At 44.0% G+C, this 123,354-nt stretch overlaps 1 protein-coding gene across 2 annotated transcripts; it reads right to left on the bottom strand.

Moving 5' to 3' along the window:
- Window positions 1-28,559: 28,559 nt before the first annotated feature.
- On the bottom strand, window positions 28,560-122,951 carry PTPN11 (protein tyrosine phosphatase non-receptor type 11). Of its 2 annotated transcripts, none has more exons than XM_030821438.1 (16): window positions 122,724-122,951; window positions 96,997-97,119; window positions 92,817-93,011; window positions 89,948-90,140; window positions 88,630-88,746; window positions 87,227-87,340; window positions 64,853-64,949; window positions 60,170-60,249; window positions 59,885-60,043; window positions 56,129-56,260; window positions 51,735-51,901; window positions 49,859-49,926; window positions 49,188-49,339; window positions 36,174-36,286; window positions 33,643-33,744; window positions 28,560-32,624 (listed from the first exon to the last, which is right to left on the bottom strand). In XM_030821438.1, exons 1-15 carry the CDS (start codon window positions 122,735-122,737, stop codon window positions 33,675-33,677), a joined length of 1,794 nt encoding a protein of 597 aa, XP_030677298.1. In that variant the 5' UTR covers window positions 122,738-122,951; the 3' UTR covers window positions 28,560-32,624; window positions 33,643-33,674. The 2 variants fall into 2 exon arrangements, with proteins under 2 accessions (XP_030677298.1, XP_030677299.1); XM_030821439.1 differs by having other exon boundaries at window positions 51,735-51,889.
- Between the last annotated feature and the right edge of the window lie 403 nt (window positions 122,952-123,354).

Here is a 123,354-nt window from a genome sequence, read left to right as displayed (position 1 = left end):
TTAAAAACATCTCTCTGAGATGGCAAAACGCCAGGGAGATAACCCAGGTGTTTTTTTGTGTGTTTTTTTTTCCTTTGGAGCGTTGCATGACGGGAAGCCCCATTAACACTTGGGAAAGATGAAATGCAGCCGGAGAGATTAAAGAATCGCACTGCACTTTCTTCCAGAGACTGTGAGGACTCAGGTGTGTCCCCAGAGGGAGGTGGCAATTGCAGACAGTTTCACAGATGATGACAAAGTAAAACAAGCACACGATGAGGAAGCAAGCAGTCTGAGCTCCAGCCCCAGCTCTGCATTGACAAACATGCTGTGTGTCCTTGAGCAAGCCACTTGCCCTCTCTGAGCCTCAGTGAGAATGAGTTACAGTGAATAGAGTGAGTGAGGTCTACTTTACAGAAGCCAGGTATAATAGGGAGTGAAATCAGAAAGGTTTGTCTCCAGTAATGTCTGAGATTGTATTTTTTTTTTTTTTTTTTTTTGGTCACAGACACACTTTGCACATTAAGCCTGTAACAAGAGCATTATTTCTACAAAGAAAAATGCTCATGTCTTGTCCCAGCACTTTGGGAGGCCAAGGTGGGTGGATCACGAGGTCAGGAGTTCGAGACCAGCCTGGTCAACATGGTGAAACCCCAACTCTACTAAAAAAAATACAAAAATTAGCCAGGCCTGGTGACAGGTGCCTGTAATCCCAGCTACTCGGGAGGCTGAGGCAGGAGAATCGCTTGAAACCAGAAGGCAGAGGTTGCAGTGAGCCAAGATTGTGCCACTGTACTTCAGCCTGGGCGACAGAGCAAGACTCCGTTTCAAAAAGAAAAAAAGAAAAAAGAAAAAAAAGAAAAATGCTCATTTCTCATCGACTTTGAACACACAGCCCTCTCAATCCACCTTTTGTTCTTCCCCTTTCAAAGTGGCACTGGTTAAAAGAAATACTTCACTTTTCTCCTAACTCTACTGTAACAACAGGAATGTGCTGATACGTGACAACAAGTGGCACTCAACCACCATGTCACAGACACAGGAAGTGGTAAGGACTCTGGCGAAAGGAATGCTTGGGCCTCCTGGAAAGGGGGTGGCTGCCATTTGTTGGCAGGGAAGAATGCAGACCTGGTATTGCCAGGCAGTCCTGTTTATCAAGAGAAAGCGGAAATCTGGGCTGGGTGTGGTGACATGTGCCTGCAGTCCCAGGTACTTGGGAGGCTGAGACAGGAGAATTGCTTGAGCCCTAGAGGTCGAGGCTGAAGTGAGCTATGATCATGCCATTGCACTTCAGCCTGTACAACAAAGTGAGACCCTGTCTCGGAAGGAGGGAAGGAAGGACGGACAGACGGACGGACGGACGGAAAGAAGGAAGGAAGGAAGGAGAGAGGAAGGGAAGGAAGGAAGGAAGGAAGGAAGGAAGGAAGGAAGGAAGGAAGGAAGAAGGAAGGAGGGAAAGAAGGAAGGAAGGAGAAAAAGAAAGCTGAAATCTAATTTAAATGAAAAATCTCCTTTTCCTCTTCATGTTAACTATTTGCATATTTTTAAAATCCCGTCTGGGAGGAGAAAATGGGAAGTCACTGTATGATAAATATAGGACTTTCTTTTGGGGTGATGAAAATGTTTTGGAACTAAATAGGGGTTATGGTTGCACCACAATGTGAATGTACTAAATGCCATTGAATGGTACTCGTTAAAACTCTTAATTTTATGTTATGTGAATTTCACCTCAATTTAAAAGAAACAAAAACAAAAAAAATCCTGTCTGGGATCAAATAAGATGCATCTAGGCAGATGTGGTGGCTCACACGTGTAATTCCAGCACCTTGGGAGGCCGAAGTAGGAGGATTGCTGGAGCCCAGAAGTTTGAGACCAGCCTGGGCAACATAAGGAGACCGCATCTCTACAAAAAAATTTAAAATATTAGCCAGGCATGGTGGTGCGTATGTGTGGTCCCAGCAACTCCAGAGGCTGAGGTGGGAGAATTGCTTGAGCCTGGGGAATGGAGGCTGCAGCGAGCTATTATCATGCCACTACAGTCCAGCCTGGGTGACAGTGTAAGACCCTGTCCCAAAAAAAAAAAAAAAAAAAGATGCATCTATGGATCTAGGGGCCAGAGGCCACCTGAGAGTTGTTTAATGGGATCCTTGGACCAAGCCTACCAGCTCTGGCTCCATGAATGGAAGACAGCCTGGGCACTCCAGTACAGCATCCCATGGGAGACAGGTACATAAACAATGCCATTTGTGGTCCCTAAAAGTGGGGATATGAAGTGTGTTTCATTCCCCTGAAAGCCATGCCAGAGATAGCCAGGGCCACCCTCCCCGAGTTGTCCTGCTAATTCCAACCAGCGCTGGTGGCTTGGCCTCACCCAGCCTCTGCCTCCAGCACTTGGCATTTCTCGCGCCTGGATGCACCCGCACTGCAGAGCAGGGTGAAAAAGACCATCTCTGAACATAAGCTTTTTCCTGCAAACTGCTCTCCACAAGTCCTGTATCCTCGCCCATTCCTCCCTCCCACCCCATGTCTTCTGGTCTCTTAGGTTCTATTAAATCCTTTAAGATCCTTAAATCCTGGAAGATGCTCAACTCTTGCCGCACCATGCCCCAACCCACCACTGCACCCTCATGGCCTTTGTCTGGACTGTCACTTCTACCAGGACAGGCGTTTTGTCTGCTTTGTTTGCTGCTGAGCACCCCAGGGCCTACAATAATACCTAGCACAGAGATATTTACCTGGCTTGGTGAATATCTGCTGCTGAATGAATGCTGTTCCCTCTCTAAGACTCAGATCCAGGTCTTTGCCTGCCTGGTTCATGACGAGCCCTCTTGTCTTTCAGGCCTCAGGTCAATGTCACATCCTCAGAGAGGCCTTCCTTGACCACCCTATCTAACCACTGCCTACCCCCGCCCCTCCACCTCCATCACCAAGTCATTCTCTAGCCTGGAGATCAGCAAGCCAAATCCGGCCCACTGCTTGCTTTTTTGTTTTTGTTTTTGTTTTTTGAGACAGGGTCTTGCTCTGTTGCCCAGGCTGCAGTTCAGTGGCACCATCATAGCTCACTGTAGCCTCAGACTCTTGGGCTCAAGCAGTCCTCCCACCTCAGCCTCCCAAGTAGCCAGGATTATAGGCACACACCACCATGTCAGCTAATTTTTTTTTTCTTGGAGAGATGGGGTCTATGTGGCCCAAGTTGATCTCAAACTCAAGATCACTGGGCTCAAGTGATTCCTCTTGCCTTAGCTTCCCAAAGTGCTGAGATTACACTGTACCAGTCTGTTTTTGTAAATAAAGTTTTATTTGAACACAGCCATGCCCATCCATTTGCAGATCATCTGTGGCTGCTTTTGTGCTACAGTGACAGAGTTGAACAGTTGTGACAAAGATCCTAGGACTCATAAAACCAAAATATCTAACATCCAACCCTTTACAGAAAAAAAATGTGCTGACTCTCCTCGGTCCGTTATCCTTCTTTATTTTCATGGCATTTCTCACTGTTTGAAATTGTCATTTGTTAACTTGCTACTTGGGCTCTCTGCTCCCACTACAAGGCAAATTTCATGAGGGTGGGTTTTTTGTTCTGTTTTGTTTTTTGAGACTGAGTCTTGCTCTGTCACCCAGGCTGGAACGCAATGGCGCAATCTCGGCTCACTGCAACCTCCACCTCCCAGGTTCAAGCGATTCTTCTGCCTCAGCCCCCGAGTAGCTGGGATTACAGGCACCTGCCTCCACACCTGGCTAATTTTTGTATTTTTAGTAGAGACGAGGTTTCACCATGTTGGCCAGGCTGGTCACAAACTCCTGACCTTAGGTGATTCACCCACCTCGGCCACCCAAAGTGCTGGGATTACAGGTGTGAGCCTCCATGCCCAGCTAGAGGGTGGGAATTTTTGTGTGCCTTGTTCACTTGCTGTTACTCTGGGCCCAGAACAGTGCCTGACATATACATGCTGGTTACCCTCATTCCTGTCCGCTCCCCACTCGGAGCCATCCTCCACCCTGCCTGTGTCCTGGGCCAGGAGCTGACCCCCACGGACTTCTGCACACTGGTTCCAGGCAGGTCCAGCCTATAGAGGGCAGGTCCAGCAACTAGTACTCACAGAGGCCAGGAAGGCAAGAGGAGGAGGAGGCCCAGGTACTCCCTTCCCGCCCCCTTCCTGATCTGGGCTGTTTTATGGCAAAAACTGTGACAATGCATCTCCCTGACCACAGTGCCTGCCAGCAGCCCCTCCTCTAGAGCACTGTCTGTCACTGGGTTCCCCCAACACTCCCTTCACCCCACGGGTGGTAACTGCACCTCACCATGCTACCCCCCAGCTCAGTGCCTCAGTATACTCTTCAGTTCCCTTGACCTCACCCACCTCATGATTAACAGTCCTTTTATCAAATTCGCCTCAATTAATGCAATTAAACTGTGCCTTCTCTTTCCTGGTGGAACCCTCACTGACACAGCAGATGCTAAATAAATATGGGTGAAAAATAAATGAATAAGTAAACAAATAAATGTGTGGCTACAGAGGAGAAATGGAGGATTAGGGAAGGATTAAGGTTAAGTGTTAGGGACAGATAAGGGTTACAGTTAAGAAAAAGGTCAGGGATAAGGGTTAAGTTTATGGCAAAGCTTAGGACGAAGGGACAGGTAAGATTAGGATTAGGATATAGATAAGGGTTAGGATAAAGGTTAAAGTTAGGATAGGTGTTGGGATAGGGTTAGGGTAGGATTAAGGTAAAAACTAGAATTTGGATCTGTTTACAAAGCAGAGGGAGACAGGATGACACAGAAGTCCAGATGAAGGATGGACACAGTGGCTCACACCTGTAATCTCAACACTTTGGGAGGCCAAGGTAGGAGGATTGCTTGAGGCCAGGAGTTTGAGACCAGCTGGGCAACGTAGTGAGATACCCCCGCCCCCCATATCTACAAACAAGTTTTTAAAGATGAGCCAGATGTGGTGGTGCACGCCTATAGTCCCAGCTACACAGGAGGCTGAGGCAGGAGGATGACTTGAACCCAGGAGTCCCAGGGCACAGTGAGCCGAGATTGCACCCCTGCACTCCAGCCTGGGTGACAGAGCAAGAGCCCGTCTCCTGAAAAACAGAGAAAAAAAAAAAAAAAAGAAATCCAAGCGAGCTGTCCACAGCTGTCCCTGATGCAGCATTAAGACTCCTCCATCTGTCTCTGCTGCCTGTAGAATGGGAGGTGCCTGTCCGATGCAAAAAGCCCATTAATTACCCTGGCTGGAGGTTAGCTCCCACACCCACACTCACTCCACGGACAGTACATTTTAACCACCCGCCCAATGATTGCCCTTCATGAGGTGCGGGCATCACGACTAAAGGACATCAGACCCCAGCCTTGAACAAGGTCAGATGCAAGGAGTCCAGCTCTCCCCATCCCCTTAAAGGAAGGCACTGGGCTCTGTGGCTATGAAAGGAAGACATTTCTCCCTTTAGATAAGCGATTTTATCTCATTTTATTTTATCTTAGAGACAAGGTCTTGCTTTGTCACCCAGGCTGGAGTGCAGTGGCGTGATCATAGCTCACTGCAGCCTCAAACTTCTGGTCTCAAATGATCCTCCCACCACAGGTGTGAACCACCACACCCAGCCAGATAAGCAGTTTTTTGTTTTTTGTTTTTTTTTAACAACCCAGTACTGTTGTTTAGCATGTACTCAGGTGCTTCCATCTGGCTTCCTCCTGTGTCCAGTGCAGGCATGTTTGTAATGTATAGAATTCTAGATATCTTGGGCAGGCACAGTGGCTCACGTCTGTAATCCCAGCACTTTGGGAGGCTGAGGCAGGTGGACCACTTGAAGTCAGGAGTTCAAGACCAGCCTGGCCAACATGGCAAAACCGTCTCTACTAAAAATACAAAAATTAGCCGGGCATGGTGGTGCATGCCTGTAATCCCAGCTACACAGGAGGCTGAGGCAGGAGAATCGCTTGAACCCCAGAGGCTGGGGTTGCAGTGAGCCAAGATCACGCCACTGCACTCCAGTCTGGGTGACAGAGAGAGACTCCATTTCAAAAAAATAAAAAATAGGCCAGGCATGGTGGCTCATGCCTGTAATCCCAGCACTTTACGAGGCCGAGGCGGGCAGATCACCTGAGGTCAGGAGTTCAAGACTAGCCTGGCCAACATGGTGAAACCCTGTCTCTACTTAAAACACAAAATAATTAGCCAGGTGTGGTGGTGCATGCCTGTAATCCCAGCTACTCAGGAGACTGAGGCAGGAGAATCGCTTGAATCTGGGAGGCAGAGGTTGCAGTGAGCCGAGATTGCACCATTGCACTCCAGCCTGGAAAACAGAGTGAGACTCTGTGTCAAATTAATTAATTAATTAATTTAAAAAGTAGAATTCTAGATACCAGGAGTGTCCAGTGTTTCCCACGTTTCAGTTATTCAGAACTACAGTCACAATTTTCCCATTTCCCTATTACAGATACTTTATTTTCTATTAATTTTTTAATGGCCTCTCTCCCATACTCTCTGTGTGTGTGTGTGTGTGTGTGTGTGTGTGTGTGTGTGTAAGAATACATTTTAAAAGGAAACATTATGTCATGCATTAGCAAAGTAGAATAGTTTACAGCACAGGCTCTGGAAGCAGATTTCCTGAGTCCAAACCCCAGCTCTGGTACTTACTAGCTGTGTGACCTTAGGTAAGTGCTTTCACCTCTCTGATTTGGTTTTCTCATCTATAAAACGGTAGTAATTACAGTATCTTACCCCTTAAGAGGATTAAATGAGCTATATATGTAAAACCTTGAGAAAAGCACCTGGAATTAGTAGCATAAGTGATGGTAGTGGTTGTTGTTGCTGTTTTAATTGAAAAACCACTTAGCACTGGCTACATAGAAGTTAAGGGGAGGCTAGGTGCAGTGGCTCATGCCTGTGACCCCAACACTTTGTGAGGCCGAGAATGGCGGATGACCTGAGGTCAGGAGTTCAAGACCAGCCTGGCCAATATGGTGAAACCCCGTCTCTACTAAAAACTACAAAAACTAGCCGGGCATGGTGGCATGCGCCTGTAGTCCCAGCTACTCAGGAGCCTGAGGGAGGAGAATCGCTTGAACTCGGGCGGCAGAGGTTGCAGTGAGCTGAGATCTTGCCACTGTACTGCAGCCTGGGCAACAGAGTGAGATTCCATCTCCAAAAACAAAACAAAAAAAATTAGAAGGGGAAAACATAAATACAAAATTAAAAATGAGGTTATTACATTTTCTTTGTTATAAAGAGAGATTAGCAAACATCTGTCATGAAAGGCATTGTCGTAGTCAACTTCAACCGCTCTAGCAAACTACCATAGACTGAGTGGCTTAAACCACAGGTGTTTTCTGCTCACAGTTTTGGAGGCTGGGAAGTCCAAGATCATGACTGAGTTCTGGTGAGGATTCCCTTGCTGGCTTATAGACAGCAGCCTTCTTGCTGTCTCCTCAGTGGCAAGAAATGAAGCTCTGGTGATCTTATAAGGGCACTAATTCCATCATAAGGCCCCCTACCCTTATAACCCCATTAAACCTAATCACCTCCCAAAGGTCTCACCTCCTAATACTATGCCACTGGAGGGTTAAGGCTGCAATCTATGAATTTTGGGGGGTGTGGGGTGCACAAACATTCAGTCTGTGGTAATGAACCCTATTAGCACAAAGCTGAAGTTTTCAGAAAGACCGAAAGAGAACTGAGAAAAGGGAGAACTTTCTAACCAGCTGACTCAAGGGTATTTAAAGCTCTATCCTTGCATGATCTACAGTCATCCTTGGTACCACACACTGCATTTCACTGTGGTTTCCCCCTCTAATTACAGAGGTAAACCAAGGTCTAGAAGATAGAGAAAGCTTGACCAAAGGCACTATTTACACAGATGTCATTCTCAGTCTGCCTGGAGATCCTCTGCACGTCAGGACTCCCAGAGCCTATCCTAGGAGGAAAGACTGGATGTTTCAGTCTAGATCTCTGTTAAATGGGTTCATCTCCTTAGGCATCCAACATGAAAAGCCTCCCAAAAATGAAGGCTTTTATAAAATTGTATAAAAAGTTGAGAAGCAGTGAGTGGCCATTAAACAAAAGGATTTGCCAAAGACTAAAATATTTTCATCTTCTCCAAACTGCCTTTATGAAGAAAAAAAAAAACAACAGCCATAAAAGTGAAGGCTTTAGCAACCCTCCCAGGGGTGATGAATGCTGGTATATTAAAATCCATGTTGTGGTTAGCCTCAGGGAACTTGATTTTTTTTTTTTTGCCATTAAAAATTCCTGCAATGTTCTCCTTTGGTTTTTGAAATTAATTCAAATTTGCATTCCTGAAGAAAAAGGAAATAAAAACACAGGATAATTTTTTAAAATTGTTTGTAGAGACAAGGTCTTGCTATGTTTCCCAGGCTGGACTTGAACTCCTGGCTTTAAGCAATCCTCCCGCCTTGGCCTCCCAGAGTGCTAGGATTACAGGCATGGACACTTCACCTGGCCTAAAATAAATATTTTTTTTTCCAAGGGAGAGAGTCTCACTGTGTTGCCCAGGCTGGAGTGCAACCTCTGCCTCCTGGGTTCAAGCAATTCTCCTCCCTCAGCCTCTGGAGTAGCTGGAATTACAGGCACGTGCCACCATGCCCAGCTAATTTTTGTATTTTTAGTAGAGATTAGGTTTCACCATGTTGGCCAGGCTGGTCTCGAACTCCTGACCTCAGGTGATCCGCCCACCTTGACCTCGAGAAGTGCTGGGATCACAAGCACAAACCATCGCACCCGGCCTAATATAAAAAATTTTTAAATAAAAACACATGGCTGGGCATGGTGGCTGACACCTGTAATTCCAACACTTTGAGAGGCCAAGGCAGATGGATTGCATGAGTCTAGGAGTTCAAGACCAGCCTGGGCAACATGATAAAACCCTGTCTCAGCAAAAAATAAAACAATAAAAAATTAGCTGGCTGGGCGCAGTGGCTCACGGCTGTAATCCTAGCACTTTGGGAGGCCGAGGCAGGTGGATCACCTGAGGTCAGGAGTTCGAGACCAGCCTGGCCAACATGCAGAAACCCTGTCTCTACTAAAAATACAAAACTCAGCCAGGCATGGTGGCAGGCACCTGTCATCCCAGCTACTCGGGAGGCTGAGGCACAAGAATCGTTTGAACCCGGGAGGCAGAGGTTGCAGTGAGCCGAGATCGAGTCACTGCACTCCAGCCTCAGTGACAGAATGATACTCTGTCTCAAAAACAAAAACAACAAAAAAATTAGCTGAGCATGGTGGTGCACACCTGTAGTCCCAGCTACTTGGGAGGCTGAAGCGGGAGTAGCTCCTGAGCCCGGGAGGTAAAGGTTGAAGTGAGCCAAGAGTGCATCACTGCACTCCAGCCTGGGCAACAGAGCGAAACCCTGTCTCAATAAATAAATAAATAATAACACATAAAAACACTGGATTAGGGACAGTAAAATCAGGAGAGGGGATTTGCACCACGGGTGGGTGGAGCAAGGTTCTGGGTTTCTCAACTGAAAAAAACGGAATTGAAACAAAGTTCTCCAAGCATCTGCCACTTGCCACCTGCTCCACACACACAACCATGAGTCCAAACTGGTCAAATGACGTGCTCCTTCCTGCCACCCAGCCCTTCCCATATAATTCCTAGTTGAAGGTAGACCATTCTCCCAGTAACCCAGACTTAAGACCTCCAAGTTCCATAATTCCTTCATCATAAATATGCAAGTATCACAATAAATCTGGCTGACTCTCCTTTTGTTATTTCTTTTTGCTTTTATTTATACAATGTTAGTATCTTTGGTTGGCAGCACATGATGGTGCATGCCTACAGTTCCCACTACTCAGGAGACAAAGGCAGGCAGATCAATTGAGCCCAGGAGTTTGAGGCTGCAGTGAGCCATGATCATTCCACTGCCCTCAGCCAGGATGACAGATTGAGACCCTGTCTCTTAAAAACTTAAAATAAAATACCAATTACTTAAAGTGGCCAAGGTGTGGAGATTTGTTGTAAGGGGGTGTCAGTTCTGTCCTTGACCTGTTGAGAAAACAGTAAGGGTAAATAAAAGCCGGGCACAATTTAAAAGACAGCCTGGGCTGGGCGCAGTGGCTCACACCTATAATCCCAACACTTCGGGAGGATGAGATGGGCGGATCACCTGAGGCCAGTAGTTTCAGACAAGCCTGGCCAACATGGTGAAACCCTGTCTCTAATAAAAATACAAAACTTACCCGGGCATGGTGGCACATGCCTGTAATCCCAGTTGTTCGGGAGGCTGAGGCAGAAGAATCGCTTGAACCCAGGAGGCGGAGGCTACAGTGATCTGAGATTGCACCACTGCACTCCAGCCTGGGTGACAGAGCGAGACTCTGTCTCAATAAATAAATAAATAGGGCCGGGCGCGGTGGCTCACGCCTGTAATCCCAGCACTTTGGGAGGCTGAGGAGGATGGATCACGAGGTCAGGATACCCAGACCTTCCTGGCTAACAAGGTGAAACCCCGTCTCTACTAAAAATACCAAAAATTTAGCTGGGCATGGTGGTGGGCGCCTGTAGTCCCAGCTACTCGGGAGGCTAAGGCAGGAGAATGGCGTGAACCCGGGAGGCAAAGCTTGAAGAGAGCCGAGATCACGCCACTGCACTCCACTGCACTCCACTGCACTGCACGTCACTGCACTCCTGGGCAACAGAGCCAGACTCCGTCAAAAAAAAAAAAAATTGTTAGTATCTTCCAGATAAAGGTACTTCAAGCTTTGCCTCCTTAAATCCTTACTACATCCCATAATGAGCGTGTTTTATTTTGCTGCCTCCCAGTATGCACTCCCCCTCATCTGGTAACAGCAACCCTGTTTTCTTTAGGGGAATTCGCCTCCCCTATTTTTAGTCCATGAGGTGTAGGAAAGGCCAATCCACACCCTCTTCCTAGGGGTCGTCACAGGACCCAGTCCTGACCAATGAGTGCATTCCATCCTCCTGCCCATAGGAATTGGCTCAGGAGTAGACATGGGACCTGTGGTGATCCAATTCAAGCCAATCCCATAATCTGTATAAGAACTACCAGGAAAAAGGGGCTCTCTTTTCATAGGAGCTACGGAGAAGGTAGGATGTAAGCCTGGAGATATTGGCAGCCGTCTTGCCACCATGAGAAGAGAAATGGCCTCCACAAAGCCAAAATTGAGTCAAGAGATAAATTCCCTCCAACTTTATTGGAGCCTTGGGATCCAGTCATACCTGAAACTGGACCCCTCCCTAGTGAGCACACAACACAAACTGTTATCGTAGTGGGAGAATGAAAGAGGAGTGTCTCTGGCAGAAGAACTGTAAGCATATGCAAAGGCCCTGAGTTAGAAGCATTTTTGTAAAACAGAAAGAAAGGCATTGTGGCTGGGTTCAGAAAGCAGCGACAGGCAAGAGAGGAAGAAAATGAGATCTGAGAGAAAGGCAAGGGCCAGGCCATCCAGGGTAGGTCACAGTAAGGATTTAGATCTTTATTCTAAGGGCAATGGGAGAAGTTTCAAGGAGAGGGTTAATCATTTGATTTGAGTGGGGGGGTGTTGTTTTTTGGTTTTTTGGGGTTTTTTTTTTTTTAAGACACAGTCTTGCTCTGTCACCCAAGCTGGAGTGCAGTGGCACAATTTTGGCTCACTGCAACCTCCACCTCCCGGGTTCAAGCCATTCTCCTGCCTCAGCCTCCCAAATAGGCGGGACTACAGGTGCTCACCACCATGCCCAGCTAATTTTTGTATTTTTAGTAGAGACGGGGTTTCACCACGTTGTCCAGTCTGGTCTCGAACTCCTGACCTCAGATGATCCACCCGCCTCAGCCACCCAAAGTGTTGGGATTACAGGCGTGAGCCACCGTGCCCAACCTGATTCGAGTTTTTGCAAAGTTCACTGAGGCTGCTTCAAGGAGAGTGCACCGGGGTGAGGAGGCGAGCAGAGTGGATGTTGTGGGGGACCATTATCATCATCAGGTGAGAGATATAGTGGTCTGGAACAGCATGTGTCTGAGCTGCTGCCCTTGGAAAAACTGTAGAGAGGAGGAGAAGCTGGCCACGTCCTCTACTTTGGCAGCTACATGATGTGAAAACTAATGCAACTTCTCAAGAAAGATTTGCTGCACCCCGGCAGTCAGCCCGAATTACTGAATCATGGAGAGTTAACACAATCAATAAATCTACACTTGCTGGGCAAGAGCGCTGTTTTGCATACATACAGCCACGGAGCAAAAAGCCATCAGCTATTTCACTGGTTGCCTGCAGTCACCCTTAAGCTCGTAAGAACCTGGAAGCTGGGCCAACCGTGTCTGCCAGACAGAGCCTCTTACACCTGTTTTGTCTTTTCCTGCTTACACTCTTCAATGATTTCTTCACCTGAATGATATTTCTCCTGAGTTACAAAATGGCAGATGTTAATTATGAATGGAAAAGTTTCCTTTACAGGGGAGAAATCTGACAATATCACCTTAACCAGGTAATCAAGGTTAACATCATTGATAATGGGACAAATGACATTATGTGCCTGGTGATGGAATGCACTAAGAACACAACATCACCAATATCGTATTTTTACCAGAAATATTTAACTCCAGTGCAATCACCAGGAAGCAATCAAACAAATCAGCATTGAGAGACTCTACGAAACACCTGATCTGTGCTCTTCACGTAACCATGCCATGAAAGACAAAAAGAAGGAAGGGACTGTTCTGGATGCCAAGAGACTGAATAAAAATGACTAATAAATGCCATGCATGATCCTTAATTGGGTCCTGGGCTTTTTTAGCTGTAAAATACATTACTGGGAAAATTCATATACTGACTGTATCTCATATGATAGTATTGTATCAATGTTAAATTTTCTAAATATGAACAACATATTGTGGTTATGAAAAAGGATGTCTGTGTTCTTAGCAGATGCACATTGCAGTATGGAAGGGGTGAAATGCCATGATGTCTGCACTTCGTACCCAGGAAAAAATAATAACATAGAGATAGATAGGATAGATACAGAGATATAGATACAAAATAGATGATAGATACAGATAGATGAATACAGATAGATCAGATAGATAGATAGATAGAGATGATAGATACATAGATGATAGATAGATAGATAGATAGATAGATAGATAGATAGATAGATAGATAGATAGAACGGATAGTTGGATTGATAGCTAACGATGATAGGTGGTTGATAACATGTGGCACAATGTTAAAGATGGCCACATTAGGGTGACAGGCATGGGTGTTCATCGAATCAGTATATTATTTTTGCAGCTCTTCTGCAGGCTTCAAATTTTTCAAATTTAATACATTATGGGAGGCTGGGCGTGATGGCACACACCTATAGTTCCAGCTACTCAGGAGGCTGAAGCAAGAGCATTCATTGCTTGAGACTAAGAATTAGAGACTGCAGTATGCTATGATCACAATTATAGCCACTGCACTCCAACCTGGGCAACACTGCAAGACCTTGACTTAAAAAACAAAACAGAACAAAAAAAGAAAAATTTGTAATTTTGTTCAGCACGCTCAGGCACATGTGCAAACACACACACACACAGGGGTTGGTGTCCTTCTGTCATTATGGCAAAGAATCATCTTCCTCGTGAAGAACATTGGCATAGCCATGCATCCTGGTTTGCCTGAGACAGCCCCAGTGTACACCTGTAATCTGACATGATTATTAATATTGCACCCTAAAAAATGCTAGGTATGTCAGAGTTGTTGCCCAAAGTAGAAACATCACCTTCACCTTCTGAGATATCAGCGTACATTTACTCATTCATTCAACAAACTTGTTCTGACCACCTGGTGGTGAGTCAGAAACTGGGCATACCACACTGAGCAGGGTCAGCAAGGTTCCGGCCCTCAGAGAACTGATGGTCTAAAGCCAGGCTTGGCAAACCACAGCCCGGTCCACAGGCCATTTCCAGCCCCACTGCTTGTTTTCATATGACTTGTGAATTAGGAACAATTTTACATTTTTAAATAATTGGAAAAAATTAAAAGAAAAATTAGCTGGGCATGGTGGTGCATGCCTGTAGTCCCAGGTACTTAGGAAGTTAGGGTGGGAGGATCCCTTGAGCCCAGGAGGTCAAGGCTGCAGTGAGCTATGATCCTTCCACTGCACTCCAACCTGGGTGACAGAATGACACTCTGTCTCAAAAAAAAAAAAAAAAAAAAGGAAGGAAAAATGATATTTTGTGATCGTTTTCACGTGAAAATCAAATAAAATTTAAACTTCAATGTTCCTCAATAAAGTTTTATTGGAACACAGTCATGCTCATTCATTTATGAATCATCTCTGGCTGCTTTTGCACCACAGCAGCAGAGTTGAACAGTCTCGACAGAGAACATCGTACGGCTCACAAAAGCATCAAATATTTACTATCTGGACCTTTATAGGAAAAGTTTGCTAACCCTGGTCTAAAGTTGTGTTTTCAGTATAGTTCCTAAGGTTTCTGAAAGTGAAGTAAGATCATGCATCTTACTTCAGTAAGATGGTACATAGCACTTAATAAATGCTCAATCAACAGATGGCAGCTAATGGCCTTGTGTTAGTCCGTTCTCACACTGCTATAAAGACATAGCTTAGAGTGGGTGATTTACAAAGAAAAGAAGCTTAATTGACTCACATGGGTGGGGAGGCCTCAGGAAACTTACAATCATGGCAGAAGGTGAAGGAGAAGCAAGGCACATCTTACATGGCGGCAGGCAAGACAGCGAAGGGGGAGTGCCACACTTTTAAACCATAAGATCTCATGAGAACTCACTCACTATTGCAAGAACAGCAAGGGAGAAATCCACTCCCATGATCCAATCACCTCCTGCCAGGCCCCTCCTGTGACACATGGGGATTACAGTTTTAGATTATGAGATTTGGGTGGGACACAGAGCCAAATGATATCAGGCCTCAATTTACACATCTGTAAAATGAAGATAACCATAGCACCTACCCAGTATGGTTGTTTTATGGATTTAATAAGAGAATCCATGTCAGGCACCTTAGCACAGTGCCTATATTACAAGGGGACTTCAAAAAGTTCATAGATATTGAAGTAAAAGATAAAAATATAAAATATAAATTTTATTTCTCAACATAAGCTCCATCAAGATCATGACTTTTTTTTTTTTTTTTGACACATGGTGTTGCTCTGTCACCCAGGCTGGAGTGCAGTGCCATGATCATGGCTCACTGCAGCCTCAATCTCCTAGGTTCAAGCAATCCTCTCACTTATAGGCATGAGCCACTGCGCCCAGCAAAGATCATGACACTTTTGTAAGTCATGATACCAGCCATTTAGTCCATCCCTGAAAAACTGAGGGTCCTGGGAATTGAACCATGTCATTGCAGTCTTTTTTACATTATTAACTGAAGAAAAAGGGGCCCTTTGAAGATTTTTTAAGATTAAGAAACAAAAAGAAGTCAGAAGGTGCGAAATCAGAACTGTAAAGTGGACGCCTAGTAATTTCCCATCAAAACTCACAAAATCGTCCATGTTTGATGAGAGGAATGAGCAGCAGTTTTGTCGTAGTGGAGGAGGACTTTCTGGTGAAGGTTTCCCAGGTGTTTGTCTGGTTAAAGCTTTAGCTAGCTCTCTCAAAACACTCTCATAATCCGCAGATGTTATCATTCTTTGGCCCTCCAGAAAGTCAACAAGCAAAATGCCTGGAGCATCCCCGAAAACTGTTGCCATGACCTTGCTCTTGACCGGTCTGCTTTTGCTTTGACTGGACCACTTCTACCTCTTGGTATCCATGGCTTCGCTTGGGCTTAGTTTTCAGGATCATAATAGTAAATGTTTCATCTGCTGTTAACAATTCTTCAAATAAATGTTCAGGATCTGATCTCACTTGTTTAAATTTCCACTGAAAACTCTGCTTTTGTCTACAGCTGATCTGGGTGTAATAATTTTACACTGATTGAGTGGCATTGCTCAACTTTAATTTTTCACTCAGAATGGTGTAAGCAGAACCAATGGAGATGTCTCTGGTGCTGGCTATTGTTTCTGCTGTTAATCATCAGTCCTCTTCAGTTAGGGCACAAATAAGATTAATTTTCTCCTCGAAAATTGATGTGGATGATCTGCTACTATGCATCTCATTTTCGACATTGTCTTTTTATTTTTTATTTTATTTTTTTTTTTTGAGATGGAGTCTCACTCTGTCGCCCAGGCTGGAGTGCAATGGCTCAATCTTGACTCAGTGCAGCCTCCACCTCCTGGGCTCAAGCAATTCTCCCACCTCAGCCTCCCCAGTAGCTGGAATGTCAGGCGTGCACCACCATGCCTGGCTAGTCAATATTGTCTTGTCCCTTCTTAAAATGAGATATCCATTTGTAAACTGCTGATTTATCTAGGGTATTGTCCCCACAAACTTTTCATAAAGCATTAGTGATCTCACCATCCTTCCACCCGAGCTTCACCATAAACTTGATGTTTGTTCTTGCTTCAGTTTTAGCAGAATTCATGTTGCTCTGACAGGGGTTCTTTTCAAACTGATGTCTTATCCTTCTTAGTGCCTCAAACTAGATCCTGTTCAGACGTGTTGTAACAAGTTAGTATGAGTTTATTTTGGTGCAAAAAAACTTTGAGATCCATACACTGTTTGTTTGTTTGTTTGTTTGTTTGTTTGTTTGAGATGGAGTCTTGCTCTTTTGCTGAGGCTGGAGTACAATGGCACCATCTGGGCTCACTGCAACCTCCACCTCCTGGGTTCAAGTGATTCTTGTGCCTCAGCCTCCTGAGTAACTGGGACTACAGGCGCCCGCCACCACACCTGGCTAATTTTTGTATTTTTAGTAGAGATGTGGTTTCACCATGTTGGCCAGGCTGGTCTCGATCTCCTGATTTCAAGTGATCCATCTGCCTCAGTTACCCAAAGTGCTGGGATTACAGGCATGAGCCACCATGCCCAGTTGTATTTTTTTTTCTGCAAACATTGTATTATTTGCTTTTGCATGTTGCTGAACATGCAAAATAAATGGTCTCGTTCTGTTCATATGACTCTATGATTGGCTTGTCTCCCTCAACCCTTTGTATGATTTATCTGTGTTGATGTGATCCACTCCTTTCCACTGACGCATCAGACTTCAGTGCATGGAAAATAGCACAACTGACACCATAACCATTTCTCTTTAAAGGAACACTTGCAGGGGGTGGTCTTCTGTTGTGGGCTCCTACAAATAAACAACCATTCTCACCAGTACAGTGGCTGATGCCTGTAATCCCAGCACTCTGGGAGGCCAAGGCAGGTGGATCGCTTGAGCTCAGGAGTTCAAAACAAGCCTGGGCAACATAGCAAGACCTTCATCTCTACAAAAAATTCAAAAATTAGCCGGGCGTGGTGGTGCGTGCCTGTAGTTCCAGCTACTCAGGAGGCTGAGATAGGAGGATCGCTTGAGCCCAAGAGGCAGAGATTGCAGTAAGCCAAGATCCCACCACTGTACTCCAGCCTAAGCAACAGAGCGAGACCCTGCCTCAAAAACAGGCCATGTGTGGTGGCTCATGCCTATAATCTCAATACTTTGGGAGGCTGAGACGGGCAGATCACCTGAGGTCAGGAGTTTGAGACCAGCCTGGACAACATGGTGAAACCCTGTCTCTACTAAAAATACAAAAATTAGCCGAACGTGGTGGCAGGTGCCTGTAATCCCAGCTACTTGGGAGGCTGAGGCACGAGAATCACTTGAACCCAGGAGGCAGAGGTTGCAGTGAGCTGAGATCGTGCCACTGCAGTCCAGCCTAAGCGACAGAGCTAATCTCAGTCTCAAAAAAAAATAAATAAATAAAACAAAACAAAAAACCAACAATTGTTCTTATGATGTCTATTAGCTCATTTAATCCTCACAGTGGCACGGGCAATATGGTACAATTGTCAGCCACATTCTTCAGTGAGGAAACTGAGGCTCTAGAAGCTTAAGTTACCAAAATCACACAGGCATGACTCCTAACCAGCTCTTGACTCTCAGCCTTCCCCTACTCTCAACTCTTTAAAATCACCCTCTCCAAAATGGAAGCACTTCCCCCAATTATCCAAGGCAGAGGTGATTATCAACCTATCTCTCTTCCCAACATTAAAAGCCATTAGCAAATAATAACATGTTTGCTTCTCCTGTGTGTGTTTGAATTAAGTTTTCATTCCATACCAGGGAGAAAATCTAACTGAGGACTTCCAATACTAATAATAGACTGTAATAAAAAGTAAAAGGTTTTTGCTTAACAATTACCTCTTGGAAGAGCTATCTAAACCCTAATGCAATCTGAGAATATTGTGCACTGATCTCCCTGCTATGCGTTACCAACTGGTAAATTCATACTGAGAGGTGACAGCCTGCTGGCAGCCCTTACAGCCCTCGCTCGCTCGGCACCTCCTCTGCCTGGGCTCCCACTTTGGCGGCATTTGAGGAGCCCTTCAGCCGGCCGCTGCACTGTGGGAGCCCCTTTCTGGGCTGGCCAAGGCTGGAGCCGGCTCCCTCAGCTTGCAGGGAGGTGTGGAGGGAGAGGCGCAGGCAGGAACCGGGGCTGCGGGCGGTGCTTGCGGGCCAGCGCGAGTTCTGGGTGGGCGTGGGCTCAGCGGACCCCGCACTTGGAGCGGCCGGCTGGCCCCACCAGCCCCAGGCAGTGAGGGGCTTAGCACCTGGGCCAGCAGCTGCTGTGCTCATTTCTCGCCGGGCCTTAGCTGCCTTCGCGCGGGGCAGGGCTTGGGACCTGCAGCCCGCCATGCCTGAGCCTCCCCCCGGCTCCGTGGGCTCCTGTGCAGCCCAAGCCTCCCCAACGAGCGCCGCCTCCTGCTCCACGGTGCCCAGTCCCATCGACCACCCAAGGGCTGAGGAGTACGGGCGCACAGCACGGGACTGGCAGGCATCTCCACCTGCGGGCCCAGTGCAGGATCCACTGGGTGAAGCCAGCTGGGCTCCTGAGTCTGGTGGGGACGTGGAGAACCTTTGTGTCTAGCTCAGGGATTGTAAATACACCAATTGGCACTCCGTATCTAGCTCAAGGTTTGTAAACACACCAGTCAGCACTCTGTGTCTAGCTCAGGGTTTGTGAGTGAACCAATCCACACTCTGTATCTAGCTAATCTGGTGGGGACTTGGAGAACCTTTGTGTCTAGCTCAGGGATTGTAAACGCACCAATCAGCGCCCTGTCAAAACAGACCACTCGGCTCTACTAATCAGCAGGATGTGAGTGGGGCCAGATAAGAGAATAAAAGCAGGCTGCCCGAGCCAGCAGTGGCAACCTGCTCGGGTCCCCTTCCACACTGTGGAAGCTTTGTTCTTTAGCTCTTTGCAATAAATCTTGCTACTGCTCACTCTTTGGGTCCACACTGCCTTTATGAGGTGTAACACTCACCGCGAAGGTCTGCAGCTTCACTCCTGAAGCCAGTGAGACCACGAGCCCACCGGGAGGAACGAGCAACTCCAGACGCGCCGCCTTAAGAGCTGTAACACTCACCGCCAAGGTCTGCAGCTTCACTCCTGAGCCAGCGAGACCACGAACCCACCAGAAGGAAGAAACTCGGAACACATCCGAACGTCAGAAGGAAAAAACTCCGGACACGCTGCCTTTAAGAACTGTAACACTCACCGCGAGGGTCCGCAGCTTCATTCTTGAAGTCAGTGAGACCAAGAACCCACCAATTCCGGACACAATACGACCCCAGGAACAGGCTACGTCAAAGGCCTGAAAGACATTCCCTAGCCCCATAGGAGGAACACAGCTGTTTACTGAGCAACCACTATGCGCCAGGCCATCCATTAACATTAAACTTCTCAACAACCCTTCCCAACAAAGTAGGAAAAGTAGCTCCATTTTTCTAAAGAGGATGGGCGGACCGAAGGCCTTTACTGACAAGCCCAAGGTCGCACAGCTAGTAAATGGCAAAACCAGGAAAGTAACCCAAGCCTGTAAAGTTCCAAAACTCTGATTTTCCTCCTGAATCAACATGCCTAGAACAGAATGCTCCACCTGCACCTGCAGCCTAAAACGCAGACGTATTCATCGTCCTCAACCAAAACGCCTGTTTTAACTTACCCTAAGCAGAAACCTGATGGTTGATTGTTAACTCTAAAGACAGGAATTAGATGGTCCTAAATAAGGGCTTTAATGCATTTTCAAATGTGGAAAAGGTATTCAACACAATAAATCAATGCACAATAGGACCTCGCTAGAGAGTCATTTGTGTAGCTGAGGCACTGGAGTTTTTTCCGTCTATCACACAAACCATTGTTAGACATTTTCTAAAGCCTTCATACAAAGCAACACGGGAGAATCAACACTTTAGAAAGAAATAAATTAATTTTCCTATGAGAAAAAAAATAGTCATGAGAAAGCAACAATCAAACATGGATGAATGAAGATGAAAAAAAAACAACTACTTGTTTGTCAAGACCCAGACATCCGTCACCTCCTGAACAGATTTTAATTTTAGAGTTTGCTTCCTTTACATTTTTTTTTTCTTTTCTCTTCCTATGGTTAGATGGATGCAACATATGCTTAGGATTTCACAAATTCAGTTTTGGTAGGTGTAATGTCTAAGAATATCTGAAGCTATTTTCAAGACATTTTGTGATAATGCTTGTCTTGTTCTTTGAAATCTAGTCTTTGGATTTCTTCTTACTCCATAGCCTAGACTTCGTGGCTTCTCTTGTGATATCAAATGATTCTCGAGAGATGAGCTGACCCAAGCATGGGCATAATTTCCAACAGCCTTTATCTCCACATGGAAATCCTCCAGTGCAGTGGCGCATGGTGGCTCATATCTGTAATCCCAGCACTTTGGGAGACCAAAGTGGGAGGATCACTTGAGTCCATGAGTTCAAGACCAACATGGGCAACATAGTGAGATCATGTCTCTATAAAAAAAAAATTTAATTGGCTAGATGTGGTGATGTGCACCTGTGGTCCCAGCTACTCGGGAGGCTGAGGCAGGGGGATAGCCCGAGCCAGGAGTTCGAGGCTGTAGTGAGCTATGATTACACTGCTGCACTCCAGCCTGGGAGACAGAGCAAGGTCCTGTCTCTAAAATAAATCAATAGTCCTCCAGAGCAGCTTGTCTCAAACTGCAAATGCACCTATGAATCCCCTGGAGATCTCGTGGATAAAATGCAGATTCTGATCCAGTGGGGCTTGGGTGGGATCCGAGACTCTGCATTTCCAACAGTTCCAGGCCAGGCTGAGGCTGTTGATGCACAGGCCACACCTTAAGTGTTACTCTCCATTTGCCCCCCAACTCCATCCCAGATCCATTATTTGCCCTGCTCTGGGCCGGGGAGGCTAAGCCCTGCAGGCTGCAGCACCTGCACAGCTTGGCCACCTGGCCTGCAGATGGGCTGGAACAATGAGCGGCAGCCCTGGAGATCAAAGGGAGGCAGGAGAGAGAGGTCAGTGCATTTGGCGCTTCCCCACTCAGCCCTTCTGGGGCTGCAGCTCCAGCAGGGGAGTCCTTCTCCATGGCTCCAGGTCTTTCCAGATTCCAGGAATACTGTTCTTCCATCCCTGTATCCTTTTTTTTTTTTTTTTTTGAAATGTAGTCTTGCTGTATCGTCCAGGCTGGAGTGCAGTAGTGCTATCTCAGCTCACTACAACCTCCACCTCCCGGGTTCAAGCTATTCTCCTGCCTCAGCCTCCCAAGCAGCTAGGATTACAGGCACGTGCCACCATACTCGGCTAAAATTTCTGTATTTTTAGTAGAGGTGGGGTTACACCATGTTGGTCAAGGTGATCTGCCTGCTTCAGCCTCCCAAAGTGCTGGGATTACAGGCATGAGCCACCATGCCCAGCCTACCATCCTTCTATCCTTAAAGCCCAAGGGTACTGTGATAAGCAGAATAATGGGCCCCCAAAGATGTCTTCATCCTCATCCCTGGAACCTGTGAATATGTTACTTTACATGGCAAAAGGGACTTTGCAGATAGTATTAGATCAAGGATCTTGAGGTGGGAAGATTATTCTGGATCATCTGGTGGATCGGATATCATCATCAAGGTGTTAATAAGTGGGAGAAGAGGCAGGAATGTCCAAAATGAGAAATGTAACGTGAGAAAGCCTGGACTGGCCATCACCAGCTTTGAAGATGGACGGAGGCGTCACAAGCTAAGGAATGTGGGCAGCCTCGAGAAGCTGGAAAAGGCAAGAGAGCAGATTCTCCCCTAGAGCCCCCGGAAGGAAAGCATCCCTGCTAATGCAGGTGTAATGAGCTCCCTCCTGATGTAGGTCCCTGGTGTTCCACCCTCCCACGTTGCAACCCTGAACCCTGCTTACTTACACAAACAGTCCCTTCTTAAAATTCTCTTCAGTTCAACCCTTGTGAGTGAACTTCATTTTCTTCCCAGATCCTGGCAGATATATGGCACCTCAGATACAACTGTAAAATGTTCAAGACTGAACCCATCACCTTTTCCCCAAATCTGCTCTTCCTTTTAGCTGTCTAGTCCTCAAACGTGCCCAAGCTGATTCCTGCAGCAGGACATTTGCATGTACACATCCTCTTTCCTGAAATGCTCTCCCTCCAGATCCTCACGTGGCTGACTTCTCTAGAATGATGTCATTCACTCGTTTGTTCACTCACCCATTCATACCTACCCTGGGCCAGGCACTGTTCTAGGCACTGGGGATACTGCAATAAACAAGGCCAACTCCCAGTCCTCTTGGAGCTGGCATTCTCATGGAGAAGACAGACAACCCATCAACAAATAAAAAGAGCAGAATAGGCCAGGCGTGGTGGCTCAAGCCTGTAATCCCAGCACGTGGGGAGGCCAAAGCGGGTGGATGTCTTGAGGTCAGGAGTTCAAGACCAGCCCTGCCAACATGGCGAAATCCATCTTTACTAAAAATACAAAAATTAGCCGGGTGTGGTGGCGTGTGCCTGTGGTCTTAGCTACTCAGGAGGCTGAGGCATGAGAATCACTTGAACCCAGGAGGCGGAGGCTGCAGTGAGCTGAGATCCTGCCACTGCACTCCAGCCTGGGCTACAGAGTGACACTGTGTCTCACAAAAAAAAAAGTGTTTGATATATATTGTTGGGTGAATGACGGCATGGTGAGGTAGGAGGCATGGAAGAGGCCACAGAATCACGCAATGCTTCTCAATCAGGGGAAACACTAAGGGCCTCCGGGGGAATTTGGTAATGTGTGGGACGTGTGTGGTTGTCACAGTAACTATGAACACTATTGACATTTACTGGGTGGAGGCCCAGGAAGCAAAGAAATCCTAAAATATACCAGAGAGTCTGATGCAGTAAAGTTCTGCCCACTCCAAAAGGCCAGTAAAGAATTTGGCTTTTATTCTGAATGTGATGGGAGGCCACTGGGGAACAGGAGGGCAGCGGAATCCCATGTGCATGTTTAACAGACTGCTCTGTGGGGAGAATGGCAGAAGTGGGGTCTGAGTGGAGATGGGGAGGCCACATAAGATCTTAGCAGATCAGAGCTGGGTGCGGTGGCTCACACCTGTAATCCCAGCGATGCAGGAGGCCAAGGCAGGAAGGTCACTTGAGGCCAGGAGTTTGAGACCAGCCTGGCCAACATTGTAAAACCCCAACTCTGCTAAAAATATTAAAAAATTAGCCGGTCATGGTGGCGCATAGCTGTAATCTCAGCTACTCAAGAGGCTGAGGCATGAAAATTGCTTAAACCTGGGGGGCGGAGGCTGCAGTGAGTGGAGATCACGCTACTGCACTACAGCCTGGGTGACAGAGTGAGACTCTGTCTCAAAAAATAATAATAATAAATTTAAAAATTAAAAAACTTAGCCAGTATGGTGGCCTGTGCCTATAGTCCCAGCTATTAAAGAGGCTGAGGTTGGGGGGATCCCTCAAATCCAGGGGTAGGAGGCTGCAGTGAGCTATGATGGGGCCACTGCACTCCAGCCTGGGTGACAGAGCAAGACCATGTCTCCAGTGGGGGAGAAAAAATTCTCACCAGGTTCCAGGAAGATTCCCTACCTTCTCGTCCTTCAGAGATAACAGAGGCTCTCCATGGTGGTGGTAGCAGAGCTAGGGAGAAGCGACAAACTGTGGATATATATTTTGGAAGGACCATGAGCAGAAGTGGCTGGGGGGCTGAACAAGCAGGGTCTGGAATGGGAGTGGGAAGGAAGGAGTCAAGGCCAACCTCTGTGTTTTTTTGTTTGTTTGTTTTGAGACAGAGTCTCACTCTGTCACCCAGGTTGGAGTGCAGTGGTGCAATCTCGGTTCACTGCAACCTCCATCTCCCAGGTTCAAGCAATCCTCCTGCCTCAGCCTCCCAAGTAGCTGGGATTACAGGTGCCCGCCACCACGCCCATCTAATTTTCATATTTTTAGTAGAGATGGGGTTTCACCATATTGGTCGGGCTGGTCTCAAACTCCTGAACTCAGGTGGTCCAACCACCTTGGCCTCCCAAAGTGCTGGGATTGCAGGTGTGAGCCACCGCACCTGGCCAGTGCCACACAGCATGAAGGAAACCACCCCCTTGATCCAATCACCTCCCACCAGGTCCTTCTCTCAACATGTGGGGATTACAAGTCAAGATGAGATTTGGGTGGGGACACAGAGCCAAACCATATCACTATATAAACCCGCTGACAGTGTTTGGCACCTAATTGTCAGTAAATTAAAGGAATTATCATTTCCTTCAATCCTTCATCTTAAGGTCTTGATCCAGGCTCCCTCCATAGCTGTTTTGTTTTCCATCTTGTATTCAGCCTATGTGTGTCTCCTCTCCCTAAATGGGCCACAGCCATAAAGTCCATTCAGACAGGGATTAAGACAAGTATTTATTTGTATTCCCCAGAGCACCTAGCCCAATGCCTGGTTCATTGTACTCATTAAAAAGTGCTTGAATGGGTGCATGCATGCATACTGCTTTGTAGTTTTGAATATGAAAGAAAATCTGAAATAATTCTCAACTCACTCACCAGGATAATGAAGACTGGTCTCACATGGTGGCTGAGACAAGGTTTCAGCATCCTGGGAGTGCTGAGAATGCATTTCCCAGGCTGTTCTCCCCATCCCCACTGAGAATTATAATCACAGCAAGGCCAAAACTGCAACTCACACATAGGGGTAGCTATCCCACATGCACCTATAAAAAGGCATTTGATTGAAATTGATCCTACTGATTCAATAACCCCAGTCATGGCAGTCAGTTGTAAAGAATTAAATATCTTGGCTGGGCACAGTGACTCACACCTGTAATCCCAGCACTTTGACGGACCAAGACAGGAGGTTTGCTTGAGCCCAGGAGTGGGAAACCAGCCTGGAGAATATAGTGGGACACCATCTCCACAAAAAATTTTAAAAAATTAGCTGGGTTTGGTGGCGCATGCCTATAGTCCCAGCTACTCGGGAGGCTGAAGTGGGAGATAACTTGAGCCTGGCAAATAGAGGTTGCAGTGAGCCAAGATCACACCACTGAATTCCAGCCTAAGCAACAGAGTGAGACCCTGTCTGAAATAATAATAATAATAATAATAATAATAATAATAATAACAATAATAATAATAATAAAATATCTTTATTCCTAAACTCAAAACAAGACAGAACCAGAATTCAATAGGCAAAAATGCCAAAAGACATGAAGAATTCCCAGAAAATCACATGAAAACCACATGCAAAGACGCTCAGCCTCACTTTAAAGAGAAATGCTGCTGGGTGTGGTGGCTCACACCCTATAATCCCAACATTTTGGGAGGCCAAGGTGGGCAGATGACTTGAGCTCAGAAGTTCGAGACCAGCCTGTCCAGCATGGCAAAACCCTCTCTCTACAAAATATACAAAAAATAGCCAGACGTGGTGGTTTGCGCCTGCAATCTCAGCTACTCGGGAGGCTGAGGCATGAAAATTGCTTGAACCTGGGAGGCAGAGGTTGCAGAGCCAAGATTGCGCCACTGCACTCCAGCCTGGGCGACACAGCGAGACCCTGTGTCAAAAAAATAAAAAAAAAAGAGAGAGAGAGAGGGAGCCGGGTGCAGTGGCTCACTGGTTCACGCCTGTAATCCCAGCACTTTGGGTGGCTGAGGTGGGTGGATCACCTGAGGTCAGGAGTTCGAGACCAGCCTGGCCAACATGGTGAAACCCAATCTCTACTAAAAATACAAAAATTAGCCTGGTGTGGTGGTACATGCCTGTAATTTCAGCTACTCAGGAGGCTGAGGCAGGAGAATCACTTGAACCTGGGAGGCAGAGGTTGCAGCGAGCTGAGATCCCACCACTGCACTCCAGCCTGGGGGACAGAGTAAGCTCAGGTGACCCCTTCTCTGAATTCTAACCTCACTATAATTCACTCCTCTATGCAACCATCAATTTAAGTTAATAATCTTATCATTGTCTATTCTAATCAAATGACAAATATTTGAATATACATGTCTCCCTGACTACACTGAGCTCCTCAGATGCATGAACTATTTTATTCATCTGCTTCCCGATGCCTAACCGTTATTGGGGATTTAATCTTTGCCAAATGGAAAATTTGGATCCCAAACAAACTCTGTTTAGTTCAGTGTATCTATGGTCTTACCAGGTAGAAATGACATCATGTCTGCGCATCACATACAATTCCTTTGTCCGTAAACTGCTCACAGATCTTGCAGTATGGTATTGCTTTCTTGTAACCCTTATGTCAGTAGCTATATTTTCTATCATGATGATATGTGAGGATTTAAATGATCTGACCTCCAATGACTTGAATATTATCAGCTCACTGGTAACTGTCACCACTGACAAAATAGCAAATCTCTATTTCTGGCTCATCCCATTTTCAAATTCAGTGTTTGGAAACTTAGCTAGTTCCTAGGGGAAAAATAACAGCACCTGCGAAATCAAACCATTCACTTGAGGTCACAGTCCCCTTTTTGCTACCCCCTCATAGAGGCGAAGAGATGGATGAAAGCATACATGTCATATGAGCCAACAGTAGACCCTCACACCGGAAGCTTTTTCATTCACAAGAAGACCACGTTGAATAATTCCTTATCTCTCTGTCCACATGATTTATTGCAGGGATTCCAGCTCTGCCTTTAATGTACTCATTTTCTTGGGAACTCCTCTTGTGAGTAGGAACTACACAAAGAGAAGGTCATTTCATGGCATGGCCAAGGACAAGATATTGTCACTGCCCTCTAACATGCAATCCAGGACCTCAAGAAGGATTATGTGGAATGAGGTGTCTCCAAGCAATATTGTGTACGGCACCTCTTCTGAAACCCAAGGGTAATCACCAAAAACCCCATAGTAATCCTCTGGTGCAATACACACTCTTAGCCCCTCTTCATGGCTCTTATCTTGTTTGGACCTAGTCGTCTCACTTATGTCTTTTGTCTTGGCTCTGGGCAGCTTCAGGAACTGCCTTCTGACGTGTGCAAGGCCTAGCTCCCTGGTAGACAGGCACCCTATCAGGCTGTTTCGGGCAGTATTCCTCCCCAGGGCACAGGTGTAGTGCCTGGTATTTTGAAGGTGCTCTGTTATTTTTATTTATTTATTCTTTTGAGAGAGAGTCTCACTCTGTTGCCTAGGCTGGAGTGCAGTGGCGCAATTTTGGCTCACTGCAACCTCCGCCTCCTGGGCTCAAGCAATTCTCGTGCCTCAGCCTCCCAAGTAGCTGGGATTACAGGCATGCGCCACCATGCCCAACTAATTTTAGTATCTTTAGTAGAGGCAGGGTTTCACCATGTCGGCCAGGCTGGTATCGAACCCCTGGCCTCAAGTGATCCGCCCGTCTTGGCTTCCCAAAGTGCTGGGATTACAGGCATGAGTCACTGTGCCTGGCCCATGCTCTGTATTTCTGAATGGACAGGTGACAGGACTAACAAACTAAACCAGCTAGATTTGATTAGATGCATTAAACAATTCAGATGACACTGAGAGGGGGGTCATAGTATTTTACAGTGTAAATATGTAATCCAAATCATTCTTTATATTTCTAATAAAGAATAACCACCTGTTTTGCTGTCTATAAAATGGTTTCTTTCTGCCCATGTCAATGCACACTGTTGTCAGAACAAAGTGGCCCTGTTGGTATGTGACCTAAACCTACTCTAAAGGAAGAGCTGATGTCCCATAGCAGATAATTTACTCTTCCTCCAAGCCTCCTTACCATCCCTTTACTTCTTATTCCCACCTAATACTATTTACATTCAGTTCTGTGTGTTTTCTAACAATTTCCTCTGTGTGTGTGTGTGTGTGTGCGCACGTACACACACATATATACTTTTTGGGGGGATGCAGTGAGAGTAGGTGAGAAAGGGTCTCACTATGTCACCCAGACTGGTCTCAAACTCCTGGGCTCCTGGGTTCAAGGAATCCTCCCGTCTCAGCCTCCAAGTAGCTGAGATTACAGGGGCGCACCACCATGCCCAGCATTTCTTCTATACTTTACACAGACTATACTTTTTAGTCTTGATTTACTCATATGTTCTCCCAAATAGAACTCCCTATCTCCTAAAGCTATTTCTACAGGAAACACTCAATGAATTCTTGAGGAACTCATGCCTTTATTCTATATTCCAAGTCACTTCTAGATAAGAGCTGCTAAATGTCAGTATTTTGCCAGTGTGAGAAGTGGAGTGACCAATAATCACATTTTTTTCCTGGACATTTCTGATGAAGCAAACGACAAATGCCATCATATAAGAAAATGGTTTTATTCCTAATTTTTAGTTCCCATACAGTTTACAAATACACTTTTACTCTGATAATACAGCTTTGCAACTAGCAAAGCAGTTGCACTAACACCCATAAATATAGGTGGGGAGACAATTAACATCCACTAATGTTTCTCTACATAAACTATTCTTTTAATGTCATTTTTTTAAAAACAGTTGCAAATAGACTACATAATATACGCGGGCAAAAAGGCAATTAAGTGAATCTCTTGAAACACTAAATGTATAATAAACAGCATATTATCAACATTTACATGATTCACATCAAAATGATGACATCCTAAAACGTATTCCTTTTAAAGGATAGATTTATCAATAAAATATTACATATCTTTTAATACTCTGGTACAATACTTCATATACTGCAGGAAAATTAATTGTAGGTCTAGTCATCAGCTTAATCAGGGATCCTTTTCCCATTAGCTTTTATTAATAAAAGAATCACAATTAGGTCATAAATAAACAGGCAAATTATTAATTACATGATTTGAGGCTTAGGATGAAAACTTGTCAAAATTAGTTTGATATACAGCAAAGTTATACAACACACTAAAACCAACTGTTCAATAGTTTTTGCCTTGTGTGAACTGCCCGTAGTGAAAAAGGAACAAATTTTTAGTGATGAAAGATACAATAAACTATATTTTGGAACTTTTCAAGAGGAAGAAAGAAAAAAGATTTCAACAAAATTAAGGGCAAATACAAATTCTAACAAAGGCATCCTGACATCAGGGAGGCCATGTGCTTGCTGTATGTAAAACTTGATTCCCCCAACAACACACAGAAAACAAAAGCTGCACTGGCTTTGTAGTTATGTCTACAGTCTAAGTTTCCCTTATGGATACTGAGCTACAACAAAACACTTCACAATTGCAAACCTTTCCACATCCCCCTGAATTAAAAATAACTCAAGATGTTATTAGTTCTTAAAATCCCCAATAAAATAACCTCTAAAAATAACCTTGACCATTTTCCTGGCTGTTTCCCCGAAGCAACTTGGCTCTTTAAAGAATGCACACACACCAAGAAAGTCCTACCCATGTCTTTTCATCCCCATTTAGCCACATTTGAAAAGACCTTGGTTTCAGTGGGAGAGATGACCGTAAGTTTCAGAAGGGCCACACACTGGACATGAAGTGCCTTTTAGTTTTTAAAAAAAAAAAGTTATTAAGACTGTGAAATTTGGCTTTTTTTTAAAACTCTAATACCATGTGCCAGATAACTCTTTCACCCCAAAATATAAAATCCTATGCTTATAATTTTAAAATCCTCAGTGAGCTATGGAATATTGTGCATATTTAATACCCACCAGCAACCTAGAAGTAGATGGCATCCATGTGTCTGTCACACCGACTTTCCAAATAACCTCATTCACCCATTACTGACTGCTCTGGCCCTGGGCTCTCTGACTTCCTCAGAAACTACCTCTTTGGAACTTTCCTTTCCACAACTTTTTTTTAAACCTGCACCTCGAGCTTTCTCCATCATCCCAGCCTCTCTGCCTGATTCCATCTCATGTAAAGTAAACTCATCTGAGAACCTGCGATCACCTTTTATCAAGCACATGATAAGCCGTAGCAACCTAGGGACTATGATAACTCTGGCCTTGGCCTAAGTTTACATAAGAACATGATAGTTTGCTAAACTCGTGGAGGGAAATCTAAATGAAATCAATATCTTATAACAAAACTAGCCAAGATCAGTTATTTCCATTCTGAGTATAAAAGCAACTGATCTTAAGCAACAGGCAGAGATGTTAATGCAGAAGATATATTTGTACAATCAAACTCTTGTGTGCTGGTGAAAGACTTTACCCCTAACGTCAAGTCAAGACAAAACCAAAGCAAAATGGAGAATGAGTTGATGTAACAATGCGATAAAAAGAACAGGATTCAAGCTTCTTGCTGCAAATACTGAACTGGAATCTTTTTCTTTACAAGTTTGACTAGAAGACAGCAGCCACACTTCCCTAATAAGGGAATACCTTCAGGCCACACCTGTGTTCTGAAGCAATTCAAAGTTCAAGGAATATTGGGGGGTGAAGGTGGGGGCTGATATACATTTTGTCAGTGAGAATGGCAGCCAAACTACCTCAGAGTCTCAAGAGACTGAGAGACCTCAGAAAGGAACCACTACCAGGGCTGGATCTAGGCCTTCCTTTCAGAAGCCAAAGTCAGAAGAATCCAAAGAGGCCATAAATTTACGGCAAAGATGCCATAGCATTATTACCGTCACAAAAGTCAACCAATGATATTTTCATTGAAATATCCACACGAGATGATTCAACATATGAGGCAAAGAGGGATGTCTTTGGAGAAGGCACTTAAGGCAGAACATTAGCAAATCTTACTGGTTGGCTAAAACAAAAATGAGCTCATTCAACCTGGCTGGAGGCCTGTTAGGGCTGTTCCTTCTCACTGTGGCCTGACTAAAACCCAGTGGCAATAAGAGTCACATTTCCCAAGTATGGGGTGCCCCAATGGGGTGGTGCTGCTCTCAAAAGCCCTGTGTCCCTAAACACATCCATCCTCACAAGATCAGTTTCCCCAAGTGCTGGTTCCAAAAATAGGCTCAGGGGTGGCAGAAATCATTCAGGAAGCTTCTTGAAGGCCCTCTCTTTATTTCTTAGTCTGACTTTCAGCTTGTCCCAGCTACTGTAAGCAGCTTCGGCTTCCCAAGGTCACTAGCAACTTCTACTTTTGCTAATATCCTTGGTTTTCTATGGCACTGGTTGTGACCGTCTGTTAGACTAGTGGCCCCCCACTTAACTGCACCTCTACTTCACACCCTTTTCTTGAATCTGAGCTGGGCTTGTGACTTGTTTAGTAACTAGAGGGCATATCCCAGCTCTCTTCTGATTAGAAAAAATCATCATCATCATCATCATCATCATCATCATCATCATCAATAGAGGGAAGTAGAAGGGACACTGTGATAATTCTGGACTTAAGTCTTCAGAAGGCCTGGCCATTTCTGCTTTTGAGCTCTTGGGAGCTCTGAGCTGCATGTGAGAGGTCTAGCTACCCTGCCAGCAAGGCCACTGAAAGAGACTACACGGAGAAGGAGAGACTCAGGACTGCAGGCAGAGAGAGAAGCCCAGCCATCCCAGTCTCTCCACCAACCTGCTGACCACATGAGTGGCCACCTGCAGGCTGGCAGAAGAACAGCCCAGCTGAGCCCAGCTCAGATTGACAAACAGTTGGGGGCGGGTTTTTTTAAGCCACTAAAGTTTTGGGGTAAGTTTGTCAGCAACATTTGACAACCAAAAACACTGGTCATTCATAGATGCCTTTTTTCTAAGTACAAGACAATTACTCAAATGCAAAGAAAATATGGCAAACGTTTTCCCACCACAACCTTCTCAGTCAACAGCCAAACTATAATTGGTCAATGGCTGGAAAAAAGAAAAAAAAAAAAGCCATACCTCTTACCTTAATTCATAAGTATCCATGATTCTTTTTCTATGATTCTTTAATGCCAGTGCAAAAGTCAACTTCTGACAGTCTCAGGCACTGGCTTAATTCTCATGTGGCCAAAAATAGAAGCCATCAAAATGAATTATCCACTACTGGAGATATGATGGTAAATGAGATTGTTCTCACTTTTCTAGGATGTTGTTACTTAATTTTCCCAAATCATTTCTTCTTATCATCCTCAACAATGAGGAAAAAAAAAATTAAACTGGTTAAGGGTATAAGAAAAAAAACAAAAGCCTATTACTAGAATTTGAATCCCCATAATCTGCAAAATACAGTACACAATTTAACTGCTTCCTCAATTTAAAACAAATTCTATAAAATATAATGTTGTCTACATTGTAGAGATGATTTCTTCTTATCTGAGGATGAGTAATTGGGAAGCAGGTATTGTTGAGTTAAAATACAGTGGTCTTTAAATGGTTTCAAATTTTGCTTATCAAAAGGTAGTCAACCACAATGCAAGCCTTCCAAATCCAAATTCTGTCTTCACATAAACTTTCTTGCGTCTGTTCTTGATCTTTTTAGGGAGAGGGTGAAAGTCCACATCTGGGGAAGAAATAAGTTAAGAGTTTTTAAGGAACATATATCTAAAAGGTTAACAAAGCATTAGGTGATTTTAAGGTAGACTTGAAGCTTTTAACTACACTACCCACTGAAGTGGAATTTCGACATGAAATACTGACACTGAGTTTCTTTTTTTTTTTTTTGAGATGGAGTTTCACTCTTGTGGCCCAGGGTGGAGTACAATGGCACAATCTTGGTGCACTGCAACCTCCGTCTCTCCTACCTCAGCCTCCTGAGTAGCTGGGATTATAGGCATGCACCACCATGCCCAGCTAATTTTCTATTTTTAGTACAGATGGGTTGGTCTCTACTATTTTAGTTGGTCAGGCTGGTCTCAAACTCCTGACCTCAGGTGATCCGCCCACCTCGGCCTCCCAAAGTGCTGGGATTACAGGCATGAGCCACCATGCCCGGATAAGTTTCTAATTTATCATGAAAACATACATCACATACTTGGGTCATACTTAAAAAACGTAATTGACAGGGAGGCGACATATGGGAGAGATGAATCTCCAGCAGCAGAGCTAGAAGGGATGTAGGTGACCCAGTCGGGGGCCAAGTGGTCTAGCACCCCATGCCACACAGCCGGTCAGAGGCTGACTGAAATGAGATCTCAGGCTTCCTGACTCCGAACCACCCAGTGCTGAGTCCCCATGCTTCCCAGATCCCTACAGATCATCCCCCAGCACAGCCTGGGTTAACCAACTCTAATAAAAATTGCAGGAACAGTGATACCTGCACTCTACCACCAGTATCAGCCATTTCTCTGGAATAAGTGCTAGCCTTGCCTCATGCAGAATTAATTCTGTGTTTGATTTTAATGTTTAATGAACTCTAAACTAAAACCATCTTGGAAAAAGAAGTACAGGGAGAGGAAAAAGGAGCCTGGTTTATAAAACTCAATTATGGTACACTTTGCTAAAACATTCCAAAATTGCTTGCCTGCTTAAAAACACTGCCAATTATATAAACAACCAATAGAGTGCTTGCATTTAAATACCTATTTCTGTGCTGAAGTTTTGGCAGGTTTTCTCATCTGAAACTTTTCTGCTGTTGCATCAGGCCCACGTTTTCATAGACTCTAGCACTGTCTTCTCTCATTCTGGAGAGAAAAGAAAAAGACATTTACAAAAATGTAGACCACGCTGTTTAAGCTTACATGATATCTATAAAATACATACTACATTCTTTGGGCACCAGATATGGTACAGACACAGTTCCTGTGCCTAGGACCTGACATTCCCAGGGAGAGAAGAGATAGCCACACAGCAATATAATTACAGAGGCAGAAGTGAAATAAGGCTGGGCGTGGTGGCTCACGCCTGTAATCCCAGAACTTTGGGAGGCCGAGGTGGGTGGCTCATGAGGTCAGGAGTTTGAGATCAGCCTGGCCAATATGGTGAACCCCGTCTCTACTAAAAATACAAAAATTATCCGGGTGTCATGGCACATGCCTGTAGTCCCAGCTGCTTGAGAGGCTGAAGCAGAAGAATCTCTTGAACTTGGGAGGTGGAGGTTGCAGTGAGCAGAGATCACGCCACTGCACTCCAGCCTGGGCGACAGAGTGAGACTCCGTCTCAAAAAAACAACAGAAGTGTAATAAAAGCCTCAAGTCCTGGTGCTCCCTGGGGTCTAGCAGAAAGCAGGTTGTTTTAAGGAGGTCTGTAGGATGAGGCATTTGGATTACACTATGAAGAAAGGTTGGAAATGCACACATAGAATGAAATCCCATTAATTTCCAGTAGAGGGATCTGAACAGGCAAAAGCTCCAAGAAGGGAAAATACAGGAGCAGGACGGCAGTGATGACAGATCTATTTAGCCCCAGCTCAGGTTATGTGAAGGCAATGGGTGGTTTAGGTCCTAGGACGGAGGGCCAAAGCATCAAGATCCCAGACTCCTTTCTGCTGAGCAGGGAGGTGACATCAGAGCAGTCCAGGAGAGTGAGGAACCCAGCAGCTGGCGGGGCCAGGCTGAGAGGGGCTCCAGGACCAGTGTATCCTGGATCTGAACCCTACAAGGGGGATGACGGGAATGAAAGGCAGACAGGCTGTCTGTCACAGGCATGCCACTGGTACTGAGGGAATCATGACAGCTGACTCAGTCATGCTAACAGGAGGGAAGAGCTGTCTGGCAAGGACTCAGAACCCTGGCATTCCAGTTCCATTGCAAATTATTGCAGAGAGCAATTTAAAATATCAATTTTCCCAGGCAGTCCACTGGGAAAGAAAAGAAAAAAGGTAGAAAGAAGTGGCAGCTCGGAGGAGAAAATACCTCTGCTGTATAATTTCATTTCAATGTTAAATAGAAAGCAAATGTTAATACAAACCTCATATATGCCACCTAAAACATTTATATAGAATATTAAAATCTGCAGGGGTTTAAAAATCCACATCGGAAGCAAACAGAGAGATTCTTAGGGAAAAATAAAAGGTAAATGTTATACTAGCAAGTGACTTTCGAATATATGGAAGAATAATAACTTACAATTGCTATTCATATACTCAATTTAACAAATGCTTTCCTACCGTGTTTTAAACAAGGAGTCGGGAAGGATTTCTGGGAAGGACTTGAGAGTCAGTATTTTAGGCTCTATGTGCCATACATGGTCTCTGTCACATATGATTCTTCAGGCTTTGTTTTGTTATTGGGTCTCTGTTTTGTGTTCTTTTGTTTTACAACCCTTTAAAACCATTAACGGGCTATATAGTAACAGGCCATGGCCCAGATCTGGCCTTGCGAGCTGTAGTTTGCTGACTCCTGGTTTAAACACCCAAAGTAGATTTCTGTGGACTGGTGGCAAATGAGCAGATCATAGCTGGGCTGACACATTAGTGGTCAATTTATCTACTTTTATTTTGCAAAGAGCCTTAACACATCATTAAGACATGTGACCTTCCTTTGTTACAATCCCCAGCCCATCAAAAGAAAAATTAGATTCTTCTTGGAGAACCACCACTTGATATACTTAAAATCCCATATAATCCTAGCTAGCATAGCAATCAGCCTTAAGTTTAGGAATTTATTTTATTTTATTTTATTTTAGACAGAGGCTCACTCTATCACCCAGGTTGGAGTGCGGTGGCGTGATCTCAGCTCACTGCAACATCCGTTTCCTGGGTTCAAGCGATTCTCCTGCCTCAGCCTCCTGAGTAGCTAGGATTACAGGTATGTGCCACCATGCCCGGCTAATTTTTGTATTTTTAGTAGAGACAGGGTTTCACCATGTTGGCCAGGCTGGTCTCGAACTCCTGACTTCAAAGTAATCCATGAACCTCGGCCTCCCAAAGCGCTGGGATTACAGGCGTGAGCCACCGTGCCTGGCCAGCTTAGGAAAATTAAAATGTGGTTGAGATAGCATTAACACAATCCATAGATAGCACCAGTCACAGATACACTAACAGTGGGGCAACAGGAACGTGCACCAGTGAAAGGCATGTGCTACAAACTTGTGTTTTTTTGTTGTTTTTGTTTTTTAAACCTTTTTAAACCACCATGACCAGGTAAAAAGAATTTCCTTCAGCACTACTTACTCTGCACAGGGTGGCGTTGGAGTACAAGGCGGGAGGGGGCTCTGATCTCCACTCGTCTGGTCCGCTAGAGAATACTTAATATTTGTATATTCATGCCCTTTCCTCTTGCTTTTCTGAAATTTGGAAGAGTGCACGTGAGGGACAATGGTTATTTTAAGGGGATAAAAAGCAAAAAAGGTATTTTGCCCAAAAAAAGAAAAAAGAGAGAGAAAGAAAAAAAATTGATAGATGGGTTGAGAATACTGATACATTGACCAAATTGTTAGGGGATTCACCTTCTCAAGGTAAATACACAGTAGGAGTGAAAAGTACTTTTGAACCACAGAATTTGAAAGCACAGAGTCACGCATTAACTACTTACTGTACCGAACCAAATGTCCCTGTTTCTACAAGAGAATTCACACTTTCTTTGCCACATTAGCATCTAATCATTTCATAGTTCACGTGGAACACATTTCATGGTTTTTCAGGTAAACAGCTGGGAAAGGAACTCCGAAAATAAATTCACCCCAACTAGAAATGGCACACAAGAATGAAAGATGGTAGCACTCTTATCAGAAACAATAACACACTTCATTGTATCTCCCCTCACCCCTGGAAAAGACTCTGGCACCTTTTTTGTTTCTTTGGAGACAGAGCGTTGCTCTGTTGTTCAGGCTAGTGTGCAGTGGCATGATCTCGGCTCACTGCAACCTCCACCTCCGGGGTTCAAGCGATTTTCGTGCCTCAGCCTCCTGAGTAGCTGGGATTACAGGTGCCCACCACCATGCCCGGCTAACTTTTTGTATTTTAGTAGAGATGGGGCTTTACCATGTTAGCCAGGCTGGTCTTGAACTCCTGAGCTCAGATGATCCACCCGCCTCAGCCTCCCAAAGTGCTAGGATTACAGGCATGAGCCAACACACATCCGACCCACCTTTAAAACTTTATTTTTGGTTCTGATGATACCCTGGAGGGAAAAAGGCAAAGAAAACCAGCAGTCATGCAGTCTCATCTAAGATGTGGAGTGAACTATATTTGGTAGGACATCCAGTTAGGTGGTTTGTCACCCTTTTCTACTCCTATAGGCACCTGGAAACAGCCAACTCTGAAAATCTAATCCATCAGATGAGCATCATTATCTAATGTTGACTTCACTATAGGATTGCCCTTAGGGTAGCCATATCAAATACTAATGTACAAGCTAGGCCTGGTGGCACAGGCCTGTAGTCCCAGCTACTCGGGAGGCTGAGGCAGGAGAATTGCTTGAGCCCAGGAATTCAAGGCTGCAGTAAGCTATGATCGCACCACTGCACTCCGGCCTGGGCACATCTCTAAAAAATAAAAAATAGGGCTGGGCATGGTGGCTCATGCCTGTAATTCCAGCATTTTGGGAGGCCAAAGCAGATGGATCACTTGAGGTCAGGAGTTCGAGACTAGCCTGGTCAACATGGCAAAACCCTGTCTCTACTAAAAATACAAAAATTAGCTGAGTGTGGTGGTGCATGCCTATAATTCCAGCTACTCAGGAGGCTGAGGCATGAGAATCGCTTGAACCTGGGAGGCGGAGATTGCAGTGAGCCAAGATCAGGCCACTGCACTACAGCCTGGATGATGGAGTGAGACGGTCTCAAAAAATAAAAATAAAAAATAATTTTTTGTCTAATACTATTTGCCTCTGTTAAAGTAGCCAAACCAATTTATTAAGCGATAAAGCAGTCAGTAAGAACTTACAGTGTAGGGAACAAGCTGCAAAACACACATCTAAAGCAAAAATATTTTGTTTGGTTTATATACTATTTTAATTTTTTGAACAGCCATTTTCTTCAAACAAAAAGACTTGTAAATAACCATTCCTAATAGCAGTCGTAAATGTTTAGCACTGAAAAATCTTTGCCTATATAAGAAACAACCCTTAGAAAGATACAATATAATTCAAAATTAAATATTAAATGGAAGAATTGGCAAGAACTTTTGTTTGGTTTTGTTGTTGTTGTTTTTGAGATGGAGTCTCGCTCTGTCGCCCAGGCTGGAGTGCAGTGGTGTGATCTCGGCTCACTGTAGCCTCTGCCTCCCAGGTTGAAGCAATTCTCTGCCTCAGCCTCCCAAGTAGCTGGGATTACAGGTCTGCACCACAACACCCAGCTTATTTTTGTATTTTTAGTAGAGATGGGATTTCATCATGTTGGCCAGGCTGGTCTCAAATTCCTGGCCTCAAGTGATCCGCCTGCCTCGGCCTCCCAAAGTGCTGGGGTTACAGGCATGAGCCACCACGCCTGGCCCTTTTTTTTTTTTTTTTTAAAGAGACAGGGTCTCACTCTGTCACCCAGGCTAGAGCGCAGTGGTGCAATCATAGCTCACTGCAGCCTCAAACTCCTGGGCTCAAGCAATCCTCCCACCCCAGCCTCCCAATAGCTACAGGAATATGCCACGCTCAGCAAAACTTTTTTTATTTTTTGTAGAGACGGGGGTCTCATTATGTTGCCCAGACTGGTCTCAAACTCTTGGCCTCAAGTGATACTTCTGCCTCCGCCTCCCAAAGTGCTGGGTTTACAGGCATGAGCCACCATGCCCAGCCAGCGGAGAACATTATTTTAAAACTTATCCCGCCGGGCACTGTGGCTCATACCTGTAATCCCAGCACTTTGAGAGGCCAAGGCAGGTGGTCACTTGAGGTCAGGAGGTCAAGACAAGCCTGACCAACATGGTGACACCCCGTCTCTACTAAAAATACAAAAATTAGCCGGGCGTGGTGGTGCACGCCTGTAATCCCAGCTACTCAAGAGGCTGAAGCAGCAGAATCACTTGAACCTGGGAGATGGAGGTTGCAGTGAGCCGAGACACCACTGCACTCCAGCCTGGGTGACAGAGTGAGACTCCATCTCAAAAAATAATAATAAAATAAATTTTTTAAAAAATAAAACTTATCCTGAGGTTTAAAAATCTCAACTCACTTTTTAAAATAAAAATTTTAAATATATAATAAATAGAAACTGAGGAGTAAAACTGCTTTTTTACTCGATACTTTTTTAAAAGTAAATTTTAAAAACACATGACATGAGATCTACCCTCTTAACAAACTGTTAGATGTACAGTATTGTTAACTATATACCCACTGCTATATAGAAGATCTCTGAAGTTTTTTGTCTTGTATTAGTGAAACTCTATACCCATTGAACAGCAAATCCCTATTTCCCCCTCCCTACTCAATACTTCCTTGAAAATAAAACTCAGTATTTCTATTAACACATAAAGTGATTACAACAGAATTTTCTAGTGTGGAATAATTAGTACAAATGAAACAGGAATTACTTCAATGACTCAAAGGAATCCAAGGAAAAGCATTAAAATGTTGAAACTTTTTAGCTTATGTAGAAGACCAAGAAATAAAACAGACTCACAAATCAGATGGGCTTATCTCAGTACTGTGACAGCCCAGGCTGTGTTATAGATCAAGAGAAATTCTCAGGGAATAGGGATTGTTTTGCTTTGATTTGTGTTTGTGGAGTAGAGGGTAATGTGTTTCTGAGGCCTAGAAAATAATCTGAAATTGATCTGTCTCCACCCAAATTCAACGTCACAGCACAGTAACCAAGCCTTCTGCAATGTTTATAACAAATCTTATGGCCTTGCCAACTGACACACACCCAAGATTGAGAGAAAGGATTGATCACAAGACTCCAAAATCATCTGGTATTAAGTATCTTTCCACGTGAAGTAACTGATTACATTCATAAACCTTAAATTACAAAAAATCCAAAAGCCAAGAGCAGGAAGAGAGGGTAAAATGAAAACACTTGCCTTGATTACAGAGCAGCCTAGACTACTTGTCCAGTGCACTCTGGGTTCACATTTGAAGACTACAAACACCATGATTCCTTCCACTATCCAATCATGAAATCTTGCTGGTTTTACTTCGCCCTGTGCTCACTGTCAGTCCTGCCCACCCTGACCAAACCATGACGGGTTCTCACGTGCAGCACTGCAGCAGCTCCTCACTGGCCCCTGCAGCTGCTCAAGCCTGGTGCCCACCCATTCTTCACCCTCAAGCCAGGGTCCTCTTTCAAAATGAGGGTCTTTTTTTTTTTTTTTTTTTTTTTGAGACGAAGTCTCACTCTGTCACCCAGGCAGGAATGCAGTGGCACAATCTCGGCTCACTGCAATCTCTGCCTCCCGGGTTCAAGCGATTCTCATGCCTCAGCCTCCCAAGTAGCTGGGACTAGAGGCGTGAGCCACCATGCCCAGCTAATTTTTGTATTTTTGGTAGAGACAGGGTTTCACCATGTTGCCCAGGCTAGTCTCAAACTCTTGGCCTCAAGCGATCCACCCACTTCAGCCTCCCAAAGTGCTGGGATTACGCGTGAGCCACCACACCCGGCCTAAAATGAGTATCTTTTTACGTCATTCCCCTGCTTCAGACTCCTCAGTGACTTCCATTTCCCTCTAAATAAAGTCTAAAATCTGTAATATGGCCTACAAGCCCCACCTCTCCCTCCAAACTAAAAAATCTGGTCTCAGCTTACTTTTCCAATCCCCCCATCATACTCCACATTGCCCCCCAACTCCTTCTACTCCAACCATGCTGGATTTATTTCCATTTCAGGAACACAACTACTTAAATATTCCCAGTGCCTGGCACAGTACAACCTACTTTAATTAATGCAGGAATGAATGAACAAGTATGAAAAAACCTTTTCACTGGACCAAGGAGATGAAGGGAGCTGTGTGAAGAAACAGTAGGGCACATGGGGGCACGGCCTCATGTTAACTCAAATTTTACATCTGGTAAAACTTCAGTTCCATGAGGCAACAGCCATGGCTATCTTCTTCATTGTTACAACCTCAGCATCTAATCAATGTCTGCAACAGAAAAGGCACTCAAATATTTCTCAAAGGAATGACACCAAACAAAAAGAAAGTGTCTAATAAAATATGAGCAGCCAAATAGCAAGTGCCACACAAGGCCAGTTTAAATCTTGCTCGTGTAATGTTGCAACAACTCAAATTCAGCCTGTGCGATCCCATTTCTATTCTAGCTCTGCTATCATTATGGAATTTTTTTTTTTTTTTTTTTTTTTGAGACGGAGTCTTGCTCTGTCGCCCAGGCTGGAGTGCAGTGGCGCAATCTCGGCTCACTGCAACCTCTGCCTCCCAGGTTCAAGTGACTCTCGTGCCTCAGCCTCCAGAGTAGCTGGGATTACAGGAACATGCCGCCACGCCTGGCTAATTTTTGTATTTTTTGTAGAGATGGGGTTTTACCATGTTGGCCAGGCTGGTCTCGAATTCCTGACCTCAGGTTATCTGCCCACCTCAGCCTCCCAAAGTGCTAGGATTATAGGTCTGACCCATTACGGAATTTTTAAAAGTAATTTTTGTCCCACAATATGATTCGCTCAGAGAGAACACTGTTCAGATCTCTGTATACTGAAGTGTAGAGATGCTACCTGTGTTGTATGTATTTCCTTCAAACAAGAAGTACCTAGTTGGCAAATACAATTCTCACACGGATATAGGTTAGTAATTCTGAAATTACTTTACACCTATACCAGGGTTGAGCAAATGAGTAGGTAGATTGGTGATAATGAGACTGGGGTTTCTCCCTGTTAGAGAAAGACGTCACAAATAAGCAAGAGGAAGGCAAGAATGAGCCCTGCAGCAATGGATTAGAGTCTGAGACATCAGTATGAACTCATGTTTAGCTTAATATATATACAGATGGCCAGATAGAGAAAACAATTATAGATATATGTGAATCCATGGATTCATATACAGCCATATGTTTTCTAGCTCTATCTGCTGAGAGGAACTAGAAGCAGTGATTCCAGTAGCAATGAGCATACCCAACACCCAGACTGGTTTCTAAACCCCCGTCTAAAGTAAAAGGAACCAGGGCTCCATAGAAAAATGGATGACTCTAGGGCTGCGGCAGGGAAGAATATAAGAGGAGCCTGAAACATCTTTTGTAATGCCAAAGTAGAGAAGTACTCAGAAACGAGGGTGGGGACATGTCAAAGGACACGGGAGCCAATCTGAAGAACCTCCCAGTGACCAAAGCTGTTACAATTTGAGCAAGAAAAATAGATTATAACCTAAAGGATAAAATAAATATACATGCACCTCTATCAATATAAATAATGGAATAAATAAATGGAGAGAAGGAACAAATCTTTCTTACAAAAGGACTCTAAATAACGTATATAGAAACTAGTCATTCCAGTTTCAATTAAGCTCCAAGAGATGGAGCTTTATTTCCCTTCTCTTGAGTATGGTCTGAACTAAATGACTTTCTTCCAAAGAATTGAACAGGGAAAGGGGAAAAAAGTACAGGCAGTCCCCAACTTCATGATGGTTTGCCTTATGGTTTTTTTTATTTTATGATGGTACAAAAGCAATACAACCCTTCTGTTTTTCATTCTGAGTACAGTACTCAACACATTACATGAAATATGTAACATATTATAAAACAGGCTTTCCATGAGATGATTTTTCCCAACTGTAAGCTAATGTAAGTGTCCTGAGTACGTTTAAGGCAGGCTAGGCTAAGCTGTGATGTTTAGTAATTTAGATGCATTAAATGCATTTTTGACTTATGATATTTTCAATTTATAATGGGCTTATCAGGCTATAACCCCATCACCCCATCATAAGTTAAGAAGGATTTGTAATTATGCAGTGAGAAAAATCTGGCAGATACTAACTAAACAAACTGACAAGTTTAACATCACCAGGCCATGTTGATAACATTTACCTCCAAGTGATGAGAACACTTAACAATATACCTCTGTGGTATTCTTCCCAAAAATCCATTACTCAAGTCTAATCATGAGAAAACATAAGATTAAACACAAGTTGAGGGATATCCTACAAGATATCTGACCAGTACTCTCAAAAATCGTCAAGGTCATGAAAAACAAGGAAAGCCTAAGAAGCTGTCACAGATTGGAGAAGACTACAGAGACAAGTGACCAAACTCAATGTGTGATCATGAATTGGATCCTGGAACAGAAAAAGGATATTCGTTGGAAAACTGGCAAAATCCAATTAAACTCTAGAGTTTAGTTAATAGCAATGTATTGATGTTAATGTTTTAGTTTTGATACATGTATCATGGTTAGGTAAAATGTTAACTTCAGGGGAAAGTGGATGAAAGGTATAAGGAACTCACTCTACTATACAGAGATATGTATAATGCTCCTCGACTTTATGGGGATACATCCCAATAAACTCATCATAAGTTGAAAATATCACTAGTCGAAAATGCATTTAATGTATCTAACCTACCAAACACCACAGCTTAGCCTAGCCTACTTTAAACGTGCTCAGAACACTTACATTAGCCTATAGGTGGGCAATATCATCTCACAACACCTATTTTAAAATAAAGTGTTGAATGAAAAATGAAAAACAGAATGGATGTATTGCTCTCAAACCATCATAAAATCAAAAATCGTAAGTCGAACCATCATAATTCAGGGACCATCTGTACACATATGTGAGGTTTTAGAAAGAGGGAACTCAAATAGAGCAGTAATTGATCAGCTAATTAGCAATTCAAAGAACATTGTACCAGTACAAACAAGTAGACCCAGTGCCCAGATCTTGGTTTCAAAATACTACTCTTCACTAAAACGAATCAGGTTCCTTTGAAAAATGGCTGGGAAAGGAGGAGATGAGCCTAGACCATCTTCTAAAGTCTAAAGAAGTGCTTGAAAATGGAAACAGATCAAAAGGACAGAGTACCCAATCTGAAAAGGTTCCCACTAGCCAAATTCAAGTCAATTCAAGCAATAACAACAAAAACAGTAGTAAGGTGCCCATTCTGATAAACATGAATAAATAAATGAGGGAGAAAGGAAAGCCCTTCCTTATAGTAGGCTTGCAACTAAAAACAGAAAAGGGAATGATGAACCTTAAAAGTTCTAGAAGAAAGCATATGGGGAAAGCAACATGACAATGGTCATGGCAATGGTTTTTAGGATTTGATACCAAAAGCACAGGGAACCAAAGTAAAAATAAACAAGTGGAACAACATCAACATCCAGGCTAAAGTGCAGTGGCACCATCTTGGCTCACTGCAACCTCCACCTCCCGGGCTCAAGTGATCCTCCTGCCTCAGTCTCCCAAGTAGCTGGGATCACAGGTGTGTGCCACCGCACCCAGCTAATTTTTTATATTTTTGGTAGAGATGGGGTTTCACCATGTTGGCCAGGCTGGTCTTGAACTCCTGACCTCAAGTGATCCGCCCTCCTCAGCCTTCCAAAGTGCTGGGATTACAGGCATGAGCCACCATGTCCAGCGGGAATATTATTTTTAAAAAGAAAAAAATCCTGTCATTTGCAAGAACATAGATGACATTATGCTAAGTGAAATAAACCATCACTGCCTGATCTCATTTGTATGTGGAATCTAAACCAGTCAAACTCATAAAAACTGAGGTTAAAGCAGTGATTACCAGGGGTTAGGGGTGGGGAAAACAAGGAGACTTTGGTCAAAGGGTACAAACTTGAAGTTACATAAGATGAATACATTTTGGAGATCTAATATACAGCATGGTGATTATAGTTAATCATAACATAATGTGGCTGGGCATGGTGGCTCATGCTTGTAATCTCAGCACTTTGGGAGGCCGAGGTGAGCGGATCACCTGAGGTCAGGAGTTCGAGACCAGCCTGGCTAACATGGTGAAACCCCATCTCTACTAAAAATACAATAATTAGCCAGGTATGGTCGTGGGTGCCTGTAGTCTCAACTACTTGGGAGGCTGAGGTGGGGGAAGCACTTGAACCCAAGAGGCAGAGGTTCCAGTGTGCCAAGATCATGCCACAGCACTCCAGCCGGGGTGACAAAGTGAAACTCCATCTGAAAAAAAAAAAAAAAATGTACACTTAAAATTTACTAAGAGTGGCCTGGCACAGTGGCTCACGCCTGTAATCCTAGCACTTTGCAAAGCCGGGGCGGGCGGATCATTTGAGGTCAGGAGTTCGAGACCAGCCTGGCCAACGTGGTGAAACCCCGTCTCTACTAAAAATACAAAAATTAGCCAGGTGTGATGGCGGGCACCTGTAATCCCAGCTACTGGGGAGGCCAAGGCAGAATCACTTGAACCTGGGAGGTGGAGGTAGTAATGAGCCGAGATTATGGCACTGCTCTCCAGCCTGGGTGACAGACCAAGACTGTCTCAAAAAAAAAAAAAAAAGTAACTGAGATGTTGGATGCATTATTTAACTCAATTTTGATAATCATTTCACGAAGTATACATATATCAAAATATCATGGTGTACACTTTATATACAATTTTTCTTTGTCACTTATACTTTTAAAAGCTGGGGGAAAGGCAATGATGGAAACAGAAAATTGCCATTTGGCAAATACCACAGTAATAATTTTTTCAGGCAAGAATTTAATCAATGAATATAAAATTAGTAGGCAAAAAGTATTATGAGAGCCGGGCGCGGTGGCTCACGCCTGTAATCCCAGCACTTTGGGAGGCCGAGGCGGGTGGATCAGAAGGTCAGGAGATCGAGACCATCCTGGCTAACACGGTGAGACCCCGTCTCTACTAGAAATACAAAAAATTAGCCAGGTGTGATGGTGGGTGCCTGTAGTCCCAGCTACTTGGGAGGCTGAGGCAGGAGAATGGTGTGAACCCGGGAGGCGGAGCTTGCAGTGAGCCAAGATTGCGCCACTGCACTCCAGCCTGGGAGACAGTGCAAGACTCCGTCTCAAAAAAAAAAAAAGTATTATGAGAAATAGGTAATTTACGCAGTCTCCAGTATCTACCGACAAGATATTAACTTAAAAGGGAAAAATAATAACTTTATGGACAAGAGATTAACTTAAAAGGGAAAAATACATTTTTTCCTACGCCTGTAGTCCCAGCTACATTTTGCTCAAGTAACTTTATGGTGGACAAATTTGACAGACACCACCTTATTCAAGTGATCAAAGTTAACACCACTAGTAATGAATCAGATCAACAGTGTGCACCTGATGTGATGTACTAAGAAGACTACAACAACATTTCTGTGACAGTCCTGCCAAAAATGCATGACTAGAACATAGTCAAGAGAAAACACTGGACAAATCCAAACTGAAAGGCATTCTACTAAACAGCTGGCCTAAACTCTTCAAAAACATCCAGGTCATGAAAAATAAAGAATGACTGAGAAACTGTTCCAGATTAAAGAGATTAAACATACTAATAACTGGCCAGGTGTGGTGGCTCACACCTGTAATCCCAGCACTTTGGGAGGCCAAGGCAGGAGGGTCACTTGAGCCCAGGAGTTCAAGGCCAGCCGGGGCAACACGGCGAAGCTCCATCTCTACAAAAAATACAAAACTTAGCCAGGCATAGTGGTGCACACCCGTGGTCCCCAGCTACTCGAGAGGCTGAGGTGGGAGGATCCCCTGAGCCCAAGGAGGTCAAGGCTGCCGTGAGCCATAATTGCACCACTGCACTCCAACCTGGGCAACAAAGTGAGACCCTGTCTCAAAAAAGAGAAAAAAGATACATTATAACTAAATGCACTGTGTGACCCTGGACCCATAAAAGATACTAGCAGGACAAACTGGCAAAATTTGAAGATGGTCTATAGGTTAGATAATAGTATTATATCAATGTTAGTTTCCAGATTTCGATCATTGTATCAAATAATTGTGACATTGGTTATGTAAGAGAATGCCCTTATTTTTAGAAAATACACACATTTTAGAATGTGTAGGCTTAGATTATTTATTTTTTAAAATGAAATGATATTTAGAGACAAAGCGGTATAAATGTTTGTAACCAACAAACATTTTACTTTTTAAAATTTACATTTTTAATTTTAAACAGAGAGAATAAATGAATGATAAAGTTAAGTGTGCTAAAAACTTAACAGTCAGGAAAGCTGGGTAAAGAAAATTCCACAGACCGCTTTTGCAAATTTGAGGGTTTTTTTTTTTTTTTCACTACTGTAGTTGGAAGTTAACAAAAAAGTCTACCTCCAAGGAACTGGCAGAGCATGAGAACTGTTTATAAAAACTTGAGAATTTTCTCAATCTTGCTTCGTTTGCACTTTCCCCTGGATTCCCACATCTGATTTTATATTCTTCCTTCCTTGTGCTGTTTCTTTTCTTCCTTCTCCACAGCTCTTCACCCATCATTCCTTTTTTTCACTGATCCTTCTTTAGCAAATTGTTTCACTCCCAAAGGTCCTGAACACTTCATAATTTTAGAAATGACTATTTTAGAATAACCAATTATCCTGAATGAGTTTTGTTCTTTTGCTTCATTTATAAATCAGCTGGGTTTAATGTTATGTCTGCCATTTAAACTTTCTACTAAATTAAGTACTTCTTTACTTTACCACAATCAGCCAGCGAGCCAGTTCCCAGGTTGATTCAAACCACACAATGCAGTAAACTATATATTGCAGGATTTCATTTTTAAAAATAAATAATCGCAGCCTACACATTTTTAAAACCCAGAGGTCACTGGGCTCAATGGCTCACACTTGTAATCCCAGCACTTTGGAAACCCAAAGTGGGAGGGTTGTTTGAGCCCAGGAGTTCAAGACTAGCCTGGGCAACATAGTGAGACCTTGTCTCTACAAAATGAAGATAAAAAAATTAGCTGGGCATAGTGCCACAAATTTGTAGTCCTAACTACTCAGAGAGGCTGAGGCAGGAGCACTGCTTGAGCCTAGGAATTCGAGACTAGCCTGGGCAACATGGCAAAACCGTGACACTACAAAAAATGAGAAAATTAGCTAGGTGTGGTGGTGCATGCCTGTAGTCCCAGCTACTTGGGATGCTGAGGTGGGAGGATCGCTTAAGCCCGGGAGACTGAGGCTGCAGTAAGCCATGATTGCACCACTGCACTCTAGCCTGGGCAACAGAGAGAGACATCTCTCTCAAAAAAAAAAGACATCCCTGAACATGCTCCAACTTGTAGCAACTATGTTACATTCTCTTTGTATTTACCAGGAAATCCTTCTCTTTGGGCAACTTGTTGCCTAACTATTCTTGGGCCAAATTAAGTACAATGGAAGACATATATAAAATAAGGTAACCATCTAAATATTTCATATCACTTAATACAAATTCAGATTTAAAGCACTGAGGTTCAAATTTTGACCTTACATTTCTATACATACACTGTTTCTGAAGATGTCTATGTACAATAAAACAATCCCGTATGTCTGTGTGGACTGAAAACCTACTAAACTAATTAGCCGGTACCTTACTTTGGCCAACCAAACTTTGATAACGTGGCTGCTATTCTGCTAGGCTAGAAATCTTTCAAATATTGGTAGGAGGTCCCATTCTGAAAAGAGCTCAGCATTTGGAGAAGCTGAGTTCTCTGGAAGGCAACGAGCAGAGTAATGCAGGCACTCGCCACTGATGTTTAGACACCACCCCATCTGCAGCATGGCAATGGGGTTTAGGGGTGGGGGAGAGAAGCACAGCCCCCAAAAGAGCAGTTCTCCTCATTTCCTTCATCTCAGCATATTCCTAATTAACTCAGCTTTGTGCCTGTTATGAATAGCTTCAGATGGAAAGGCTCCAATTCCACATTCCTCTTCATTATGCACAGCTTATTAAAATTGAAGTTTCACTGTTTCCAACTCGACCAAATTAGTGGTTCAAACTGCCTTGCGCTATTAAGAATGAGGCATTCATTTTAAAGGATGGAATCAGGATAAACATGGCCTGGATCAAGGCTGGAACAGGCTAGAAACTTCAAGGCTTTGAGTTTTACGCTTGCCACGTGAGCCTGAGAACGTGAGAACCTTTCTGCATGGCAGTTCTTCAATCTGGCAGGCCAGGCTGATAGGATGGTGCCCTTCCCTAAGCTCCTCTGCAGTGAAAAATCAGAGCTGAGAAGTAGAGAATAATTAACAGTTTCCAGAGGCCCTTTTAGTTGGGAGTCTGTTTCCCATTCCCAAATCAAACAGTTGTCTATCAGAGCCTGTCCTCTTGCTCAAAAGGAGAGCGTATCCAAGAGGCCTAGCAAAAGAATGAGAATCTGCATGCCAGCCCTTAGGCTGGTACCTGCTCTTCTTCAATCCTGCGCTGTAGTGTTTCAATATAATGCTGGACCGCCATATAGATAAATCGGTACTGTGCTTCTGTCTGGACCATCCCTGACCTCTGAGACCGCACCATCTGGATGGTTTTGGGAACGTCAATGTCGCAGTCAACACCTACGAAAGAAACATCATGAAGAATAAAGAGAAACTGCAGAGCCAGGATGAAGTTGTTTAATGCACAACTTTTAGTGGACTCAGAGACAATGCTAATTTTTTTTTAGTCTTTGCTGTTTTAACTGAGCATGTTGCAATGGCTACAGTGTTGAACTTCTGACCAATACCAATGATCCCAGAAGACTACATAAATAACAAAGTGGCAGAAGTCAGGATTCCCTCACTTTCCAACAAATCACCCCATACTGTAAACAAGGTCAGGTGGCTGGATAGCGACCACCACTGTGTATGCAACAAAAGGCCATGGCAGTGGGTTCTGCAGCTCCTAGACTTCGTTTTATGCCAAAAGCTCAAATAGTGTCACTTCTGTTCTCAGGCAGACACACTGAAGTCTTCAGCCCAGATTTTTGTGAAAAAATTTTCCCATTCAACCTCTCTTCCCCAGGCTGTTTTCATGAGCACTTTCCTTCCATAAACTAAAAACAGAAACTGTTGCTTCTTGCCCGCCAGATGACCCACCTTTCTCTCTGATGATGTCAATAAGAATATCAATCACGATGAACGTCCCTGTCCGGCCAATTCCAGCACTGCGGGCAGAAGGACAAAAAGCAGGGACAACAGAATCATTCATGGGGGTTTCAGACTCAAAACCAAGCCATTAATATTAACAGAAACAATGTCTACTCTTGGGAGCTATTTATAAAATTGTCTATTTATGTTTGAAAATACGTTGGCAAAAAGCACAGGGCTTTGGAGTTAGCCCAAACCTGCTCTTGGAGTTCAGCTTCTCCAGTACAACGTGCCTGAGGTAAGTCCCTTAACCTCTCTGACCCTTAGTTTCTGCATCTGTGAAATGGGGACAACAGCACATACCATACAGAGTGCTGGTTGGACAGAATGAAACAGGAATCGTATACAAAAAAATACATCAAAATTACTGAAAGAGGGCCAGGTGCAGTGGCTCTCGCCTATAATACCAGCACTTTGGGAGGCCGAGGCAGGAGGATCACTTGAGGCCAGGAGTTCCAGACCAGCCTGGCCAACGCAGCAAAACCTCGTCTCTACTAAAAACATAAAAATTAGCCAGACATATTGTCATGCACCTGTAACCCCAGCTACCCGGGAGGCTGAGACATGAGAATTGCTTGAACCCAGAAAGCAGAAGTTGCAGTGAGCTGAGATCGCGCAATTGCACTCTAGCCTGGGTGACAGAGTAAGACTCTGTCTCAAAAAATAATAATAATAAAGTTATTGAAATAGAAGAAGTAAATAATTTAAAAAATTAAAAACAAAACAAAACAAAAAACATTGTGCTCAGAGGCTGGCTCAATAAATGGTAGCTTCTTTAACAACTGGACAAATAAAAAGTTTCAGATATATCTACTTGCCCAAGAAATGAACGAGATTTAGGAAACCCAATATTCCCCAGTATAATCATGAAGCCCAAACTGGAGAATCAGCAGCCCACAGACTCATTACAGAGGTCACAGCACAGCTTCCATCAAAGGCCTTGGTGGAAAGTGGCTGGAATCTTGTGAAGCAAACAAATATAGTGTTAGGGGAGAAATATATTTATGGTAGAAGAGAATAGAATGGGCCGGGCATTGTGGCTCACACCTCTAATCCCAGCACTTTGGAAGGACAAGGCAGGTGGATCACCTGAGGTCAAGGGTTCGAGACCAGCCTGGCCAACATGACAAAACCTTGTCTCTATTAAAATACAAAAATTAGCCGGGCGTAGTGTCAGATGCCTGTAATCCCAGCTACTTGGGAGGCTGAGGCAGGAGAATGGCCTGAACCCGGGAGGCAGAGGTTGCAGTGAGCCAAGATGGCGCCACTGCACTCCAGCCGGGGCGACAAAACAAGACTCCATCTCAAAAACGAAAAAAAAAAAAAAGAGAGAGAGAGAACAGAATCACAATCAAAGAGATGAATCATAGAAGAGTAGAAGAAAAGAAGGTAAAAGAGAACCAAGCAAAAATGACTTAAGGGATCCTCAAGAGTCAGGTCTATTTCCACCACACCCCCACCACCTCAATACCTACAGAGCAGTCAACAGCTACAAAGCAAACATCACAAAGAATAAGGAGAAACTGCAGAGCCAGGATGAAGTTGTTTAATGCACAACTTCTAGTGGACTCAGAGACAATGCTGACTTAGTCTTTGCTGTTTTAACTAAGCATGTTGCAATGGCCATGGCCAATGGCAGTGCTGTAGGGTCTAGGAGAAATATGCCTTGGGATCAAAATGTCCCTCAATGCAGTTGCTCTATACCTCAAACAGATATTAAATTCTTCCTACAGTTAAAGAGCTGGGGGTGGATAGGTAAAAGCAAGCCCTGGGCGCTAGGAGACAGGGACAGGCTGTGGCCTAGAGGGGCAGCAGGAGCTGTCACCTGCAGTGCACCACAACCGGCCCTGCATCCATGATGCTCTCCTGCTTATGGTGCACCTCCTCCAGGAAGTCCAGCACGCCCCCGGGGTCGCTGGGCACTCCGTGGTCTGGCCAGGTCCGAAAGTGGTATTGCCAGACCGTTCTCTCCGTATTCCCCTGGAGTAGAGCCAAGAAAAACCAGAAAAGAATTAAATAAATCAAGAGGTTGAGGAATCACCCGGTTCCAAGCTTTCCTAAATCCAATGTGAGCCAATGGAGCGGAAGAGAATCTCCCCAGGTTCCACTGAAAGGTCCTCTTCGTGAGGTTCCCAGAACTCGTCTCCTTTTGGGCAATCCTGGAGGTGACTCTTTGCTGCTGTCATAAGAACCAAGAGGTCTGGCATGGCAATTTGTTCTTTCAGGTAACTAGACCCTGAATCATCTCTCTGAATTATCAGTGACAGGTAACATCCCTGTTCCCCTGCATCCCCGTGGCACTCAGCTCTGGAGGCAACTGAGACCTCTAGGGATCCAGGTCTCTCCCAGCAGAAGAGGAAGCAGATGGGGAAACAGGCATTCACTTAAGACATTCATTCCTCTTTGTTATTTTATTGATACTCAACCTTCCCCACCATATAAACACAGACTTTTATTATAGTATCATTCTTTTTTTTTTTTTTTTTCCAAGACAGAGTCTTACTCTGTTGCCCAGGCTGGAGTGCAGTGGCATGATCTTGGCTCACTGCAACCTCTGCCTCCCGGGTTTAAGTGATTCTCCTGCCTCAGCCTCCCAAGTAGCTGGGATTACAGGCACGTGTCACCATGCCTGGCTAATTTTTTATTTTTAGTAGAGATGGGGTTTCTTTCGCCATGTTGGCCAGGCTGGTTTCAAACTCCTGACCTCAGGTGATCTGCCTGCCTCGGCCTCCCAAAGTGCTGGGATTACAGGCATGAGCCACCAGCCTGGCCAGTATTGTTCTATTTTAAACTTGTATTTAATGCAAAGCAGATAAGAAAACAGGCTTTGCTATCAGATGACTAGATTTAGGCTCCAATTCCAGGCACTCACACTCACGTGGCCCTTGGATATCTCTAAACGTCAATTTCTTCATTTTGCAAAGTGGAAATAATAATCTTTCTCTCTCTCATAATGCAATTGTAAGGACTCAATGAGCTCGCTGAAATACTCAGCCTCTGCCCAGCAAATAGGAAGAGACTCAGCACATTACGGCTATTTTGAGGATAATGATAATTAATAAAGATCAACAATGGCACCAAGGCTACAGAAAACCAAAAAGTATCATGTTTCTGGGTCTATCCAGATCATGTAATTGTAGCAGTACCATTCATTGCTACATCTTCTTCCTATATATGTAGAGACAATCTAAGCTAAGTGACTTTTTTTTTGAAACAGGGTCTCACTCTGTCATCCAGGCTGGTGCAGTGACCTGATCACAGCTCACTGCAACCTACGCCTCACCGATTCAAGCAATTCTTGTGCCTCAGACTCGACTCCTGAGTAGCTGGGACTACAGGCGTGTACCACCACATCCAGCTAATTTTAGTAGAGAGGGGGTTTCGCCATGTTGGCCAGGCTGGTCTTGTACTCCTGACCTCAAGTAATCCACCCGCCTCGGCCTCCCAAAGTGCAGGGATTACAGGCATGAGCCACTTTGCCCAGCCTTAAGTGACATTTTTAAAAGGGATGTAAAAGGACACTTTTCTCTTTTTTCTTCTTTTTTTTTATTTTTTTAAGAGACAGGGTCTCGCTCTGTTGCCAAGGCTGGAGTGCAGTGGCACAATCACAGCTCAATGCAGCCCAGAACTCCTAAGCTAACACGATCCTCTTGCCTCAGCCTCCCAATATGCTGGGATTACAGGCGTGAGCCACTGCGCCCAGCCCTGTCTCCCATTTCTACTTGACAGCTACATTGTTCCAGTTCCTCTCACTATCTCTACCATAGATTCAGCCTCCACCCCTCCCCATCATCAGAAGGACTGGACCCTCTCGGACATCAGAAATCCAAACATCCCACCCTGGGCCACAACCACACTGCCTTCCAGCTCCTTCTGGTCCCCCCGTCACTTCCTGTAGCCTCCAGACCACTGAGCCCTCCCTCTACTTTCCACCTGCCTCCTCCTGCACCTGTCCCCCTCATCCGGCCAGGAGTCCCCGTGCTCTGGGGACAGTCTCTCTCTACCATGTGCCTCCACTCCTTTACCTCCTCTCCATCCACTGCACCTATGCAAAGCCCTGGGCCTGGACAAACCACGTACTTTCTGTTTTGTGCCCTAGGAGCAAAGTGTCCTTGGAGAAAAACCAGGCAATGGGTGTCAGTATATTTTCATGTTCACCACCTCAACTGGGCACTTGGCACAGCACAGAAATTTCTGGACTTCTTGCCCTGCTACACAATTACGATTTCATCTTTTCTCCCTTTCTTCATATATTCTATCTCTTCTTATTCCCTCTGATTGTCTGTTGATGGCCTTGCCTCAAGCTCCTGAGACGATAGGGAATACAATCACTCTCAGCTCACCTATTGGCATCTGTGGCCACCTTCTCCTTTTGCCTTCCTGTTGCCACAGAAAAAAATGTCCCTCTATCGAGCAAAACTGATCCATCCACGACGCTCTGCATCCCACCTCCCCTCCGCATCCCACCTCCACCCTTGCCTCCCTGACTGCTCCACTTCAATGTGTCCAAGGCATCTCAAACTTTGTGTGTCCACAAAGAGGTCCTTGATCCTCCCAGCTTCCTCAAGTCCACTGCCATCCCCCTCGACCTTTCTCAAGCTAGAAAACTGCCAGTCACCCTGTACACCACCCTCGCCCTTGGTACACTCCTTCACTGAATCCCTGCACGTCTGCCTCCAGTCAGCTCTACTGGGTCCTCTTCTTTCAGGCACCTTGGCCACTGGCCTAGTTCAATCCGTATTATTTTTTACTCTGATGACTGCAGTACCTCCAAATTGGTCCTAATCCCTAGAACAACTCCTGCCCCCTCCAGTCTCTACAGGGTGGAGGGGAATCTCTTAAAAGCTTAAATCCAACTCTGGCTGCTTACCACACTTAGGACAAACCCCCACAACCTCCTTTGCTGACTCAAACACATTGTTCCCTATGTCTTAAGAACCTCCCCTCCCTTGGCCGGGTGCGCTGGCTCACGCCTGTAATTCCAGCACCTTGGGAGGCTGCATGTGGCAGCAGGATTGCTTAAGCCCAGGAGTTCAAGACCAGCCTGGGCAACATAATGAGACAACCATCTCTATAAAAAATTTAACAATTGGGTGGGCATGGTGGCACACGCCTGTAGCACCCAGCTACATGGGAGGCTGAGGCGAGAAGATCACTTGAGCTTAGGAGGTTGAGGCTGCAGTGCGCCGTGAATGCACCAGTGCACTCCAGTCTGGGTGACAGAACAAGATTCTGTTTCAAAAAAAAAAGTCCCTTCCCCCTACAAATGAACCCTAAACTCCTGCATTTTTTCTTTCTAGCCCTGATTACAGTTTATAATGATATATTTATATGTGCGATTACTGGGCTGGTAGATTACTGGCCAGTACAGTGTACACTTGGGAGTGCCGGGATTCCAACTGTTTTGTTCCCCCGCTCTATCTCCAGCAAGCAGCATGGTGCCAGGAACCAAGAGGTCATTGAACAAATATCTCTGAATGAATAGATGAATGTCCACATGACTGTTCAGATGCCCAGCTGAACACATCCAGAAGAAAACAAATCACTGCCCACATCAGTTCTCCTTCCAGCTTTTGTGGTGTCTGCCACAGCATCACTGTCCGCTCAGACTCAAACCTCTACAATGTGTCTTGAATCCCTCTTCCTCCTCCAAAAGCCAAACAATCCTCATATCCTGCAGACTCCACCCCCCAGCACCTCTCACATCTACTGCTTCTCTTCCAGTTTATTCTGCCATTTTATATAATATTCCATTCCAAAGGAAGGAACAAAAAAGAACAACTGCTGAAGTCTGTGGATACTTGGAGAGGAGGCCATCAACATAGGCCCCTGCAGAGGCCTCCTAACAGGCCTTGTAGCCACTCAGGTCACACTATCCCAGTCTCCCACCCAGGGCTGGTCTCGAACTCCCTGGCTCAAGCCTCAGCCTCCCGAAGTGCTGGGATTACAGGCGTGAGCCACGGCGCCTGGCCAGTTATTTGTTTTTAAATCGTCCATCTCCCTAGGCTCAATGAGGGCAGGAACACTGCCTGCCTTGTTCACAATGTACCAGTACTGCTTAAACTGTGCCTGGCACATAGAAGGAACCCAATAAATGGGTACTGAATCAATGAGTGAGCGAATGCATGCATGTATGCAAACATGAGTAACGGCAAGACCCTGAATTCCTACACACCATCAACAGTTCCCAAAGTCTCTAGAATACGACAATATACTTACTTGTCCAACCTTTGAAAGTTTAAGTTCTCTTAGCGTATAGTCATGAGCAGCGCTTTCTTTGACGTTCCTAACACGCATGACGCCATATTCTTTTAGAGCATACTCATCAGGCCAGTATTTGACACATTTACTCTGGAAGGGATCAGAAAAAAAGAAAGTTAATTCTGTGAACTCTGAAATAAAAGCCTAAACCAGCAACAAACAAATGTTCAAGTCTTGCTTAATAACCACCAACATGGAAAATGGCCTGTTTAGCACCTGTTAGGTTTTCAAAGGAAAGGACAGAAGAGTTCAAATAAGAAAAGCAGGCATTCGGAGGACCAGGCAGAAGTGGGAGGAGAAAGGCGGCTTGTGCAGGTGTCTGTTCCAAGCACGTGTCAAAAGAGAGTCAGTGCTTGTTTATCTATCTCTAAAGAATCAAAGATGCAGAGGGAAGGACCAACCAACGTGAGAGTGCTGGCTAGCAACCACTGAGGTCTGAATTCTAAGATCTGCCAGTCACTCCACAGGGAAGGCAAGCACAGATTCTGGAGGAGGCTAGGCTGCCCAACGAGCCAGACTGTCTGCTTCATTTCCGCACCAGTGTAGGAGGACTCTGTGCCTTATCTAACCCAAGTGTGAATAACTCTATCACAGAAAGGCAGCCCATGGGGTTTTGAACCAGCTGCTTTTTCTATATCCAGACCCATCTGATACCTCCTCTACACGTCACTTTCCCTTAACTGGGTGCCTGGGAATGCCAAGTCTGCAATTGCTGCTGGCTTCAAGAGCAGGCGGGTTGAAAAATATGGCACCAAGAAAATCATTCTTGCTGCCAAAAAGGAAGCTATTTCACTCAGTGAGAGATGAGTTTGTATCTATTTGGTGATGTGTTCTGGGCAGATAATGCTTTTGTGTTCTGTTGTTTTCTGGGCAGTCATCCACACCACTCACTTTCCAAAACCACCAATATCAGCAAGAGAAATTTACCTTGTATCTTAGGAAGACAGAGAAATTTACAGCTATAAAACTGGAAATAAGAGAGAGCTAGAGACATCAACAGTCAGAGTCAATGATTAATTGAAAGAAAAAAGAAAACATGGTAGGAGGAACATTCAATAAAAGGATGTGGTCTTGGTCGGGCGCAGTGGCTCACACCTGTAATCCCAGCACTTTGGGAAGCCGGGTGGATCACTTGAGGCCAGGAGTTTGAGACCAGCCTGGCCAACATGGTGAAACCCTGTCTCTATTAAAATTACAAAAAGTAGCCAGGGGTAGTGGCACACGCCTGTAATCCCAGCTACTCAGGAGGCTGAGGCAGGAAAATCGCTTGAATCTGGGAGGCGGAGACTGCAGTGATCCAAGATCGTGCCATTGCACTGCAGCCTGAGTGACAGAGCAAGACACAGTCTCAAAAAAAAAAAAAAAGAACAATGTGGTCTTTTATTTATTATGATTCTCAATTCAGCTTTCCCTCAGGTATGTTGTAGATCCAAACACCTCTGACAGATTTGATGCAAATTTTAGTTTCCCCCAAATAAACACTCCTAATATTAATAGTACTCTATGCTGTCACTGGCCAATCAAGGCTGAGGACTGCTCCCAGTCACTACAGGGAACTCACCAGAGAATATAAAATTAAATCATGACCCTGAAAGGAACGTTTTAGCTAACTTTAAACATCAGCCCTCCCCCTAGTTTCTAAACTCCTGTGGAAACCTTGGCAAACAAATTCTAAAATGTGAGAATTAATACACTGTCTTTTAAAATAGAGCCCAGGAATCAAACACAGTCCACAGTCTGGTTTGTCTTCTGTGCACTGGGGGGATACTGAGAGTAGGTTGTCAGAAAGGTCTGTGGAGAGAATCAATGCCCATCATGTCATCCTCTTGGCACCACCAAAGTAAAGAGGAAGAATGAGACAGGGAGCAGAGACTAGGACATGGTGGTGAGGGGTGGGGCAGAGTGATTTGGCCCTAATGCCTGTCTGTCCAGGAAAGCTTCTGAAAGGGACTGATACTCATTCCTCTGAAGCAACACAAGACCCCTCTCTTCACAATCCTCATGTCTTCTGAGAACAGGTGAACCTCTTACAGCTATAATCAGGCAAAAAGGAGGATGAAGGGCTTCATTCTTCCTATCCACATTTAGGGCAAAAAACACTTGCCTGAAGCAGAAACTACAAAGATATTTTAATTGGTCCATTAATTCAAGAACACCTAATGTTATCACAGGCAGTTGCTGAAGGAAACCTTTGTTTCATGATGACCAGATCTGGCCTCAAAGGTGTTCAGAAGTATACCAACTAGGAGTACAACGATGAAAGTCTTATGAAAATCACACTGCCCTTCACATCCAATACGAAAATTACAGTAGGAAGGCTCAACTCCAAAGTTCTCCATCTGCCTTAGGTTTAATTTATAGGTATGACTGCTACATTCCACATAAAATCTTATATAAACCAATTAAAGGATATCTAAAAAAGAACTTTCACTGGAACACAAACAAAAACACAGAACTTTTCCATATTTAAAAAAAAAACCACCATGGTGGGCTCGCTCTGAGATAACACAGAGGGCTGTCACTCAATAAGATTTGTCTGCTTTTCTGTAGGTGTGGGGTGTTACAATTTGTTTTTTTAATCTGAAGAATCTTGAAGAGTATGGAGTAATGCGTCCTAGGCAGGTGCTGCTGGTGGGAGTGAGCACTGCGGCAACTATTTGGGAGGACAGTTAGGCAGAGTTAATTAAAACAGACAACATGGTCAGGCATGGTGGCTCACGCCTGTAATCCCAGCACTTTGGGAGGTCAAGGCAGGTGGATCACCTAAGCTCAGGGGTTCCAAAACCAGCCTGACCAACATGGCAAAACCCCATCTCTACTAAAAATACAAAAATTAGCCAGGCATGGTGGCACGCACCTGTAGTCCCAGCTACTTGGGAGGCTGAGGCACAAGAATCATTTGAACTGGGAGGCAGAGGCTGCAGTGAGCTGAGATCATGCCACTGCACTCTGGCCTGGGCAACAGACCGAGACCCTGTCTCTAAAAAACAAAAAACAACAACAGAAATACTCCATATGTTCAAAAGGTAAGGAAAATGCTACACGTGTTAAAAGGAAAGCTATAGATGACATTAACACTTCTAGAGATGAAAAACACAATGTCTGCGATGAAAAATACTCTGGATAGGATTAAGAGCGGATGACATATTGCAGAAGATTAACTTAGAGACATAACAAAAGAAGCTATTCGAAATGAAACACAGGGAGAAAAAACTGAATAAAATAAACCAAGTGTCAGTGGGCTATGAGACAACTTCAAGTAGTCTAATACACGTATGACTGGTGTCCTAGGACAAGGTTGGGCAGGATACATTTTTTTTTAAGAGATGGGGTCTTACTACATTGCCCAGGCTGGTCTCAAACTCCTGACCTCAAGTGATCTGCCTGACTCAACACCCCACAGTGCTGGGACTACAGGCATGAGCCACTATGCCCAGCCCAGGATATGTATCTGAAGAAACTAAGACTGAACATTATCCAAATTTAAGGAAAACTACAAATCCACGGAGCCAAGAAGCTCAACAAACCCCAAGCAGAAGAAACACAAAGAAAACTACACCAAGGAATAACATAATCAAATTTCTCCTAGTCCCCTTTTTCCAGAGAATCAGTTAGAGTAAGCTTAATTCATTTATTCAATTCCGAAACATGGCCAATCTGACACGTCTGATACTTTAAAAACAGTTTAGCAGAAAAGAAGTTTCTGTGATTTACCTTTCCTCTCTCCACTTCTTTCGTTGTCATGACAATCACTCGGGAGTTTTCTTGGAACACCATCCGCCAAAAGTCATTCACTGTGTTTTGCAGGCAGCCTTGTGTGGCAATGTAACTCTTTTTGGGCTTTGAATTGTTGCACTTGGTTTCAAATTCAGGCTAGAAATTTAGGAAGAAAATCCTTCAAACATCTTAAAGTTGCTTTCAGGACACGAGGAAGGATTTAAAATACAAAAATAGGCTAGCAATGTACGGTCAGAAAACACTGTGAAAAGCAAAGCTTACCATGATGATATTTGCATTGATGTAATCTGAAACAGGCTCATTGGGATCACCATCGTGTAGGACAACCCTGGTATGATCAACTAGAAGAAAAAGAGACCACGGTCACGTAAGTCCTGGACTGCTTCAGGAAAAACCAGTTCAAATCAGTTAATCCCCAGCCTAGTCCAAGTTTTGTTCATTTAATGATGTAAAAAAAAAACACACACAGAAAAATTAAAGCCCAGGTAAGCACAACAGTAACATGAATACTGCCTGATGTCTCATAATGCCATCTTCACAATTTCCTAGTTTTGATCATATACTATGGGTATACAGGATGTTATCATTGGGTATATAGGAAGCTGAGAGAAGGTACAAGAAAACTCTCTCTATTATTTGTGTAACTTCGTATGAGTTCCAAAATTATTTCAAGCCAAGAAATTTTGGGCTGGGCGCAGTGGCCTGTAATTTCAGCACTTTGGGAGGCCAAGGCAGGTAGATCATATGAGGTCAGGAGTTCAAGACCAGCCTGGCCAACATGACGAAACCCTGTCTCTATTAAAAATACAAAAATTAGCCAGGCATGTTGGTCCCCATCTGTAATCCTAGCCACTCGGGAGGCTGAGGTACAAAAATCGCTTGAACCCAAGAGGCGGACATTGCAGTGAGCCAAGATCATACCACTGCACTCCAGCCTGGACGACAGAGTGAGACTCGGTCTCAAGAAAAAAAGAAAAGGGGAGGGGGAGTTTAAAAAAGAAAAAAGAAGATCGAAGTATACATATATGACATGATGTCTGAGATGGGCTTCAAAATAATTCAAGGAGAGAGGAGATGTGGATCAGAGTATAGATGAAACCAAGACTGGGCATGAGCTGATAATTGTTGAAGCTGGGTGATGGGTACATGTGGGTTCTGTATGCTCTTGAATATATTTGAAAATTTCCATCATAAAGAGGGTTTTTATTGTTGTCGTTGTTTTAAATTTATTTTTTGAGACAGGGTTTTCCTCTGTCACCCAGGTTGGAGTGCAATAGCACTATCTCGGCTCTCTGCAACTTCTGCCTCCCGGGCTCAAGCAATTCTCATACCTCAGCCTCCTGTGTAACTGGGATTACAGGAGCGTGCCACCACATCTGGCTAATTTTTGTATTTTTAGTAGAGATGGGGTTTTGTCATGTTGGCCAGCTGGTCTTGAACTCCTGACCTCAGGTGATCTGCCCACTTTGGCTTCCCAAAGTGCTGGGATTACAGTTGTGAGTCACCGCACCCAGCCAGGTATTTTTTAGTGAAGCATAATGCAGTGGAAAATCACAAGGCTCTGATAGTATCAACTGTCCAAACTCTGTACAAAAGTCCATTATTAGTATAAAAATCTGAGTGCTCTACCTAAACAACATATTTTGCAATGGGAATTAGTAAGACAGTCATGTGTCTTAAAAGAATAATGTCCTTTTTGCTTCAGACTTCTCATCTTTAAGGAAATGAGATGTTCATCAGAGGAAACATCTGAATGAGACCTTTAAGGGAAGAAAAAGCGATATTCTATTTAGATACTGCATACCATTGGTCCCTTCACTTTCCTATACATTTTATGCCATATAAATACCACCTGACCCCTGAGCAGAAGTCAAAACTTAGACATAGAAAGGACAAGGTGGCCAGGCACGGTGGTCCACACCTGTAATCCCGGCACATTGGGAAGCCAAGGCAGGAGGATAGTTTGGGCCCAGGAGGTCAAGACCAGCCTGGGCAACATAGTGAAACTCTGCCTATTTCTAAAAATTGAAAAAATAAATCAAAAAAAAAAAAAAAAAAAGGATAAGGCTTCCTCAAGGTCACTAGTACCATGCTGCAGCTCAAACTGCTTCTCTGCAAATTCCTCACTGCCTTTTCTCTTTCCCCCATCCTCGCATATATACATTACAATATCCATGTAGATACGATATACATATATACCATGTATATGTACATATGCAGAAAGAGAAAGACTATGTTTCATGCATAGACACACACAAAGGATGGTTTACAAGATTTGACAAAATGACTCTGACCTGATGAGACATGAGAGCAGTGTTCTCCAAATTTGCTCACAGCTCCCAATCACACAGTTTTTCTATGCTGATATATATACACATATGCACTATATGCAAGCAAGCCTTATTTGTAAGTTGGATAAATACAGTATGCATAGCCAGGTGCAGTCACTCATGCCTGTAATCCCAGCACTTTGGGAAGCCAAAGCAGGAGGATTGCTTGAGCCTAGGAGTTCGAGATCAGCCTGGGCAATATAGTGAGACCCCCATCTCTATATATAATCAATCAATAAATGAATAAAACATTATGCACCCACTGCAATCAATCTAGGCCTCAAATTTTTCTTTTTCTTTTTTTTTTTTTTTTAGGGACAGGATATAAATAAAGAGAAGTTGTAAATGTTCCTTCCTTTCTCCTCAGTGCACTGCCTTGCACAGCACATCAGTGGAGAACCCCCTGCATTAGAGTGTGGTGCTAATAACAGTGACTTTGGGAGCTCTAGTGCTAGTTCTCCCACCCACTCCCCTTCACTTATAACCTTGCTAAAATGGTCTAGGAAACCAGGATACTAAGAATGCTTCCTTCCTGTGCATGGATTAAGTGAGATAAAAATGCAAAGAGTTCAGCATAGAGTTAGACCTCGGGAGAGAGGAACTGTGACTGGTTTAGTGCAGTTTCTGAGATCCTCATGCAAGGCCTACATCCTTCCAGGACTTTTTCCCTCTTGGTTCAACTTGAGCTTTGCCTAGTGGCATTTGGGTGTTACAGAAGATACAGCAGGACACAGTGGCTCACACCTGTAATCCCAACACTTTGGAAGGCCGATGCAGACAGATCGTTTGGGCCCAGGAATTAGAGACCAGCCTGGGCAACATGACGAAACCCTGTCTCTACAAGAAAAATAATTACAAAAAATACAAAAAGTAGCTGGGCATGGTAGCACGTACCTGTAGTCCCAGCTACATTGGAGGCTGGGGTGGGAAGGACCACTTGAGCCCGGGAGGTTGAAGCTGCACTGACCCATGATCATGCCACTGCACTCCAGCCTGGGCAACAGAGTAAGACCCCATCTCAAAAATAAATAAATAAATAAGTAGAAAAAAGGAAGGTCTACATCCTTCCAGGCCTTTTTTCCTCATGATTCAACTTGGGCTTTGCCAGGTGGCATTTGGGTGTTACAGAAGGTACAGCCAGGCACAATGGCTTACACTAGTAATCCCAACACTTTGGGAGGCTGAGGCAAGAGGACCACTTGAGCCCAGGAGTTCAAGACCAGCCTGGGCAACACAGGGAGACCCCGCTCTATAAAAAACTTTATTATTTTTTTAAATTGTTTTTTGTTTTGAGACAGAGTCTCGCTCTGTCACCCAGCCTGGAGTGCAGTGGTGCACACTGCACCTCTGGCTCACTGCAACCTCCACCTCCCGGGTTCAAGCGATTCTCCTGCCTCAGCCTGAGCCTCCCAAGTAGCTGGGATTACAGGCATCCACCACCACACCCGGCTAATTTTTGTAATTTTTAATAGAGATGGGGTTTCACCATGTTGGCCAGGCTATTCTCGAACTCCTAACCTCAGGTGATCCGCCCACCTCGACCTCCTAGAGTGCTGGGATTACAGGCGTCAGCCACTGCGCCAGCCTACAGAAAAACTGTAAAATCAGCCAGGTGTAGTGGTGCCTGCCTATAGTCCCAGCTAATCAGGAGGCTGAGGTGGGAGAATCACTTGAGCCCAGGAGGTTGAGGCTGCAGTGAGCTGTGACTGCACCCTGAGCAACAGAGTGAGACTATGTCTCAAAAAAAAATAGGAAGGTACAGCTTTACAGCTCTGTGAATATTCACAAAGTCTTCTTTTTTTTTTTTTTTGAGACAGAGTTTTGCTCTTGTCACCCAGGCTGGAGTGCAATGGTGCGATCTCGGCTCACTGCAACCTCCATCTCCTGGGTTCAACCAATTTCCCACCTCAGCCTCCCAAGCAGCTGGGATTACAGGCGCCCACTGCCACACCTGGCTAATTTTTGTATTTTTAGTAGAGATGGGGTTTCACCATGTTGGCCGGGCTGGTCTTGAACTCCTGATCGGGATCCGCTCACCTCAGCCTCCGAAAGTGCTGGGATTACAGGTGTGAGCCACCGCGCCTGGCCCACAAAGTCTTCTTCTGAGAAAAGTTTAGGCAGATACCCTTTCTCCAGTAACTTGAGCTCAGGGGATCAGCAAGCAGAACAGTTCTAGGAGCCCTCAGGAGGTGTTTGTCTATTTCCCACTTAAGGGAACTGAGTCCCAGAAAGGAGGCAGGCCTTACCCAGGACTCACAGGCCCAGTGAGGAGGAGTCAAGACACAAATCTGGCACCCTAAGGTCCCTGACACTGAGAGATCCCAAGCCTTGAGATGATCTATCTTGGGCAGACAGAAAATTAATTAACAGAAGGAACCAACCACAAACAAAGCCACCTAGTGGCAACCTTACTCAGTAATCAGCATCATAGGAGCTCAGTGAATGAGGCCATCAACCCCCACCATGGTTGATTATTTTGGAAACTGCTTGCAATTAAAGAAGCTAAGGCCTCCGATGTGCTAACAAGAGCACACGACCCTGAGGAAAGGTACAGAGGTGCTAGGAATCAAAATCTCCAAGAGTGACTATTACTGAGCGGAATATTGATACTTACAGGGCAGGATGTTTTTATATCTATTTTTGTTTTTGTTTTCTTGCCTTTGACCCTCTTTTCGGCTGTAGAGAAGTTTGCACTCCTGTTGTTGTAGTGTCTGGAAAGAAAGAAAAGTCAATATTATCACATGTCAAAGAGTCACAGAAAAAGAAAAAAGCCTGGCTCAGCATTTCTTCTTTAAGGAATTCATCCTAGGAAATGTTCAGAGTTCTGTGCGATAGCTACAAGAATGTTCATCTGGGTCGGGCGTGGTGGCTTACACCTGTAATCCCCACACTTTGGGAGGCTGAGGTGGGCAGATCACTTCGGGGCAGGAGTTCGAAACCAGCCTGGCCAACATGGTAAAACCACATCTCTACCAAAAACACAAAAATTAGCCAGGCATGGGCACCTGTAATCCCAGCTACGTGGGAGGGTGACGCAGGAATCACTTGAGCAGAGATTGTGCCACTGCATTCCAGCCTGGGCGACACAGCGAGACTCCGTCTCAGAAAAAAAAAAAAAAAAAGAAGGTTCATCTGAACGCTGCAACAACAGTGGAGAAATGCTGAAAATAATATAAATGTCTAACAGGAAAGGACCGCCTAAATAAAACTATTGTTTGTTCATACAAAAGAATGTTCTATGTCCATTTAAAAAGATGTACTATGAAAATAATGCCTTGGAAAGATGATGAAAGTGAAAAGAAAGTCAAACCTCCAAAATAGCATATGATGTAATCATATGCTTGCATTCACCTACGTACAAAAGAAATGGCATAAGGCACCATGATGTGCATCTGTAGTCCCAGCTACTCAGGAGGCTGAGGCTGGAGGATCACTCGAGCCCAGGAGTTCAAGACCAGCCTGGGCAAAAAAATGAGATGCTATCTCAAAAAGAAAAAAATGTTTTAATTTTTTTCTTTAAAAAAAAAAAAAAAAAGAGGCCGGGCGCGGTGGCTCACGCTTGTAATCCCAGCACTTTGGGAGGCCGAGGCGGGCAGATCACGAGGTCAGGAGATCGAGACCACGGTGAAACCCCGTCTCTACTAAAAATACAAAAAATTAGCCGGGTGTGGCGGCGGGCGCCTGTAGTCCCAGCTACTCGGAGAGGCTGAGGCAGGAGAATGGCGTGAACCCGGGAGGCGGAGCTTGCAGTGCGCCGAGATTGCGCCACTGCACTCCAGCCTGGGCGACAGAGCGAGACTCCGTCTCAAAAAAAAAAAAAAAAAAAAAAAGGCACAAGGCCAGGTGCAATGGCTCATGCCTGTAATCCTAGCACTTTGGGAGGCCAAGGCGGGTGGAGTACCTGAAGTCAGGAGTTAAAGACCAGCCTGGCCAACATGATGAAACGCCGTCTCTACTAAAAATACAAAAATTAGCCAGGCTTGATGGCACACCCCTGTAATCCCAGGTACTCGGGAGGCTGAGGCACGAGAATCACTTGAACCCAGGAGGCAGAGGTTGCAGAGAGCCAAGATCACGTTCCTGCCCTCCAGCCTGGGTAACAGAGGGAGACTCCGTCTCGGGAAAAAAAAAAAAAAAGTGGGATAAGAACCAAATAGGTAATGGTGATATTTTTTTCCTCCCAGGGTAGCAGGATTATGAAGTCCTTTTCTTGTTTTTTTTTTCCCCACTGTGTTCTCCCTTGAATTTTCTACAATGAAAAAATAGAATATTTATAAGAAAAATCTTTAAAAATAACAATTATAAAGAATGAAACCCAACAAGGATTGGCATAGCATATCACAAATAACAGCTGTGATCTATATTCTTTTTTCTTCTTCCTTTTTTGTTTTAAATAAGACAGGGTCTCTCTCTCTCTCTCTCTCTCTCTCTGTTTATTGTATGATGGAGCCACGGCACTCCAGCCTGTGTGGCAAAACAAGATCCTGTCTCAAAAAAAAGTCAATTTCAGGGGATAATCAGTTTACAAAAAGCCTAGTGTTTAATGGGAAATCACAAATAGGCAAATCAAGAAAGTAAAAGGTAGGCTAAGAAAAGAAAATTTATATATAAAATGCCGAAATGGCTACCCTCAAAGAGTCCTACAAGGAAAAACAGAGTCATATTTCACAACACAGTAGCCCTGTTTTATTTCCATTTCATTTATCGGAATTTCAGAAATACAAAAGTCTGGACTTTAAATTGGTATTTTATGCTCAGTTTCAAAATGCAACCTTCAGCCTGGATGTAAGCTCATCGCAAAAGCGTTTAACTAGCTGAAACCTGGACAAAAATAAGAACAATGTAGGTAGAACTGTGACAAGGAATCAGTCATTTGAATTTTTTTTAATGAGCTCAGGTTAAGGAGTTAAAGCTGTTTGCCCTCTCTGGGCAAGCATTTCCTTAGACTGTGAGCCAGTCTTACCAAGCAATACTGCTGTGTTAGCAAGAAGGTTTAACCTTGATGTTTAGACAGGTTATTAAGGTGAGGTTCAAAAAGAAGTTCAAACACTGAACTGAATCAATCACTTCAACTAAATGAAGTGAAACGACATCAACAAAAAATACAATACCGGGGGAGGGGGACTGGGACTAATTAGCAGCTTGATTTAAAACAAACTTGGCAGGAAAGCATTCAGGCCTTCATTTATGAACCCAACTTCTCATGACACTTCACTGAGGTAGGGGGTGGCAGGGCGCACGTGGCCAAAGCAATTACTATGCAAGGTGAATTTCCTACAGTTCCTGTTTAATTACCCTTCAATTTCTCCCTCGCCTTCAAGATCAAGTCCAAGCTGTTCAGGATGACGCACAGGCCTTCTAGTCTCTGGGCTAATCAGGGCCTGCCTCTAAGTTCCCTTCTGTTTCGCCAAGCTACTTTGCCTGTCTGTGCCTCAGTTTCCTTGAGTGTGAAATGAGCGCAATCCTTTCTACCCCCAAAGGGCTGGGGTGAGGGTCAAATGAGATGCATGTACATCACTATACAGTGCATGAAATACAATGAAGCAAGTACACAGATACTGGCTATTTCTATGATATCACTATTTCTACATGAACTCTACACTGGCTACTCCACGTGTGGCCTGTAGACCAGCAGCATTAGCACCACCTAGGAGCTGGTTAGAATCCCAGGCCCAGGTCCTACTCCAGACTTAATCAAAATCTGTATTTTTGCTCGAGGACAGGAGGTCAAGACCAGCCTGGGCAATATGGTGAGAGCTGGCTTCTACAAAAAATTTAAAGATTAGCCAAGCATAGTGGCATGCATCTGTAGTCCCAGCTACTCGAGAGGCTGAGGTGGGAGGATTACTTGAGACCAGAAGGTCAAGGCTGCAGAGAACCATGATTGCACCACTGCAGGCCAGCCTGGGCAATGAAGCAAGACTCTGTTTCAAAAAAAAAAAAAAGCACCTTCAAGATGCTTTGGCATCTCTGCATACCACCTCTTACGTCATCTGTTTCCTTAAACTGAACTCCTCTTTTTCTCCTTCACAAAATATATTTCAAAAAGAAACTGCCTCAGCCAGGCCCAGTGGCTCACGCCTATAATCCCAGCACTTTGGGAGGCCAAGGCGGATGGATCACCTGAGGTCAGGAGTTCGAGAACAGCCCAATCAACATGGCAAAACCTGGTCTCTACTAAAAATATGAAAATTAGCTGGGAGTGGTGGTGGGCACCTGTAATCCCAGCTACTTGGGAGGCTGAGGCAGGAGAATCATTTAAACCCGGGAAGCAGAGGTTGCAGTGAGCCGAGATTGTGCCACTGCACTCCAGCCTGGGTGACAGAGCAAGACCCTGTCTCAAAAAAAGAAAAGAAAAAAGAAATTGCCCTTACTTGCACATATTTTAAAAAATTTTTCATTTTGCTATATATAGAAGGTAAGCAGAAAAGGGAATATAACAAAAATGAAATATTATCAAATTCTACCTAGATACTGGGGCATTCCTGACGCTTTGCAAAAAAAAAGACACAGGCAAGTGTTAGAGGTAGATGTTAAAGACTTACTACTACCATATGGAGACCTTCTTCAGGCTTCATGTAAGGACTAGATAAGGATGAAAAAGAGAAAACCCTTCTCATTTGCTAATTCATCTTACCTACTGTGATGGGGTAACACAAAGAATCATCTCACAACACAAAGGGAACACTTCGCCAGACTAAATTCAGAGTTCCAGACCAGGGAAATCCTCATCAAAACTCATTTTGGCTGGGCCACCCATCATCAGGTCTGCCAGAGGCTTCCCTTATTCCTTTTTTTTTTGTTGGGACAGGGTCATGCTCTGTCGCCCAGGCTGGAATGCAGTGGTGTGATCATAGCTCACTGTAACCTCAAACTCCTGGGCTCAAGCGATCCTCGCACCTCAGCCTCTTGAGTAGCTGGGACTACGGGCGCACACCACCACATCTGGCTAATTATTTTCCTTTTTGTAAAGACAGGGTCTCACTATGTTGCCCAGGCTGGTCTCACACTCGAGGACTCCAGCCCTCCTCCGGCCTCAGCCTCCCAAAGCACTGAGATTACAGGCGTGAGCCACTGCACCTGTCCTGCACTTTCCTTATCCTGCAGTAAGTTCTCAATCACCTCTTCCAGGCGGACTTGGGGCTTGAACAGTGCACAGTCAAGATGGCTGCTGGGTCCAGAGGCTTCCACAGAGGACAGGAGAGGCGTCCCTGCATCTCAGGCACAGGTGGGTGCTAACTGCCAGCAGCTGACAGCTGTCACAGATTGATAATAGCTAACAGCGCATCTCTCCCCCAGCTCCTTCCCTAGTGCACCCATTAGCCCAGCCTCATCTGCACCTGGGACTCAAGTTGCCTAAACATATTTCATTACCCACAGCAGAAGATGCCATCCATCTAGAGTGAGATTGAAAATACAAACAATTCAGAAGTTGTGACTTTCCATGCTCTGCCCGCAGAGGCTCCCAAAGGCTAAGGGCGCTTCCTCCCCAGCACCAGGCTTATGGCTCTAAGCTCCAGAAGAATATCAAATAAACCCTGCCCTCGAGGAGAATACATTCCTGTCAGGGTTTATCTTCCACAACCTCCCTCCCACCAGCAGTCCCTGGGGCACAAAAACTGCTAATGACCTGTCAAGCTGAATGTCACCACATCTCCATCCTTCTCCACTGGCCTTGGCAGGGATGCTAATGAGGAGGCTTGGGCAGGCAGCAAAAAGGACAATGTAAAGCAGGGACACAGGCTGCCAGACACCCCCTTTTCCCAAATAATACATCCAAAGGGTTTGCACCAAACTGTGAACTCTCAAAAAGGACCAGAGGCTAGTTACAGTCACCTGACTGCAGGAGTCTAAACAGATCTAGAGCCAAAGAAACTGCATAAAACTATTAAATTTAATGATATGGTTTGGATGTCTGTCCTCTCCAAATCTCATGTTGAAATATGACCTCCAGTGTTGGAGGTGGGGCCTAAAGGAAGGTGGTGGATCCTTCATGAATGTTTTGGTGCCATCCTCACAGTGAGTGAGTTCTCGCTCTAAGTTCACGTGCAATCTGGTTGTTTAAAACAGTGTGGTGGCCGCGCGCAGTGGCTCATGCCTGTAATCCCAGCACTTTGGGAGGCTGAGTGGGCGGATCACTTGAGATCAGGAGTCCGAGACCAGCCTGGCCAACATGGTGAAACCCCGTCTCTACTAAAAATACAAAAATCAGTTGGGCATTGTGATGCACACCTGTAGTCCCAACTACTCAGGAGGCTGAGGCAGGAGAATTGCTTGAACCTGGCAGGCAGAGGCTGCAGTGAGCTGAGATCACTGCACTCCAGGCTGGGCAACAGAGTAAGACACTGTCTCAAATTAAAATAAAAAAAAAAGAGCGTGGCACCCATCCCACCCTTGCCACCACTCCGGCCATGTGATCGTCTGCTCTCCCTTTGCCTTCCACTATGACCAGAAGCTTCCTGAGGCCCTCACCAGAAGCAGATGCTGGAGCCATGCTTGTACAGCCTTCAGAACCATGAGCTAATTAAACCTCTTGTCTTTATAAATTACCTAGACTCAGATATTCCTTTAGAGCAGTGCAAAACAGCCTAACACATCTAATAAACTATTAAAAGGTATCCACAGAAAGTCAATGTCCTGATCCATGTTGTACAGGTGAGTGCCCAACAGCACTACTGACTGTGGAGGAGGTAAGTTTTCATTGTTTCCCTTACGTAAGTGTAAGACCAACCCTTACATTTATGGGCACTGAACATTCCTGCTCCCCAGCCCAGACCCCTGCCAACCTAAATGCCAGGAGCAGCAGCTCAGTGACTGCAATGACCAAAATAGACCCCAGAGGCTTCCAAAGCCCTTGGATTGAAAACCACTGGACCTGGCTCTTGACTAGAATTTCATGAATGAAAGTGGAGGAAGAGGACCAAGGAGAGAGGCAGACAGAAAACAAACTGGCTGAGCCAGGCATCCCCAGGCACCATGACGATGCCCTAACGACCATTTCACCTGCACTGCTCTGAGCAACAGAGCCAAAATACCTAGGGAAGAAAAATAATGACACTCACCATTACGGCCAGACCAACCTGTATAGTTACTTTATTTTTTTTTTCTTAAATTTTTTATATTTTAAATTCTTGGCCCAGCAGGCAGAGAGATTACTTTTTAAAACAAAGATACGGCTGGGGGCCATGGCTCACGCCTGTAATCCTAGCACTTCGGGAGGCTGAGGCAGGCGGATCACCTGAGGTCAGGAGTTCGAGATTAGCCTGGCCAACACGGTAAAACCCCATATAAATACAAAAATTAGCCAGGTGTGGTGGCGCACACCTGGAACGCCAGATACTTGGGAGGCTGAGGCAGGACAATCACTTGAAACTGGGAGGCAGAGGTTGCAGTGAGCCAAGATCACGCCACTGCACTCTAGCTTGGGTGACAGAATGAGACTTTGTCTCAAAAAAAAAAAGATTAATAAAAACAACAAAAACAAAGCTACAAGGGTGTATATATTGGACAGGGGAGGGGATAGAGTGGGAGAGAGCAAGATTAACAAAATTTGGTCTGTGTTAAAGCTGGGTGTTGGGGAAAAGGGGGGTCCGCTGGACTATTTTCTCTATTTTGGGGTCTGTTTGAAAATTTCAATAATAAAAGGTTTTTTGTTTATTTGTTTTAGAGACATGGTCGTGCTTTGCCACACAACCCGGAGTGCAGTGGCCTGATCGTACGTAGCTCACTGTAACCTTAAACTGGGCTCAAGCAATCCTCCTGCCTCAGCCCCTCAAGTAGCTAGGACTACAAGTATGCACCACCACACCCGGCTAATTTGTTTTACTTTTTGTAGAGACAGGGTCTCGTTGTGTTGCCCAGGCTGGTCTCGAACTCCTGGCTTCAAGTGATCCTCCTGCCTCAACTTCCCAAAGTGCTTGGATTATAGGCATGAGCCACCACATACAGCCAAAAAGACTTTCATAAATAAATCAATAATAAATAAAAATGTAAAAGCTCCTACTAACTTTCCCCCTGCCCTACCCATGGCTGTGGCCTTCTGAAGAAGAGAAAAAAAGCTGAGAAAGGCTGTCACACAGATGGTCTCTCTAGTTTTGATGCCGTGAATAATTATTAAGACAGCGGTAACCACCTGGGCAGGCTCCAAAACCAGGCCTCCTACCCAGACTGAAGGAACTTCTGTTTTCCTTTGGCATCTGTCCTCTCTGCAAAGAAACACTGCAATTTCTCATTCCATTCTCTGTAATGAAAGCTTTGCAACATTACCCGACACCAAAGGTGGATGAAAGCCACCACTTCCTGACACCATGCTGCAAAGCCTGTCACCAATTCTCTTGGGCAGCTCTTCCTGCATGAGTCCACAGCACTATCCAGGAAAGAAGGGCAGCTGGAGACTCTCATCCCCGGAGATGGTCCTAGAAGGTCCTAACTGACCAACATGACTTGCGAAGCACCACAGGGAATATAAACAATCCAAGGCAAGGTTCCTTTCCAGGTGCCTGTTGTAAGCCACCCACCTCCAACAAGGTGGGGTATAAGTAGAAAAACAAATTAAAAAGGCATGGTTTAGCAGGGCATGGTAGTTCATGCCTGTAATCCCAGCACTTTGGGAGGCTGAGGCAGGATAATCCTTTGAGGCCAGGAGTTTGAAACCAGCCTGGGCAACATAGTGAGACCCTCATCTCTGCAAAAATTGAAAAATTTGCCAGGCATGGTGGCACATGCCTGTAGTCCCAGCTACTCTGGAGGCTGACACAGGAGAATCCCTTGAACCCAAGAGTTCAAGGCTGCAGTGACCTGATTGTGCCACTGCACTCAAACCTGGGAGACAGAGCAAGACCCTATCTCAAAAATGAATAAATAAATAAATAAAAAGACATGGTCCTTGAAGGAAAACAGGTTCTGACACATGAAACAGCAGCAAATAGTACAAGACAAATCTATAACTGTGTAATTTTTAATTATGCACTGTGGAATTTAAGGAATGAGATCTATGAAATTAACTGAAGAAGGTTTCTGGGAGGAGCTGAAGTTGAAAACACGTAAAAAATTTAGATGGGTATAGGCAAGAAAGGGAGGCAACCTCGCAAGTTGGGGGTGGGGGGGCGAATGCAAAGGTGGCATTATGCCAGCGAGTGTGCAGGAGAGTGAAGGAGACCAGGCAGCAAGTCTGGAAGCGTGAACTAGGAAGTGGGGGGAAAAGAGAAAAGATGGGGAGAGTGAGAAAAACAGTGGGGGCCTTAAGAACTGGGCAGGAGAATCTCAATGGCTGAGTGAAAGAAAGCATGGCATGGTAGACATGGAGTCAGAAGTCCCCAAGTTCAAACCTCAGCCAACCATTTGCCAGTCACATCCCTGGAGGCAACTTTCTCACTTCTGGGAGTCACTTTCTTCATCTTCAAAATGAAATAGGTGACCAGGCACAGTGGCTCACACATGTAATCTCAGCACTTTGGGAGGCTGAGGTGGGCGGATTGCTTGAGCCCAGGAGTTCAAGACCAGCCTGGGCAACATGGCGAAACCCCGTCCCTACTAAAAATAGAAAAAATTAGCGAGGCATGGTGGCACACACCAGTAGTCCTAGCTATTTGGGAGGCTGAGGTGGGAGGATCACCTGAGCCCAGGAAGTCAAGGCTGTAGTGAGCCAAGATCATGCCACTGCACTCCAGCCTGGGCAACAAGAGTGAGACTCTGCTACAAAAACAACAACAACAAAAAGCCATGGGGGGTGCAGGGGGATAAGGAACAAAAGAGAAAGAAATATTCCAACAGAAAGAAAGGAATTTCTCCAGAATGTAACATTTAGCTTATGGAATAAAACCTCTAACTACTGAAATGTTCTACCCACAGGAAGGTAGCAGCTCCTCTACTAAGTCTGGGAACTCAGGCGTAGATAGAAAATCCTGGTTACAGGGCAAGCCTGCCACCCTGGAGCATTTTTAAGCATGAGGCTGGAGCCCTGCTTGAGGGTTTTGTTCACTGCGGTGTTGCTTAGTCACCAGGGGGAAGATTTCCACTAGAGATCGCCGACAAGAATTATTATTCTAGACACAGCTCTGGGGTGCAGTTAAAGTCTTGTTTCCATGAAACCTAACCATCTCGAAGTAGAATTTATAGCTCCCCTAAGCAGGATGTAATCACTTTAAAGAAATCAAACTGGACTGTGGATGTGAAGACACACTAGCTTCTCCTGGAGAACTTCAGTTAGCAGAGCTGCTGGTGGAATCCGGGACATCTATGAAGCTGTCAGCGAAATGACCACAATGCTAGTGCAAGCTGAAAACAGCTTTGGACCACCACAGAGAAGAGAGGCTAGCACGACAGCAGGCCGGGCTTTTAAAAAAAGAAATAAAGAAATTACTCAGGGAAACAAGTGTTAAAGCCCTAGGAAAAAATAACCCCAGTTAATAAGGTGTTGTATAGGGGTTTCTTGTTTGGGGCTTTTGAGGGGTTTTTTGGTATTGTGGTATTTTTTAAATCTAAAAAAGGTTTAAAAACTAAAATCTTTCTGAAATTCAGCACTACCAATTCTTGGGCACCTGGGTACAGGGATCTCAAAGACTAAAATGCACATCCTACATCCACCCAGCTAGCTTAGTTGGTAGAGATGAGACTTAAACTGTGGTTTCACCACACCTCAAACAGGGGCTCCATCCGAACACAAATTGGAGGATACCAAAGCAGAACATCTCAAAGCAAAGCCCAGAACATTCCTTCATACGTTGTAAGCATCTGATAGCTATTCACTGAATATACACAGAGGGTCTGAATCCAATACGACTCTCTCGATACAGGAAATAGCTCAGATCCAACATGCCACAAATACTTATTTTGTTCCTACTGTGTGCCAGGCTTTCAGCTGGATTCTGGGGCTACAGGGAACAAAATAGGACTGCCTGTCTTTGTGGGGTCTGTGGACTGATCCGGGTTATTTTCCTAGAAAATATGCACATAGGTCAAGCACAGTGGCACATGCCTGAAATCCCAGCACTTTGGGAGGCTGAGGCAGGAAGATCGCTTGAGGCCAGGAGTTCAAGACTAGCCTGGCTACACATGTACCCAGGAACTGAAAATAAAATAAAGAACAGCCTGGGCAACATAGCGAGACACCATCTCTTAAAAAAAGTTAAAATTAAAAAAAGGAAATTTGCAAATGGCAGACATAAAACAGTAGGATCAAACTGTGCCTCTTTATTGTTCCCTATCAGTTTCATCTGAGCAAAACCTCTTTTTTATTTATTTATTTATTTTTTTTTTTGAGACAGAGTCTCACTCTGTCGCCCAGGCTGAAATGCAGTGGTGCAATCTCGACCCACTACAACCTCCACCTCCTGGGTTCAAGCAATTCTACTGCCTCAGCCTCCTGAATAGCTGATATTGCAGATGCTCGCCACCAAGCCTGGCTAATTTTTGTATTTTTAGTAGAGACAGGATTTCACCATGTTGGTAAAACAATTTCACCACCAGGCTGGTCTCGAACTCCTGGCCTCAAGCAATCAGCCTGCATCAGCCTCTCAAATGCTGGGATCACAGGCGTGAGCCACCACACCCAGCCATAAAACCTCTCTTTATTCCAACAGACCTTCCTATGTTATCTGTTTCTGTGTGGGTATCCACACAAATTATTTATGAACTTCAAAGATGGTAAGTACTATAAAGGAAAGGATGTGCTGCTACGTACACACATATAACAGGAAGAACGTCGAAGCGTGGGGATGGGAATCAAGGAAGGTTTCCTTGCAAAAATGCCCTTGAGGCTGGGGACTGAAGAATAAAGAGATGTTAGCCAGACGAAGAAATGAGGCAAGAAGAACATTCTAGCACAATCCCAACTGTAATATCATAAAATTCATTGAAGAATCATCTTCCAGTTGGATGTCTCACAGGCAATTGAAAATTCAACATATCCAAAATGAAAGCTGATCACCTCCCCAAAAGACTGTTCCTTCCAGTCTTCCACACCTAAGAAAATGGCAACTCCATCCTACCAGTTGCTCAAGTCAAAAGTGTTCATCTTATCCTTGACTCAGTTCTGTCATGCTACATGATCTATCATATCCGCCTTCAAATATTGGCAATTCTACATTCAAAATAGCTCTAGAACCCAACCACTTCTACTGCTGCTGCCCTGGGCCAAGCACCATCACTTTTCTGCTCAGGTGATTACGACAGCCTCCTTCCTGGTCTCCCTACCTCCACCTACCCCTCATAGACTGTCCTCCATGCAGCAGCCAGAGTGATCCCCTCGCTTCTGTGCTCAAAACTTTTCACAGGCTTTCCATCTTCCTCCAAGTAAAATCAAAAGGCCTTCCAGTGACCCACAATGCCCTTCATGATGGGACCCGTCCACCATTGCTCCACCTCCATTTCCCTCTTGAGAGAGGGTCTCACTGTGTCACCCAGGGTGGAGTGCAGTGGCATACTCATAGCTCACTGCAGCCTCGAACTCCTGGGCTCAAGCGATCCTCCTGCCTCAGCCTCCCTACAGGCATGCACCACCATGCCCAGCTCCTTTTTTTTTTTTGTAGAGAACCCAAGGTCTGGCTCGGTTGCCCAGGCTGATCTCAAATTCCTCCCACTTCAGCCTCCCAAAATGCTGGGATTGTAGGCATGAGACACCGCACCTGGCCTTTTCAACTTCTCTCTTGTACATTTCCCATCCATTCCAATTGTACTGGCCTGTGTGCAGATTGTGCAACATGGTAAACAAACCCCCACCTCAGGGCCTTTGCACTTGCTGTTCCCTCTACCTGGAATGTTCTCCCTGAGGTTATATGCGTGGTTGGCTCCATTATTTCCTTCAGAGCTTTGTTCAAATGCCACCTTATCAAAGAGACCTAAACAGTAAAGGCCTATCAAAACACCCTTTTTATCTTACACTACTTTGTTTTCTCTGTAGCACTTATCACCATCTCACAGATTGAATATTGAACTGTTTCTTTGTTTACTGCCTGTCTCTCCCACTTGACTGTACACTCCATAAAGATAAAGACTGATTTGTTCACTGCTCCATCCCCAAAACCTAGAATAGAACCAGACATAGAGTCGGTGTTCAATCAATATTTGCTGAATGAAGGAAGGAATAAGTCACTGCAACCAGAAGTGTCTATAGTTTTTGGTAGATATTTTTGGGACATCTGCCCAACTCACTACAACCCTCATCACTGAAAACTATTTCTCCCCAAAGATGTCTACAGCAGACACTTTTGTTCCACATGATCATGTCCTTGACATTGTTCTTTGGACTAGAGATGGATGGCATCTGAGTCAATGAGAATTTCTGAGACTTTGGTACAAAGACTGAAAGTTGCTAGTTTCAATATCTGAAAGGGGCTAGAAGTAGGGTTTGTAAGTCAAGTCAAGAAGCAGAAAAATCTACTGAAGAGAAAAGAATGAAGCAGGTGTATGGAGAGCAAGGATACTAGACACAGAGGGGAGTTAGAGGAGGAAGATGAATGGAAAGAAGAAAGCCTGAGGGACAGTCCATCCACAACCTGGGTCCTGTGGTGCCTTGTAGTCGGTTGCAATGTCCAGTCTCAGCCCACAGTACCCCCTGGCAGCTGAGTCCTATAGGACTCAACAGGGAACAGCAGGCACAGAGAGGGGGCAAAAACCTTTTTTTTTTTTTTTTTTGATACAGAGTCTTGCTCTGTCACTCAGGCTGGAGTGCAGTGGCACAATCTCAGCTCACTGCAACTTCTGCCTCCCAGGTTTAAGCAATTCTCCCTGCCTTAGTCTCCCTAGTAGCTGGTATTACAGGTGCCCACCACCACGCCAAGCTAATTTTTTGTATTTTTTAGTAGAGACGGGGTTTCGCCATGTTGACTAGGCTGGTCTTGAACTCCTGAACTCAGGTAATCCGCCCGCCTCAGCCTCCCAAATTGCTGGGATTATAGGTGTGAGTCACCACGCCCGGCCCAAAAACCTTTTCGATACAACCATGCAATATGCACCTCACCACAATGCACAGGGCCGATTCAAGTGTATAATAACACACACATTGCAGGCACAAAATTACAGAATTATAACCAGCCTTTTCATTTAGTTAGTGTCAGTCTCATTTGAGCAGAACTTTACTTTATTTTAACAAATCTAAAAATATTATCCATCTCTTTACATTCTTGAGCAGAGATACTGCAGGAAGTGAGAGATATTTACACAGATCACAAATGGGCAATCTGTTGGACACGGTGGCGTGTGCCTATAATTCCAGCCTCTCAGGAGGATCACTTGAGCCCAGGAGTTCAAGGCTGCAGTGCACTGCGACAGTGCCTGTAAAGAGCCACTGCACTCCAGCCTGGGCAAGATAGTGAGACCCTATCTCTTTAAAAAAAAAATAATAACTGGCCAGGCATGGTGGCTCACGCCTGTAATCCCAACACTTTGGGAGACCAAGGCAGGAAGATCACTTGAGGTCAGGAGTTTGAGACCAGCCTGGCCAACATGGAGAAATCCCATCCCTACTAAAAATACAAAAAAATTAGCTGGGAGTGGTGGTGCATGCCTGTAATCCCAGCTACTTGGGTGGCTGAGACAGAAGAATCACTTGAACTCGGGAGGTGGAGGTTGCAGTGAGCTATCACACCTCTGCACTCCAGCCTGGGCGACAGAGTGAGACTCCATCTCAAAAATAATAATATCTAATAAAAATTAAAATAAAAAAGAAATAGGCAATCTGTAGGGAAAAATATCAAAGACTTGGGTTTGCAATGTCTAGATCACACAACATATCCTAGAAGAAAATCATCAACCTGAATTTATTTCAGCAGCAAAGGAGAAAAGAACCAAAGAGCTTCACAACAGACTTCACGTTTTAAAGTGCATCAAAGGCAAAAGTAACATCTTCTGGATAGAGATACCTGAAATGACATGTAGAATTTTACAGAACACCAGGAGCAAGGCATAGAGACAAATCAGAGTTAAATTACCAATGGCATTGCAATTTAGAGCTCTGGTTTGTTTTAAAGACTATCGGAGCACAATGCAAGAAGAAAGTGATCCCAAATTTATCACCTTCCAGAAAACAACTAAGGTACAATCACAAAAATGATAATGCTTTGCTATTGTGGATCAAACTTTAGCTTCAGAGGATTTAGATTATGAGTATCTGCTTCCAAGTTTCTAATTTTTTTGATAATGGCTTATTCTGTTCTCAGCCTTATTTCCCTGGTTCCAACCTCAAAGGGCAATTTTTTAAAACACTGAATTTGAGAAGCAAGTACATAAGAGATCTAGAAAGCAGGCCATCAGCTATTTAGATATAGCTTCAGTTTCCACGAAACGTTAATGCCCTAATTTAGTGCACAACAATTTTACCACCTCAGTCTGACCTCTATGGAGAGCCTGTAGAGTATAGATGTGATCTCATTATTTTCCACTTCCTCTTAAAGTCAACTCAATTTTTCCCTTTTGTTGTTAATAATGTATAAAAGATGACCACAATTTGAGATGTGACAGTGTAAAATCATCAGGTCAGCATTTAGAACCAACCATCTTTTTCCATGGCCAGAAGAGTCAGGCTAAGAGTTCCTTCTAAACTCACATCTTGACCCCACCAATGGAATTTGCAAAAAATACCCCATTGCCACACAAGCTCTTTGTGAAAGTATGACTTTGTTCCTAAGCTTCGTTCTAAGTGAACCTAGTGTTAAAGAAGCTACCATGGTACCAGATAACCTGTAATGTTTTTGTTTTAAAGAAATTAATTTTTGCCAGGTGTGGTGGCTCACACTTTAGGAGGCCAAGGCAGGAGGAGCACTTGAGCCCGGGAGTTTGAGACCAGCCTGGGCAACATAGCAAGACCATGTCTTTTTTTTTTTTTCTTCTCTTTTTACTTTGTGTGTCTATTATTTTACATAATTTTTAAATGTTAAAAAAATTTATTTTAAAAAATGCTATAATTTTTAAGTTCACAGTCATTTACACAAATGATCAATTCAGCTATCATTTGTAAAGGAAGTATAAGATTCTATTGAATCTAGATTATAAAATAGCTCACTATTTTTTACATTTAACCAAAATTTTAATTAAAACAGGTAGTTTGCAAATGCTATGCTAAAAGGTTAAAGCATGCTAACCAAAGTCATGTATAATAAAAGTTATAGATGAACAATAACCACCATTTTTTAAATACGGAACATAAAAAATGTTAGTATTACCAGTAGTCAGCAAAAGTAAAACAGGATGCATACACAAGGCTATTCACTGTAATCCTCTCTGTGATACATTTGGAAACTACCCAAATGCCCATCAATAGGTTGAATAAACTGTGGTACAACTACAATGGATTACTATACAGTAAAAAAAGAATGAAGACTATCTCTAGACACTACTATGGATATCTAGGATGTCCAAGATATTTAAAAAAGCAAGGTTAGAAAAAAGTATGTAAAGTTATGCTACTGTTTAAGAAAAAGTGGGATATGGGAATATCTTCTTATATTTTTGAAATGTAATGATAAACCGTAACTTTTTATACTATGGCTAAAATATAGACAGGAGAGGACAAGGATAGAAGGTAGACTTCTTTGAATATACTTTGTTTTTTCAATTTGACTATCAAAGCCAATATTTGTGTAATTATAAATAAAACTTAACAGAAAGAGATTTTTTTAAATGAAACAAATAAACTAACCATATACCCAGTTAGCATACAGCCACACAGAGAGAAGGATGATTACAAATGAGTCTAAGGCACAGGAATTTTTTTTATATACATTTTTTAAAAACAGGGTCCCTGCTCTGTCACCCTGGAGTACAATGTCACAGTCGTATCTCACTGCAGCTTCAAACTCCTGGGCTGAAGCCTACTCTCGCCACAGCCGCTCAATAGCTGGGACTACAGGTACGTGCCACCATGTCTGGTTAATTTTTAATTTTCTTTTGTAGAGACAGGGTCACACTATATTGCCCCGGCTGGTCTCAAACTCCTGAGCTCCAGCAATCCTCCCTTCTTGGCCTCCCAAAGTGCTGGGATTATAGGCGTAAGCCACTGTGCCCAGCAGAATACAGTAACTTGACTACACATCTCTGAAGGATTTTTTGGAAAAGTGCAAAAAAAATTAAACTGTTTTCAGTAATCATATTATTGGGAAGTCATTATTCTAAGATTGTTGTGTGTAATGTGGGATAGAACAAATGAATAATCTTATTATGGCTTCAAGAAGTAGGATTTTTGGCACTAGAGAAAGGAGATACATGGGTAAGATCAATTAGGTTAGTAAAAATCCTGAAGCCCTGAGTTTGATTTGGAAGTATCAATTGAACCCATAATAGATTTTAAATCAGGAAAAAAAAATCTGGCCAGGCTCGTTGGCTCATGCCTGTCGTACACCTATAATCCCATCACACTGGGAGGCTGAGGCAGGAGGATCACTTGAGCTCTGCAGTTCGAGACCATCCTGAGCAACATAATACGACCACATCTCTACTAAAAATAAAAATAAAAAAAATTAGCTGGGCATGGTAGTATGTGCCTGTAGTCCCAGTTACTCAGGAGGCCGAGGTAGAAAGATTGCTTGAGCCCAGACATTCAAGACCAGCCTGGGAAACAAAATGAGACCTCATCTCTACAAAAAAATCAAAAAATTAGCCAGGCATGGTGGCATGCACCTGTGGTCCCAACTACACAGGAAACTGAGGCAGGAGGATCACCTGAGCCCAGGAGTTCACAACTATGTGTTTGCGCCACTGCACACCAGCCTGAGCAACACAGTGAGACCTGCCTCAAAAAAAAAAAAAAAAAAAAAGAAAAGAAAAGAAAACAAAACTGCTTAATAAGAAGGAAGAAATCAACCCTCGGCGATGAAAAGCTTTTTATAGAAATATTCCAACCTAACAAATGAAGAAGAATGATAAAATTATAATATCACTACCATACAGTCCCTTATGAATTAATGGATCTAAGTAACAATGATCAGGAGCTGCTAAGAAAATCAGAGAAGAAACAACAGGACATAAACACCTCCTGATACACCACCGTACATGCTATCTTGCCAAAGAAAACCTGTATCCAATAAAGTCTCTAGATATTTCAACTTACAAGAAATATAAGGGATGGATACATGCTTAAGTCCACCACAGAGAGGCACTCAGCAAAATTCAGACTATAAGTAACTCTCAGAACAAATGATCTGCTTTCTTCAACAGCAGAAAAGACAGGGAGAGGGGGAAGGAAGACAGAAAAAGAGAGAGATGGAAGGGGCATCAAAGTATTCTAAGAGACTTAAAATTTGTTTTGTTTTGTTTTGTTTTGAGATAGAGCCTCACTCTGTCTCCAGGCTGGAGTGCAGTGGCGCGATCTCGGCTCACTGCAACTGCCACCTCCCGGATTCAAGTGATTCTCCTGCCTCAGCCTCTTGAGTAGCTGGGACTGCAGGCACGCACTACCATGCCCGGCTAATTTTTGTATTTTTAGTAGAGACCAGATTTCACCATGTTGGCCAGGATGGTCTCAATCTCTTGACCTCGTGATCCACCTACCTCAGCCTCCCAAAGTGCTGGAATTACAGCCGTGTGCCACAGCGCCCAGCCTTAAGATTTTTAAAACAGAAATATTATGAGACTTAGCCAACCACAGTGTGTGAAGCTTATCTGAAAAATGATTGAACAAAATATTTTTAAATTATAAGACAACTGGTATAATATGAACAATGTTGGGTTATGTGATGCATTTTTAAGGATTCCACAAATATTGAAATATTTATAAATAAAAATATGATGTCAGGGATAATTGATAAAACAGATAATGGCATATCAGGATCCTTTATATGAATCTGTTTTATACACATTTGAAATTTTTTCATAATCAAGGTGGAAGAAAGCACTCCCAATTCAATGCCTGTAATACCAGCACTTTGGGAGGCTGAGGTGGGTGGATCACCTGAGGTCGGAAGTTTGAGACCAACCTGGCCAACATGGTGAAACTCCATCTCTACTAAAAATACAGAAACTAGCCAGGTGAGGTGGTGGGCACCCGTAGTCCCAGCTACTCAGGAGGCTGAGGCAAGAGAATCACTTGAGCCCAGGCGGTGGAGGTTGCAGTGAGCTGAGAACGCACCATTGCACTCCAGCCTGGGCAACAGAGTGAGACTCCATCTAAAAAGAAAAAAAAACAAATTGCAAGTATGTGTGTGTGTGTAGCAATCAGGAAAATGTGAATAGTGACTGATATGTTTTAATATTAAGGAAATACTGTTAATAGTTTTAGATATGATAATGCTATTCAGGTTATAATTTTTTTAAATAAAATAGTTACAGATGAAATGATGTGTAAGATTTGCTTCAAGGTGGGGAGCAGTGGCTCACACCTACAATCCCAGCACTTTGGGAGGCCAAGTCAGGCGGATCACCTGAGGTCAGGAGTTTGAGACCAGCGTGGCCAACAGTGAAAACCCCGTCCCTACTAAAAATACAAAAATTAGCTGGGCATGGTGGTGCACGCCTGTAATCCCAGTTACTCAGGAGGCTGAGGCACAAGAATCACTTGAACCCGGGAGGCGGAGGTTGTAGTGAGCCAAGATCAAGCCACAGCACTCCAGCTTGGGGAACAGAGTGAGACTCTATCTCAAAAACAAAAAACAAAACAACAAAAAAAAACTCCATCTCAAAAAAAAAAAGTATTTGCTTCGAGACAAGCCAGGGCTGGGGGAGTGAGTGGGGCAGAGTCGAAAAAGATTGGCCATATTATCAACAGTTGTTAATGCTGGGTGTCAGATATACTGCTATAACTATCCCATTCTCTCTACTTTTGCATATAATAGAAATTTTCCACACTAAAAAGTTTTGGAACAATCGGTTTTCCATTCAATTTTGATGAGCGGTTTCTAAAACTTCTGTATCTCCCCATCTTACCTCATGAGGCTTTATGAAGGTGAAATGAAGTGAACGTAATGAACGAAATGAAGTGAACATAATGAAGTGAACGTAATGAAATGAAGTGAATGTAATGGTAGCGGACAAGGAAGGCAACAGTGAGGCTGAGATTTCAAAATTCTGACTCATTATGTTTATCATCATTTTTTTTTTTTCTTTTGAGACAGGTTCTGGCTCTGTTGCTCAGGCTGGAGAGCAGTGGCGTGATCTCAGCTCACTGCAGCCTCAACCTCCCAGGCTCAAGCAATCCTCCCACCTCAACCCCCAGAGTAGCTGGGACTGCGGGTGTGCACCACCACACCCAGCTACTTTTTCTATTTTTTGTAAAGACAGGGCTTTACCATGTTGCCCAGCCTGGCCTCAAACTCCTGGAATCAAGTGATCTGCCTGCCTCACCCTCTAAAAGTGCTGAGATTACAGGAGTAGCCACTACGCCCAGCCTATCATCACTTTTTCACTGATGCTTTTCATCACTGTTTTCCTTCTCTCAACTAGAAGCTCCCTTTAAAGGCAGTAACCCTGTCTGTCTTGTTCACTAGTGTCTTCAGAGCCTAACCTGAAGCCTGGGATGAGAGAATAAACTCAAATTCAAGTCTCTGTTCAGCAATGTTGAGCAAGGACTGAGAATGTTCTATTCTACACTCCTCCCCAGTGCTGGAATTCAATCAATATCTGTGGTATGGACTGGGCACAGTGGCTCACACCTGTAATCCCAACACTTTGAGAGGCCAAGAGAGGAGAATTGTTTGAGCTCAGAAGTTCAAGACCAACCTGGGTAACATAGTGAGACCCCATATCTACAAAAAATGAAAAATTAGCCGGCTATGGTGGTACACATCTGTAGTCCCAGCTACTCAGGAGGCTGAGGTGGGAGAATGGCGTGAGCCCAGAAGTTGGATGCTGCAGTGAGCTATGATTGCACCACTGTACTCCAGTCTGGGCAGCAAAGTGAGACTCTGTCTCAGGAGGAAAAAAACAAAACAAAACAAAACAAAAACTGTGGTATGAAGGTTAAATAATTTACTTAACCTCCCTTAGGCCCCTCAGCTGGAAAACGGGAAATCATGTCTATCTCAGCAAGTTGTTCAGACATACTCTGGCTAAAAGGACTTTATTTGCCCAGTCATTCACTTATTCATTCATTCCACAAATATTTATAAACTGTAGTCCTCAAAAAGCATAGAATAATCATTCCCATAAAACAGAACAGGAAAATAAAATGATGTAAACATGAGTTAAATGTAAATGTTCATTCAACAAACATTTATGGAGTTTCTTCTGTGTACTAGGCACTGTGCTACATGCTGGGGACAACTGCAAAGGTAAATATGCCAGAATCCTTGTTTTTGAAGTTTTCTGTCAAATGGATGAGGAGAAAACGAAAGAGATCACATTGTCAATGGTCAAGTGATATAGAAGAGTGCAATGGGAACACGGCACATTCCCATCAGGGACATTCTCCAACCCAAGTTAGTTTCAGGAAAGAGATCATTTCACTTAAAGTCAGGAAACAACAGATGCTGGAGAGGATGTGGAGAAATAGGAACGCTTTTACACTGTTGGAGTGTAAATTAGTTGAACCATTGTGGAAGACAGTGTGGTGGCTCCTCAAGGATCTAGAACCAGAAATACCATTTGACCCAGCAATCCCATTACTGGGTATATACCCAAAGGATTATAAATCATTCTACTATAAAGACATATGCACACGTATGTTTATTGCAGCACTATTTACAACAGCAAAGACTTGGAACCAACCCAAATGCCCATCAATGATAGACCGGATAAAGAAAATGTGGCCCATATACACCATGGAATACTATGCAGCCATAAAAAAAGAATGAGTTCATGTCCTTTGCAGGGTCATGGATGAAGCTGGAAACCATCACTCTCAGCAAACTAACACAGGAACAGAAAACCAAACAATGAGAACACATGGACACAGGGAGGGGAACATCACACACACTGTCTGGGGATGGGGGCAAACTCCTGGATTCAAGTGGTCCGCCTGCCTCACCCTCTCAAACTGCCGAGATTATAGGAGTGAGCCACCACGCCCAGCCTATCATCACTTTTTCACTGATGCATTAAAGGGGAGGGAGAGCATTAGGACAAATATCTAATGCATGCAGGGCTTAAAACCTAGATGATGGGTTGATGTGTGCAGCAAACCACGATGGCACATGTATACCAATGTAACAAACCTGCACGTTCTGCACATATATCCCAGAACTTAAAGTATAATCAACAAAAATAATTAAAAAAAAAAAAAGAAATCAGTTCACTTAACTTACCAGAGTTATCAATTTGAACTCTGAAATTAAAGCCACCACATTTGGCACGTCAAGGCTGGAGGATCACTTGAGCCCAAGAGTTCAAGACCAGCCTGGGCAACACTGCAAAACCCCATCTCTACAAAAAAATACAAAAATTAGATGGGCATGGTATCGTGTGCCTGTAGTCCCAGCCACTCAGGAAGCTTAAGTAGGAGGATCAATTGAGCCCAAGAGTTCAAGACCAGCCTGGGCGACACTGCAAAACCTCATTTCTACCAAAAATACAAAAATTAGCCGGGCATGGTGGCATGTGCCTGTAGTCCCAGCTACTCAGGAGGCTGAGATGGGAGGATCACTCGAGCCCAGGGAGGTCGGGGCTGCAGTGAACCGAGATCGCGCCAGTACACTCCAGCTTCGGCGACAGAGCGAGACCCTGTCTCAAAAAAAAAAAAAAAGCCACCACAAGGTGTTTCTCTTCTACTCATACTCATTTGCTGCACTAAGGCTACAGACCCCAGTGTGTGTTGGAAATCTTTCAAAGAAATTAGATCCTTTTGTTTCTCTGAGATTTTGCCACCAATCCAAACCAAAAGAGCCAAATGGAGAGCGGCTGGCACATTCATTGACTACTCACTGCCAACTCCCTTCCCTCAGAACACAATGCTCTTCTATTTCGAAGAAGCCCTCTCAGCAACTTGTTCCATGTCAATCAATGGCCGAATTAAAAAAGGACGTCAGTTTCAAGTCTCTCAGGTCCAATTCCAAACACAAGACCAACTTCTCCTCCACTAAAAATAGGATATAACAACTCACATAAAAACAGTTTTTTAATAACTTACCTCAAATTCTTCCCAAAAGCCTTGTTTGACTTTATCTGTGGTCTCAGCTAATTTGCTCAGTTCTCGAACTCTGCTTTCTATTTCAGCAGCATTTATACGAGTCGTGTTAAGGGGCTGATCAAGTACAGCAGTTGATGTAAAATAAAGAAAATATTACAGAAAAGGGTGTTAATGCAAAAAAAAAAACACATCTATGTTGATATTCATAAAGGCACGGACAAAGGGTTCATAGGACCCCGTAATTCACAATAAAAGTTTTCAAATAGTTTCACTGTCTTTTCTGTTCAGCCAAACAATGTATCTTTCTTCAGTCTCCACATACACTTTACTCTGCTGATATAAATTCAAGCCTATTTTTCTTTATAAATAGACCACATTATTTAGAGAGATTATATCATTTTCCACTATCATAAAGGTGAAATTTGAAATAGCAACAATGCCGAAGTGAATAAGTGAGTTTACCTAAAGGTAACCAGAAGTGGATCTATAATGAAAACTTGCTTTAAAACTCTGTACGGCCTTAGGCCAGACGCAGTGGCTCACGCCTATAATCCCAGCACTTTGGGAGGCTGAGGCAGGCAGATCACTGGAGGTCAGGAGTTCAAGAACAGCCTGGCTAACATGGTGGAACCCTATCTCTACTAAAAATACAAAAATTAGCTGGGTGTAGTGGCACCGCTTATAATCCCAGCTACTCAGGAGGCTGAGGCAGGAGAAGCTCTTGAACCCGGGACGCAGAGGTTGCAGTGAGCCAAGAACACGCCACTGCACTCCAGCCTGGGCGACAGAGCAAAACTCCATCTCAAAAAAAAATAAATAAATAAATAAATAAATAAAAAATAAAAAATAAAAAAAACCTCTGTAAGGCCTTTTACAGATAAATATGGGAATAATATACATCTGGAATATGTTTCCAAGTACTATAGCAGGCAGTCAGTGAGTGGAGTCATAATAAGAAAAGATTTAGGGCCAGGCGTGGTAGCTCACGCCTGTAATCCCAAAACTTTGGGAGGCCAAGGCGGGCAGATCACTTGAGGTCAGAAATTCAAGACCAGCCTGGCCAACATGGTGAAACCCCGTCTCTATTAAAAATACAAAAATTAGCCGGGCATGGTGGCGGGCACCTGTAGTCCCAGCTACTCGGGAGGCTGAGGCAGGAGAATCGCTTGAACCCAGGAAGCAGAGGTTGTAGTGAGCCAAGATTGTAACACTGCACTCCAGACTGGGTGACAGAGTAAGACTGTCTCAAAAAAAAAAACAAAAAAAGATTTGATAGTTGAAGCTGCAATGGGTACATGGAGGCTGATGATACTATTCTGTCTACCTCTGTATGTTTGCAAAATTCTCTATTAGGATTTTTTTAAGTTTTTAAGGAGAAAGCTTGAGCTTTCCAATCCGCTCACCTGCTTGAGTTGTAGTACTGTACCCAATGTTTCCACCATAGGATTCTTCTTATAATGTTCCACAAGATCTGTCAAAGAATCAAACCGTTCTCCTCCACCAACATCGTATTTCAGTTCCTTTCAAGATAAACAGATGACATTTATTATTTGTTACCTTTATGTTACATTAGTGTTTTCAAGCACTCTCATGTTCACTGCAGCATTATTCACAATAGCTAGTATATGGAGACAACTTAAATGTCCATCAAAAGATAGATAATAGGCTGGGTGCAGTGGCTCACGCCTATAATTCCAGCACTTTGGGAGGCCAAGGCGGGCAGATCATTTGAGGTCAGGAGTTCGAGACCAGCCTGGCCAACATGGTAAAACCCCATATCCACTAAAAATACAAAAATTAGCCAGGCTCGGTGGTGGACGCCTGTAATCCCTGCTACTCAGGAGGGTAAGGGGTGAGAATCACTTGAGCCCAAGAGGCAGAGGTTGCAGTGAGCCAACTGCACTTCAGCCTGGGCAACAGAGGGAGACTCTGTCTCAAAAAAAAGATAAATAATAAAAATGTAGTGTGTGTATACAAATATATTAAAAGTGTAAATATACTCAATATACTCAAGTATGATAAGTATAATAATATATTAAATATGCTAATATACTAATACAGTAACTATACTAATAAGTATAATGAAAGCATAGACGAACTTGACTAAGTGAGCAAAGAAAATCTGACTTTGGATCAGGCACAGTAGTTCACATCTGTAATCCTAACACTTTGGGAGGTTGAAGGAGGCAGGCCTCTTGAGCCCTAGTTCAAGACCACACTGGGCAATGCAGCGAAACACCATCTCTACAAAAAATACAAACACTAGCTGGGCATGTTGGCACACACCTGTAGTCCCAGCTACTCAAGAGGCTGAGGGAAGATCAACTGAGCCCAGGGAGGTTGAGGCTGCAGTGAGCCATTACCACATCACTGCACTCCAGCCTGGGTGACAGGGCAAGACCTAGTCTTAAATGAATAAATAAATGAATATTTAAAAAAAAAAAAAAATGGAAAGAAAATCTGACTTTGAATGTAATGGTGTTTGTCCTCTTCCAGCAGAAAAATCACCCAAAGATTTGGGTCACCAGACCCAACGTGGTGAAACCCCATCTTTAGGTGATAGAGCAAGACCCTGTCTCAAAAAAAATAAATAAAAAAATAAAATAAATAAATAAATAAAAGACAATCTGACTTTGAATGTAATGGTGTCTGTCTTCTTCCAGCAGAAAAATCACCCAAAGACAACATCTTGCCAGACCCATAGTTCAACTGGAGATTTACCTGACAGCGAATCATAACATGGGTCACTTTAGACTTGCCGTCATTGCTCTCCCCTTTGTCATCACCAGTGCGCACAGAAAGAACAAAATCTCCAGGGTGGCTCTGGCTCTCTCGTACAAGAAAACTACCATGTTTTCCTTTTTCAGTTAATAATTTCTCTGCTTCTTTCCCAGAGAGGTGTCCATGAAACCACCTAAAGTTTTTAAAAAATAAAAAAGAATTTAGCTCTACTATGGGTTCATGTTGTTCTTTCACAAAACTACTGTATACAGTCAGCTCTCCTAAACACAATTAAAAAGTAGACACATTCCTCCAAGGGATTGATCAATCCCATCTGAGACAGAAAATTTGCATCCCATGCAGGCAGGAAAAACCACAAAGATGGTTAAGAATGACCACTAAACTTCTTAAATGAGCCCACAGTCCTTTAGAGACAAATGCCCCAATCTTTCCTGTTTTTTTTTTTAAATCCCTCCTGTTTTAAAAATGCAATTTGCCATTCGTCCATTGCCCAGTCTTAAAAGGACCAACTGTTTAATTATAGCCATTTAAAGAAGTTACAGGCCATGCATAGTGGCTTATGCCTGTAATCCCAACACTTTGGAAGGCCAAGGCAGGAAGATCGCTTGAGGCCAGGAGTTCAAGACCAGTCTGGGCAACACAGTGAAATCTCCATCTTTACAAAACAATTAAAAATTAGCCTGGCATGGTGGCAACTGCCTGTAATCCCAGCTATACACGAGGCTGAGGCAGGAGGATCACTTGAGTCCAGGAGGTCGAGGCTGCAATGTGCTATGATCATGCCACCGCACTCCAGCTTGGGTGATAGAGCAAGACCCTGTCTCAAAAAAAAAAATAAAGTCGGCCAGACGTGGTGGCTCATGCCTGTAATCCCAACACTTTGGGAGGCCGAGGCAGGTGGATCACCTGAAGTCAAGAGTTCGAGACCAGCCTGACCAACATGGTGAAACCCTGTCTCTGCTAAAAATACAAAATTGGCCAGGTGTGGTGGCAAGTGCCTGTAATCCCAGCTACTCAGGAGACTGAGGCAGGAGAATCACTTGAACCTGGGAGGCGGAGGTTGCAGTGAGCTGAGATCGCACCATTGCACTCCAGCCTGGGTGACAAGAGCGAAACTCCATCTCGAAAAAATAAATAAATAATTTTAAAAAATAAAGTCAAAATAAAGAAGTTGTAATAAAAAGTTGTAATAGAGACGGGCACAGTGGCTCACGCCTATAATCCCAGCACTTTGAGAGGCCAAGGTGGGCGGATCACCTGAGGTCAGGAGTTTGAGATCAGCATGGCAAACATGACAAAACCCTGTCTCTACTAAAAATACAAAAATTAACTGGGCATGGTGGCACACGCCTGTAGTCCCAGCTACTCCGGAGGCTGAAGCAAGAGAATTACTTGAATCTGGGAGGCGGAGGTTATAGTGAGCCGAGATCACGCCACTTGACTCCATCCTGGGCGACAGAGTGAGACTCCATCTCAAATAAATAAATTTAAAAAAAAGAAAAAGTTGTAACAGAGACAGAAAATCATTTTGAATGTTTGTCCTTGCTTTGGCATGTGAACACTCAATTAAAAAGGATCTTCATTATAAATTAATTCAAACATTCCAACCTTTTCCATATAGACAACCTATACTTCAACAGCCTCCAGTGTCTTTGGACTATATCCTGGGTGATCATCTCAAACTGTATAATGCACATAAGACTTGGAGTAAAAATGAGGGATTTTGCTAAAAATGTGAATTCTCAGGCTCCACAACCAGCAATATCAATACACGTAAGTCTGAATGAGGCCCAGGAATCTGCATTTTAACCAGCACATCAGACAGTCCTGATGTAGGCATCCAAGACCATCCAAGGACAGACTTTGAGACAATACTGCTCCATGTTTTTTGGGAAGCATCTTAACATAGTTCTAATAATAAAGTGGCTTTTTCCCTCAGGATCTCGGTCAGAAAGCAAGCACTATCATGGCAGGTGGTGTTAAGGGCTCATCATCAAAAGAATAAACTTTGAGTTATTCTTCATCCATACTCAACTGAAAACAGTAAAATTTAGAAATAAACTGCACAGAGTTGGCTGACAGCCTTTTGCCTGAAGCTACGGTGGTAGCTAGAGAAACAAATTATCAGCACATAATAGCACTGACATAAGGTATAAGCTGAAAAAATCATACCTGAAGACACAAAATATACAAACTAAGAGATCCTGAATTTGCACCAAGTCAGAAAGGAGATTGGGAATGTACAAAACGAATACAATCAATAAGTAAGTCAAGCCCATGCTTTCATCAGCCTAGTTCCAACACAGGGGGAAAGATCTCGAAAATAACACAATTTTCTCTAAGCAAGGTCATTCTCACATAATTGTGGAGATAACATTAAAAGAACTGATGAAAAAGCTGACCCTCTGAGCGCTCTGCTTTTCCACTTCTGAGCTTAAACTGACATCTGTTGGTGGCATTGCTGAATAACTGGTCGAGAGCCACCATAGAAAACTGCTGCTATTTTGGTGTCTCCATTATCATTTGTTTTCCTCTAATAACTCTCAAAGATTATCTGCTGAAGTTCAGTAAGTCTTAAAACTAATACATGTACCAAGTATATGCAGGAATGGTATGCAACCCCTATAGGATGAGTGTAAGTAACACTGATTAAAACTTTTGCAAGAAAAAGGTACTCTGAAAATAATTTGATGCTATTAGTCTCACTTTAGTAATTCTTTAAAGATTACAGCTCAAAAAACAGTCACAAGCCTTTGGAGTCAGAGAGTCATACACAGACCGTCATGCATTTCTGACACACAGGACATAAGGGAGCAGCAGATTTTGTGGTCACTAAAATGTTACTGACCTTTCAGAGGTAGGATCTGCACAGTTCAGAGGATATTTAAGCTCAATGACATCTCCATTCTTCTCTTTTAATTGCCCGTGATGTTCCATGTAATACTGGACCAACTCAGCCAAAGTGGCAAATTTCTCCCCTCCATACAGGTCATAGTAATCACCAGTGTTCTGAATCTTGATGTGGGTGACAGCTCCATTTCTTCTAAAATAGTCCATTGGAAAGGGAGGCAAGGGGACAAATAAAGAGTTACACCAGTAAAATCAGATCTCATCTTCCATGTCGGATTTCACCTAGGTGTTGAAAGAAACCTAAGGAACGAATTTACCCATTCCCTATAAGAAATACAATGGGTGAAATAACCACATGTCAACCAACTCAACACAAAGGTCTTTATTACTCTCTTTATCTTGTATATCTTTCTTTTTTTTTTTTTTTGAGATGGAATTTCACTCTTATTGCCCAGGCTGGAGTGCAATGATGTGATCTTGGCTCACCGCAACCTTTGCCTCCCAGGTTCAAGCGATTCTCCTACCTCAGCCTCCCAAGAAGCTGGGATTACAGGAATGCACCACCACACTCAGCTACTTTTGTATTTTTAGTAAAGATGGGGTTTCTCCATGTTGGTCAGGCTGGTCTCAAACTCCTACCCACAGGTGATCCGCCCACCTCGGCCTCCCAAAGTGCTGGGATTACAGGCCTGAGCCACCACGCCCGGCCTATGTTGTATGTCTTCTATTTTGAATGACTGGCCTATCAAATTGCATATATTAAGTGACAATAACTGTATAGTTACCAAAAACACTTGTACAAAAATATTCATTGCCACTTTATTCATAATAGAAAAACATTTTGTTTTTTAATCATAAAAATGTATAAACAAATAGTGCTACATTACTATTCATACAATGGAATACTATGCATTGCAAAAATTGTTGTTACTACTCATGCAATGGAATACTATGCAGCAATTTTTTTGTTTGTTTGTTTTTGAGACAGAGTCTCGCTCCATCACCCAGGCTGGAGTGCAGTGGTGCAATCTTGGCTCACTGCAAGCTCCACGTCCCGGGTTCACGCCATTCTCCTGCCTCAACCTCCCAAGTAGCTGGGACTACAGGCGCCCACCACCATGCCCAGCTACATTTTTTTGTATTTTTAGTAGAGACGGGGTTTCACCATGTTAGCCAGGATAGTATTGGTCTCCTGACCTCATGATCTGCCCGCCTTGGCCTCCCAAAGTGCTGGGATTACAGGCGTAAGCCACCGTGCCCGGCCACTATGCAGCAATTAAAAAAAAAAAAAATGATGGCCGGGCACGGTGGCTCACGTCTGTAATCCCAGCACTTTGGGAGGCTGAGGTGGGAGGATCACCTGAGGTCAGGAGACTGACATCAGCCTGGCCAACATGGTGAAACCCCGTCCCTACTAAAAATACAAAAATTAGCTGGGCGTGGTGGCAGGCACCTGTAATCTCACCTACTGGGGAGGCTGAGGCAGGAGAATCGCTTGAACCCGGGAGGCGGAGGTTGCAGTCGGCTGAGATCACGCCACTGCACTCCAGCCCGGGCATCAAGAGTGAAACTGACTCAAAAAAAAATAAAAATAAAAAGACACATGTAATGACACAGTTTCCAATACAAGGTAGTGTTATTCCAAAGCACAAAACAATATATGCAAAAGGTTACTATATTCATTGAGGCATTATATATCATTTTAAAATACTAGACACAACTAAATTGCTACCTGCTGGTGACAGTATATAGAAGTTATAAAATATTCACATGATAGAATGCCATCCAGCTGATTAAAAAGATTAGAGAGATCACTAAAAGATTTAGGTAAGTGAAAAAAATTACAAAGAAATATATTTAACGTTCTACTTGATGCGTAAAAATAAAAGGAAAATAGTAATAAAAATATAAATTTGCTTATTTTTATAAAAAGAAACATAGGGCCAGGCATGGTGGCTCATGCCTATAATCCCAGCACTTTGGGAGGCCAAGACAGGCAGATCCCTTGAGGCCAAGAGTTTGCGATTAGCCTGGACAACATGGTGAAACCCCATCTCTATTGAAAATACAAAAATTAGCTGGGCGTGGTAGTGTACACCAGGGTGGTAAAAAAAAAAAAAAAAAAAAAAAATAGGGGGGGGGGGGGGGGGGGGGGGGGGGGGGGGGGGGGGGGTACACCAGGTGTAAAAAAAAAAAAAAAAAAAAAAAAAAAAAAAAAAAAAAAAAAATAATCCCAACTACTTAGGTGGCTGAGTCATGAAAATCACTTGAACCCAGGAGGTGGAGGTTGCAGTGAGCCAAGATTACACCACTGCACTCCAGTCTGAGCAACAGAGTAAGATTGTCTCAAAAAAAAAAAAAAAAAAAGAAAGAAAAAGAATGAAAGAAACACAGAAGGATAAACAAGAAATTAATAGAAATGGCTACCTACGGAATGGAGATAGTGTGCAAGCGAGTAGGAGTAAGAATGAGATTTCTCAGGCCAGACGCAATAGCTCACGCCTGTAACCCCAGCACTTTGGGAGACCAAGGCAGGTGGATCACTTTAAGTCAGGAGTTCAGGACCAGCCTGGCCAACATGGTAAAACCTAGTCTCTACAAAAAACACAAAAATTAACTGGGCATGGTGGTACATGCCTGTAATCCCAGGTACTCGGGAGGCTGAGGCAGGAGAACTGCTTGAACCCAGGAGGCAGAGGTTGCAGTGAGCCAAGATTGTGGCCACTGCACTCCAGCCTGGGAAAAAGAGTGAGACTTTGTCTCAAAAAAAAAGGCCAGGCATGGTAGCTCATGCCTGTAATTCCAGCATTTTGGGAGGCCAAGGCAGGCAGATCACCTGAGGTCAGGAGTTTGAGACCAGCCTGGTCAACATGGTGAAACCCGATCTTTACTAAAAATACAAAAATTGCTGGGCATGGTGGCGTGCACCTGTAATCCCAGCCACTCTGGAGGCTGAGACAGGAGAATAGCTTGACCCAGGAGGCAGAGGTTGCAGTGAGCCGAGATCACGCCATTGCACTTCAGCCTGGGCAATAAGACTGAAACTCCGTCTCAAAAAAAAAAAAAAAAAAAAAAAAGATCTTTATCAATCAGCATGGAGCTCAAAAAAAATTTTTTTAAGTTGCAAAATGATACATACATTATAAATCCATGTATGTGAATTTTTAAAACACACGAACCAACTTTATATTGTTTATACACAGTACAAATGCAGTACAACTATAAAAACACATTCAGGAAGAATATATGCCAACCTCTTGGTGGTTTCCTCTGAGGAAAGACAGAGGGAAACGGGCCTGGGCAGGGGAACAAAGGGGACCACAACTTCCGCAGTCATGTTTTACTTGTTGATAAAGGAAAGCGATCTGAAGAAACTCTTAACAAGTATTTTTCTTATTAAGAAATCAACAGAGTCTGAGTGTGGTGGCTCATGCCTGTAATCCCAATACTTTGGGAGGCTGAGGCAGGAGGATCACTTGAGTCTAAGAGTTAAAGATCAGCCTTGGTAATACAGTGAGACCTCATCCCTACAAAAAATATTTTTTAAAAATGCTGAGCATGGTGGCACAAGCCTGGAGTCCCAGCTACCCAGGAGGCTGAGGCGGGAGGATCACTTAAGCACAGGAGTTCAAGGCTGCTGTAAGCTGTGATCGCACCACTGCACTCCAGCCTGGGCAACAGAGCAAGAGCTTGTCTCAAAAAAAGAAGGCCAGGCATGGTGGCTCATGCCTGTAATCCTAACACTTTGGGAGGCCAAGGCAGGATTGCTTGAGGCCAGGAGTTCAAGGTCAACCTGGCCAACATTGGAAGATCCCACCTCTATAAAAAAAAAAAAGATTGAAAAGAAATAAAATTTTTAAATAAATCAACAGGAAGGAAAAGAAAAATCCAGAAACCAGGTTCAAGATGTGTGGAACAAGCCTCAAGCACTGGAGGGCTTAAGAACTTCTGTGACCTGCTCCAACTCACCTTCCATGAGGTCTCAGGGGGAGAAAAGGGCCCTCCTTATTCCCCTTCTGCTAAATGTCCAGGAGGCCACTCCCCAAACCCTGAAGGCAGCCCAGGGCTCAGACAAGGCCTTCAAACTCGAAATGCAGGCAGCAAGCTATCCAAGCATGGTTTCATCACTTCCTACCTGGAAAACACTCTCAGGATTCTCTCTTTTCATTCCAACTTACCTAACAGAAAGTGTGAAGTCTCCAGGGTTACTTTTACTAGGCCTTGCCAAAAAACTGCCATCAACTCCTCTTGTCAACAGTAGGTTTTCTGCCTCCACACCAGTGATATTTGGGTGAAACCATCTTAAAAAGAAAGAGTAAGTAATAAAAAAACAAGACACTCTGTCAGCACTACTTTCCACAACAACACAGCTAAGACGCATTATGAGCAGAGTAGTTTTAGAAAATACAAATCAAGACCTTCCCTGTCCCTTCCCCCTCTTCTCCTTGATCAATGCCTCCTCCCTGCTTTTCCCTTGGTAGAGACCTGGGATTCAGTAGGTGGGGCTGGGGATATGATCAGAGGGACTGGGGCTAGGGTATAAAGACTGTGCACTGAGGGGGCCAGGCCCAAGAAAACAGACCACGTGGTCCCAAGACTGAGCGCATGGAATAAAAATAAATAAACTAGAGGCAGGGCACGGTGGCTCACACCTATAATCCTAGCACTTTGGGAGGCCGAGGCAGGCAACTTTATATTGTTCATACACAGTACAAATGCAGTACAACTATAAAAACACGTTCAGGAAGAATATATGCCAACCTCTTGGTGGTTTCCTCTGAGGAAAGACGGAGGGAAATGGGCCTGGGGTCGGGAGTTCGAGAGCAGCCTGACCAACATGGAGAAATCTGTCTCTACAAAAAATACAAAATTAGCTGGGCATGGTGGCACATGCCTGTAATCCCAGCTATTTGAGAGGCTGAGGCAGGAGAATCGCTTGAACCCGGGAGGCAGAGGTTGCAGTGAGCCAAGATCACACCACTGCACTCCAGCCTGGGCAACAAGAGCGAAACTCCATCTCAAAAAAAAAAAAAAATGAATAAATAAACTTCTTAATAAATAAGTTACCATGTTGAGGATAGCCAGCCAGGTTTCTCATTGTTGGGGAGACACAAATATGAGAAGGGAGAAAGCCAGAATAAATCCCATGATGTTAGATTGTAATTGGAGGTATTAGTGCAAACTCTAATTTTTAATATATACATGTAAAGACAGATATGTAGATATAGAAATAGATATGTATGTTCTGGATGGGAGCAGTGGCTCGCGCCTATAATCCCAGCACTTTGGGAGGCCGAGGCGGGCAGATCACTTGAAGTCAGGAGTTCAAGACCATCCTGGCCAACGTGGTGAAACCCCATCTCTACTAAAAATACAAAAATTAGGTGGGCGTGGTGGTGGGCACCCGTAATCCAAGCTACTCGGGAGGCTGAAACAGGAGAATTGCTTGAACCCAGGAGGCAGAGGTTGCAGTGAGCCATGATCGTGCCACTGCACTCCAGTCTGGGCGACAGAGGAAGACTCCATCTCAAAAAAATAACAATAAAGAAATAAATGCTTCAGTGTATGTGTGTGTGCTTTTATGAATACACACTCACACACACACACACACAAATTTCCTAGGTCTCTTTTGAAAGGGTTTGGAAGCAATGACACTCCAGTAGCAATCGCACCTAACACCTATATCTTGGTTTCTACATATTGGGTTTTCCATTCTCCAGTGAAAGGAACTGGCCTCCTTGAAGAAATGGCTGATCCCAGGGCTGGGGCAGTAAAAGTAAGAAGATGAACTTGGAACATCCTATTGTGGGCCAGTAAGAGTTCCAATGAGGGGCTATGAAAAGGACACAGGAGACAATCTGTAGGATCCTCTGCTGGCCAAAGTAGGGACAATTTGTACCTCAAAATAAACAATGATAGTAACAGATTATAACCCACTGAATAAAACAGGAAATAGTTCATTCTCTCAGTTTCCTATTTTTTTAACTAATTGTTTGCTTAAAAATTGAAACATGGAGGCCAGGTGCGGTGGCTCACACCTGTAATCCCAGAATTTTGGGAGGCCGAGGCAGGCAGATCACTTGAGGTCAGGAGTTCAAGACCAGCCTGGCCAACATGGTGAAACCCCTTCTCTACTAAAAATACAAAAATTAGCTGGGCATGGTGGCACGCATCTGTAATCCCACCTACTCGGGAAGCTGAGGCAGGAGAATCACTTGAACCCAGGGGGCGGAAGTTGCAGTGAGCTGAGATCGTGCCACTACACTCCAGCCTAGGTGACAGAGTGAGACCTTGTCTCAAAAAAGAATAAAAAAAAAACATGGAAGTACCATATGATCCAGAAATTCCACTTCCAGGTATATACTCAAAGTAATTGAAAACAGGGATTCAAATTGGTATTTTTCTATAACTCATATTCATAGCAGCATTATTTTCAAAAGCCAAAAGGTGAAAGGAAACAGTGTCTATAGATGGATGAGTAGATAAACATTCTAAGTGAACTAAGCCAGTCACTAAAGGACAATGCTATAGTTTGAATGCCTCTCCCCTCAGGTTGAAACTTAATCCTCAGCCAGGCACAGCAGTTCACACCTATAATCCCAGCACTTTAGGGGGCTGAGATGGGAAGATCGCTTGAGCCCAGGAGTTCAAGACCAGCCTGGGCAACACAGTGAAACCCCATCTCTACAAAAAATGCAAAAATTAGGGCCAGGCGCAGTGGCTTACACCTGTAATCCCAGCATTTTGGGAGGCCAAGGCAGGTGGATCACTTGAGCCCAGGAGTTCAAGACCAGCTTGGGCAACATGGCGAAACCCAGTCTCTATAAAAAATATAAAAATTAGCCATGCATGGTGGTGTGTGCCTATAGTCCCAGCTACTAAGGAGGCTGAGGTGGGAGAATCGCCTGAGCCCAGGAGGTCAAGGATGCAGTGAGCCAAGATCATACCACTGCACTCCAGGCTAGGCAACAGAATAAGACCCTGTCTCAAAAAAAAAAAAAAGATCAGGCACAGTGGCTCACACCTGTAATACCAACAGTTTGGGAGGCCGAGGCGGGCGGATCATGAGGTCAGGAGTTCAAGATTAGTCTGACCAACATGGCGAAACCCCGTCTCTACTAAAAATACAAAATTAGCCGGGCAAGGTGGCGCAGGCCTCTAATCCCAGTTGCTCGGGAGGCTGAGGCAGGAGAATCGCTTGAACCCGGGAGACGGAGGTTGCAGTGAGCCGAGATTGTGCCATTGCACTCCAGCCTGGGCAACAAAAGCAAAATTCCGTCTCCAAAAAAAAAAAAAAAAAAGATATAACCATGAAGAGGAGTTTGGTGGGATGCAAAGAAATATCCAAATTAAAGGCCAGTAACAAGACTTAGCAAGCAACAATGCATTAATGCATAATCTGGACATATAATGGACCAAAACAAACAAAATAAAAGGGAAGAAGAGTTTTTGTTGTTGTTTTGTCTTTTGCTATAAGGATATTACTGAAACAATTTGAAAGAGGTATAAGGATTTGATGGTAGTCTTGTTATAATACACATTTTGGTGATATAACTGTGGTTATGTAACCAAGTGTCCTTGCTTTTTAAGAAATATACACTGAAGTATTTTGGAGCAATGAGAAGCCATGTCTGCAACTTACCCTCAAGTGGTTCCAACAAAACTTAAATATAGAGACACATATATGTACGCATGTATATACACATGTGTATTTTACATGTAGATATGTATTTTATATATAAAATACATACATATACATATAATACATACATATATGTGTAGTGTATATATAATTTATTCATATATATATATATAAAACACAGAAAGAGAGAGAGCAAACATGGTACAGGTTGAGTATCCCAAATCTAAAATGCTCCAAAATCCATGGCCAGGCGCGGTGGTTGACTCCTGTAATCCCAGCACTTTGGGAGGCCAAGGCAGGTGGACCACCTGAAGTCAGGAGTTTGAGACCAGCCTGGCCAACATGGTGAAACCCTGTCTCTACTAAAAATACAAAAATTAACTGGGCATGGTGTCACACGCCTGTAATCCCAGCTACTCGGAAGGCTGAGGCAGGGAGAATTGCTTGAACCTGGGAGGCAGAGGTTGCAGTGAGCCGAGATTGCACCATTGCACTCTAGCCTGGGCAACAGAGCGAGACTCCGTCTCAAAAAAAATGAGCCGGGCTTGGTGGCTCAGCCTGTAACCCCAGCACTTTGGGAGGCCAAGGCAGGTGGATCACTTGAGGTCAGGAGTTTGAGATCAGGCTGGCCAACATGGTGAAATCCTGTCTCTACTAAAAGACTAAAATTAAAAGTCTTACTAAAGTACTAAGTTTTGTACTAAAAATACAAAACTTTGGCCGGGACCAGTGGCTCATGCCTGCAATCCCAGCACTTTGGGAGGCTGAGGCAGGCAGATCACCTGAGGTCAGGAGTTCAAGAGCAGCCTGGCCAACATGGTGAAACCCATCTCTACTAAAAATACAAAAATTAGCCGGCCATGGTGGCAAGCGCCTATAGTCCCAACTACTCAGGGGGCTGAGGCAGGAGAATCACTTGAACCCAGAAGGTGAAGTTTGCAATGAGCCAAGATCGCTCACTGCACTCCAGCCTGGGTGATGGAGCAATATTCCATCTCAAGGAATAAATAAATTAAATAAATAAAAAAGTGCCCATATGACATTCAAAGGAAATGCTCATCACAGCATTTCAGATATTTCAGATTTGAGATTTGAGGATTAGAGATGCTTAAGTATATAATGAAAATATTCCAAAATTCGAAAAAATCTGAAATTCAAAACACTTCTGGTCCCAAGCATTTCGGATAAGGGATACTCAACCTGTACAAGGTTGACTTGTAAATCTGGATGAAAAGTAAACATGAATTATTTGTACTATTTTGCAACTCTTATTTAAATTTGAAATTATTTCAAAATAAAATGTTTTTTAAAACCCACGAATGATGAAATCCATCATGAATGGCATCTGCTTCAGAGGAGTCCTCTCTAGTTTCCAGCAAAAAGATACTCTTGGCTGGGCGCGGTGGCTCATGCCTGTAATCCCAGCACTTTGGGAGGCCGAGGCGGGCGGATCACAAGGTCAGGAGATTGAGACCATCCTGGCAAACACGGTGAAACCCCGTCTCTACTAAAAATACAAAAAAATTAGCCAGGCGTGGTGGCACGCGCCTGTAATCCCAGCTACTCAGGAGGCTGAGGCAGGAGAATGGCGTGAACCTGGGAGGTGGAGCTTGCAGTGAGCCAAGATCACGCCACTGCACTCCAGCCTGGGCGACAGAGCGAGACTCCATCTCAAAAAAAAAAAAAAAAAAAAAAAAAAGATATTCTTCATGGATTCCAAAAGTCATTGAGATTCATGGTAACAGTAACTTCTAAAGTCAAATCCTGGACCTTTCTAAGCTAATAGAATGCTCTGAAATGCTCCCAGGAATATAAGTCAATATTAAATGTAGAGTTCTGGTACTGACAATCAAGTGAACTTTTAAGAGACTTCTTCACAAATATTGACCCAATTCAAGTATCTTACAACAGTGAAGGAGACCAGGCACAGTGGCTCACACCTGTAATCCCAGCACTTTGGGAGGCCAAGGTGGGAGGATCACCTGAGGTCAGGAGTTCAAGACCAGCCTGGGCAAAATGGCAAAACCCTGTCTCTACAAAAAATACGAACATTAGCCAGGTGTGGTGGCATATGCCTGTAGTCCCAGCTACTCAGGAGGCTAAGGTGGGAGGATTGCTTGAGTCTGGGAGGCAGAGAATGCAGTGAGCAGAGCTCGCACCACTGCACTCCAGCCTGGGCAACCAAGCAAGACTTTTTCTCAGATTAAAAAAAAAAGGCTGGGCAAGGTGGCTCATGCCTGTAATCCCAGCACTTTGGGAGGCCGAGGCAGGTGGATCACCTGAGGTCGGGAGCTTGAGACAAGCCTGACCAACATGGAGAAACCCTGTCCCTACTAAAAATACAAAATCAGCTGGGCGTAGTGGCGCATGCCCGTAATCCCAGTTACTCAGGAGGCTGAGGCAGAAGAATCGCTTGAACCCGGGAAGCGGAAGTTGCGGTGAGCCAAGATCGCCACCACTGCACTCTAGCCTGGGCAACAATGCAAAACTCCATCTCAAAAAAAAAAAAAAGAAAGAAAGAAAAATCGTAAAGCTCAGATCAAAATAATTAAATATTCGTTTGCTTTTTACTCTCTCTGACAGCTTGTCAGAAGATTGAGTCTGGGCCCGGTGGCTCATGCTTATAATCCCAGCACTTTGGGAGGCCGAGGCAGGCGGATTACCTGAGGTCAGGAGTTTGAGGCCAGCCTGGGCAACATGGCAAAACCTCATCTGTACTAAAAATACAAAAATTAGCCAGGCATGGTGGCACACACCTGTAATCTCAGATACTCGGGAGGCTGAGGCAGGAGAATCACTTGAACCCGGGAGGCGGAGGTTGCAATGAGCTGAGATCGTGCCACTGCACTCCAGACTAGGCAACAAAGCGAGACGCTGTCTTAAAAAAAAAAAAAAAAAAAAAGGCTGGGCACAGTGGCTCACACCTGTAATCCCAGCACTTTGGGAGGCCGAGGCAGGTGGATCACGAGGTCATGAGATTGAGACCATCCTGGGAAGCCCCATCTCTACTAAAAATACAAAAAAATTAGCCGGGTGTGGTGGCAGGCGCCTGTAGTCCCAGCTACTCGGGAGGCTGAGGCAGGAGAGTCGCATGAACCCAGGAAGTGGGGCTTACAGTGAGCCGAGATCGTGCCACTGCACTCCAGCCTGGGCGACAGAGCAAGACTCCATCTCAAAAAAAAAGGAAGATTGAGACAGAATAGAATTTCACCCAGGAAAACGTCAACCTCAATTTATGTGATACCTGTTATGCTGGCATCCAATACTTTTGCATTCAGAACGGTTAAACTATTCCGTTAAGAAAAAAAAACCCTTGCTTGCAGCTTCTTTCATCTGTGGTTCCAGATGGAAGATGCCCAGAACTCTAAGGAATCAAAAAGTAATGACAACTGGCTTCTAGCTATTTATAATTTTTCAAAAAGGTATAATGAAACTCTTACATTAGGCCTCAATTTGTCTACCTACATAAGCTAATTAAAATGTCAACTCTCTTTTGCTTTTGGCTGCAAAACAATTATGTTAATTGGGTGTGGCAACTGGAAACTGAGTGGCATATGTGCCTTCTACCAAGAGGAAAAAATGGAAAAACTAATTATTATATAATACAGGTGTGGAGACCAAATCTTTCAGAATATTGGGTTTATGGTTTGGGGTTTGTTTTTTGTTTTTTTTTTTAAAAAAAAAAAAAAAAAAGGACAATCCGGCCATGCACAGTGGCTCACACCTGTAATCCTAGCACTTTGGAAGGCCAAGGCAGGTACATCACCTGAGGTCAGGAGTTCGAGACCAGCCTGGCCAACATAGTGAAACCCCATCTCTATTAAAAATACAAAAAATTAGCCAGGTATAGTGGCGCGCGCCTGTAGTCCCAGCTACTCCGGAGGCTGAGGCAGGAGAATCACCTGAACCCAGGAGACGAAGGTTACAGAGAGCCGAGATCACAGCACTGTACTCCAGCCTGAACAAAAGAGCAAGACTCCATCTCAAATAATAATAATAATAATACAAAAATTAGCTGGGCATGGTGGCTGGCACCTGTAATCCCAGCTACTTGGGAGGCTGAGGCATGAGAATCACTTGAACCCCAGAGGTAGAGGTTACAGTGAGCTGAAATCACACCACTCCACTCCAATCTCGGCAACAGAGGGAGACTCTGTATCAAAAATATAATAAAATAAGAATAAATTTTAAAAAAATTTTTTTAAAAAAAGGGCAATCCCCTCCCCAAATGACAGGCTGAGAATCACTAACACATGGTGGCAAAGCCTTAGGGGCAGCCACATAGACTCTGGTGCCAGATTGTCTTGGTCTGAAGCCCAGCTCTCTGTGACCCTGGGCTACATATTTAACCTCTCTGTTAAGTCCTATAAAATGGAAGGTGTAACAGTACCCATGTCATAGTGTTGTTGACAGGATAAAATGAGTTAATATTTATAACGTATCTAGAAGAGTGCCTGGACTTTCAGGTAGCCAAGGACAACAATGATTGCCTAAATCCATCTCTCCCCACACATCCTTCAAAAACAACATAGAATTAAAAACAAAACAAGCCAGGCACAATGGTTCACGCCTGTAAATCCCAGTGTTTTGGCAGGCTGGGGTGGGAGGATTGCTTAAGGCCAGGTGTTCAAGACCAGCCTGGGCAACATAGCAAGATCCCATCTCTACAAAAAAATTAAAAATTAGCCAGGGACCAGGTACAGTGGCTCAAGCCTGTAATCCCAGCACTTTGGGAGGCCAAGGTGGGTGGATCACTTGAGGTCAAGAGTTCGAGACCAGCCTAGCCAACATAGTGAAACCCTGTTTCTACTAAAAAATACAAAAATTAGCCAGGTATGGTGGCATGCACCTGCAGTCTCAGCTACTCGGGAGGCTGAGGTGAGAGACTCGCTTGAACCTGGGAGGCAGAGGTTGCAGTGAGCCGAGATTGCGCCACTACACTTCAATCTGGGGGACAGAGCAATACTTCGTCTCAAAAAAAAAAAAAAAATTTAGGGATGGTGGTAAGCTCCTATAGTCCCAGCTACTCAGGAGGCTGAGATGGGAGGGTCATCTAAGCCCAGCAGCTTGAGGATGCAGTAAGCTATGACCAAGACGCCACTGCACTCCAGCCAGGGCAAGAGTGGGACCCCGTCTCTAAGAAACACACACAAGAAAACAATAAATAAATAAAATGACATGAAAACCACACCCTCAACTTAAAGAGAATGCCCAAACTTCCAGATTACCTGTAAGCAAAAAAAAGAAAATATACCAAACGTCAGTGAGTGACGACTGCTCATCCTCCTACTCCAAGCCTTTGTGCAAAAGAAGAGCATTCTGAGAAAAACAGCATGGTATAGAGAACAGGGGAGCTAGCGGCAGGCCTAAAATTGCTCTAAAACCACCCCCAGAAACAGAAAGTCCATCCGAAGTGTGAAAATACTTCTGGTACATCAGAGTCCTGTTTATGGAAAGGGGCATGATTCCAGGGGGAAAGACTAAAAAGTTGTGGAAATAAGTCAGAAAACCTAGAACAAATGTGTAATTTTTCAGGGAAATGCAGTCTCCGAAAATTAACCCATTAGAGTAAGAAAACTTAGGCAGACCAATTTGTATTAAAAAAAATGGAGCCTCTCTGAACCTATTCTGGTTCACAGGCTACCCGATTAAAAATAAGAAAAAAATAGGGAAAACAATTAAGGAACTACCACACAGAAAATCACCAGGCCCAGATGGATTCCCAATGGAATTCTACCAAACCTTCAAAGACCAAATAGTCCCAATTCTTAAAATCATTCCTGAGTACTAAAAAGAAAGGAAAACTTCCAACTTCCTTTTACAAAGTAAATATAACACTGATACCTATACCAATAAAGATGGCACAAGAAAAACAACAGAGACCAATGGTACTCATGAATATTGATACAGAACTTCTAAACAAAATATAAAAAGAATCCAATACCACATTTAGAAAATAATGCACCATAACCAAGTGGTTAGAACCATATATCATACCACATATCAGAATAAATTTTAGGCCAGGCACGGTGGCTCATGCCTGTAATCCCAGCACTTTGGGAGGCCAAGGCAGGTGGATCACTTAAGGTCAGGAGTTCAAGACCAGCCTGGCCAACACAGCAAAACCCCATCTGTACTAAAAAAAAAAAAAATACAGAAATTAGCCAGGCGTGGTGGCAGGTGCCTGTAATCCTAGCTACTCAGGAGGCCGAGGCAGGGGAATCGCTTGAACCCGGGAGGCGGGAGGCAGAGGCTGCAGTGAGCCGAGATCATTCCACTGCACCCCAGCCTGAGTGACACAGTGAAACCCCGACTCAAAAATACAAAATAAAATAAATAATAAACGTAAAAGATGAAACAATGCAATACTAGAGGAAAACATGGGTGAATTTCTTGTTAACCTTAGAATAAGGAAAGGCTTTCTATGACTCAAAATCCAGGGGCAATAAAAAAAAATTGATAAATCTGGGATAATTTTAACATCACCTTTCATCAACAATTCAATTGCTTTTTACGAAAAATTCATTAAATGGTAAAACCTCAAGGACTGAAGTCAGTTCTAACTTGCAATTTGAGGGTCTTTAAACAAACCATTCTTTGGAAACCAAGAAACTTAAATTCAACTCCATTCAGAGGCGGACAACTTACAACCCACAGTCCCTCCCACTGAGTTCAGTGCTATTCTCAGCCAAAAAAAAATAAAAAAACCTTCATTTCTATTATAAAAGCAATGAAATGCCAAGGCTCAGAAAAACAGACATACTATTAAATCTGGATGCATATTTTGCTCTTCTAGCACTTACTCATGTTTTTCAATCCAAAAGACTACCACCCATGTAAGGGGAGAAGTATCAGGAAAATGCTTCTAAAAAACATATTTTAAAAATCTGATTTGAAGCATCTCTTGGTTATTGAAGCAACCTACAGAGCCAAACCACTGTCTCAAATCCCAGAATGCCACATCTCTTGGGCAAGCTAATTAATCTCTCTGCTTCGGTTTTTACATCTGTAAAATGTGGATAATAATAGTGCTTACCTCATAGGAAATGAGAATTAATGAATTAATGCACATAAAAGAACTATAAAGCATATAAAGCATTTAAAACTATTAAAGTTTGTTTGCTTGTTGTTACCTTAATGAATACATAAAACAATTACTGACTATCTCTACCATAGATTATACATTTCATTAATATGCAATTACTCTAGTATTAAATAACTTATTATTGAATAATCTTTATCTTGAATGCTACTTAGCCCAATATTATTGATACCACCTGAATCTCTTTTGCCCATGTTTGTTTTATTTATTCTTTGACATTCTGTGCCAATTTGTCTTTTTAAAGCAGAACACAACTAAATTTTTCTTTCTTTTTTCAAAATATTTTTATAAAATAGAGATAGGGTCCCACTATGTTGTTCAGGCTGGTCTCGAACTCCTGAGTGCAAGTGATCCTCCCACCTCAGCCTCCCAAAGTGTTGAGATTACAGGTGTGAGTCACCATGCCCAGCCTGGATTTTTTCTTTTAATTCCATCTGGCTCAGCCATTAATTGAAGGACTTAATCCATTATCACTGACAGCTCATGTTTGGCGTTGTATCTGCTGATTGTTTCCTACTTTCAATTTTTTGTTTCCTGTCTTTTGCCACTTAGTGACTTCAGTGACTGTCTACTTCAGGCAGACACCTGTTTCTTAGTCTAATAGAATTCTAATCATTTTTAAATTATACCGGTAGCCATATTGTAGTATTTAAAAAAAAAAAACAAAAAACCTTAATCCTACAGTCCCAGGTTATTGAAGGGAAAATAACTTTTGCCTCTCTTAGATGGAAAGTGAAGAATTTCTGGCTGTTGTTCTACTAGTCTCCATTAAATGAAATACAGCAAGCTCAGCAGTTGCTTCATTTTAAACACTGGTTAGACAGCCTAGGCCCCCACAATCTACCTGCTTATCTGTTCCCTGACTGTCACCACTGTCATCTCTTCTTTTTTAAAAATAGATTCTAAAAGAACTTCTCACATTTGTCCTTGACCTCACCCCTGTGATGGCAGCCTCAAACGTACTATTATTAACTGCTTTTATGAAGATCTTCGTACAGGGCAGGGCAAGGTGGCTCACACCTGTAATCCCGGCACTCTGGGAGGCTGAAGTGGGAGGATTGCTTGAGGCCAGGAGTTCAAGATCAGCCTGAGCAACGTAGGGAAACCCCATCTCTACAAAAAATTAAAAAATTGGTGGGGCATTGATGGCACACACCTGTAGTCCCAGTTACTTGGGAAGCTAAGATGGAAAGATTTGCCTGAGCCTGGGACGTCAGGGTTGCAGTGAGCCGTGATTGTGCCACTGAGCTCCAGCCTGGGCAACAGCACTTTCGGAGGCCAAGGCGGGACAGCACTTGAGGCCAGGAGTGGCGGGACAGCACTTGAGGCCAGGAGTTCCAGACCAGCCTGGGCAACATGATGAAACTCCATCTCTACTAAAAATACAAAAATTAACTGGGCATGATGGTGCGTGCCTGTAGTCTCAGCTACTTGGGAGGCTGAGGCAGGAGAATCGCTTGAACCCAGGAGGTGGAGGTTTCAGTAAGCCCAGATCATGCCACTACACTTCAGCCTGGGTGACACAGCAAGCCTCCATCTCAAAAAAAAAAAAAAAATGTTAAAAATGGTATGTCTATACAGGACAGCTCCATTATAATCTCTTTTTTTTGAGATGGGGTCTTGCTATGTTGTCCCCACTGGTCTCAAACTCCTGAGTTCAAATGATTCTCCTGCCTTGGCCTACCAAAGTACTGGGATTACAGGTGTGAGCCACCTTGGCCAGGCCCATTATAATCATTTTTTTTTTTTTTGAGACAGAGTCTCACCTTGTCATCTAGATTGGAGTGCAGTGGCCCGATCTCACCTCACTGCAACCTCTGCCTCCCGGGTTCAAGCGATTCTCCTGCCTCTGCCTCCTGAGTAGCTGGGATTACAGGCACCCGCCACCATGCCCGGCTAATTTTTTTGTATGTTTTTTAGCAGAGACAGGGTTTCACCATGTTGGCCAGGCTGGTCTCAAACTCCTGACCTCAGGCGATCCACCCACCTCGGCCTCCCAAAGTGCTGGGATTGCAGGCGAGCACCACCGCGCGCAGCCCATTATATTCTTATGGGACCACCATTATGTATGCCATCCATCATCAACTGAACCATCATTATGTGGCAAATGACTGTATATAATTTTTTTATTTTGACAAATATTGTCAAACCACCCTCAAAATAAGGTACTGGTTTGGACGGGCATAGAGTGTGAAATCCCCTGTTTTCCCTCACTTGTGCCAATACTACATATATTACCAAACTCTTTCATCTTTGTCTATCTGATTAATGGAAAATGGTACCATGTTAGTCTGCATTTCTTTGTGAGACTGAGCACTTTTTCATCTTTTCAGATCACTTGTGTTTCCTTTTCTATGAGTTGTCAGTTTGTCATTGCTCATTTCCTATTAGATTTTTTTTCTTATTGATTTGTAGGAGCTCTTGATATAACCAGAAAATTACCCTTTACTGTATGTGTTGCAAATATTTGTCTCCGGTTTTTTTTTCCCCCCTTTTTAGTCTGTGGTATTTTTTTTCCTACAGAGGTTCATGTTGGCATGGTTAAATTTATCAGATTTTTCCATTATGATTTCTGGGTTTCTTGCCATGCTTAGAAACTGTCTTAATTCACAGCAATGTTGTGTGGTGGAAATTAATTAATACATGCAAAATGCTTAGCACAGAACCCGCCCTTGGAGTTTCACCTGTGGAACTAGAAATTTAGATGTTATCCAGAAGAAAACATTTAGAATAAAGTCACAGATATTAACAGGACCCTGCACGGCATGGCCCCTGGTTGACTCTGGTTCTCTGATCACGTCTCCAATTTCCTCCAATTGCTACACGCGGCTTTTACATGTGCTTTTCCCTCTGGTGGTCCCACAGTCAAATCCCCCATCCAACCTTCTCAAAAAAACCCCTGCTTCTCAGGGGTGGCACTCAACAAAGCAATATAGCATCTAATCACACATTTCTACAGTCACCAGGTTGAAGGCTAGACTGGCAGTTCCATGAGGGCGAAGGACATGTCTATTTCTTTTATTGTTTTTTAGAGATAGGGTCTCGCTCTGTCCCCCAGGCTGGAGTGCAGTGGCATGATCACGGCACACTGCAGCTCCAACTCCTGGGCTCAAGCGATCCTCCCACCTCAGCCTCCCGAGTAGGAACATGTCTACTTCTTCACCACCGTACCCGCAGCCCCTAGCAAATGGTTAATACACAGCAGTTCCTTACTAAACATTTGTGGCCAGAGGGAAGGAAGAGCAACCTTGGGGTAAGCCCCATCACTGCTCTCTCCTACATCCACACAGTTTCACATCTGTGACCTGGGTAGTGTCAACAGGAGGCTGTCAAGGATGACTCCAACTCCACGTACTCAAGAGGAAGACGCAGAAGGCAGCTGACAAAGCCCTCTTCAAACTGGCCCCACCAGCAATTTATGTGGCAAAAAGATAGTCATTGTTTTTAATATACAGTCTCTTCTCACCCAATCGGTGGTGCTGACAAGAATATTTTTCCCTATCTGTATGCTACTGTAGTCATTTTATAAGAATTTGCAAAGTGAATGTCTAGGACACCTATGCATATGAGCCAAAAACTTGCTCCAAAACCTCCCCATGCATTTGGAAACATCAAATGTTGATATCTGAAACTAACTTGCAGTCTGGGTAACAAAGTAAGACCGCATCTCCACAAAAAAAAAAAAAAAAAAAAAAAATTAATTAGCTGGGTGATGGCACATGCCTATAGTCATAGCTACTCTAAAGGCTGAAGCAGGCCGGGGGCGGTGGCTCACGCCTATAATCTCAGCACTTTGGGAGGCTGAGGCGGGCGGATCAAGAGGTCAGGAGATCGAGACCATCCTGGCTAACATGGTGAAACCTCGTCTCTACTAAAAATACAAAAAATTAGCCAGGCATGGTGGCAGGCACCTGCAGTCCCAGCTACTCGGGAGGCTGAGGCAGGAGAATGGCGCGAACCTGGGAGGCAGAGCTTGCAGTGAGCAGAGATCAGCCACTGCACTCCAGCCTGGGCGAAAGCCAGACTCTGTCTCAAAAAGGCTGAAGCAGAGGTCAAAGGTTTGAGACTAGCCTGGGCAACATAGTGAGACCTCATCTCTAGAAAAAAAAAAAAGGTTTTTAATTACCCAGGCATGGTGGCCCACACCTGTGGTCCCATCTACTCTAGAGGCTGAGATGGGAGGATTGCTTGAGCCCAGGCGTCTGAGGCTGCAGTGAGCCATGGTTGTGCCATTACACTCCAGCCTGGGTGACAGACCAAGACTCTGTCTCAAGATAAAAACAAAACAACAACAACAACAACAAACCTATATGAATCACAAAATAAAAAAGATGATTTATCCATACTTATATTGTTACAAACACTATTTTTCTACAATCATGAACTGGCTCTGATAATAAGAAAAAAGCAATATATGGCCAGGCGCTGTGGCCCACACCTGTAATCTCAGCAACTCTCACCTGAGGTTGGGAGTTCAAGACCAGCCCTGTCTCTACTAAAAATGCAAAAAATAGCCGAGTGTGGTGGCACACACCTGTAATCCCAGCTACTTGAGAGGCTGAGGCACAAGAATCACTTGAACTCAGGAGGCGGAGGTTGAAGTGAGCCAAGATAGTGCCACTGCACTCCAGCCTGGGCAACAAAGCAAGACTCTGTCTCAAAAAAGAAAAAAGAAAAATGTGATACCTTGGCTATTATACATTACAGCTGGTTAAAATTACAGCTATACTTACTGATGTTTGCCACATGCCTGTGTGCAAAGCAGACTTGAGAAATCAAACTTTTCACCATTACATTCTGCTATTTATTTCTAAAAATTTCTTTTTAATACCCTCATTCTTGCTGTCATCTCATATTTCTAAAAATTTCTTTTGTTGTTGTTGTTGTTTTTTTTTTGAGACGGAGTCTTGCTCTGTCACCCAGGCTGGAGTGCGGTGGCACAATCTCAGATCACTGCAACCTCCACTCCTGGGTTCAAGTGATTCTCCTGCCTCAGCCTCCCACATAGCTGGAATTACAGGCGTGTACCACCACACCCAGCTAATCTTTCTGTATTTTTAGTAGAGACAGGGTTTCACCATGTTGGCCAGGCTGGTCTTGAACTTCTGACCTCAAATGATCTGCCCGCCTCAGCCTCCCAAAGTGCTGGGATTACAGGCATGAGCCACTGTGCCTGGCCCACTCTGTCTCTTAAAAAAAAAAAAGTAGTTTCAACTGCCAAAGGTGAAACTAGGTAAACACCACCTACATCCATCTAGATCAGCAACAGAAGATAAGGTAGGTGGTCTTCTCCTTTACCCTTTTATTAAATAAACTGTATTATTTCATTTACAACTTACAATTATGCTATCCTGTTATTAAGAACAAACAGATGAGAATAGTATTTTCAGGGAAACTTAGTAACCAGTATTTAGCACAGAGGCTGGAGACAGTAAGGACTTAATAAACATTAGTTTTCACTATTATTAACATTATTATTATTGGTGGAGGTTATGCAGGATAGATACTTTTCATGCATAATTATGTTAGTTTCACATAGGCAATTGTGACATGTATGTCATTTAAGCTAACACTGCTTCTTCATACACTTCTTCATGGCTCTGGAGCTGTCTCTACATTATTTCAAACAATAGTTAAGAGGCTAGACGCGGTGGCTCACACCTGTAATTCCAGCACTTTGGGAGGCCAAGGAGGGCGAACCAACTGAGGTCAGGAGTTCGAGACCAGCCTGACCAATGTGGAGAAACCCCGTCTCTACTAAAAATACAAAATTAGCCTCACGTGGTGGCACATGTCTGTAATCCCAGCTACTCAGGAGGCTGAGGCAGGAGAATAGCTTGAACCCGGGAGATGGAGGTTGCAGTGAGCTGAGATCACACCATTGCACTCCAGCCTGGGCAACAAGAGCTAAACTCCATCTCAAAAATAAATAAATAAATAAGTAATATATAGTTAGAAATTGAAATGGCTATTCCATGACCATCTACTTGAGCTTTAGTAGATTTTAAACTTTCTTTCCATAGCTTTTTTTTTTTCAAAAAGTATTCGTAATTACCAAAAATGCTTCCCAGTTACAGGTTTAATCTGTGTATTCAATCACTGACAATTTTGTGATTTGCAACTTCCTTATCACTAGTAAGGGGCAGTTAGAGTTAATTCGACCCTGAGAACTTAGTAAGAGAAGATAAAGAACAGTGGAATTAATAAAAATCTTTATGTATAGGGCCAGCCTCAAAGGTTATAAGCACTTGTATATTAGTGAGGCAAAAAAAAAAAAAAAAAAGACAACACACATCTTGAACTCCCCATCTCACACCTAGCATAATTTGACACAAAAGGGTTTAGTTTAAAAACTGAACCAACAAATGAAACCTGCAATGTAAGTACATCCATATAACCTGGAAGGAGGGGAAATGGCAAATCAGTATGGCCTCATTTGAGTTTATCAACAAGTTTATTACAATTAATACAGAATGATTGCAGTTAATTACAATTAACAGATAAGATGAGAAGAGACAAATAAATTTCCAGTCCTCACCATGTATATAGTAGGCACTTGATCAACGGCTGCTGAGTGAATGAATTTTGATAGGAGTAAAGGATAAAAAGACACTGATGGGCTAGGCACAGTGGCTCATGCCTATAATGCCAGCACTTTGGGAAACTGAGGCAGGAGAATCACTTGAAGCCAGGAGTGCAAGACCAGCCTGGACAACATAGCAAGACCCCGTCTCTATAAAAAATGAAAAACTTAACTGGGCATAGTTGTACGCACCTGTGGTCTCAGTTACTTGGGAGGCTGAGGCAAGAGGATCACTTGAGCCTAAGAGTTTGAGCTTCGATGAGCTATGATTGCATCACTGCAATCCAGTGTGGGTGACAGAGCAAGACCTTGTCTCAAAAAAAAAAATAAAAATAAAAATAAAAATAAAAAAACACTGAGGGGAGGGGGTAGAGAAGGAGCTACAAGGAGAAGGAAGTAAGCATCCTTCTCCTCATCTTGCTCATTCTAACACCTGCAAAACCTGCCAGCCCCTGACAATCCCTTCTAACCAGCCATCATCTGGCATTATCTATATCTATATCTATATTTTTTTTTTGAGACAAGATCTCACTCTGTCACCCAGGCTGGAGTTCAATGACACGATCTCGGCTCACTGCAACCTCCACCTTCCAGGTTCAAGCAATTCTCCTGTCTCAACCTCCCAAGTGGCTGTGACTACAGGCATGCACCACCACACCTGGCTAATTTCTGTATTTTCTGTAGAGACAGGGTTTCAACCATGTTGCCCAGGCTGGTCTCGAACTCCTTAGCTCAGGTGACCTGCCAGCCTCGGCCCCCCAAAGTACTGGTATTATAGGTGTGAGCCACCATGCCCAGCCATTATCTATATTTATTAAGGATCACTGGCCAGGTGCAGTGGCTCACACCTGTAATCTCAGCACTCTGGGAGGCCAGGGAGGGAGGATTGGTTGAGCCCCAGAGTTCAAGACCAGCCTGAGCAACATAGTGAGACCTCGTGTCTACAAAAATAAAATAAATAAAAAAGATCATACAGCCCAGGTAGGTACCACTCATCTCATAGAAAGACTTACACACACACACACACACACACACACACACACACACACACCAGCACTTGGGGAAAAGAGCCTCAAATCAATGTCTAAAATAAGCTCCAGGGCCTATTACACATGTGTTGAGTGGCTTTTAAAAAATGGGAGACATAATTCCTGTCTGTAAGAGTTTACATTTCTCAGCAACAAAAAGAGAAAAAAAAAAAAAGTTTTGGCTGGGTGCGGTGGCTCATACCTGTAATCCCATCACTTTGGGAGGCCAAGGCAGGTAGATCACCTGAAGTCAGGAGTTCAAGACCAGCCTGACCAACATGGTGAAACTAAAAATACAAAAATTACCCAGTTGTGGTGGCGCATGCCTGTAATCCCAGCTACTCAGGAGGCTGAGGCAGGAAGAATCGCATGAATCGGGAGGCAGAAGTTACAGTGAGGCAAGATGGTGCCACTGCACTCCAGCCTGCACTACAAGAGTGAAACTCTGTCTCAGAGAAAAAAAACAAAACAAAAGAGTTTACAAACCTGAACTATTTGCCAGGAAATCACACCCGAAATCCGAATGCAGATTCTGCAAAGGCTTTACTCTTTGAGGCTAGGGACTTATGTCAAGTGAGTTTTAAAAAAAGATGCTGATGAAACAAAAAGAAAATACAATGATGCTAAATATTTTGTTTTATCTATGCACCCCCCTCCTCCAGTGATGTGGGGAAACAGTCAAGCTGGCCAGTAATTTCAGGAACTTCATCTCAAGGCTGCTATACTGAGAAAGGAGGTTTAGGCTGGGGGCGGTGGCCCATGCGTGTAACCCCAGCACTTGGGGAGAATCGCTTAAGCCCAGGAGTTCAGACCTCATCTCTATAAAAAAAAATCAAAAAATTAGCTGAATGTGGTGGTGCACGCCTGCAGTTCCAGCTGCTCAGGAGGCTGAGGAAGGTGTATCCCCTGAGCCCAGGAGGTTGAGGCTACAGTAAGCTATCATAGCAACATTGCCCTCCAGCCTGGGTGACAGAGTGAGAACTTGTCTCAAAAAAAAGAGAGGGGTGGAATTTAAACTAGGGATCCAAAGTCTAATTTCAGGGTGGGAGGGGTTTGAGGGATGAGAAATTACTTAATGGGTACAATGTACATTATTCGGGTGCTGGTTACACTAAAAGCCCAGATTTCAATGCTGGATAATACATTCCTGTAATAAAACTGCACTTGTAACCTTTAAATGTATAAAGTCTAATTTCAGTTTCTTGTATACATATAAATTTACATCTTTCTTACCTGCTACTCCAGAAAAATTATTATATTTGTTCTTGGGGAGAAAGTTTATAGTTTGTTACTTTCTACAGATTACAAGAATATTTCTCATTTCTAATCTAATTAAATTTTAATATCCTATAGTAAAAGAGTAAGTCATGCTGAAAAAACAAGGCGTCAATAGGGACAAGCATTATAAGTAAAAGGCTACAAAAAAAGTTAAATTCTTGCAAGGTGTTCTAATGCATGCTACACTGTATTTCATTTAACTAGCCCCCCTATTGATGAACATTTCAGCTGTCTCCAATATTTTGCCATCTCCAACAATAATGCAATAAATATCCTACTAAATGTAAACATTTTTTTTAAAGTTGTTAGGCAGCTGGGCACAGTGGCTCACATCTGTAATCTCCAGCACTTTGGAGGCTGAGGCAGGTGGATTGCCTGAGCTCAGGAGTCTGAGACCAGCCTGGGCAACATGGCAAAACCCCATCTCTACACACACACACACACACACACACACACACACACACACACCCTGGTCAACATAGCAAAACCCCATCTCTACACACACACACACACACACACACACACACAAATTAGCCTGACATGGTGGCGTGTGCCTGCGGTCCCAGCCACTCAGGAGGCTGAGGTGGGAGAACGCTTGAGCCTGGGAAGCAGAGGTTGCAGTGAGCTGAGGTCGTGACCCTGGGTGACAGAGTAAGACCCCATCTCAAAAAAAAATTATAAAATAAAAAGTTGTTAAAGCAGCTTGTTATCTTTTTTCCAAGCAGCTTTTTAATGGTACTGCATAGATATGTCTTTATAAATCACTATTTTCTCAAGGAGTTTCATTGGTCAGCATCTCCGCTTTGATGACAAGGCAATAAACAAAAACTACCTCCAAAAAAGACTTTCCACAAACTACTTCTACCCAAGTTCAAAGCCTCTCTCATCACTTATCTCATCTCCCTGAATCTACTCCTGCCTCCTACAATCCTTCCTTCACAGCAGCCAGAGAAATATTTTTAAATAGATCAGCTCATGCCACTCCCCTGATCACATCCTTCTATGATTTTGCATTGCTCTAAAAATACAATCTGCACTCCTCTCCATGGTCCACATGACACTAAAGACATTAAGAATCCCTGTGTGGTCTGATCCCACCTACCTCCCACCTTCCCAGCCTCACAGCTCCCACACGTGCTCTCTCCTAGCCTTCAGTCACTCCAAGATCTTCTCCCACTTCAGCACTTTTGCATGTGCTGTTTCCTAAAACCTGGAATACTCAATGCCTAGCACGGTACCTGGCACAGAGTTATCCCACCATAAATAATTCTTCAATGAATGGGTAGATGTTTCATTAGAGTGGGCCAGTGGGATGATAAAAACTTGAACCATTATCTTTAAAATAGACATTGTAAAAGCCAGGTACAGTGGTTCACATCTGTAATCCTAGCACTTTGGAAGGCCGAGGCAGGCAGATAGCTTGAGCCCAGGAATTTGAGACCAGCCTGGGCAACAGAGCAAGACTCTATCTCTACAAAAAAATAGAAAAATTGGACAAGTTCGATGCCACGTGCCTGTAGTCAGTCCCAGCTACTCAGGAGGCTGAGATGGGAGGATCACTTGAGCCCAGGAGGTCGAGGCTGCAGTGAGCCAAGATTATGCCACTGCACTCTCCAGCCTGGGCAACAGGGTAAGACTCTGTCTCAAAAAAAAAAAAAAAAAAAGACATTGTATGTGTGTATATACATGTATGTGTAGACAGATATACACATTACAGAAACATATACAATGTGTATTTGTGTTTATATGAGTATACAAACATACATATATATACACATACATTCTAAACAGTATATTCTATACCAATAAATTTCAAATTTCAGGCTTGTGTGGTAGCTCATGCCTATAATCCCAGCACTTTGGAAGGCCAAGGTGGGCAGATTACTTGAGGCCAGGAGTTCAAGACAAGCCTGACCAACATGGTGAAACCCCGTCCCTACCAAAAATATAAAAATTAGCCAGACATGGTGGCACGCACCTGTAATCCCAGCTACTCGGGAGGCTGAGGCACAAGAATTGTTTGAACCCAAGAGGTGGAGGTTGCAGTGGGCCAAGATTGTATCACTGTACTCCAGCCTGCATGACTAAGACTCTATTTCAAAAAAAAAAAATTCAAATTTCATTTTGGTACTAGCTTTATCAAATTCATTTGATGCTGGCATAAAAGTCTGTCTCCCTCTCTAAATTCAATGCTCCTCACGAACATGGATAGTATTTTTCCTATTGCAGTGTTGTCAAAGAGCGTCACATATACACATTTGCTCAAGGCACAAAGTCCTCCAAAATTCATAGTAATGAACTGGGCTGCATTTTAGGGCATCTGAATCCATTTCAGGGTCTCCAATCCTTGGTTGGGGTCCACAACTCCCAGAGACCTTGCCAACATCACTTTTTGCCCCTTTCTTCCTTAAAAACGGTGGCGTTGGATGGCAAGTACTGTCTGTGTTTCCCAGAGGGAAGGGGAATAAGCTGAGTGTCTCTATTGTTCTGTGGCTGCCTAACAATGTACACCACGGCCTGCTAGGAACAATTACGAACATGAGTTGGCTCTGCTTTTCCAGCATCATGTGCCACTCATAATGGTCTCCACATTGACCATGGACATGAGGGGTAAGTCATCTTAGCAGCGGCCTCTGCACTTGAGCAACTCTAACCAAAAACTTGGCCTTACATCGGGACCTATCGTTAACAAAAAGACATCCCAGTTTCAACTGCAAAGACACAGAACTGTTATTTTTCAGCAAGGCAAGTTTATTTACCCCCGCAGGAGATAAACAAACGTGGCCACCAGGGAGAGCCCAGGACAAAATGTACTTGACCTGCAAGAGATAAACCAAAAGCCTCCAGTCTCAGAACAAGCTCAATTTTCTGCCCCTCTCAGCTCATCATCGCGTATGGATTTCAGAGGAACAAAAACAGATGTAAAGGAGGTACCACATGCTGAATGAAGAGTTGGAAAATACAGGCAGCTTTGTTGGTTTCACAAAGGCAGAGAAGGGCAGAGAAGCAACCTCAAAATCTAAATCCAGTACTATCACTGCTACATGATCAAGGGAAGAGTCACTTAATTGCTCAATGCCTTAGTCTTCCTACCTATGATGCTGAGAGATATCAGTACATTGAATATACTTACATTTTAATTACTGGATGCATATAAAAGTCGAACCCAAGAGGAGTTATTTTGATAATTAAGCAAAACAAAATTCAGACTACCAATCGTCATTCAGGTGTCAGCTCACACGATCACCTTCTCTAAACCACCTATCAAAACTAACTGCATTCTCCCATCCTCACATTTCTGGGAGATTTTTTCCCTCCTAGAATTTATTACTACCTGAATTTGTCCTATTTAGTCATGTGTTTGTCTGCTCTCAGCCATGAAAATAGCAATATTTTCCTATCTTACTGCTTTATCCTGCCTGGCTCATTAACTTCCTGTTGAATGAATTAATACTAGGTTAAAGTAATTTGAAGGCCAGACGCAGTGGCTCATGCCTGTAATCTCAGCACTTTGGGAGGCCAAGGCAGGAAGACTGCTTGAGCCCAGGAGTTTGGGACCAGCCTGGCCAACATGGCAAAACCCTGTCTCTATAAAAAAATACAAAAATTAGCCGGGTGTGGTGGTGCACATCTGTAGCCCCAGTAATCGGGAAGCTGAGGAGGGAGGATGGATTGAGCCTAGGAAAACAAGGCTGCAGTGATCGCACCACTGCACTCCAGCCTGGGCAACAAAGTGAGACCCTATCTCAAAAAAAATAATAATAACAATAATAATAAAATTCTAGGGCTGGGCAGGGTGTCTCACGCCTATAATCCCAACACTTCAGGAGGCCAAAGTGAGAGGATCACTTGAACCCAGGAGTTTGAGACTGCCCTGGGCAACACGGTGAGACCCCATCCCTATTCAAACAATTTTAAAATTTAAAAAAATAAAATTCTAGGAAATGCAAACTAATATATAGTGACAAAAAGCAGAACACCGGCTGCCTAAGAACAAAGGAGGGATTATAAAGAACATGAGGCAAAATTACCAGAGGCGATAGATGTGTTCATTATCTTGACTATGGTGGTGATTTCCCAAGTGTGTATGTATGTCAAAACTGATCAAATTGTACATTTAAATATATGCAATTAATTGCATGTCATTTATACCTCATTAAGGCTGGTTAACAAATAAAACAGGCTTATAATCCAAAAAATAATAAATCATTCAAAATTATGTGTATTATGTTCATAATCTGGCTTTTTGGGTGGTGCATAATACCAGGGCTGGAGGGGAGAAGGAATTACTCCATTTCAAACCGTCATCTTTACCACTTGCTGCTTTGACTATGCTCACACTTCTATGCTTCTAAATTAACAAACTGGACAATGTAGGGTCTATTACTACCCAGACCTTTTCCCAACCCCCAGCCCCCTGTCTTTTTGTCTCCTAAAGCAGCAGATCCTTACTTGTCTGGAAGAGCAGACACCAGGAACAAAAGACTCAATGACTATTTGACAGATTAAAGAATAGACAACTGTTTATTTAAAAGCTCCCTAAAGAATTAGAACATTTGAGGCTATACACTGTTCTGTTGAAATGCAGTTATATATTACCCAGATCCGTAAGCACTTGCCAACCGACCTGTCCAAGTCACTCACTTCCTACGAGTTCTCAGTTTTCTTTTTTCTCCCCTTTTTAAATTCCAGATCCATGTAGGAATAACATGCCAGGCGTGTTTGGAGGAGACATTCCTAATATTTTGAAAAATCTCATTCAGGCCAGGTGCGGTGGCTCACACCTGTAATTCCAGCACTTTGGGAGGCCAAGGCGGGCGGATCACGAGGTCAGGAGTTTGAGACCAGCCTGGCCAACATAGTGAAACCCTGTCTCTATTAAAAATACAAAAATTAGCCGGGCATAGTGGTGTGCCTATAGTCCCAGTTACTTGGGAGGCTGAGGCAGGAGAATCGCTTGAACCTAGGAGGCGGAGATTGTGGTGAGCTGAGATAGCGCCACTGCACTCCAGCCTGGGCAACGGAGTGAGCCTCCGTCTCCAAATAAAAAAATTAAAAAAAAAGAAATCTCATTCAAATAGCCTCAATAGCTTGAATCGTTTTTTAAATGTCTGAGACAGTGACCATAATTGAACAATCATGGAAAAGAATAGACAATGGGTCTTAAGTGTGAGTAGTCTATAGAGTGACTATACAAAATAGCAGGATCACTATCTGAAAACAACAGGTCACACTACTGTTTGACAACAAAATTAAGGCTTACAAATGGTTAGCAATAGTTACAAAATAATAGAAGCAACATAGTGATTAAAAGTAGGGATTCTGTCTCCACCACCTACTAGCTGTGAGGTTAGGCAATTTACTTAACCTCTGAAACTCGGTTTACTCATCTTTACAATGGGGATAATAGCCATCTGATAGGGCTGTGGTCAGAACTAAGCAAATGTTAGCTATTAGTAGTAGTATTACCCTGACCTTTCAAAGGATCTCATTAACTCACTAATCCTCCTTAGTTTCAAATCTTGTCATTTACTAGCATGTTGCTTCTGGGCCTCGGTTTCCTCATCCATAAAACGGGTACCAGTAAAGAGACCTGACTGTTAAGGTCGCAGTGAAGGATTAAATAACGAGATGCGGCTCCCTTCCTTTCCATCTCCCAAAGCGAAGATCGCAGAGGAAGGAAATACTTCTAGTGGCTGCAGATACAGTCAGTTTTTCCATTTCTGGCACGTGAGGGGTAGGAGGAAAAGAAGACACAAAGGGGCATATAAAAGGGTCAGGGGCCCTGCGTGAAGTCCCCAAATGCACACAAGTGGCACAGTGACCCAGAACGACTAGACCACTGGGGGCCCGGCCCCGCGCAACTCCCCTCTCGTGTCCCAAGGAGCCTCCCCAAGTGAACAGGGTTATTTCGGAATCACCATGAGGCAATTCTCATGAGGCAATGGGTCAGGAATGCGGCGCTGAGCCGGGCCGCTGGCACCCGTGGTTCCCTCGGCGGCTCTACCTGCCCCGGGCCTGACGGGCATCCCCGGGGCTGCCGCAGCCGGAACTCGGGGAGTCAGGAAATGAATGGGGACCCGAGGGGTGGGGGCGCGGTGGGGCCGGCCCCCGGCCCCGGGAGGGCGAGGAGACGAGGAGGGAACCGGCCCCCAACCCCGACCCGGGGCGGGAGCCCGAAGCCCGGCCGGGGCGCCCCCTTCCGGACGGGGCTAACCGAACGCGGCGGGGGCCGGGCCGAGGCCCGGGCCGGGCCCCTCGGGGCTCCTCACCTCCGCGATGTCATGTTCCTCCCGCCCTCCGGCTCCGCGACGGACCCGCTCCTTGCTCAGGCTCCGCTGGGCTCGGTCACATCGGGCTGGCCCGAGGGAGGCCCGCTCGGGACCGGACGCGGGGCAGAGCTAGCCGGCCGCGCACAGACCCCCCTCCAGGCCTGGGGATCCCGGAGACTGTGCAGCCGCCCCCCGGCCCGGTTCGCTCCTCCTCCGCCCCCGCCCTTCGCCGCCGTCGCCCCCGTGATGTCACCGCTCGCGACGCCCGCCACCACTTCCTGCTTCCCGTCAGCCGACGACCGAGCGACGGCCGGGAATGGCAGCGCGAGGGCTCCGCGGAGGCGCAACGCGCAGTGTCCAAAGCATCCTTGCTTCCTCCTGGAAACCGCGGCCGCCGGGTGTGAGCTGCGCGCTCCGCGTCTACGCCACCGACCCGTCCCGGCCCACTGCCACATCGATTTCATTCATTTCGTTCCACAAATCGTCGCTCCACTCATTAGCTGTGGAACCTTTGGGGAAGTTACCTACTGTCTCCGAGCCTCGGTTTCCTCCATTCTTTTCTTTCTATAAGATAAAGATAGTAGGCTGGGCGCGGTGGCTCACGCCCGTAATCCCAACTTTGGGAGGCTGC

The sequence above is a fragment of the Nomascus leucogenys genome, chromosome 10, assembly GCF_006542625.1.
Source record: "Nomascus leucogenys isolate Asia chromosome 10, Asia_NLE_v1, whole genome shotgun sequence".
Taxonomy (NCBI): domain Eukaryota; kingdom Metazoa; phylum Chordata; class Mammalia; order Primates; family Hylobatidae; genus Nomascus; species Nomascus leucogenys.
This window is presented reverse-complemented; position numbering and strand designations above follow the sequence as displayed.

What these genes read in the sequence shown, in the direction of transcription:
- PTPN11 (XM_030821438.1), bottom strand. An exon ending in CCGGTTGTGGTGCACTGCAG is followed by an intron (nt 49,927 to 51,734) that starts GTGACAGCTCCT and finishes TTCTGCCCGCAG; the next exon opens with TGCTGGAATTGGCCGGACAG. An exon ending in GCAGGATTGAAGAAGAGCAG is followed by an intron (nt 36,287 to 49,187) that starts GTACCAGCCTAA and finishes TCCAAATTTCAG; the next exon opens with AAAAGCAAGAGGAAAGGGCA.